This window comes from Gobio gobio, assembly GCF_949357685.1.
Source record: "Gobio gobio genome assembly, chromosome: 15".
NCBI lineage: Eukaryota > Metazoa > Chordata > Actinopteri > Cypriniformes > Gobionidae > Gobio > Gobio gobio.
Genome location: NC_137108.1, coordinates 39,717,217 through 39,861,395, shown reverse-complemented (window position 1 = coordinate 39,861,395; position 144,179 = coordinate 39,717,217). Strand labels below are relative to the sequence as shown.

At 37.8% G+C, this 144,179-nt stretch overlaps 1 protein-coding gene and 1 long non-coding RNA gene across 2 annotated transcripts; one reads left to right on the top strand and one right to left on the bottom strand.

The window, feature by feature from the left end:
- Window positions 1-23,965: 23,965 nt before the first annotated feature.
- On the bottom strand, window positions 23,966-135,025 carry nek11 (NIMA-related kinase 11). The gene is made up of 16 exons (XM_079836114.1): window positions 134,998-135,025; window positions 134,377-134,581; window positions 114,750-114,915; window positions 99,583-99,701; window positions 99,309-99,373; window positions 97,411-97,537; window positions 91,687-91,836; window positions 91,351-91,429; window positions 85,936-86,021; window positions 81,195-81,314; window positions 79,712-79,802; window positions 79,426-79,555; window positions 64,909-65,048; window positions 57,337-57,397; window positions 53,276-53,372; window positions 23,966-24,921 (listed from the first exon to the last, which is right to left on the bottom strand). Exons 2-16 carry the CDS (start codon window positions 134,562-134,564, stop codon window positions 24,711-24,713), a joined length of 1,830 nt encoding a protein of 609 aa, XP_079692240.1. The 5' UTR covers window positions 134,565-134,581; window positions 134,998-135,025; the 3' UTR covers window positions 23,966-24,710.
- On the top strand, window positions 75,483-77,052 carry LOC307138027. Its single transcript, XR_013817986.1, has 3 exons — window positions 75,483-75,611; window positions 75,726-75,785; window positions 76,942-77,052. It is a non-coding gene; the product is annotated as an uncharacterized lncRNA (long non-coding RNA).
- Window positions 135,026-144,179: the final 9,154 nt, after the last annotated feature.

Below are 144,179 nucleotides of genomic sequence, written 5' to 3'. Positions count from 1 at the left end.
AAAAAATGAGAGATAGGAGGAAAACGTCAATGCACGAGTTCTTTGCGAGTGAACACAATTTTTTTTCTGGGGAACGCAAAACTTCTGCGAGAGAATGCAACGTATAACAAACATAACATAAAATACACAATAAATAAAATGAAAGTGTAATGTATAAAAAAAACAAATGAAAAATAGCATAAAATTAAAAATAGCTTAACAGAATACAAATAACATTAAATACAAAATCAATAAAATAGAAATGTTATGTAATTAAATAAAATAAAATATTGTTTTTTATTTTTAAATAAAGTTTAATATAGGGTTAGGTGGTCGTTCAAATAATTATCAGCAAAAGTAACTAGAATGCTTGTTTATGCGCACACACATAAAAGTTTCCAATATACTGAGACATAAGAAGTCATGAGAAGTATTCAATCTTGCATTCGTCTTGCATAAACCTATTGTTGCTGAGTCCAGACATCTATGAAAGTCTATCCCTTTTTGCACAAGAGGCACTCCATTAAAGATAAGTAATGGTCTGTCAGCCTCGTCCCGCGATCCACATTCATCTCAAAGCGCAATTTATGGAGATAAGAGAACGTCATTACCCCCTGCTACCTCTCGTCAGTTCTGATTTTTAGAGGAAACAGCAGTGGGATAAGTGAAAGTTGGGTCTGCCCAAGGCATCAGCGGGTCAGTGGTGAACTCTAGAGGGAGATTTCGACTGTTAATGAGCACTCCCATTCGGTGCACCTCATTTATGTCTAGGGTTAAGTCTTATTTAGTGTGTGTGTGTGTTTGTTTTTTAAATGAAACTAGAAGGTGTGACCGATTTGTCCAAATAATTGGGACGATCTACCATCCTTGCTGTTATTAGGGCACTAGTGAGAATCCTGCACCAATTAGATTCTTCTCCTTTAACATTTTAAGTGATAACTGACATACACTCACCTAAAGGATTATTAGGAACACCATACTAATACTGTGTTTAACCCCCTTTCGCCTTCAGAACTGCCTTAATTCTACATGGCATTGATTCAACAAGGTGCTGAAAGCATTCTTTAGAAATGTTGGCCCATATTGATAGGATAGCATCTTGCAGTTGATGGAGATTTGTGGGATACACATCCAGGGCACGAAGCTCCCATTCCAAAGATGCTCTATTGGGTTGAGATCTTGTGACTGTGGGGGCCATTTTAGTACAGTGAACTCATTGTCATGTTCAAGAAACCAATTTGAAATGATTCAAGCTTTGTGACATGGTGCATTATCCTGCTGGAAGTAGCCATCAGAGGATGGGTACATGGTGGTCATAAAGGGATGGACATGGTCAGAAACAATGCTCAGGTAGGCCGTGGCATTTAAACGATGCCCAATTGGCACTACGGGGCCTAAAGTGTGCCATGAAAACATCCCCCACACCATTACACCACCACCACCAGCCTGCACAGTGGTAACAAGGCATGATGGATCCATGTTCTCATTCTGTTTACGCCAAATTCTGACTCTACCATCTGAATGTCTCAACAGAAATCGAGACTCATCAGACCAGGCAACATTTTTCCAGTCTTCAACTGTCCAATTTTGGTGAGCTTGTGCAAATTGTAGCCTCTTTTTCCTATTTGTAGTGGAGATGAGTGGTACCCGGTGGGGTCTTCTGCTGTTGTAGCCCATCCGCCTCAAGGTTGTGCGTGTTGTGGCTTCACAAATGCTTTGCTGCATACCTCGGTTGTAACGAGTGGCTATTTCAGTCAAAGTTGCTCTTCTATCAGCTTGAATCAGTCGGCCCATTCTCCTCTGACCTCTAGCATCAACAAGGCATTTTCGCCCACAGGACTGCCGCATACTGGATGTTTTTCCCTTTTCACACCATTCTTTGTAAACCCTAGAAATGGTTGTGCGTGAAAATCCCAGTAACTGAGCAGATAGTGAAATACTCAGACCGGCCCGTCTAGCACCAACAACCATGCCACGCTCAAAATTGCTTAAATCACCTTTCTTTCCCATTCTGACATTCAGTTTGGAGTTCAGGAGATTGTCTTAACCAGGACCACACCCCTAAATGCATTGAAGCAACTGCCATGTGATTGGTTGATTAGATAATTGCATTAATGAGAAATTGAACAGGTGTTCCTAATAATCCTTTAGGTGAGTGTATAAACCCACAGGAGATATAAATGCCATGCTTTCATAATAGAAAGCACTTCCAAAGTCATTGAATACAGACTACAATTGAAAAAGAAAGTTCTACTTCCAAGAGAAGTAGACAATAAATGCACATTGAGGCTCATTTCAATATAATGCTAAATCTACCATCACTCAGAGTCAAGCCAAGGGTTTTCCTGCTGAATAAGGCTGTGAGTAAAATGCTCAAGAGGCCATATCCCAAAAGAACCCACATCGGTTTAACTGCACAGGCCTGTCCACTCATTGTGATTGAGCACTGTGGCTCAGCATTGTGAATGAGAAATACTACAAGAAGCTCAGTTTGTTTTAGAGAATCATTACAGAGGAAAACGCCTGCAATTCATCTTAAGGCTCGACTCTGGCAGACATGTTTCTTTATGTGCAATTATCCACAAAAGTCGCCATTCAAGAAGTTTAGCTGGTTATTGTTGAGAAAAGGCTTTTTTTTAGGGAATAGGCTATAGGTTTTTACAGATTCCTTTGGAGATTTTTTTTGTTGCCTCGCATTATTAGCTCCTTTCACACATAGGCCTACAGTCTTCACTGGCAAATTACCGTTAAGAGATTGTGTAAAAAATGAAAAAACCCTTTCCGTTAAATCGCTTGTGGCAATTTACTGGTACGAGAACACTACCAGTAAATTACCGGTACGATGCTGTGTTTGAACAAAGAACAGGCCCATTTCTCAATGGAGGGTATTGCACATGACCTCACCATCTGCCGGAGTGACTGCGGTTACACCCACTGAGTGGCAAAAAGACTGAGCGGCAGCCTTGGTTTTCAGCGTAAATGCCACAAATAACACACAAAACGGGAACAAGTTTTGAGATTGACTGTACAAATAGATTTGACAAGAAAGAATTCTAAGGTATATCTTTACAGATTTTATTACATGCAAATGGATCGCTGCAATTCACAGAGACAACTGGACTCCAGAAACATGGATTTCCAGTTATCTTTTTATGTCAATATGCTGAATTTTGAGGTAAATCATAGTGTATTATTATATATCGTATTGAAAACTCATCAATTAACATTTACCATCGTATATACTGCATAATTGGATGTTTTTAAATAAATACTGACACTGGCTCTGATGTCTCTGTGGTAAAACATGATATATAATATCTAACGGGTGATCTTTGGTCTCATGAATCTATTGGCAAATAGTTTTTGCTGAGGGCAAAATGAAGTTTCATAACTTTATATATTTACGCTATTTAACTTTACGTTTGTAGCCTAGTAGAGCGCTGACTGTATACGTTTGACTGAGTGGGTTTCTTTATTTCTTATTGTATAGTGGTTAAAGAGCATTAGAATTAGACAATGCTTAAAATATAGTCGGTTTGGGAAAAACTTGTATTAAACAATAATGTTCACACTTTTTCCATGCACTAACTTTACGATGCAAACATCAATAATTAGATCAAAAATGGTTTACATAAAGGAATTTTTCTAGCGATTATTTAAAATAACTGGTTTGATCATCTTAAACGAGTCATATCCTCCATGTTTGAGTGCAATGTTTGGATAGCATTGTACTGTAGACTAACATGGGGGGTTAATCATAATAAATTTAATGCACATTGATATTAAAAATAAAATGAAAGCAGTCCGATTATTCCTCTGGCAGTAACTTGAGCTGCGTGCTACTAGTTAATCTCATGACTGGCAACACCAGCAGCGCTAACAATCACATCTCTCAGATAATGTTACACATTAAAATGAAAGATGACATACATGGCAGGGTATTAGCAAGTCTAAAGAAACAGTTATAAATATTTACATTTATTGCTAAGTTCAGCTAAATGAGTTTTTTTTTTAAAAACTGTCTCAAACTGGCGTCCGTCCATTGACAATAATGCAGGTGGAAACTAAAATAACAATGAGAGCCGGATGTGACGACAGACGAACTGTGATAAAGGCCTATATAGTAACTATTTTAAGAACAAACCCGTGTTTTGTATAATCATCCCCTTACGCCTGTCACTCAGAACTTAAACAATTTTTTTAGTCAAATTGAACAGATAGTGAATCTAATGGTGAATGAAGAAAACAGGACTGTGTTTTAAGGTCAACTTGCCATTCTGTGTAATTGCATGAAAAATAAAGACCAGTCTTACAAACTTGGGGCCTATTTTAACGTTCCAAGTGCATGGTCTGAAGCGCATGGCGCAGGAGCACTTAGGGAGTGTCCGAATCCACTTTAGCTAGTTTAACGGCGGTAAAAAACGGTTGGTGCGCCAGGCACATGGTCCAATACGGTTGTACCTAGTCTCTTAATGAGTCATGGGTGTGTTTTGGGCGTAACATGCAATAAACCAATCAGATTCTCTTATCCCATTCCCTTTAAAAGCCAGTTGCGCTTGCGAGTCAGTTTAAATACATGTGTGTATTGCCACGATTGGTTAAATAAGTAGCCAATTTCATTTGTCATTATTGCAAATAGGTAAATCTGATACATGCAATGACTATCCATTATTACATGTAGGCATTTTTATCTTTATGTACACAATAATATTATTTTACATTGTAATCCGTTTTTTTATATGTGGCATGTTTGTGTGATGCTGGGGTGTGTTTTTAATGCTGGGTACACACCAAAAGATTTTTACATCTTATAAGATTTTCAAAATGTGATAGACCACACACATGAGGACAAATAATCCTAGATTTAACCGTTTTGCTCCTATAGTGTGTGGTGTGCCATGATGTGACAAAGACAGCACACCACACACAAACAGATTTTAAACCAGAGTCCCGACTGTAAACACAGGAAATCTGGCAAAATCTTGCGAGACTTCAGAATAAGCATGGCGGTGATTGGCACAAATATCGATTTCGATCTTGATTCAATATCAATTCATATAGCCTACTGTACGTGTAGTTTGCCTTTTTAGCACTATTTTAAACTTTTCTTGGGTAAATTATATTTGTTTGCATTCATTAATATTCACTTGTGTGTGCTTATACAGTATAAGTAGCCTATCATTAAAAAATATTAGGATGTAAATTGTTAACGTTTTAAAATTTCACATTTAATGAAATCTAGTGTTTGATCATAAATATGTATTTAAATGCAAAACCTAAAAATAAGTAAGCAGTTATGATCTGCAATACTTTGAGTAACCAGACTAGATACATGTGTATGTATCAAAGAGCCATTCATCCACCTGGTGGGTAATGACATTACAAATAAAAATATTTTTTTCCAGCCACAAAATGACTCTAATTTGCCTCTTTGCATTGGAATTCTCTATTTTAACCTTAATTACTACACTAATTGTAATATAAATAATAAAAAATATATATATTTTAAGTGGTCATTAATTGACTATAATTATTGCACAAATAGTAGGCCTATATAGTACCAAAAGATATCCTCAAAATATTCAATAAATATTATTAAACTAAAATATAGAACATTTATTTAATTGAAAAATAATGTAAAAAGGTGTATAGTCACATTTGATCACCAATGAGTATGAGTGTGACCAATTAGGAATACCTGAGGGCTAAATACAAGAAAAACATTAACATTAATGTTACAATGTTGCGTATATCATCCCTCTCCATAATAAAATGATACTGTAAAAGTAGTTGACGTAATAATCAATGTAAACTACGCTGTACTGTTTACCAAAACTTGCTGCAAACACCTGTATAGTGATATGAAGCTGTTGTGCATTCAAATGTATCAGCGCAGCTTTGTGTGGAACTATTGAGCGCTCCGTGAACCACGTACGTGAGCGTGCACGCCGCCGGGAAATGAGAGCATGTCGCAACTCTGTTTTTCCACGTCTCTGGCTTTAACTTTTATGCCACATTAGCGCCAAAACGCTATATTTATTGTTTGAATTTCGTATTCAATTTTAAAAGCTTAGACTTTCAAGTTTCATATCAAAAGCAGGGTTGAGAGAAAGAGAGAGAGACGCATGAGTGACAGAGAGATGGAGAGAGAGAGCAGGGAAATGAACGAATACGCTGCGTGTTTTAAATAGTGTTAAAAAGTTAATGAATAACAACGAGCAATATGTGGCGGCCGGTTGATTCTGTGGCGCACCGCCACTAATTAGTCTATGTGTGGGAAACACTAATGTTACAGAGTGAGAGGTGAGTAATGGTTAAAAAAAAATCACACTGCTATGTTTTTTTAAATAATTGTTGTACTCAGGTGTCTCTTGGAAATATATATTATTCTCTTTTTTTTTCTAATTGTCTTATTAAATAAACTTTAAATAATTGTTTTTATAGTCAGAGTTATAGTCAGTTCATGACTATTTAATCTCTCAGCGTGCTTTCAGATTGAATATTATTTCATTTCACGTGAGTGTGCGCGCGTTTGTCCTCGGGTTTCCCCCCACACATCAGGATTTCTAATCGTAAATATTCAACATGTTTCGTGATCGGGACGGCTCCGACGTTCTTCCGAGCAGGTTCGGACACTCTTAACACACTTCACACCACAGGAAAATCTGATAAGATAATCTTGAGAACCATCAAGATAATCGGGACAAAGCTAGGATTGTCGGAAGGGAGGAAATCGGCCCAAAATCAGCCCGATTATCTTTTGGTGTGTACCCAGCATAAGCAGAGTGTACGCACGTTGTGTACCAGCCTATACAGGGAGTGCAGAATTATTAGGCACGTTGATTTTCTGATCATATTTTTTTTCCAGGCACATTTGACCAATTCCAAACCACAGTAATCCTAATAACTACTATTGATTTAGTATTTAATAATGTATAAGTGATATATAATTGTTCATGAAGGCTGGAAATGAAAATCACCTTATATTCAGGTGTGCAGAATTATTAGGCATGTTTTCTTTTAAAGATAAATTGAGCCAAAAAAGAGATTTAACTCAGACTGAAAAGTCAAAAAGTATTAAATGCCCATGAGAAGGATGCAATACTAATGCAATACTAGACATTGCAGTTAAGGCATGACCATTGGACAGTGAAATGCTCGTTGGGTCAGCAGGATCTGACAAAAACAGGTGGTGAAGAAAAGACACCTGTTAATAACTGCAAAAGAATTAAGAATTAAGGTGAAGAATTAAGGGTGAAACCATCAGGAACCCTTTAGTCTCCAGCGCCACCGTTTTCCAAAGCTGCAACCTACCTGGAGTCTCCAGAAGTGCAAGGTGTCAGGATCTCAGAGACTTCAGTTAGGTAAAGAATCCTAAAAAATGACCCCCACTAAATAAGAATCATAAGCTGAAGTGTTGTAAAATACATGAAGAAGGTTTTTTTATAGGCTTTATGGACAGATAGGTTGAGAGTGACTCTTGAAGGACCAGCACCACATCCTCTAGTACCACTGTTTGCAGAATTCATCTTCCAGAATCTGGCAGTACGTTTTGGGAGTTCATTTTTAGTCCATCTCTACAAAACGGACTTCAGGATGGACTAAAATGAACTCCCAAAACGTACTGCCAGATTCTGGAAGATGAATTCTTCAAACAGTGGTACTAGAGGATGTGGTGCTGGTCCTTCAAGAGTCAGATTCTGCACTCCCTGTAGACGCATATTACTAACGCGCCCTTTAAATAAAAAATAAAAAATATCGCACCATTGACCATTGAATCTGCTCATAGACCAGGTTTTTGGTGGTCAATGCGCCTGAACACACCTCGTTTTCAGACCAGCACACCCATGGCCGAACAGATGGGCGCGAGTGTATTTGCTATTTACACAACGTGGCGCTGGACATGAAAATGATAACTGCGTCGGGCTGAAAACATGCAAAAAACACTTGCCTCGCATTGTGCAGGGTGTATGATAGGGCCCTTGTTGAGTAAATGATGACAGAATTGTATCTAATCAGTGTTGTAGCTAAATTTGGAAGTTTTCAACTTAGGAACGACAGATGTTCAGACAAAGCTGTTAGCCTTCACCATAAAAAAACGTGTAACACTCATTTCATCAAGTCTACTCTAGTCTGATGTATCAGACACTTACCATACAAGCTAGAGTGCTGTTGTACTAAATATCAGTGATTTCCCAGTAAGCATAAAGATAACGTTCAATAAACAAGAAGTTAATATTCTGCATTTCAGACAAAATGTGGCCAGTTCACTCTTAAATATAAAGGCCCCAAAAGATCTTTTGCAGCAATGCCATAGAAGAAACAAAGAACACTGAACAGTTCTTAAAAGAACCATTATTTTCTTAGTGTAACCTTTTAAGAACAAATGTATGCATTGGAAAGGTTCCATTGATGTTCAAGGTTCTTCGTGGAATCACCAATTCTAATAAATAACCATTGATTTTAAAAGTGTACATACTTTCCCCACAAGTTCTACATGTTGCCAGGCAAAGTACAGACTGACAGCCTGTCTGGAACAATGCAACAGAAAGACAAGTGAAGGGATGCAATATGACAGGTAATATGAAATATCACCACTTTTGAAACAACGTCCATCCAATCGAACGCTCCATTTTCCAAATCACATGGTTGCGAGCCAATCGAAACTGACTTAGACACAGCAACAATATGTGTCGCTCCTAGCTTTTAATAAGACAGGGCAAAGATAGGCCAGAGCTGAACAAACTCAAATTATGTTTGCCCACTCAAAATGAGATCTCAAATTGCTCCAGAGAGTAAACTGTCCATCCGAGGATAGCATTGAATATTTGTTTGCCCAGGCATAAGCCATCAATCTCCAATAACCGGGATGAAAATCAACCAATCTGACTGCACTCAAAGTTTGAGAAACCAAGTATAAGAAATATTTATCTGCATGTAGTAGGATTGTTATGGATGAACGTTGCAGTAGGTTTATTAGAAAAATCTCTCACCTTGAAGAACTTTTCCTCTCACATCAGGAAGACAGAGAGCCTTTCGAGGATTAGCATGAATTAAATGGGAAGGAAAGGTGGTAAAATTGATTCCTATAAGCCTGGCTATTTTATTGAGGGATTAAAGAAAAATGCAACAGCCAAGCAAAAAGATAACCAGGAATAATGAACGAAAGGTCTTGTGCTTTGTAGAAACTTATGAGTGATGCCTCCCATATTGCCTGTTTTAATGAGCATGATTTATTTCTCCAGGAAAGAAAAACATCCAGTATTGACTTGGAAAAGCAAAGCGCCTCAAGGTCACACATTTTTCTATGATCAACAAAATGAGATATGATACCTCTCAGATTAAGCGCCTAAATTTATCTGCTCTGCATTAGCCAGATGTTTTTTTTTTTGTTTTTTTTCTGTACTTCATATTCTCGTAATGAGCACATACAGTGTATCCAAATATAAGAACACTTAAATCTTGTAAATAATACGTAATGCTGAGCTGTGCAGAACCGGATACACTGTCTAGCCAACAGAAGATTGTGTATCAGTGTCAGTGAAACGTGGAAGATTTCTGGAGGACAGAACAGAAAGAGTTTAAGATGTCAGGTATCATTCAGATGCCCTTGCTGTAACCCTGCAGCTCCTCTTGCTAACAGGCACTCAGAGCAATCACAGTTTCACTCACAGGTTCAGACTGACTGTGTAAGTTCACTGCACCGGTGTCACAAATGACATTTCAAGTCTTCCAGAAAAGCTGCTAGATTAGGAGAACTTGAGCCCCCCCTAAAAAATGTCTTCTTGTTTGCTGAAAGCAGCAGTTACACTAAGATGTCTGTGGTATTTCACTCTAAGTCCCCTTCTTACCAGAAGTTAATAACTTTAAACTTCCAATTATAGATACTTAGATACTTTTTAACAGAAAATCTATAAGACATGACCAATAATTGTGATTTGGGGGTTTTACCTTTTGAGAAAACATTGTGATGTGTGGACATAAAGTTCTTTTTCCATATAAAAAGGGGTTATATCATACATTTATTATTTGAAGGTAGAGTATGTATATTTTGGCCCTCTAATGGATAAAAAACAAGAGTGCATACATTATGCAGAAGAACATTTATTTGTTTGTGCTTCGGCTCTGCGTGACTGACCTAAAGAAAGGGAGAGATTATCCAACTGCTCATAAAACATTCCCAAAATAATCTCAAGCAGACTAGCTGAAGATATTACAGTAGCTATACCCATTAATAGACACGGTACATCCTTGAAAATAAATTCCAGCACAGCACTACAACAGCCACAATGAAATGACCCTTCACAATAGATAACTCACCTGTTGAGTAATACAAATACATTTTAAATCCTTTAGTTCTCGCAGTCTCCGAAAAGCCAAGACAATGTTGATTCTTGTTTTATTACGACACTTTTTTTCTGCCGGCAGATTTTCCTCTATTCTGCATTTTTCTTTCTTTAAAACAAGTGCTTCTCCGGAGGATCAAGATTTAGCGTGCTTAATGTCAAACTTTCCTGCTTGTTGTGACAACTAAACTATGCCACTCCCACACCACGCAGTGGTCAAAGTAGCCGGCGCAACTTTTCTCTGTTTACGGGTATGATGACACGGGCAAGTGACGCATGTACACAATTTCCCACGAAAAACAATCCCACCTGGTCTAAACTATAAACACTTATAATAGGCTTCCCATTGTGAATCAGGGTAAGACAAAAACACGTTTTGGAACTACTGAAGTATTGATGATGTATTAGTTTTGTACAAAAAACATAGTGTGCCTTTAATTATCATTTATAATAATTAATTTATGATTATACTGTATGTATTCCCTTATTACATTAACAATAATAATTCACATTATAATAAGAAAAATAAGAGAAATTCTAGTAGTAATTTTTTTTATCATACATTTAGTATTTAATTATTACTGAAATACATATGATAAATACGTCATGATTGACAGACAGAAGTGGTCACTGAGGCACCAATGGATTTTTTTCAGGATTTCGGGAGGAGATTGGATCTTCAACTTTAATTTCTACATTTCCAAAACTGTTTATTTCACATCAACACAAGGAGCTCTGCAGTAAACTGTGCTTACTGATTCTGCAGGAGTGTGGGCAGCGCCTTGATACCGCGGCTCCACTTCACGCTCACTACTGTGCCGACTCGGGTCCCGGATCAGTGCAAGATGTCAGCGCCATATTGGGACATTGACGACTTTTCTACAATGGAAGAGAGTGAAAGTGCATCATCCATTTTTTTGTACACTCTACGGTCAAAACATATCACACTATAGGTCTGATGTCAATGATACAAATAGTTCTCATGCATCTCGTAACCGATTACAATGCAGCAAATTTGAATATCCGCATATTCTAACCACACATGAGATTTGAGAGCTATGAAGGAGGGGAACATTTTCAATAAGTAACAAATTAAATTTTGGTTTCTCTAAAGCTATAACAGTGCACAAGTCATGTAGACTACTTTTACTGTCATTTTGGAGCTTGACAGCACAGCATTCACTTTCATTATAAGGAAAGTATCAGCGTGAATATCTGCCAAAGATCTCGTGTTTGACAGAAGAAAGAAAATCACACTGGCTTGTAACAAGGTGGGGATGAGAGCGATGACAGACTTTTCACTTTAAGGTGAACTATCACAGTTTGAACCCCACTGCTTGCAGATCATAAGACAACTGTTATAATTTCTATTCATCCGCACTCTTCAAGGTGTCTCTTACTTTTATCTCTACCTGTCTCTTTTGTCTGCTTTTTTCTGTTTGTATGAAGTGTCTTAAGTTGAGAGGATAAGCAATAAGAAACATTTCCACCTCGTCTATAAGGTTAATAAAAAACACTTTGAGATATATCAAAGATAATGTTCGATTCATAAAAAGACTCTTTGGACAGAAAAAAACCCTTGCAACCTCCTTTCCTTGCATGATAACTGATAAAAGAACTGAAATGTGATGCCTTATATATCACTGAAAGAGACCAATCTAATCTGAAACACTCAAATGCCCTCTAGACCCTTTAACCTTCATTCACAGGTGCTGCTGCTGCCCAGTACGAATAAATGATTTGATAAGTTAATGCCCCATTCAGCCATTAAGCTTGTCAGCTCAGTTTTAGCTGCATATGACAGTAAAGGGCCTAGACCTTTCCCATTATATAAATGTAAGTAGAGATGGAGAGAGCGAGAAAGAGTGGAGCAGAGGGGAAGAGAGAAAGACACATTGATATTATTGGCCCTGATGTTCTCTTTTGTCTAGTCACATGAAACCATAAGACCGACATAACACCTGAGGAAGAAAAAAAAAATGCAATAGCAACCAATTATGGCACTGCCAGAGCCTGGAAATCGCTCGTGACAGTCTTTTCCTGTAGGCATGAGCGCTGGAGGAGAGCTTTCCTCTTCAATCTCACACAACATGTGGGTATCCTCACTAAATCCATCACATGCTGACAAAGTCTAATGATAAGGAGGCCACAGAAGGTGGATTCCCACATAGAAAGTGAGTTCACAATTTTCACTCTAACAAACTGTTTATGAAGAGCTTGTGTGGACATTTTTATATTAGAAATTGTGGCTACTTGCACTTCAGCACTTCTTAGAAAATACTTGGACTTTTACACTGTCACAAAAATGTATTTTCGATAAATGCTGCTCTTTTGAACTTTCGATTCATCCCCGTTTCCACCGAAATTACCCGGAACAATTTGTACCAGGAACTTTTTTTTACAGGAACTTTTTTCCCCCAGACCTGCTACTGTCTGCGTTTCCACTGCGGTCTAAAGTACAGTGAAGATTAGGCAAATTAGTCCGGTGATGTAGGACTGCACGCGACTGCTCCTCCCAGTCTGTCACACTGTCTGCAACAATAACAAGTATGGAGGAGATTAAAGCAGCGCTGCTTTTGCTGGTTATGTATTGGTTTACTAAAGAGGTAATTAACAAAACGGCGGAAAAAAGAGACGAGCACTGATGCTAAAGCTTATTCTGAAAGCTCATAAAGCTAGATTTAAAATAAGACAACGTATGTTATTATCAGCTATTACGGACATTGACCGTGAGATGGCTGAGACGAACGCGCGCCATCGGACAGAAAGAGCAAGACTGATATTTACTGAACGCAGAACGAACCTTGTTGTATGTCCGTTTTGTGTTGTGTATTTTGAATAATGACATCACTGAGCGCTTTCTTCTCCCCATCATTAGTAGACACGCCCCTTACTGCTGATTGGCTACAAGTTTGTTTTGGTCCACGGCCCAACACTTTTATAAAGCATTTTTGAAATAACACTTACCCCACCTTTAATGCAACAAAATTATTCATTTAGTCTGACTCATTAGATTAATAGCAATGTTGTGCCAACATATTTAGAATCAAAATTACAAATTCTGCTTCATCAGCTCATTGTAATCAAGCAGCAAAAAAAATTTTTTAAGCATTGAGAGAAAGCCATAGCTGGTATTAGTAAGCATTTAGAATAGCAGTGCAATTCAGCCAAGTAGATCCGATTTTAATCCCTGCAGTGTAAATTAAATGTGCATATCTAATCAGATGGCAATACGATCGATTAGTGTAAACAGACCCATAAGACCGTAAACTTTTAAAATGTCACATTATAGACACACACTCATTTAAACATAATCCAGTACTAATGTAATGTAACAACAAAACAGCTCATTGCCTCAAAGACTAGAGCAAATATCTGCCAAATCTCCACACAAATAAAACAATATGTTGGTCAATATTTTCAATTCATTCAGTACTGAGAGGTGGGTAAAAATGACATTCAATGTGTTTAGGCCCCAGGCCCCTCCGACAGGTTATTGGAGAAAGATGAATGCAAACAATGTACAGTATGCAGTGCACACACTCTCTCTCTCTCTCTCTCTCAGAGAGGAGGCATTACATATCTTCAGCGTTCCTGGCATTTTCATCTCCTCGATGGCATTATGCCTCATTGCACTTGGTCAGGGACTCAGGGTTGATGGGAACGAGCGATTAAAGGTACAGCTGTGGTACGGCTGTTACAGCCACAGCGCACTGAACGCCCACTCCCCACCCGAACCTGATGAGACAAAGCGGCCGGCAGAGGAATACAGAGATGAGTCATATGCTGGATATGCCCGGTCGAGGATCAGGATCAAGACCTGATTGTCTGGCTTGAAGCCTCAACATGTATTTCTTTAGACTGTATGCTCACTTACAGACTCCTGGATGTACCGATCTGTGCAGCTGGTTAAGCTTTGAGAGTTTGAAGTCTTGCACAGTCAGATTTATGACTATCAGTAAATGCAAAAACTTTTCAACATTGCAGTTATTCTAAAAGTGAAATGACAAACATTACCCATTATAATAAATGCCACTTCATTATTTAGCGTGAAATAACTTTTCACTTCAAAGATTGATACACACATATTAATTTGTTACATTTATATAGCGCTTTTCTAGGCACTCAAAGCGCTTTACATTTAGAAGGGGGAATCTCCTCAACCACCACCAATGTGCAGCATCTACCTGGATGATGCGACGGCAGCCATATTGCGCCAGAACGCCCACCACACACCAGCTGATTGGTGGAGAGGAGACAGAGTGATGAAGCCAATCTGTATATGGGGATGATTAGGAGGCCATGATGGAGAGGGGCCAATGGGCAAATTTGGCCAGGATGCCGGGGTTACACCCCTACTCTTTATCGAAGGACATCCTGGGATTTTTAATCACCACAGAGAGTCAGGACCTCGGTTTAACGTCTCATCCGAAGGACGGATATATATATATTCTGACACCTTTCTATCAGAACCAGCATTAACTTCTTGAGCAATTTGAGCTACTGTAGCTCGTCTGTTTGATCTGACCACATGGGCCAGCCTTCACTCCCCACGTGCATCAATGAGCCTTGGCCACTCATGACCCTGTCGCCGGTTCACCACTGTTCCTTCCTTGGACCACTTTTGATAGATACTGACCACTGCAGACCGGGAACACTCCACAAGAGCTGCAGTTTTGGAGATGCTCTTACCCAGTCGTAGCCGTAGTGATGTTAGCCGATGTAACAGTTAATGCTGGTTCTGATAGAATGGTGTCAGAATACACAGTGCACCGTGCGTATGGGGCTGCATAACCGCAGACCAGTCAGGGTGCCCATGCTGACCCCTGACCACCGCCGAAAGCGCCAACAGTGGGCATGTGAACATCAGAACTGGACCATGGAGCAATGGAAGAAGGTGGCCTGGTCTGATGAATCACGGTTACATTTTTTATTTTTACTTCAAATGGATGGTCGGGTGGGTGTGCTTCGCTTAACTGGGGAACACATGGCACCAGGATGCACTATGGGAAGAAGGCAAGCCGGCGGAGGCAGTGTGATGCTTTGGGCAATGTTCTGCTGGGAAACCTTGGGTCCTGCCATCCATGCGGATGTTACTTTGACACATACTACCTACATACCTTCATGGAAACAGTATTCCCTGGCCTCTTTCAGCAGGATAATATATATATATATATATATATATATATATATATATATATATATATATATATATATATATATATATATATATATATAGTGCCATTCAAAAGAAAATAAATCTCTAACAGTAATATTGTGTAATATTATTACAATTTAGAATATTTTATTATATTTTATAATACAATTTATTCCTGTGATGGCAAAGCTGAATTTTCAGCATCACTACTCCAGGCTTCAGTGTCACATGATCCTTCAGAAATTATTCCAATATGCTGGTTTTGTGCTCAAGAAACATTTCTTAATATTATCATCGTTGAAATTAATTGTGCTGATCAATATTTTTGTGGAAACCGTAAAGCATTTCTTCAGGATTATTTAATTAACAGAAAATTCAAAGGAACAGCATTTATGAAATATTTTGTAACATGAAGTACAAGGATGGCTGTCTCTCTTCCATTTACCCATTTCACAAAATTAAAAGCAAGTCTAAAGTAGATGTATCCATTTACTGATAATAGCTTATAATAATGAGGACTATGCAATGCAAAGACTGAAAAAAAAAAAACATTTTTAAAAAACAACATTAAATTGATAAAGTCTTCTGTTCTGGGAGTCCAGACCCCCTGCTGTAAGTTATCCTTCAAATTAGTCATCATCATTATCAACAAAAACAATAACTTTGAGTATTTTGAGTATGTTTAGATCTTAGATTCAAATCACCAACTCTAGTGATTGGGAAAGTGGGTCAATTTGAAGAACTTTCTCTACAAGATTGGAACTGTTGCAAGCTCTCCACAGCCAAAATATCAATTAATTTATCCATTGGCAGCCAGAAACCTGCTGTGCTGAATACTAATGTAGCCCACAGGGGGAGGGACACAAAGGCACAGAACCAGACCACCCAGAGCATGAGGATCACAGTGGCTGGAAAGCACTGCTGGAGCCAACAACAATTTATACTGAGCTGCATTCACTGTGCAGGTGTGTATTTGATTGCAAACTCTAAAGGTGGAATCTCCTCTGAGATTTTAAGCAGAGCATCTCTTATTCAAAACCTGATCTTTAATCGGGCCCCTGCACCTGCGCCCAGTGTGGCTTCCTCTGCAAGTCATCAAGCACAAACTCGGGAAAGTACCACAACTTACAGGACTAATTATAAAAAAATCTTTACTGGCAAACGTACAGCTGGGGATCGCGGAGATAGGTTTTTTATATATATCTATATATCTATCTATATCTATAAATATCATCAATTAAATTAGTGCCAAACATGTTCATTTGTCATTTGATTAACATTTTGTCAACTGTGAGAAAAATGCCTGTGGTGACGATATTTTGTTTTTATTAAAACATTCTAATATATTTATTAATTGAATTAAATGAAATGTTTTCATTTTTAATTGAAATAAATTTTTTTTAAATGACATTATAATTAAATGATTTTTTTTAAAATTGATAAAATGAAAACATGACAATAAAAAGCAAAAAATAAACATTTTATTATTATTTTATAAAGAGAATAGGTTTTTTTTTAACTGTTTTTGTTAAATGTTGATTTATGTTTAATCAATATATACAATGTTTGAATGGTTGGTTTAATTTCGCAATATTAATTTAATTAGCCTATTAACATTTAAATTAATTTTTGAAAATGTATCAAATTAAAATATGATAAAAATTAAAAAAAGCTATTTTTATTATTGTTTTAGAAGAGAATAGGTTTTCACAACAGATGTACATGTTTTTGTTAAATGATGATTAATGTTTAATCAATATGTACAATGTTCAAATGTTTGGTTTAATTTCGCACTTTGTTAATGAAAACATTTTAATTTCCTGTCCTTCCTCCAAAATTTCCTTTCTGTCCTCACTAAATAAATAAAAAAATTTAAAACATTTGTCAACTAAACTGAGGTCTTATCAGGGCCAGAAGAGCCAAGGGCAGCAGGAGGCAAAAAGGTGCTTATTATCTGCGTGTCTAATTGCGTCTTGCTCTTTGCTGAGCTGAACACTCACAGGATTCGGTTTGAGACCTCCTTAAGTGATCACTGTAATTCTGAGGTCAATACAGCGATCTGTGCAAACACAAGGGTGTTGACAGAGTTGCAACAATTATAGATTACAACACCCAATGGTTGTGTGCCATCAAGGATTTTCTCACGGATACTCTTGCACAGTGGATGGTAGGTTTGGGGAAGCTACTTTAAATTTGAATCTTGCCAAGCTACATGCTAAACATAATTTACAGTAGTTCAACTACAGTCAAGCTATACAGAAGTTCTCATGAGGGCGATATCTTGTATATCTTTTATATATTTGGGTCAGGTACATAGGTTAATTTACAACAGGGTTGCTCAAATCCGGTCCTAGAGCCGGGCCACCGGGCCACTGCCCTGCAGAGTTTAGTCAGGGTCATGGGTGGCCAAGGCTCATTGATGCACTTGGGGAGTGAAGGCTGGCCCGTGTGGTCCGATCAAACAGACGAGCTACTGGAGCTAATCAAGGTCTTTAGAGTTACTAGAAAATTGCAGGTAGGAGAGTTTTATCAGGATCTGAACTAAACTCAGGAAACTGGCCCTCCAGGGCAGGATTTGAGGAACCCTCATTTACTGTACATGAACTGCTTAAACATAACTCATTGAAATGGAGATCAGAGTGGCTAAAAGAAGCTACTCTGAAAAGCTGAGAAACCAGTTTTCAGCAAACGACCCGGCTTCAGTTTGGACAGGCTTGAGGAACATTACCAACTACAAGTCACCATCCCCCCGATCTGTAGAGAATCAACAACTGGCTGAGGATCTGAATGCATTCTACTACAGGTTTGAAAAGCCCAGTCTCACACCACACACCCGCTCTGATCTGCAATTCACACGTTCACCATCACCTCCGGCACCCCCTCTCCTCACCCCTTAACCCGACGTTAAGGTCTGTGTGGAGGATGTGAGCCGAGTCTTCAAAAAACAGAAGACTAGGAAAGCTTCAGGCCCAGACGGCATCTCATCTGCCTGTTTGAAAGTCTGCGCTGATCAACTGGCCCCAGTCTTCACGCATATCTTCAACAGATCATTGGAGCAGTGTGAAGTTCCCTGTTGTTTCAAACGCTCCACTATCATTCCTGTCCCCAAAAAAACCCAAACACTGGACTTAATGACTACAGACCTGTCGCTCTCACGTCTGTGGTCATGAAGTCGTTTGAAAGACTGGTTCTGGCCCACCTGAAGGACATCACTGGACCCTTGCTGGATCCTCTTTAATTTGCCTACAGAGCAAACAGGTCTGTGGATGATGCAATCAACATGGGACTGCATTATTTCCTGCAACATCTCGACAGACCTGGGACTTATGCAAGGATCTTATTTTTGGTCTTCAGTTCGGCCTTCAATAGCATCATGCCTGATCTTCTCTCAGCTAAACTGACCCAGCTCTCCATGCCATCCTCAATCTGTCAGTGGATCTCCAGCTTCCTGACAGACTGACAACAGCTTGTGAGACTGGGGAAACTCACATCCAGGACTCTCACTACCAACACTGGCGCCCCCCAGGGGTGTGTTCTCTCCCCACTGCTCTTCTCCCTGTACATCAATGACTGCACTTCTAAAGATCCCTCTGTGAAGCTCCTGAAATTTGCAGACGACACCACTGTCATCGGCCTCATCTAAAACGGTGACGAGTCTGCTTACAGACTGGAGGTTGAACAGCTGGCTGTCTGGTGCAGTTATAACAACCTTGAGCTCAACACGCTCAAAACGGTGGAGATGATAGTGGACTTCAGGAGGAACAGCCCAGCTCTCCCCCCACTCACAATCATGAACAGCACTGTGGAAGCAGTGGAGTCATTCAGGTTCCTGGGCACTACCATCTCTCAGGACCTGAAGTGGGACAATCACATTGACTCCATTGTGAAAAAGGCCCAGCAGAGACTGTACTTCCTTCGTCAGCTGAGGAAGTTAAACCTCCCACAGGAGCTGCGGATTCAGTTCTACTCGGCTGTCATTAAGTCTGTTTTATGCACTTCCATCACTGTCTGGTTTGGTTTAGCTACCAAATCTGACATCAGGAGACTACAACGCACAATTCGGACTGCAGAAAGGATTATTGGTGCCCCCCTGCCAACCCTCCAGGACCTGTACTCCTCCAGAGTGAGGAGGAGAGCAGGGAAAATCATCACAGACTCCACTCACCCTGGACACCGCCTGTTTGAACTGTTACCATCAGGACGGCAACTCCGATCACTGGCCACTAGAACATCTAGGCACAGGAACAGTTTCTTCCCACAGGCCGTTTCCCTCTTGAACAGTTAAAATACACCCCCCCACCACCCACCCCAAGGCATATGCCTGTTAGTCCAATATCTTCTAAACTCAGGAGATATTTATATTTATTCATACTACTCACATACTGTAAATACGTTTATAATCTGTAAATGTTTATTCTGACTAAACGTAACTGTGACCTAATATTTTTTTAATGCCATTTTCATATTTTTATTCTTAGAATTTGTATTACTATGTTCTTGTTGTGTTTGTATTGTATATGTGCACTGGAAGCTTCAGCACCAAGAAAAATTCCTTGTATGTGCAAGCACACTTGGCAATAAAGCTCTTTCTGATTCTGATGAATCTGACTTTTCAATGCCACATGCTGTACTCAAAGAGAGGCACCCCCCCAAAACATTTTTTTAAGGACAATATACAAAAACTCAATTCAAGTTTGCACGGTTCAGTTTTTATCCTGTTACAATTGACAAAACCACATTCTTGTCCATGTAGGAATAATTTATCAGCATAAATAGTTCAAATCGACACTGTTCACTGAAATATTTAGTTCATTACTAAGGGATGTTTTTGTCTGTTTTGTCTTGTCTGCATTAGCAGCAGAGCCTAGTGAGCTTCGTCATAATCGTCAATCACCTCGGTTGAAGCTTTAATTCCATTCAGAAGTTTTTTTGTTTTGTTGTTTTTTTAAAAGAAATTAATACTTTATTCAGCAAGGACGCATTAAAGGAATAGTTCACCAAAAATGAAAATTCTGTCAATAATTACTCACCCTCATGTCGTTCCAGACCCATAACACCTTCGTTCATCTTCAGAACAAAAATGAAGATATTTTTGATGAAATCCGAGAACTCTCAGGCCCCTCCATAGACAGCAATTTAATTAACACTTTCAAGGCCCAGCTTTAAAGTTATGAAGCGATGAGAATACGTTTTGTGCGCAAAAACACAAAAATAACGACTTTATTCAACAAGTTTCCGTTGTAAAGAGTGCAGCGCTCTCATCTACGGCAGCCGATGCTGTTCACGCGGGCACCACGACGCATGCGCGGGAGCTGCACTGTATAACCGTGTAGGAGACTGACAGGCAGAACAAATTGTTATTTATTTTTTTGCACAAAAAAAGTATTCTCATCGCTTCATAAAAATTAAGGCTAAGGAGTCACATGGACTATTTTAACAATGTTTTTACTACCCTTCTGGGCCTGGAAAGTGTTAATTAAATTGCTGTATATGGAGGGGTCAGAGAGCTCTTGGATTTCATCAAAAATATCTTAATTTGTGTTCCGAAGATGAACGAAGGTCTTACAGGTTTGGAACAACATATGGGTGAGTAATTAATGACAGAATTTTCATTATTGGGCAAACTAACCCTTTAAATAGATCAAAAGTGACAGTAAAGAAATCGCAAACTATTTCTGTTTCAAATAATTGCTGTTCTTTTTAACTTTTTATTCATCAAAGAATCCTTTGAAGAAACTTAAAAGATTCTTGAGCACTAAATCAGCATATTTGAGGATCATGTGACAATGAAGACTGGAGAAATGACTGCTGAAAATTCAGATTACATTTTAAAATATAGAAAAATAGAAAACAATTATCTTAAATTGTAATAATATTACTGTTGTAGGCTTGGTGAGCATAAGAGACCTTTGAATGGTAGTGTTATATAAGTAGCTGTATCATTGAACCCAACTGAAAGAAAATGAGAACACTAACACTTCCTCAAGAGCAATGTCCCTCTCTGATTCTGTCACACATCTATCATTGTGACCACTAGCCTGAAAATAGAATATTCCAGGATTGACATTATAATCGGTCATGATAAAGCGACAAGCGATAAGTGATCTCTTCCATGTATATCGGAGTAAATGTCTCAAATAGCCACAACTGTGGCAAACAACAAGCGATAGTACATTTGCTATGTACTTCTGTCACTATGGTTTCAAGGCTATATCGAGAGAATAGAAAAAAGGCTTCACATCGCATTCTTGTTCATACAGACAGTATCCTACAGGCTCCTGTGAGCTATTGTATGAATAAGACGATTTGAGTCACATGTGTAAACACAGCTGTCAATCCCTGTCAAACACTGACAGAGTGAATGTAGCCTGTCAAAACTAAACTCATCTTTGTTCGGTCAATCTCTCCATCCAATTTATAAACATCCTTTTTTCTCTCGTGTGACTGGAGGTCATTGTCCGTGACAATATTCTGCCTCGCTCTAGTCAAGACATATCAGTGGAACGTATTAAGGTGTCTGATAACAGTCAAAGTAAAGAGACAGTGTTGATATGGCCACAACACCAACTAGAATTACAAAACAATGGGTTCTTCGCTATGGTAGATCTTTGAACCTTTGAGCAGAGGGGTAATTGAAAGCTTTGTTTTTCTAGACATGTGGAAAAGTGTGCACAGTAGGAGGACGCGGGGTATGCGGTTAATACTTGACAGCACACTGAAATGTCATTTAAAAAGTGAAAATGAGAGTTAACAAGCACAGCACGACTGCACAAGCACAGCATAAACACAGCTATGAACATGATGTGCTAAAACGCACTGGGAATTTCTGCTGATCGTATTTAAATGTTCATAAAATAAGGGAATCACTTTCTCTTTTCAGCTCACACACAAACCTTGAACCTTCTTTGTAACAGTGTGATAACAAGCATTACCAGCAATCCATCACTATAACAAACAGCTGTTTCTAGAAACAAATACATTATCTGATTAAATTAGTGATGGTATTGTGAAGAAAACTCACTCTTCCTAGTGATACAATGTGTGCAGTTCAATTGGCTAGATTATTAAAGCCATCTTTCGAGTTTGGACTATCCTTAAAGGGGAAACACAACAACATTCTTACATTCATGTCAAGGAAAAATCGATAACTTGTAATGAATGTCTCGGTTTGCTTCAGCGATAACAACAGAACAATGGAGTAGGCTGACTGGAGCAGTATCTCAGCTAGAGTCCTTGCGTCTTAGTGTTTTCTGCTATTGATCTTATACTGTTGCATTTTACTCCGCTCGCTAACTTCTGAGCTGTGAGAAATCAGCCAATTTTTGGTGAACAGGCACCACAAAACAGGTCGATTAATAACTGTAATCATAAAACACCAGGGGTTTACAGGCGATAACGAAAAATGTAATATGTCAGTGCACTGCAGTTCTTTAAACAAAGTAGAAGAATGAAATAGTGACAGTTATGTGACCTACATACACTATATTGCCAAAAGTTTTGGGACGCCTGCCTTTACATGCACATTAACTTTAATGACATCCCATTCTTAATCTGTAAGATTTAATATGGAGTTGGTCCATCCTTTGCAGCTATAACAGCTTCAACTCCTTCTGGGAAGGCTTTTCACAAGGTTTAGGAGTGTGTTTGTGGGAATTTTTGACCATTTTTATAGAAGCACATTTGTGAGGTCAGGCACTGATGTTGAACGAGAAGCCCTGGCTCAGAGTCTCCGCTCTAATTCATCCCAAAGGTGTTCTATCGGGTTGAGGTCAGGACTCAGACCAGTCAAGTTCCTCCCCAGCAAACTCACTCATCCATGTCTTCATGGACCTTTGCTTTGTGCACTGGTGCACAGTCATGTTGGAACAGGAAGGGGCCATCCCCAAACTGTTCCCACATAGTTGGGAGCATGAAATTGTCCAAAATGTATTGGTATGCTGAAGCATCAAGAGTTCCTTTCACTGGAACTAAGGGGCCAAGCCCAACCCCTGCAAAACAACCCCACGCCATAATCCCCCGTCCACCAAACTTTACACTTGGCATAATGCAGTCAGACAAGTACCGTTCTCCTGGCAGCCGCCAAACCCAGACTCGTCCATCGGATTGCCAAACAGAGAAGCGTGATTCGTCACTCCAGAGAACACGTCTCAACTGCTTTACACCACTGCATCAGATGCTTTGGTGATGTAAGGATTGGATGCAGCTGTTCGGCCATGAAAACCCATATATTTGGTAGAATGGAATATTTAGTAGTGAGGAAATTTCATGAATGGACTTATTGCTCAAGGGACGACAATGAGAATTCACTGAGCTCCTGTGAGCAACCCAAGCGTCTGCATGCCTAGGTGCTTGATTTTATACGCCATGGAAGTGATTGGAACACCTGAATTCAATTGGAGTTGGAGGGGTATTGTCCCAATACTTTCACCAATATAGTGTACATCACATGAAGCAGCAAATAAAAAAACATCCACATATATTTACATCTGAACGCAGTAAAAAAAGCTTTATTTTTTTTGTACAGAATCTCCAAACTAAGTATAGTACAGTATATATTCCAAAACCATAATTTAACTTTAAATAAGCTATGCAAATCTTGATTTATATGTACAAGTATGAAATAAGCTATATAAAGATAAGCTCTTTGAAATATAAAATGAACGCATCCCACATCACAAATATCAGGTTTGTGTGCTATCAGAATTTATTTGTAAAGAATTGCAATTAGAGTTTAAAGGAAGGGAAGTTTTTAATAATTCATTTTTACTTTCATTCTTTTAGCCATTTACCTATAAACACACAACATAGTTGTTGTGGGAATTTCCATTTTCGAAAATGTTACCTATAGAAATGTGTGTGTACTGTGTATATACACTGACTGTGTGTCTAAACAATCAGGAAACGCCATATCAGAGAATAAATAAGGATCATTTTTCAAAATTAATGATGTAACTTTTATGTTGTCTCACAAAACTTGATGCATTTGGACTAATGAAATGTCTCTGTTGTGTGAATTTCTTTGAATTGCAATTTAGTAAAACCCGTCATCCATTCCAATTAAATTCTAAATTCTGAATTTGCACAACCCTAACAAAGTATTTCACTCCATTTGTTGTTGATTGTGGTGCTCTCACAATATGAAATTGCATCACAGGCAGATCTTTAAAGTACATAAATTGATCTATATAGTTTTTGACAGGTAACATCTGTGAGTGTGCGTGTCTGCTTCATTGGTATCTTACAGTGTTTTCTTGTGCAGCCAGGAGCAGCTCTTCATAATAAAGAAGTTGATCTACTTCAAAGCAATCACTGGGCTTCTCCACCAGCTGGATCAGAGCCTGTCTGATGCTCTCCTCACTCTCCTGCCTATGTCTGGCCTGCTTCAGGTAGTCATAGACCTTCAGGAACACCTCCTCTCCTAGCCTCTGACACACCGACCTAGAAGACCCAATTAAAATTACAATTGGAATGAATATTAAAATAATCCAGTTCACATTTATGAAGCCTTAAAAGTAAAATGCAAATACATTCTTTCAAAATAGCTTTCTGGATTTCTTTTCTTGTTCTACATACACTGACAAGGCATAACATTATGACCACTGACAGGTGAAGTGAATAACACTGATTATCTCTTCATCCCGGCACCTGTTTGTGGGTGGATATATTAGGCAGCAAGTGAACATTTTGTCCTCAAAGTAGATGTGTTAGAAGCAGGACAAATGGGCAAGAGTAAGGATTTGAGCAAGTTTGACAAGGACCAAATTGTGAAGGCTAGACTCTAAAAAATGCTGGGTTAACAATAACCCAAGTTGGGTTGAAAATGGACTAACCCAGCAATTGGGTTGTTTTAACCCAGCAATTGGGTTGTTTTAACCCAGCAATTTTTAGAGTGTAGACGGCTGGGTCAGAGCATCTCCAAAACTGCAGCTCTAGTGGAGTGTTCCCGGCCTGCAGTGGTCAGTATCAAAAGTGGTCCAAGGAAGGAACAGTGGTGAACCGGCAACAGGGTCATGGGCGGCCAAGGCTCATTGATGCATGTGGGGAGCGAAGGCTGGCCCGTGTGGTCAGATCAAACAGACGAGCTACAGTAGCTCAAATTGCTCAAAAAGTTAATGCTGGTTCTGATAAAAAGGTGTCAGAATACACAGTGTATTGCAGTTTATTGAGTATGGGGCTGCATAGTCGCAAGACCAGTCAAGGTGCCCATGCTGACCCCTGTCCACTGCCAAAAGCACCAACAGTGGGCATGTGAGCATCAGAACTGGACCATGGAGTAGAGCCCTGCGCGGGACTGTTTTCCTCATCCCGCTCCCGCCCGCACCCGCCGAATTTCTGACCATTACCGCCCGCTCCCGCAACGTATGTGTTACACTCCCGCCCGCTCCCGCAATATGTATGTCCACTCCCGCCCGCACCCGCAAAACTCTGAGAATTTATTCCCGCACAATAATAGAGATGCATTGATTTTGTGTCTTCTCCCGTCCCGCAGGAAAAAAAAAAACACGTATTTGTATTGATATTATTAAAGAGATTCATGGGGTTGTTTGTTTCGTTTCCCTGGCCTGCATGTGAAAAAAAAAAAAGACAAATACATTCAAATATAATTTCGTTTTTATCAAAAACTTTGCACATAAAAATAGACTGCTTTGCAAAACAGAAAACAGAAAAACAGATTGAGAAACAAAAAACAGATCCCAATTCGACTGAAAGGAAACCTGAGAAAACATGCTTCAAAAGAACGTAATGTGAACACAAAATAGCAAACGGACATTTAGAAACAATCCATTTCCACTCACTAAACTTCTATGTATTGTTTGTCAAAGACACCAAACAGTCAACTTGACCTGCAGGGAGTGCTGAGCGTTTTTGGTGAGGTATGATCAAGTAGCTATGTATTTGCCAGCTGCGCAATATGTGGATACATATAACGTTATACCGCATGATTTTGCCTACCAAAACAATTGAGAAACTTCTCCAAATGTCAGACTTTCCTTGTTTAGCTTTTGTGCTGTAAATACCTCGTTTGAGGTTCTTTTCTACATCATCTATTGACATCTTCTCCATCATGTGGTTAGGCAACCTCCCTATCCCGCCGATTCCCGCTGTGTTTTTTTTAGCCGCCCATTCCCGCCCGCAGCAAAATTCAAACCGCCCGCTCCCGCGAGATTTACGTTGGGTCCCGCGGGACCCGGCGGGACTCAATCCCAATGCAGCCCTCTACCATGGAGCAATGGAAGATGGTGGCCTGGTCTGATAAATCACGTTTTCTTTTACATCACGTGGATGCCAGGTGCGTCTGCGTCGCTTACCTGGGGAACACATGGCACCAGGATGCACTATGGGAAGAAGGCAAGCTGGCGGAGGCATTGTGAAGCTTTGGGCAATGTTCTCCTGGGAAACCTTGGGTCCTGCCATCCATGTGGATGTTACTTTGACACGTACCACCTACCTAAGAATTGTTGCAGACCTTGTACAACCTTTCATGGAAACGGTATTCCCTGGTGGCTGTGGTCTCTTTTCAGCTGGATAATGCGCCTGCCACAAAGCAAAAATGGTTCAGGAATGGTTTGAGGAGCACGACAACAGGTTTTAGGTGTTGACTTGGCCTCCAAATTCCCCAGATCTCAATCCAATCGATCATCTGTTGGATGTGCAGAACAAACAACTCCACCTCACAACTTACAGGACTTAATGGATCTGCTGCTAACATTTTGTTGCCAAATACCACAGCACACCTTCAGGGGTCTAGTGGAGTCCATGCCTCGACAGGTCAGAGCTGTTTTGGGCTGACCAACACAATATTAGGTCATAATGTTATGCCTGATATTCTACAGCATTCAGTCTCTCAAGTCTGTGGGACAACAGTGGATGCATCCAAGCAGGACCTCTTGTAAAAACGCCCCCCTGACAGGTGTTGGGTATGTGAGCAGGCACCGTGAACTTTCTTGTCTCAATGTCAGTGTGATCTCTACTGGCACCTCTGGACCCATCAGTAAGAGCAGAATTGCCCCTCTCTCACACTCTCACTCACACACACTACACACACACACAACACCATGCATAAGGTGAAATGTCAACAGCTGGCAGACCAAAAATAGAATGTCTTTCCTTTTCCATCAAGCAGAGTTAAAAATAAGTAAAGCCTTTGTGAATATGTCCATTTAGCATAAGAGTGAGATGTGTGAATGATTTAGGAGTTGCTGTTGTGCAGTTATAAAAAGTATATAAAGTGTTAAGCAGTTATAGTAAAGATTGAAATGTTCATTTCTTTCTTAAAAAAAATATAGTCTTGATCGAAGAGACAGGAGGGTAGTAATGGTCCCAGAAAATGAGCTCAACAGTGAAGGTCAGATAACAGAAGAAAAGGTAATTAATTTCATCTTGGTAATATCAGGGATTGTCATTCTTATGAGGGATAGAACCACTGAAACCAGGCTTCCTCTGTTCTAAAGAACTAAATTGATTTGGACTTTGCAAGACAGGACACTTCATTCTTCTGGACAATGTAACATTTGTGACTCAAAGTGTGAAAAGCTCAGAGTAAATGATGGATTGCTGGCCGCAGTAGCTCAGAGGTTTATCAACTGAGAGGGTTCAACCTTACAAGATTTCGGTTAGTTTCACTTAGTACCCAAAAGCCAAAGAAATGTCATCAGGTAGAGGATGTAAAAAAGAATAAGGAATGAAAGAGACAGCTGGAAGAGATGAACGATATCCCCCTAAAACACCCAATTAAAAGAAACACAAGGGGTCCAGATGATACAGTGTCTTTCTTTTTGTGGCAGTTGAAAAAAAAAAAAAAAATACAGGAGCAGCATCTTTAGTACACGAGGACAAATGTGACCATCATTTTGAATGAATTATTATATGTAGGGCCCTATGATTTCCGTGATCACCGAATCACGGACGGAATCGCGGAATTGGCATATTAACGCGGAATCTATTGTTAACGCGGAATTTCCCGGAATTTGACATATTTGGAATGGAAAGGCGATTTTGTGTGGGAGAAGAACGTATGTCTTGGGAAAATGCAGACCGGGGGAAGCAAATCTGGGCAACACAACCCCTCCTGTCATTTCAGCTCCCCCTTCAAAACAATGAAAGTATGGCAAAGCGGCTCTCCACGGCTCTGCTTTCGTCAGCGTAAAAGTTAAGAAACTCAACGCTAAGCCCTCAGTACCGAGTCGAGCAGTTCCCTCGCAGGGAGTGCTTGCTGTATTTTGCCTTATTTTTAATGCACTTTAATGTACTGTATGGAAAATAATGCCTTAAATGAACTTGAGAGAAAATGAGAAGCGTGTCTAATCCACATCATGTTTGGCTGAGGTAGATCTTAAAGTGACAGTAGCACTGATAATGTCTGTCATTAATGTTCAAAGAACAACGGGAACAGAAGATTGTAGCTTTAATGACGATTCATCTATATTTCACTTATTATTTATGCAGTTAAGAAAGTTGATAACTTTATTCAATTTCTGTGTCTGACAGGGAAGGCCACAGGTAAATATAACATTTATTATAATGGGTTTATGTAAAGATTGTTTTAAGTTTAATTTAATTAATAGTTATTTTTTAAAGCCTAATAAATGTTGCAATTGGTAGCTTTCAGTTATACTTTAATGTAACGTCATCAATGTTTCATATAGACATTAATATCAGTGATACTGGCCTTCATTCATAAAAAGATGCCATTACAACAAACATTTAAAATATGCTGTCTTTAAATTGTTTCTAAATTAATTTGGAGAGTAACTGAAATTATTACAATATCAAAATATAAAAAATTCCAATGTTTTTAATTGCAATTAATCATGATTATTTACAGAAAAAATGCGATTAATTCGTTTTTTTTTATTATCAATTCACAGCACTGATATTTAGTTGTGACTTGAAGTGCTTAGAGTGCAGTGTTATGTTGCAGTATTTGTCCTGAAAAGTAAATGTGATGTTTGTTACCTCAATAAATTTAAGGTCATTCCTATTTTATGTTTTATGTTCTATTATATTAACATTAAAAACACACTCTTTTTAGGACTAAAATAACAGTTAAGGGTAAAAAAAACTGAATTCCCAAAAATTAAAACGGAAAAAAAAGGAATTAGCAAAAATTAAAATGGAAAAAACGGAATTTGGGAAAAAATAAAACGGAAAAAACGGAATTTGGGAAAAAATAAAACGGAATTTGGGAAAAAATAAAACGGATTTCATTGGGCCCTATATATGCTATCACTTTTCATTCTAGCCCCTTTGTAAAGTCAAGTACTGTACAAACCATCTCAGTCTATACTGGCTTGGTGTTATTGGTAAAACTCACAAAAGCAGTCTTGTCAGTATAAAAGTATAAAGAACTTTGACATTGATCAGGCTTTTCAAATACAAAAAAATGTATCTCTCAACAGGTTAACAAATTTTAACAAGTACAATGATAGATTTCTATCATCTAGATTCAGCTAAGCACTTACAAAGAAATATATAAATAGTGGGGTTGTTTTGGAGATGAGCAACCAAGGGCATAACATGACAGATAAATCATGAAAGCATAAAATATCTACACAAGATACAATGATCAGTTTGACCAAACTATCATAATGGATGAACCCACACTAAGCTTAACATTTTGATATGTAGTAGCAAACTATCTATATAAGGCATACTGAAAATTCATTTAAATTATACTCTCCTAAATACATTGGGGTTCAAAAGTCTAAATACATTTCAAAATGGGATTTAAAACTACATTTAAATAAAAAACAATATGATTGTGTTTAATGATTGTGAAAATTTTAAAAACTAAAAATGCGATAGCATATAAATATACACAGATATACAAAATACTTTTCAATTAAACTTTTCACTCATACTGTTATGCTGGCAGTATAATGAAATAAATCAGAAAATGCGTGGTCTCTGCAGTGTTTTTAAAACAAGAAAAAAAAACACCTACCATTCAAGGAATATGGGAATAAAACAAATTTGCAGATGTTCAGGTCTAACAGGCTCAAAAAACATTATTTATGAAAACAAGTCAACTCAAACTGTATAATGCCTATATGGTACTTTTCAAATAAAAATAATTAATGTTTCTCCTTATACCCATGAGAAGAAAAATGCACCATCAATGAAATATGAATTATTACAGATAAAAACATTTTAATGGAAACGACATCCCTTGTTGATTGAAATATAATTTAAGAGCATATTATTATTTTTTACCAAAGTTTGGTTTGTGCCTTAACTTTGATGCAAAGGACATTACCAAGAAGTACAGGCTCCCTCATGAGTGATAATATAAATACAAGACTTCAAAACAAACAGAAGCAAAACAGGACAAAGAAGGGCATCATTAAAGAAATTAACTACTTTGAATGTAAGACAGCATTCATGAATTGATTATTCATGAATGACGGTGTCTAAGGGAACAACTTTTCCTCTTTGAATATTAAAGAGGCAGAGTGAACTGTCTGATACAAGATCAGTGGTGACAAATGAGATTAGAGGAGAAGAACAGGATGGAGCAGGTAGGTGGAGGCATGGGCTAAAAGTAAGGAGTGAGTGTTGAGAGGCATGTGCCATTGAATAAAGCATAAGTGGAAAATGACCAAAAGTGTTTGTGAGTCATTCTATGCAATGAATGCATTTTTGCAGTTGGTAGTTCATATCTGCATATCTCTGCATGTCAAAGTGAACTTTTTGGAAAAGTTTGTGCCGGCTTGTAAACACCTTTGAACCATCTGTCCGTGGTAATTGACCTTTCGCAAAGACCCGCCCCCTTTAGTTACTGTTGCTATGTCTGACAAGCCATGGCGCTCTCACATCACACACGTTCTCACTTAGAGAAAATACATTGCAGAGCAAAGAGGACACTGACAACACACCGACAGACATGACAGAGCAAGTTACTTTTGATTTGGAACAAAGTCTCAACAGTTTTGTGGCTCTTTAATGTGTCGTGATTGTTGTAGCGCTACAGTTAAAGCTGCTTGTGAACCGATCATCTCTTCCTTCTAGTTAATTGATAAGCATCAAATAAACATGAATGAACAAGAAATGTTGTTTCAACCGCGGAAAGACTTCAGTATACACCGTTTTTTTCCAAGTTAAAGTCCACCGACGTTAATCTACTAACTCTCCTGACTGCTTTGACGGACAAAACGGCAGATTTGGCGATATGATTGGTCAGATCGTCTGTCAATCAAACTTGTGGCGAAGGGTGAATTACGTATATGCAGGTGTGTGCTTCTTTGACATGGAAATCTTTTCCGTTCATTTCTTATGTTCAGTCCGTCGAGGCCAGACACTCACAAGTAAAAATATGAACACACTGACTTCAGGCCAATTTCTAACCTTCCCTTTCTGTCTAAAGTATTAGAAAAGGTGGTCGCCACACAGTCTCATTTGGATAAACACAATCTGCATGAACGATTTCAGTCTGATTTTCGTCCTCTCCACAGAACAGAGACTGCTCTTTTAAGAGTAGTGAATGACCTCCTTGCCTCATCAATTTATTTAGCATTATTAAACACAAATCTCGTCCTCTCACTTTCTTCCGTGGTGTACCTCAAGGATCCGTACTTGGTCCACTTCTATTTCTAATCTATAAGCTTCCTCTTGGTCAGATCATCCAGCGTTATGGTCTAAATTTCCACAGTTACACTGATGATACACAAATCTATCTTACCTTTCAGCCCAATACTGTTTTTCCTTCACTTCCTCTCTACAAGATCTCAAAATATGGATGGCACAAAACTTCTTAAAACTGAATAGTGACAAAACAGAAACCCTGTTAGTAGGCCCTAAATCAACATTGTCCAAATACGACTTTGGCTAAATCTTAAAGATGGCGAAATTGTTATGTTTTCATAACCCCGCATCTGGACTATTGTAACCTTTTGTTTTGTAGCCGACCCACTAAAGCCCTTAATCGCTTGCAACTAGTTTAAAACTCAGCTCACATCACTTCCATCGCATTGTGTATCATTTAAAATACTTGCCCTAGTTTTTAAGGCTTGCCATCCCTTACGAAAAATTATTTTATTCAAGTGTTCTATTATTATACTTCTTTTAAACTAAAAATAAGAAAGTATACTTTCAGTCCACATTTTCTATACTTTATGTACTTCTCAGAAATAAACTTAAAATTGCACTTAAGTATACTTGACTTATACTGACAGAAAGGTTTAAGTATATTTGGCCTTTACATGTACTCAATCTTTTCATCAAGATATACTTACAAGTATAATTAAGTATTCAAAGTATAGGTGGCTTGTAATTGTGTTTAATCTTTTGATTGAGTAGCCTATTAATTTTTTTTTTTTTTTTTTTTACATAGTTTTACATACAGTCTTATAAAACTTACATTGTTTGAAAATATTGATTAGAATATTGATAGAAAACAGCTGATACAAAAACAGGCTAGTCCACTGATAGTGTACATAGGAATTTACTCAAAATGTACTTTATACTTTCACTACCATTGACTGAATTTTCCAGCTATCCATGTTTTCACTGTTATATGGTAGGGGGCGCTATGACACATCTTCTAGTACAGAATCTTCTGATCAAAATACAGGAGAGGAAGAAGCTGAAATAAGTGATAGAAGATTTCTCACACCAATGTAAAATAACGCGATCATCAACATTAAACAGCATGCAAATAAAAAAACTGCCTAATGTGACTGAATGAAATGTCCATGAAGAGGAATGGACTGTGAAGCTTTGGGGTTGTTGATGGACTCGATCTACTCCATCTGTGTTTTGATCATCGTTCTGAATCTAATCAAGACGTAGTCTTTGACAAAAATGCGATTTTCTCAGCTTTTTGTTTAAAATGTTGCCTTTCTTTATGAAACTTACCCACATTGAAGTGCTGAAAAAAAGGATGCACAAAGCTATAGTAAAATGTTTTTAAAATTAGTTAAAGATATATTTCAAGTATAAAAAATTAATACCTACATTTGAACTTAGTAGTATACTGAAAGTTCAAAAATAATTTATAAAAAGTAAACTATAAGTATAATGTTATGTTCACTTAAAGAAAACTTACAAGTATACTAAACTAGTAGTTTTACAGTACAAATGAGAAATGTAGTTATGCACTTAAAGTTGACTGTTACATTTATAGTACACTTAAACGTATACTTTTATATACTAAAAGTAGGCCAATTTAGTTCTAAGCAGTATTGAAATAGTACACTAACAAGTTTCCTACTAGTACCAGTGTTCCACAGTTACTTTGAAAAAGTAATCTGATTACTGATTACTCCTTTAAAAAGTAATTTAGTTACTTTACAGATTATTTGATTTTAAAAGTAACTAAGTTAGATTACAAGTTACTTTATTAGTTACATTCAGCAGTTGCAGACAACACCCCTGCCGCCTCAACATAAAAATTACAAAAATTTTCCCAACACTCACTTTATTGGAAGTGCATTTTTAACAGTAACGTTCAAAAATGTATCTCCTGACATTTTTAAAAATATTTCCTGAAAAAAAAAAAAAAATTTTTTTTATTTTTAATAAAAAATGTATTAAAGACAGTCTTTCTTGACTTCACTTAACATAAATACTCCCCCCGAGATGCAAGAAGAAAGCAAAAATATATATTTTTACTATTAAAAAATTACAAAAATATGAACTCACAGTGACTTGGATAAATTACTTTAATCTGATTACTAGTTTGGAAATAGTAACGTGTTAGATTACTCGTTACTGGAAAAAAGTAGTCAGATTAGAGTAACACGTTACTGGCATCACTGCCTAGTACACATTGATATTAGTATACTTACTACATAAATTATACTTAAAAATATACTTGAACATTACCTAGGTAGACTTCATAAAATAAACTTGAAGTAAACTACTTTTTTCGTAAGGGATGGTTTACTACTTTCATATCTTACATAATTAATACACCCTTATGTTCCTTTCCCCGTACTGACTACGCAAGTTCAAACTATCTTCTGTTGGTGGTAGGGCGTGCAGCATTTCAGATGATTACAAAGCTTGTGCAAACATATTCACATCATTATGAACAGATGCTTTCTTAACTGCTGTTATTGTCATTGGATGCTTTATTATTATTGAGGAAAGCGTGTGCAGCACATATTTACATATTCACCTCAACACCCCTCCATCAGTGTGGGCGGTGTCGGGATGTTCGCTAACAGTATAACACTGGTCACATATTTCAATCTTCTTTTTACTCTCAAAATGAAGAAAAAATTTGCCGCGAGTACATCTGGCCTGTAGGGAGACTTGCAATGACCAGATCCACAATAGAATTTGTACACTTGTTGTTTTCACATTTTTTCTCTTGTTCCTGAATTAAAGCAAATCAAATCCTCACAGGCAACATCCAGGGGCCATCCAACCTTCCCAGACGACTGGAGGCCTTTAGGGAGGAACAACTTCTAATTAATGTCAATGGTGCAGATTCCATATGGGTCTGGTAATGACATATCACATCTGTGCACTCATTTCCTGAGTCAGACAAAATTCTGAGCCCAAGAGCCTAAAAAGTATCACTACAGTCATTACAGAGAGAGAGAGTGATATGGAGTTAGAAAAATACTGAATTAATTAGAATGTGGATCATATAGATTTAGCAATGATGAACTGATGTGGTGTGAATGATTTAATTGCTCCAATTGGAATATAGATTGGATTTACAGGGTCATTATACAAAATGGGTGCCATTTCTGTCCCATCATATTCATGTGTTAATGCATGTGCTGATATTGACAACTAAAAACAAAACTAATAAAAAAAAATGTTCATTGAAATGAAGCTTAAATTAAATATTAAATATTAAATGAAAATATAATAGTATATAAATAATACTAGAATAACACTGGTAAATGATTACTTTAACAATGTGACAATGCAAAAATCCAGTAACCGTTTAACTGCTGATAAAAAATCAAACATTCATAATTAGATATATCAGCATTCAGTTCTCTTTCTATGAAGCACCTTTTTTACGCTCTTGAACAGAAATCTTGTATTGCCAAACAAAACTGTAAAAGTGTTCCGAAGACACAAATTGATCAAATGTCAATAAAAATATATTAATCTAATGTTTAAAATAGTACAGAATTTTTATTTAAACCGTATCATAGAATGATCCACCACTTTGGCCTTTCCAAACTATTACACAACCAACCGTGCTGTTTTCCAGTAGGAAACCTGTTGTCCCTACTCCTCATTATTCTGTTTTTGCGGTCTTAACGTGATATATGAAAGGTCACCTGAGAGTGTCAACTGTCTATGGGGAAAGTTATGCCTCGAGGCTGACACCAGTCATACTTTCAGTCATATCATACAGGTGTCAAGCCTGATGAGCAGCAGACAGCTGCTGATGCGGAGGAATGGCAGGGCTGTGGTGGCATCAGCGGGCTTCAGTGAGTGCAATCCCCCAGCCTGCTCAATCCTCTGCAGTAATGGGGATGGGATATGAGCATGTGCAGTCTGGGATTAAATCGACTGACCACTTCAGCGTGAGGTAATTGCTGTCTCCTTCTCTCCACGCTCCCCTGGAGTTTCACTGTGACTCTGGAAGTTTGAGCACTTCAGCATGGTGAAATGGAGAGCAAATTATTTTACTTTACAAACTGCATTGAATATGCGTATTCAGAGTGATTTTAAAGTGGCCTATAATGAGGAGGTTACAGCATTGTCAAACACTGTCTTAATTAAAAGGGAAACCTTTGCATGTAAAAAAGCAAAAAAGCCTCAGCCTGATACACTACTGCTCAAAAGTTTGGGGTTGGTAAGATAAGGGTGTATTTATTTGATCAAAAATAAAAACAGTAAAACTTTGGAATATTCTGACAATTGAAGGGGGCTTGAAAGTGTTTTCCACTGGGATATGATTCATAGGGGTGTGACGATATTATAATGTGACAAGATTTCTCGTCGAGATGATATCTCGCGAAATCTCCATGGAGCTTATGGGTGAAATTAGTGTAGTGATTAAAGCAAATCAGACACATAGTTGCCTGTTACATTTAAAAAATATGTTTTAAATACTTTGTGCTTATTAACAGACCTTCCCCCAACACAACAGAGAAGGATCCTCGGTTACCCTGGAAACCAAGCTGATAAGACGTTTTACGAACCCAAAGGAATTTGGCCACATGGAAAGTCCACAGGGAAAAGCCACAAAGCCTGTAAAACACACGCTTTTGCCTCAAGTTATAGACAAACTGTCTATAAATAAACAAGCACCCTAGGACCTTGTATGTACACTAGACATGTGCCGGTATACGGTAATACGATAAACCGCAATAATGAACATGCACAATATTGTTATCGTGGGCACTTCAAAATACTGTGAATAATTATTTCTTACGAATTATTCTGATTTTTAGAATGCATTTTAAGAATACTTTACCCATCAACCATTTAAAATGAACAATACGTCAAAGAGGAACGCGCACTGATGTAAACAAACTCAACTTGCATGAGCCGAGCACATGGCGGAACTAGTGAAGGACGTGCATTCACTCTCTGACAGCAGAGGGCGCTGACGGAACAGCAGAAATGCAGCCGTTTCCCCGTTAACTTAACCCTCCTAAACAAAACGATATAGAGACAGAGCGTATTTAGGCCACGCCCACACCGGGGGGGAAAACAATCCAACGCTCTCCATTGACTTTGCATTGCGGGAGGCTGCATCCTTGTCATTTCGGACTTATAACAAAAAACAGAACAATGTCTAAAAGCTGATATGTGAAAGTGTACAGCAAACAAGCTAAAAATCACAGAAATAAGTTTTTATAAGCTGTCCACCCAAAAAAAACGAGAGTTTAAGGAGACAAAAGTGGATAAAGGCAGTAAAACGTGACGCTTCAGCAGGAAGAATGGGTACATTTTGGGATCCTGACACTCAGTATGTCTCAGTATACCTATGTGTGCAGTAAATATGTTGTCACTGTTAAGTCAAATATCCAAATGTCAGTTTTATATATTTCCTGTCGCTGATAACGTTCCCCTGTAGTGTGTGTAGTTCTCAATGTAATATAACGTGTCACGCTCTGTCTCAATGGCTTGTATCCACTTTTTTGTCCTTAAACGCTCGTTTTTTGGGTCAATAGCTTATAAAAACTTCTGGGTTTTTGGTTGTGGGTTTTGCTTAGCTTGTTTGCTGTACACTTTGTCACATATCCGCTTTTAGACATTGTTCTGTTTTTTGTTATAAGTCCGAGATGACAAGGATGCCGCTTCACGCAATGCAAAGTCAATGGAGAGCGTTTGATTCCAATATGTGTATATATGTGTATGCAATATGTGTTTGTTGCATTAGAGCAGTGGTCGCCAACCCGTCGATCGCGATCGACTGGTTGATCTTTATCACTGTCCCGGTAGCTCCCGATAAATAACCGAAAAACAATTAACAACATGTAACAAGTAGAATTAGGTACTGCTCCTTTAAGGCAGAACGCATGCACTCACTCACTCACTGAAGAGTGGGCAGTTCGTGGATGGAGCGCGAGCTGTGAACATCGCATGTATGCGTGTATTTCTGTTGCTCTTTGCACTGTTTATTTTCTGTTCAGTAACGCTGTTGTTAGTGGAGTGTTTTGCAAACTGCCCCATGTGTGCGTGGGATCGACGACGCTGATAATAAACCCCTGTGAAATATCAGATATGTGAGTTTTGCTTACACTTGGCTACAACCATTCAGGCCAGCTATCCGGCCTCTCTGTGTATGAGCGTTACAAACACATTATCAAGGCACGAAATCGCTACATATGCTCCCAAAATGTATGCTCTGCAACCTCAAAATTCGCACAGCACAAATCGACCGATGTTATAGTTAGATATGACTGACAGCGCTACTGCAGCATGCATCGCCGCAGACGATCAGCTGAATATGTCTTCAGCAAACTGGCCGCAAATTAAAGTAAAAGTTGCAGACGCTCAATACACAATCATCATCATCATTAAAGGTAAAGAAACTAATTGATCAGTTCTTATGCCACTCTCTCTCTCATTTCGCGGTCTTTGAATTAACTGTTGATCAATAAAATGTTGGTGATGTGAACTCATATACGTGATGTTGAAGATTAGATTTGTGGAGACACATTTATGTGGCCAAGTGTAAATGGAATGGTTCTGATAAATCAGATAAATATCTGATCTATAAAAACACATGAAGTGGACCAGCCTAATAGGCCCAGCAAGATCACTCTTTGGGAAGCTTGAAATATAGGAAGAAAAATATAGATATTGAATTGGGGAGGGGGGGTTACATGAATGTATCCCTGAACAAAACTGACTGTCTTCAGAATAGTTTCTATGGCATTTTACAGCGGTACCCAAATAAACGCTTGTTTTCCATAAGCACCTCCTACTGTCAGAGAGTGAATTAGCATCTGTTTTTGTTTTGTGCAGGTGTGTCTTATGTTACAATTTCACAAAGCTAAAGTCAGAGCATTCTGCATTTACTCTAAGTCTTGAAATTATGCAATAATTTAAATAAAAAACAACTGCTCATGCTACATATGTGTATCTTTGTTTGGATCGTAATTAAAATGCAGTGGTTGCCTCACATTTCAAATGGCAATTTTTTTTAAGGTCAGTTTGGCCTGTTATAGAGCAAATAAACAACAAATAAATTTGCTTAAATAAAGAAAAAAAAACGGCAGATGGTCTCGGAAATAAAAAAAAACCTCTGAATCGGCCATGAAAAATCTATAGGTAGATCTTGCCTTTCATCAAGGCTGAGGTCAGGGATCTTTGGCTTGAAAAGGTTGGTGACCACTGCATTAGAGTATTTAGAGTATATATAGAGTGATTTCATGTTTAAAACAAAGGGCCATAAAATCTCCAAAGGAACTTACCGCTTGGAAATCCCAACAATCTCATTGGTCAAGTCTACTTCAGGAGGTGGTGACCTCCTGCAGACTTCTTAGGGAGAAAGGCACTCGTCCCTCCTTTCTCTCTCTTCTCCTGCTTCACGGACATGACAAGCTGTGTCTGTGGGCTCCCGCCCCGCAGGCCGCCCACATGGCTGGCCTCTACCCACACCGAGCCAAAGGCCTCACAAGGCCATGGACCAGAAGGCCCAGACTCTGCACGCCATGTGCAATTTTCTCATCCTCAATGAATTCGAAGCAACCACGGAAGCTCATCATTTCTTCATCCAATGCAGAAGAACTTGATCACCACGTCAAAGCCATCGGACGGAACCCACAAACTTTCTCCTGCGATTTCACCTCGGACAGTCTTCTACAGCTCAGGCTAAATGCAAGTAAAGTACGAAACAGAAATCGCTGTGTAGTTAGTAAAACTGTAAACTCTTTGTTCAGACAAAGAAGTTTAGTAAAGGTGGTTCTTCCCAAAGGTTCTAGACTTTCTGCATAACTTCATCAATCTGTTCTGACCCTTTTCCCTCAAACAACTTTAACCTTACCTCTTGTCATGTATATATTGTGTATGTCATGTATGTCTACTGTTAGTTATAGTCTTGTTCCGTGATTTAGTTATTAAAGTTTGTGTACAATATATGTTGGTCCTGACTCCGTGCCTGAAAACATATTGTCCCTTAAATGATCGATCGTGCTATGCGCTCTAGGCGCTTAGGTAAATTCAAAGAAAAAATTATTTTTCTGTGGCCATGAAAAATATCCTTTTCTAAGAATTAAATGAATAATCAATACTGAACGTCCTTAGGACGAACTGATTGAATGATTGTAATGTTAATGTAGCTACATCAAGTTAATCAATTTAACGGATTCAAATATTCATAATTAATCATAATGAATAATCATAATGAGTTATGAATAATTATTAATATTTCCCCTCAGAGCTAATTCGCTACATCAGCATAGAATATGCATCCGCTATGCCTAACCACTGTCCACTGTGTTTTTTTTTTTTTTTTAATAGAAAAAAAAAAACATTTAAATCAGTTGGATAATTGTAAACTATTGTAAATGTCTGTTCTGCTCCTCCAACACAAGCTGCAGAGTCGCACACAGTGATCACTTGACGAGATGACTGACAAGAAAGACCATGGCGGAGCATTCATTGCGCAACAGAGCCTAAGCGTCTGATAAATGTCTTATCTTGTAGAATGCGCTCTCAGTACCGCCACTCCCTATACACAGAGTACATGCGATCGCAAATTCGGAAGCAAAAGTAAAACGCAAGCTCCCTGATACGTGCAAATTAGACTACATAAAATAGCCTGTCTTCCCAATATCAACGCAATCTTAGGCTGGGCTGTGTAGTTGTTACCAGCTCTCAGCTCTGGTCTCTGTTTTGGTCTCTGTTTGCACTTTGAATATTGAGAGAGTACTTTGATTATGGTTGCATTTATTGTTTGCACTTAATAAGACTACGAAAAAACTGTTATTTATTTTTGTCATTTATACTGTTTAGTGTTTTTATTTCAATTTTCCATTTGTGGAAAGAAGTTCAATTAGGAGGTCACACACAACCTCAATCAGAAGTTCTGGAAGCTCATAATTCATGTACAGTAAGGTCTGAAGGAACTAGTGTGAAATCATAAAGGAGAGAAGACAGTTGAGTTTGTGGCGAAACCTTTTGCAGTGCTTGTATATTGTTGTTTTTCAACGTATATGATAATGCATATAACGTAGAACTGAAATGACATTCATTACAAGATGATTAGTCAAAACATCTCAATATGCACCTGCAGACTATTTTTCCAGTCATGAATTTTGTAATATATTGTGCAAAAATCTTCTAAAATCTAATCTCGTTCTCGTGTACCCAATCATGTGTCTTGTCTCTGATCTAAGTGTCTCATTACACTCCTAATGAATCATGATTCATTTTTAATTTGTTAGTGACAAATAACAGTCAATAAAAATAGTCAAATAGTTAAAAAAAAAGTTAACTGGATAGCTTTGTGAAAAAGTATGTATGTTTATATTCAGGTTTAGTGAATGACCCAAAATTAAAAAAAATCAAAACTGTTGCAAATAAAAACAACTCTACTGTGAAGAAACTAAATCAAGAGGCATTATAAACACGCCCTTTCTTTGTGAAGGACAACACTAAAAATACTAGTCATAAGGTTTAAGACATGGTAAAAGGAGAATCAATCAGACCCCTCTGTTATTATGACTCACAAATTTGTCAAGAAGCCAAGAATAAAGACAATTACATTTGAGAGACCTTTGAGATCACAACGACCAGCCCTCTTCAACGCTGTTGTCTCATAAGCCAATTTCAGACAGTGCTTTCATATAAGAGAGGCGTTCCTTTCTAAGTCGACAAACTTGCTGCAAACTCGCATACACATACATGCCCACTCATAGTCCATTTCCAGCTGATTAGTGGTGGTAATCAAGGCTGAGCTGCAATCAGCCCCCACTCCCAGCATTATAAACGCAGCCCTCCGCCCGCCCATCCACTTCCTGGCAAACTACAGCCTCTTTCTTTCGCAATCACCACTCTCTATCCTTCCATAGAGCCTCCCAAACCCTGGGAACCTCCTCAACAACAAAAGCATAATGTCATACATGCATATATAGCTCTGGGCTGTTACGACGTTAACTGAGATGTTTTTTCAGCGGCACAGGTTCTCTGCACTTACTCTGATGAAAGAGAACCTATATATCTCTGTGAATGTATGCTGCCTGCTGCAGCTTTGATCAGCTTTTTCAGAGAGGCTTAATGAGCTGCAGTCAACAAAAGAACAGAAGTCCTACATAATGATCAACGAAAGTTGCAATACCGTACGTTAACAAGTTTCAGAGAACTCATGTGTCACGCAGAGATGAGCAAGGTGAAGGATGATTATTCGTGTTCTCGTCATCAAATGATCACATCAAACAACATCAACTGGAGAAGATGCTTTTGTGTGTGCTGTCCTCAAGTTATTCCCCAAATGCACATACTGTATAATGCACTGAAATCTAAAGAACACAACGAAAGATTTATATCTGTCAGAAAGGCAGACTCAAGATGATTCAACCTTCTCAGAGGAAGAGCATGCTGGGCTTCAAATGGGAGCTTAGGTTAGAGGAAATGGTTTTTATTCAGGCCAATGAGTTGATAAAGACATGCATCAGTAAGAGAAGGACATACAGTACAAGAGCCCATAATAACATTTAAAGCATCCATTGCTTTCAAGGTCAAGAAAATGTACAGAAATGAAATTAATCATCACATGCTGTGAAAGCCAATACCCAGCCAACATTTGTATGTGGTGCCCATATTAGGGTTGGGTGATGTCTACCAAAAACAGTGAATCATTGGGAAATGGTGCTACCATTCTGTCTCGTGGTCCGGATGGAAACATGCCGGGGTCCGGATGCGAATCCGCCGCTTGAATATAATTTGTGTAAAACATCCAGTAGCCCATAACTCATCTGCCGTTTTTTGCACAGTAAAATCTTTAGAGCTTAAATTGTGTAGCCTAGAAATCTAGACGCACCCTAGCGGCAGAAAATGTATTTTGCCGCGAGTGTAGTCTAGCAACTCTCGGTAGACCTGAGAGCTGGAAAAAACAAACTCTGGTCAGGCCAATCACAGCGTGTGTAGAGTCGGTGGGCGGGCTTAACATAATGACGGCACGTCACGGCAGAGTTGCGGAGGTTCTGCGTGCTACTCGTAAACAAAGAAGCTGACAAACAGCGGTCTTTTGAATCGGCTTTGGCCGCGACTCTGGAAGACTTGGAGTTAAGCTTTTCTTTGAGAAAAGAACAAAGAACGGCACTGAAGTCATTCTTAAGTAAAGAAGTTTCTATTTGTTCGAAGTTTCGAAGGTCATCGGCGATGGACGATGGTATCATCTATTGGCCCAACCCTAGCCCATATGGGTATGAAATGGGCTGAAAAATGGGCCCCATATAGTATTGTCCGTGGGTTCCATAATGGCCCCATGTTAATTGCCCAGAAGGATTTCATATAGGATGGCACTTGCCACTAGGTGGGACCCAACTGGGCAACATGCGCAAGATCCATCTCGGTCCCAGCTTTAGTTATTCTACCAACTCTGATGACATCTGGTGATACATGTGACCCAGTATCATGTGTCCATTAACAGAGGAAGAAAAATAGGTGATTCTTCAGTTGGGGAAAACTAATTACTATTTAAAAGTGTTTTCTTTAATGGAATTAAAGATTAAATGTAATATAAATATAAGATTAAAAACAAACTGTAAAGAAAATAAAAAATATTGCTTGGCAACTAACTACTACTAAAGTACTGAAATTACTAAAACTGAAATAAAAGCTTAATAGAAATAAAAAACAAAAATCACAACAAAATAAAATAATAAAATGAAAATATAATAATTAAACTTATTCAAAATATTTATATATACTACAAAACAAAATAATACTAAAATACTTTTGACAACACAAACTCTTGAAAAATGAAATCTATCAAGCTACAAATGTTTCATCTGCACAGCAAGTTAGCGAGCAGTCAAATAACTATCATTTTGCAAAAATAAATGGATATGGACAAGTTCGAATTTACAGACAGTTGGTAATGACACCTAATAAATCTCCTCTCAGTTTATAATGGAAAAATCTTTCTGATCACCAAACTGTCGCTTCTCTACCCTGCAGTCATGCACTCTCTTGTCACTTCTCTTTCTTTTCCATTATAACCACATAAAATTATGTTTGTAAAACCTCCATTTATCTCTGACATACTTTAGTGTGATAGTAATGGCAGCAGTATCGGGGTCAAAAATTCTTTGTCATAAAAAATTACAAACTGTGCACAAGTTAAAACATACAAAATATATTTCTCATAAAAAGTTCCAAGTAAGATCCCTAATTTTAACATGTTTTAAACATTTAAAAAAGTTTGCCCAAAATTAAATTCTGGCAAATTTACCTTTCAGCATTATTTTGTTTATTAGTCTTGTTGACTGTTCTTTAAAATAAGTAAAGAAACAGAATAAAACAAGCTTTAAAGGTAGGGTAGGTAGGATTTGGTTAAAAAACTTTTTTTCCAAATTTGTTTAAACTTTCTTTATATATTTATATATCAATACATAATTAAAGTACTCAGAAAAAGAAAGTATAAAAATTTGGTGTCTGTAGACCTCTCACGACTGTTTTAAAGACAGCTCATTATTTCCATTCACTCCACCTTCTCCCTTCTGGGCTCTTTCCAAAGCCACGCCCCCAAAACACATGAACGCGGTACGCCGACCACGATCAGGTCAGCTGAAAGACGCATTATTTACCTGAGACGAGCGGAGAAGAAGTGCATGTAGTGACATCATGTCAGAATCACATGTAATAAAAATCTAACTTTATCATTGTGAATATAAACAAATAAGATGTCTTTTAGTACTCACTATCAAGCTAGAATAACGATACTGGTAAAGTTTAAAATACACACACAACACAGTGTCTACGACACACACAGATACAAGATAAAAACATCAACATCATTGGTAGAGTATATAAAAACAAACCAAGGGCCGAAATAAACGTGCAGGTAAAGTTCCCGGTGAACATGGTAAAAGAGTTTAGACAGAGGGTAGTAGCTAAAGCTAACTTAGTTCTAAAAAAGTTCCTGGATGCGGTGTACTAGCTTTTACACATGCATTTTGTTATCTAAAGGTACATTTTGCGAAATTCAACACGACAGCGATCAACTTGAGCTAAGCATATTGAGTATTTATCATCTCTACTAATGGTTCGCTAAGTGTATAACATTGTAACTTTATGCTAAGTAATGTTATGTTAGCTATATTAGGCAGCTACGTGTGCTAGTGAGACATGCTTCATGAAAACATAAACCAAAAAAATGTATAATCAAAATGAAAGATTACCTGTCCAGCAGAAATACAGCCTCTTGAACTCAAACGGGTGCGCCAGGGTTGCCAGGTTTTCACAACAAAATCCGCCCAATTGCGACTCAAAACTAGCCCAAAACAAGCCCCATCGTGTTTCTCCGGGCGTTCTGTTTCTGTCTCTTCGCGTTTGGGGGGTAAAATATGTGTCTTTTTGGTAGGGCTGCCTGCTAAAATTCGCAAATCCCGGGGCAAAATATCACATAATTGGGGTCGCTTCAACCCGCGGACATGAAAAACAGCCCGCGGCAACAGTGTTGAAGTAGCCCGACTTGGCAACACTGGGGCACGCGCATGTGGGCAGATCCTGAGCAAAAGCGGTGGTAGCCATGGTAGCGAGAGAGAGTGATAGTCGCCCAAGCCAATCACTTGATTCGGCCCAAACGATAATAATGAGGGGTGTTTATTGCAGATTAAAAAGTCTAGAGTCACTCGATTTTTATACACTCTTTTTCAGAGTACTTAAATTTTAATTATGTATTGACATATAAAGAAAGTTTAAACAAATTTGGACAAAAGTGTTTTAGATCATTCTTACCTACCCCACCTTTAACACTATTACAATCTATGCTTCAAAATTAAATGCTTTAAAGGGTTAATTACTTACTCTCATGTCGTTCCAAACCCGTAAGACCATCGTTCATCTTCATAACAATTAAGATATTTTTGATTAAATCCGAGGGTTCTCTGACCCCTCCATACACAGCTATTTAATTAACAATTTCAAGGCTCAGAAAGGTAGTAAAGACATAAAATAGTCCATAGTTAAAATAGTCCATGTGACTCCAGTGGTTCAACCTTAATTTTATGAAGTGACGAGAATACTTTTTGTGTGCAAATACAAACAAAAATAACTTAGGCTAGAACAAAATTGTTGAATAAAGTCAGTGTCAGTCTCCTACGCAGTTTACGTTGTAAATACAGTGCACAGGGTTCCCACACCTTGGTTAACTTCAAATTCAAAGATTTTCCAGGTTCAATACCCTCAAATTAACGGACTTAATGTGGGGACACATTCAAATATCTTGAAACTTGCATTTTCTAGGCATCACGTTACAGCAATTAAGCCTATTTTTGCTGTCTGTGAAACGTTGAGGTACCATCGTAGTAGTTTTGTGCGCGTGTGAACATCATGGCAACGTTTAACACAAAGTACCTCACTTTTAACGTAACCCATAAATTTGTGTAACTAACATAAATCAAGCAAGCTAGTATGCAGGTGTTAGTGGACCAGAGGGTATAATATGGAATTTTCTTCCAGAAAACTTCTTTCACAAAATAAATTCAAGCACTTTCAAGGACCTTTATCTATGCATGTTTACTCTCTAAAACTTTCCAGGGCCTTTTCTAGGATTTCAAGGACCCGTGGGAACACTGAGTGCATCTCCTTGCGTCATAGTCACACGCATGCGTCATGGTGCTCACGTGAACAGCAACGGCGGCCATAGAACTCGAAAGCACTGCACTGTTTACAATGGAAACCACTGTAGTCCCATGGACTATTTTACTGGTGTCTTTACTACCTTTCTGGGCCTTGAAAGTGGAAATTAAATAGCAGTCTATGGAGGGGTCAGAGAGCTCTCGGATTTCATCAAAAATACATTAATTTGTGCTGAAGATGAACGAAGGTCTTACTGGTTTGGAACGACATGAGGGTGAGTAATTAATGACAGAATTTTCATTTTTGGGTGAACTATCCCTTTAAAAAAAAATCCTAGAGCATCGAAAAGTTTCCCTGTTTGAAGAATCGTGCACATTATTATTTTTCTGAAAGTTCCTTCACTTGAAAAGTGACTGAAACCAACTTACAAAGTAAGATACTAGCATCAGAAACACCTGCATATACCTGAGAATTTATTCACTCCGAATGAGAGAAACGAGAGATGAGTGGAGCTGCATCTGGAAGAATAAGACTGTAGCATCACCGCACAGCTGACGAGAGGCTGTGTAGGGAAAATGCAGCTGCTGTAAATTGCTACCTGTGTTCTACTTCTCCCTCCTCCTCATCTTTACGCTCTTATGAGACTTGCAGAGAGGGAGCTGACAGCCTCTAATTCCTGCCCTCACAGGAAGAGTGCTTCTGTTATTAATATCTTCAGCCTACACTCAGCAGGGGAGCCACAGGCTCGGCCTGCCGTCAGGAAAGGTTCTGCAGTCATGCTGAACGGAAGAGGACTCGACCAAGCTAATACTGGAGTATGGTGTGGTATAGAACAGTACTGCATAGTATGGAATGTATAGAGTAGTATGGTATGGAATAGAAAGGCATGGTAAAGTATGGTACGTTAGGGCAGAGGTTTTCAAACTGGGGTTCGGAACCATACAAATGTGGAAAAAAAAAAGATAATAAAGTTAAAGTTTAAGGGATTTAAGGGATTCCAAATCTGTATAAGTTTCTTTCTGCTGTTGAACATAAAAGAAGATATTTTTTGCAAAGAATGTTGGTTATCAAACAGTTGACGGTAGCCATTGACTTCCATAGTAGGAAAAAATACTATGGAAGTCAATGGCAACCGTCAACTGTCTGGTTACCAACATTCTTTAAAATATCTTATTTTGTGTTCAGTGTCTACTGAATAGAAGCTAAATATTTTCTATATAATTTGTTTTCACCATATTTTTAGTTTTCACTGTATAGTGTAATTCCATCTTTATAAAAGAAGTTTGGGGTCTCTTTTGATCACCATGGTTGCATTTATTTGAGAGTCGGAGTCAGAGACAAACAGTTGCTTTGTCTTTATATTTTCGCTGGCAAAACTGAGCAAAACAAACAATATTGTGTCTAAAACAACAAAATATTAACTTATTTATTTTATTAAACTTTTGTATGAGATCAGTATCACATTTGCACTTGTGCAATTCTAGACAGAAAAACAGAACTCGTGTGATATTGCACTCGTTACTCGTGTGATATTGCACTCGTTACTCGTGTGATATTGCTTATTGCATACATCATGATGTAAATGTGAGGCTGTTTTCACACTTTCACACTGGCACTTTAATTCTAAACGGGGCATGGTTCACATGAGAAATTGGTAATGTGAAAGCTGTCATGCGGATCCGGGTGAGCTGAGCTCAGGGGTACCGAACCCGAGACTGCCTGAAGGAGGTGGTCTGAGTTCAGTTGCCCAACTTGCGCTCAAACTGTGCCGCGATTCACGTGAATGTGAAAGCAACGGAATCGGGTGCGCAAGAAAAGTAACCCGCGCATGTGTTTTATTAGATGATGATGTATTTAGTTCAATAAAACACATGCAAGGGATGATAGTGTTGATGATTTACCTTGGACATGAGCTAGAGTGAGCCTGCAGTGTTGCCTATTTGCACATAGCACCAGCGGGAACAATCGCGCTCTGACGCAGACCAAACCACAACAAACGTGCCCAGTGTAAAAACACCCTGAGACTAAAACTCAAACAAGGGCATTTTTGCCTCATATCTTGAGTTTTAGGGACATTCTAACTGCATTCTATAGGCTTCATTACTCAATGAGTTTTTTCCCTGCATCATATTTTTCATCAATCAACTATATGAAATGTAAGATGACCTACGTTAGTCTGGGGCGGGGCAATTTTAACACATAATTTTTTACCGTAACTAATTAATCTAATTAACACGATGAATCGGCAGCCCTATGTGAAACATTATTCTAATTAAAAATAACTGATTTCTATTTTAATATATTTTAAAATGTAATTTTTTCCTATAATGGCAAAGCTGAATTTTCAGCATCATTACTTCAGTGTCACATGATCCTTTAGAGATCATTCTGATTTGGTGCTCAAGAAACTTTTGTAATATTATCAATGTTAAAAACAGTTGCTTAAAAGGTATGTCGGATTGACTGTAGTCCAAATTCAAAATATTTAAGAGTGTTGTTTCCCCAGGACACGCAACAGAAGCGAGCGCAATTGACAATGAAAGCCACACTGTAAGTTGATAAGTTGATTTATCCGCGTTTTAATATGCTCTTGTTCATAGAGATTTTTTGATGGATGCTGAGGCTTTTTAGGTTAACTAGAATCTGCAATCTCTGACCAGTTTGTTTGCTGGTTTCCATGGCAGCAATACGCTGTGTTTTCTGCCAACTGGCAACCTGTGGTGTTGAAATACTATTGGGTAAACCAGCAGCGTGCGGTATTGCATAGAACAAAACAAAAACAGACATGCCGACACGAGCATGTTTCCTACATATCTGCAAGCATATTATGGTATTTTTGTGCTTTAGTAAAGTGAAAATCTTGCATACAGCACCTTTAAGATTTTGAGTCACGATCATTGTCTTTGATGTACAGTTTAAAAGAAAAATATTTTATTTGAAATAGAAATATCTGAATGTTTTCATTTCTTTCAAATAAAAAAACAACAACATACTGTTCCCAAACTTTTGTGGGAAATAATTTTCTGCTCTTGTGGAGATAATAAAGACTAAAATAAGCTCTGTGGAGAGAAAGATGTGTACAAACAACATAAGAAAAGAAGCTGAATAAAATGACAGAGATGAAGTCCAGATGAAAAATGGAGAAGCATCTGTATACAATAACCTGAAAGACAGTAAATTAAGCAGAAGCTCATATAAAAATGTAGCTAAATATACCACAAGGAGGAGTTACCAAGATTATTGGGTTACTAACACAGCAAGCGAGATATTGATATGTACAACAGCGTACAGGAAGACCAATAAATATGCATTTATGTGCTTTCAGACATTTGTTCACGTTAGGAAATGTTGTCCAGAGGCCACTAAATTTTATTTTGAATTCATATAAAGCTTGTATAATGTTCATACCATGCTCATATAATGCTTGAATTGAACCACATGGAACAGTGATATGCAAAAAAGAACATTTGCACCAGAAGTTGCCCTTTGTAATTTTGAGAAAATTGAAATAAAAGGAAATGACAAAGCCATTAAACTGCTAAATGATCATTGCTAAAACAATCAAGAACCAACGCTACAGTTTTGATGTTCTGATACATCTATTCTACTACGTACTACTGTGAAACATAAAAGGTAACTTGAAAAATTTCTCAGTTTTGTTGTTGTTGTTGTTCATATACAATGGAAATCAATGGTAACCAAAACTGTTTGGTTACCAACATTCTTCAAAATATCTTTTTATATTATGCATAAGAAAGTCATACAGGTTTGAAATGACAAACTATCCTTTTAATGGGTTTTTTATTAATATGGAAATATGATTTATTTTTTATTTTTATGAAATGATACTCTAAATAAGAAACTAATACTGCCAGTAGGTGGTGGTAAATGTCTAAATGAGTAAGTCATTGGGCCCCCCCATCATACACCCGGCGCAATGCGACGGCAGGCGCTACGCAAGTGTTTTTTGCTGGTTTCAGCCCGACGCAGTTATCATTTTCACGTCCAGCGCCATGTTGTTTAAATAGCAAATGCACTCGCGCCCATCTGTTTGCCCATGGGCGTGCTGGTCTGAAAACGAGGTGTGTTCAGGTGCATTGTTGGCGCGTTGCTATTTTAAGACAACTGAAACCACAGAAAAAAAACACAGTATTTTTTTATTTTATTTAAAGGGCACGTTAGTAATATGCGCCTATAGACGGGTACACAACGCGCGTACTCTCTTCTTATTACACACACAGGAAGCAGCACACAAACATTTTTAAATATAAAAAATAAAAGGATTCCTCTCTGGAGAAGCGCTCAGTCTTTCTGCTCACACATTCCGCCATGTAAAAAGCAAATCCGCCATGGCGTTGCAACTGGCTTTTAGAGGGAATAGGAGATGAGATTCTGATTGGTTTATTGCATGTTACGCACAAAACACACCCATGACTCATTAAGAGACTGGGTTCAACCCTTTTTGGACAATGCGCTTGGCTCGCCAACCACTTTTTTTCCGTTGTTGAACTAGCAAAAGTGGATTCGGTCACGCCCTAAGTGCACCTGCGCCATGTGCTTTAGACCAGGGGTTTTCAAACTTTATGATGCCAAGGACCCCCCAATACAATGAATCTTTTATGAGATTCTTTTATCTTTCATTTAAACTGTTAGATAAATTGTGACATTATAAATACAAAATATTGTTTCCAAACTTATTGTTTCCAATACTACACTTATGTATACAGCAAGAAAGGAGAGAAACATTTAGAAATGGAACAATATTCAGTAGACTTTGTCCATATTTGCTTTGTCTTTTTATTCTCTGAAATTTTCTGAGGACCCCTTGGAACCTTCTGGAGGACCCCTGGCGGTCCCAGGACCCCAGTTTGAAAACCCCTGCTTTAGACCATGCGTTCAGATCGTTAAAATAGGGCCCATTGAGACACTCATTCATTCGATTTGTTCAAATGGCTCTCTTTATGAATGGGCCATTGAATTGTTGGTTCACCCGAATCGTCAAAAACACAGATTCAGTCAGTAATGAAACACCACTGTGTGTTGCACGGAGATCCACAACAGTTCTGCTGTGGCTTTAGCTCATATTTTGTTGGCAAATCTGAGCAAAAAAAGACAATATTGTGTCTAAAATGTTACAAAATATTGGCCTGGTTTCACAGACATGGCTTGGATTAAACCTTAGTTCAATTAGGACATTTAAAGCAGCACTAGGTAGGTTTTGCTCTCGGGGTCCCCCTACAGTTGGGAAACAGTATTGCCCTCTACTACTGTCGTAACTGTCATTCTACATCAGGGGATGCATCGCACGTGCATTTATTGACATGACAACCATGATAGCCCTGAACACTGCAGGAGTTAACATGCAGGTGTTCTGCTTGCGTCGCGTGTGAAATGTCTTCATCCCGGGTAACGTTACAGTGGCATATGTTTCAGCATGTCATATGAATATAATTTAATTTAATTTTTTTTAGGTAATAACCATATATCGTCAATATTACAATATCAAGCTACCATAGATGAAACTGCAAATTTGAAAAATCGATTTGCATTATAGCTTGAGGCAAGACAAATAAACCAATATCATAGACATGTTAGGTATCCTAACATATGATTTTGTACGTCTTACGTATTTACTTGCAAGAATGTAGCCCGTCCTCCTTCAGCTCACGCCAACGAGCAAACGCTGGCCCAATGTTGAGCCTCGTCATGCCTTTAATCCGATCACTTTCTCGTTTCCTCTTTTTGCTTTCCTCCGACAAAACCTTTGCTTTCTTATTTTTCTGTGCTACTTCGGCCATGACTACAACATTCGGCAAACAAATGATAGTTTGGCTCGCACGTCCGAATTTAAGGAAGTGGGGGTGGTGGTGGAAGTGACGTATATGCCGTAAAGCAGTCGAATTTTGTAGTTCTTTTTTTTCTCGGGTTACTACCCAAAACCCGAAGTTTAAAAGTACGATTAAAAACGATACAGACCCCGTCAGGCTATGGCAGACGTGTCATTCAACCTATTGTAAGTCGATGTATCATCACAAGAGTCTTGAAAATATATTATAAAGGTTGAAAAGTTACCTAGTGCTGCTTTAAGTAGCTTTTATAAACGTACCTTTTAGAAAAAAACATTACTGGTGTGCATCTTGAGACAAAAATGGCACTGACATAATAAGATATGTCAATGAGATATATTTCAATATCACATTTGCACTCGTGCTATTCAGGGCAAAAACAGCATTCGTGTGATACTTGTTACTCGTGTGTGATATTGCTTAACTACAGTATCATATGATATAAATATGAGACAAAAACTCATACAGTGGCATTAATTTTAGGTGCATTCTAACTGCATTTTATAGGCTCCATCTCGTAGTGAGTTGTTAACCTGCAATCATCACCGATCAACTGCATAAAATGTAAGATAACCTATGTACCTATGTTTAGGGCGGGTGAGTTAAATGCTTATCACACAAAGAAACTTAATAACTAACAACTTTATCAAGGAGAGCATGTAGGTAAATGCAATTATTAGTGAATAAAACTCTTTGTGAGGTGCCTGGGGAATGGGAGAAACTCTTACAGGTGATGGCTGTGAACAAGTCAAGGATGACACACTCACTGTCTCATCCGCTCTATTCTGCCCTCAGCCATAGAGGTATTGATGCTACTCACTCCCAGAGAACCCAGCAGAGGCTTCTCTTCCTCTGCTTCAGCTCCTGAAACACACACACAATACATATACACTATCAGACAAAAGTTTGGACTGACTTCACTTGACTGAATTTTTATGTTCCTGGACTATTCTTTTTTTAATGAAAATGTTGCAGTGTTTATTGTAAATGATTTTCCCGTGCACATAATTTAACTAATGCGTCCAGTTAGTTAGCAACGTCCAACTTCACATGATCCAATCAATCCCCGAGGATGAAGTCTCGGCCAAAATTGTTTCTCATTCTAGAAGCCGATATACGTCGTAATAGGAAAGAAAAGACAATCTCAACTAACGTTTCATGGAATCTTCCGTTTCCGTTTAATTTTTAATGTAAAAGCACACAGCATGTACAAGGATTCTGGTTTCATCCACTTCCAGTTATTTTTAGTTGTTAATTTTAGTTATTAACAATAATAAATGTTTCTTAAGCAGCAAATCGGCATATTAGAATGATTTCTGAAAAATCATGTGACTCTAAAGATGCTGAAAATTCAGCTTTAAATCACAGAAATAAATTGCATTTTAAAATATATTCAAATTAAAAAAAGTTATTTTAAATTGTAAAAATATTTCACAATAATACTGCTTTTGCTGTATTTTTGATCAAATAAAGCAGCCTTGGTGAGCAGAAGAGACTTCTTTCAAAACCATTAAAAAATCTGAATGATTCCAAATTTTTGACTGGTAGTGCATATAAAAATTGATTCGGATTTCTAAAAAGTGAGGGGTCTGAATCAAAAGGAAGCTGCCTTATTGATTCAGTTTATCACAGAGATTATACATTACAGTCCTAAACTGTCTATGATGCAGGAAAGCTGTAGAATATTAATATAATAAAAAAGAGAAAATCAAAAACAGTCAATACAGTGCATCCTTCAGAGCAATAAATGTGTTTATCTGAACATATTTTTCAGGTTTATTGTGAATGTTTATGAGCAAATCTCTAATAAAAAAAGGCCATTTTCATGGCAGAATATTATAGAGTTTACAACTTGCGTGACATCATAGCCATTAGAGAATAATAGCGGACAATGGGTACCAAGGGAAGACATTTTACACAAGTACATGAAGCAAAAGGTTTGGTAAAGTTTTAGCTATACGTTTATGCAGGCAAGCGCTGAATGAAGTCAGAGATATGAAAGTGGAGCTCGAGAAGAAAGCTGCATTTCTGAGCTGTCAGCCACAGTGACATGCATGTTACGGTTCACCAAGCCAAACCAGATTGTATGCGTGTGCGCGTGTGTGTTTGAGAAGTCAGCAGGTGATGAGGGGACACACAAGTCATATGTCAGAGCACCTTGTGGATTGTGTACGTCAAGTGTGTGTTTGTGTGTATAAATGTCACTGTTGTTCTTTCAGCAGCATAATCATAAAAATATTATTACTATATGTAACCACTTTCCTGTTACTGTATTTTACCTGTCATTAAAAGTACACATAAATCCATCTTTTGAAATGCAATTTTTTCAGAAAGTTCGACATGAATGCACCACCTGAAATCAAATCTACTGCTTCCCACTTTGAGCCCAAAAATACATTTTCTCTCCATTCTTTTTCTTATGGCTGAGCAAATCTGAAACTCATTGTGTTGACAAGGTGGCTGGTGAAAGAAAGAAAGGAGATAAGCTTAGAAAAGCTTTCTTCTATTACTCAGCCTAAAAGATCGACCCTGGGCTGATATTACCCATCATGCATTGTCCTAACACCGCTATCATTTATCTAACTCTACAGATAAGCTGAGTTCAGAAGTGAGGATTTGCTGAATAGTGTTTTTTTATATATATATATGGCCTGATATGATGATTTAGTCATTTATCTGGCCATATTTATATAGGCTTTGACATACAGGCTATTGAGAAATTAAGATATCCCAATGCATATCAACATACTTACAAATAAATACTAACTCAAGGTGATAAATACAAATACTCATTCACAGTGGCTCCTAAAAGCATTTGTACACTTAAGCTACACTTCGAAACATATGAATGCCATTGTATTTGATAACATTAAAGGGTTAGTTCACCCAAAAATGAAAATTCTGTCATTAATTACTTACCCTCATGTCGTTCGACACCCGTAAGACCTCCGTTCATCTTCGGAACACAAATTAAGATATTTTAGTTGAAATCTGATGGCTCTGAAAGGCCTCCATTGGCACAATGCACGGTTCACTCTCAAGACCCTTAAAAGGTACTAAAGACGTCGTTACAAAGTCCATCTCACTACAGTGGTTCTAAAATAACTTTATGAATCGGCGAGAATAGTTTTTGTGCGCAAAAAAACCCTAAATAACGACTTATATAGTGATGACAATTTCAAAACACGGCCTCATGAAGCTTCGAAGCGTTATGAATCAGTGAGTCGAATCATGATTCGGATCGCGTGTCAAACCGCCAAACTGCTGAAATTTGGCGATCCAAACTGCTGATTCGGCTCACTGATTCATAACGCTTCGAAGCTTCATGAGGCCGTGTTTTGAAATTGGTCATCACTTTATAAGTCGTTATTTAGGGTTTTTTTGCGCACAAAAACTATTCTCGTCACTCCATAAAGTTATTGTAGAACCACTGTAGTGAGATGGACTTTGTAACGACGCCTTTAGTACCTTTTAAGGGTCTTGAGAGTGAACCATGCATTGTGCCAATGGAGGCCTTTCAGAGCCATCAGATTTCAACTAAAATATCTTCATTTGTGTTCCGAAGATGAACGGAGGTCTTACGGGTGTCGAACGACATGAGGGTAAGTAATTAATGACAGAATTTTCATTTTTGGGTGAACTAACCCTTTAACAAGTGGAATTTCTTTGAAAGAAAAGAAAAGCACACTTTTCAAACCAAACATGTTACAAAAGTGAGCTACAGTAGCTCGTCTGTTTGATCGGACCACACGAGCCAGCCTTCACTCCCCACGTGCATCAATGAGCCTTGGCCGCCCATGACCCTGTTCACCACTGTTCCTTCCTTGGACCAATTTTGATAAATACTGACCACTGCAGACCGGGAACACCACACAAGATCTGCAGTTCTGGAGATGCTCTGACCCAGTCGTCTAGCCATCACAATTTGGCCCTTGTCAAACTCGCTCAAATCCTTACTCTTACCCATTTTTCATGCTTCTAACACATCGACTTTGAGGACAAAATGTTCATAATGTTATGCCTGATCAGTGTTAATATATACGTGCAAATATTTGTTAAATATATATACGTGCATGTGTGTGTATTCATATTTTGGATTAATCGCGATAAATCATTTGACAGTCCTTGAAATAAATAAAATAAGCATCTGTCGACTATGGGTTAAAACATTTGCACATTCAGTGTGGTATTTGGTACTTTTTAGGAAAAGGAAAAAATAATCAAAGAGAAATGAAAGACTAAATTCAGGGATTGATATGGTTCAAGATGGCAATTTTGATAAAGCATCTGAAACCTAAGAAGGTAAAATAAACCAGGAAAGTAACTGAGACTTGGACAGAAATACTCCAGTTCTATTGATGAGGAAATGCACAGAACTTATCTGATGTGGTCAGAGCCTGTAAATAGCCTCACGTGAATTACCTAATCAATGTTGCCATGGCTTCAAGTGGCAGACAGACAGGCTTCCTGACATTCTCACTTCGGAGTCATCAGGAACAAGACAAAAATCCTCAATATCACACACTGAGAGGGGTGAAACTAGCAAATTGATCATCCACTCTAAGTGTATGGAGCTAAATGAGCGTGCTCACGTCTTCAGAAGAATGTATCATTTTTACAGGCCTGTGACCTTCAGTGGGCAGTTTTGTGTCTGCTCACTGACCTCTCAAGTAATTGGCCAGTCAGTATTGGAGAAAGATGCAATATATCTCATGTTGATAATGGAGTGTACCTGCCAGTGGGGTTGTATTGGTACATAGGCCTATCACCGATATTGTATACATTTTCTTGTGTGGAATGAGCAGGCTATACCATAAGCTATACTCACCATCTGAGTCACCATCCAGAACATTCTCCATGTGTCTGATCATGGCCTCCAGGTCACTGTCCTGTGACACACATAAAGGGGACACGTTCAGGCTGTGGTGTATGCTAGAGGATGCTTGAGACACACCATATGTTCCTTCTGGCCTACTTACAGAGACATTATAATATTAGAGGACATTATAGGGTTTCTTCTGTTTAGATCAAACTGTGATTGTGGCTAGACTTCCTAATGACAGTCTAGCCACACAAGGGTCTTGAAATGCAGGTTCAATAAACACCATTTCGGATCAAAGGGAATGTTATCTGAAATGATAACATGACCTGGAGGGAGGAAGTGGCACCGTGATAGTGGCAACCTGAAGGTTTTTATACTCCCTTGAGGCATTCACCTTGTTGATGAAAGTCTCAATGAACATACAGACAAAATGAGTTTGAAGCAGGACTAAAGGTCCATCAGCAACATAATAAGGTGTTTCTTCAACTATGGGCACTTTTGCCCTTGTAGACTTTTAGACAATAACCTCTTCTAAAATATATTCACACTCTTACTAGTTTTAAAAATGATGTACCAAAAATGTCCAAAAGTGCACATACATTCATCACAGGAATATTTTTTTAATTTTTGTGAAACATGAACATTTCCATCAAACGCTAATTTCCACCAAATTGTTACCTGATCGATTCAATCCATCCTTGCTGAATAAATGTATTAATTTCTTTAAGTTCTTTACTTCTTTAAGTTCTTTCTTACCGACCCCAAACTTTTGAACGATAGTACAATGTTACAAAAGCTTTCTATTTCATATAAATACTGTTCGGTTGAACTTTCTATTCATCAAAGAATCCTAAAAAATGTTTTACAACACTGCTGTAATGTTTTTCAACATTGATAATAATCATAAATGTTTCTTCAGCAGCAAATCATCATATTTTAATGATTTCTGAAGGATCATGTGACACTGAAGACTGGAGTAATGATACTGAAAATTCAGCTTTGCATCACAGGAATACATTTATAGATTTATATATCCTAAATACACAAAAAAGTACTACTAATAGTATATTGATTATTTAATTCGTATTATTATATTTTAACGTTTGATGAAATTATGCACATTTAATATACAAGACTTAAACAACAACTGTAAAAGTTAACAATTGTTTTTTAACAACCCAAATATGGAAATTATTTATGATTATTTCACTCAATGACTATCAGTTTTAAAAAAGATGTTTCCATGGTGGATATCATATTTTAAAGGTGCCCTAGAATGAAAAACTAAATTAACCTTGGCATAGTTGAATAACAAGAGTTCAGCATATGGAAATCACATGAGTCTCAAACACCATTTCTTCCTTCTTCATATGTAAATCTCGTGCGTGAAAAACACCACGGAAAAATAGGCGAATCTCAACATAACACTGACTGTTACGCAACAGTCGGGATCATTAATATGTACGCCCCCAACATTTGCATGTTCAAGGCCAGCGAAAATGGCAGATCATGGAAATAAATGTTATGTTCCAGGCTGTGCAGGGGATTTGAGGACTTTTCATACCCTTCCCACAGAACAAAACTGTCAACAGGCATGGTTGATGTTTATCTATAACCGGATACCGCAACTAATTTAATTCAAAGTTGTTAGTTTGCTCGGCCCATTTTACCACGGACAGTTTTTCTAACCTGGGACAAGCAGGCTTCGCTCAGCGTCTGATACTGAAGAAGGGGGCAATTCCAACTATATTCCCGCAAGCAGTAAGTAGTGATTTTATCCACTTCAGTACTATACTGTCAAACTGTACTGTACAAACAACATATTTACATGCTACTAGGGCTGTAACGATTTGACCAAAAATAAAAATCTCGATTAATTGAACATTTTACCTCAATTATGATAAATGAACGATTATTTTGCTCTCTTTTTTCTTGCTTTCCTTTTTTTTGACCTCATAGTTCACTGACAAGGTTTGTACTGTAAATATTTTCTACTATTAAAAGGTGGGGTATTTTTTTCTAATGAAAAAGTGAATTTCATTGTGATTTTAAAATACTTGAAGGAAATGGTTCACTTTCAGCAGTTATTGTCTATGGGGCAGATTTCTGTTTGTTGTACACTAGATACAGATACATTAGCAGAGTAGGCCTACATTACATTTATTTGAATGCATTAATGAGAGAGTGATTGCGTGTGTGAAGTAGTCATACAGTCTCTATTTATTATGAAGCTGTGGTTTGTACTTCAAAGGTATTAAAATCTATGCTATAACGGTTGAGTTTCTAAGCTACTTTAGTAATGAATCAAAGGGCAGCGTTGACAATGAGTTTCTGCGCTCCTCTCTGCGCGCAATCTTCACGTGATGTGCAAGCTGCTGTCTGAGTGTTTGTGAGTCACAATATATCAGGCATTAGTTCAACATAATACACATCTGATGGTTTAAAATTGCTTCAATGTTCAAAATGAAAGGCCTTAAAACACATACAAATGACAGTTTTGTGAGGACGTGAAACTGATCTGGGTTCAGGACGCGCGTGTTGTCGGAGATGCGGCTCGGCTCTCTGTGTCACCGAAGAAAGCTCATGAGCACTGAACGGAGAAGTTTTCCATAACGTTGTTCTTGAATAGTGCACAATCGCTTTAAATGTTCAAACTGGCAAGTCTTTAAACTAATTTAATTGACAAACTTCACGAGGACGCAAGTGAAAGTGATCTGACTTCAAGGCTTGCGCGTGACGTCTCTGTGTGTGTATCAGCGCATATAAGAACGGAGATTAACGTACCTGTATAAACTGTAAAACATGCAATTACCATAGTACTTGAGAGCATCTATAAACAAAGATAACTGCTCCCGCATCTCTCCGTGTGCTTGCAAACTGACTGGGCGGAGTCACGTGTAAACCGAAATAACCGACATGGGAAAATTACGTCGGTTAGAGGTTCTACATTTCGGTTTCGATTACTTTTCGGTTAATCGTCCAGCCCTACGTGCTACCCAGTTCGCTGTTTAGAGTTCGTGATTCAAAGTGAAGAAGCTATTATTGTAAAATCATACGAAGACACATTACAATAATTAAAATGTTTTTACAATGCTAAAAACAAAGTTGTGACTGTTGACCATAGACCGTAAAAAAATATGGACGACGCGACTTCATTGACTTCCGCTGACATAGTTGAAGCTTTCATAGGCCCGCTCACGGCACTGACATCTTGGGACCGAGTCTGCGCAGTAGCGATCTCGGGACCGGAGTTGCGCAGTAGAGAACAGGAAGTAGAGGCGCGATTATCAAGAGCCCGCCCACACTCTCACAGATGCATAATAATTCATTGTGTTGGTGTGAAATAAACAGTTATAGAAATGTAAAAATTAAAGCTAAAGCTCCAATCTCCTCCCAAAAATCCAGAAAAAAGTCAGTTAGTGCCTCAGTGACAACTTCACTCGGAGAAGTCGTCAATCTCAGCTGTCAATCATGACGTCACACCCCACGTTTTTATAGCATCACATAACTCACTAAAACTAAACTTATTTAAAAAACGAACACTTGAAATGAAATCATCGTAATAAAAACTGCCTAAAATGACAGAAACCATCTTTAGGAAACAATTATTTGAAGTGTAATTGAATTGTTTAGTGTGTCTCGCGTCCATTCAAATACATGGAGGGGTGGGGTTTAGGAGCTATACTGGGACCGACCACCGGGGGGCGATCGAGGGTCGGAAGCTTCAGTTTCTGACAGGAGCACTACAGGCTTGCTGCTGACGTTATGAGTTAACGTGTAAAGGATAGTTCACCCTGAAATGAAAATAAAGCCATCTTTTACTCACCCTGCTGTTGTCCCAATGCCCTATGTCCTTCTATCTTTTTCGGACCTCAAAAGCAGAAATTTAAAAAAATAGTCCAGTGAATAGATAGTGAATAGTGACCAGGCTAAAACATTACAAAAATGATACAAAAGTATCACGTGAGACGTGCGCGCCATATATGGAAAGTGTTCAAGAGGTATACTATAAGGTTTTGCAAGAAAGAAACCGTATTATTCAGTCAAAATACTGAGCTCGGTCGTTAGTGTTCCTGTGGTACCCAGGATAAGCACACACGTGCACCATTTTGAGAAATCAGGCTCAATAGAAACAAACGTGACTCGCGTCTTTTCTATAAGGTATATCTGATAAGAAATAATACAATAAGAGTAACCTCCTGAAGTGAATGCTGTGTACCGGTTGTCATGACAACATTGCATGAGTGGCTGCTGACGCGCAGTGAAACGGCCAATCAGAGCAGAACTCTACATTACAATTCATGACCCTTCCAAATAAGGCAAAAACAGACAATTTTTTGTATTCTAGGGACAATTTCTAGGGTTGTAAATTGACCTGTAAACCCGTATCTGTACAATTTTTGCCCTTAAATAAGCCACATACCCTCTATGTAGATATCAGAGAACAATTTTAAATATTGTTTCAACTCATTATAGGGCACCTTTATTATTAAAAGTCTGGTCTGGGTCTATATATTAAAATGCATTTGAAAAGTAGCAACAATAAAAGTGCCAAAGGTTGAAGAAACAAAATGTTGTGAAAGAAAAACCATATTCAATCTGCGATTGGTTTGCAGAAATCAGTGCCAAATTCACTGCGTACGAGACACAAATGCATTGTGTTGGAAGGGTAGGCCTTTGGGCAGTTCAAGGGTTTCAAGTCATGCCATCTGTGCTAAACATTGAAATGAGAAAATAAAAAACTACCATCACAGAAGGACCAGCTATGTATTATGCAGCTATTTACAAAATGCAATTCTTCTGTCCTCCATTCCGGGGAATCTCACCAGGCCACGGCTGGCAGCACAAATACCGCCAGCTTCATTCTCACTGAGAGCCAGCTAATTATCAAATATCCACTGGGGCAGAAGTCTATTCCACTCTCTCCTTTGGTTTCATACTTATACCATCACGATTCTGAGTTTTTCCCCCCTATTTCACAATGGTGACAAATAGTTTTAATCTATTCTCGGCTGGCCTGATCGAATCGTGCAGAAGCCTGGTATTGGATTGCCGCTTTAAGAGTCTGCTGAGGTAGTTCGTGATCTCTTGTGAGTCCAGATGAGCCCCTGGCTTTATCGCACCTGATCTGAACGTATGTGTTTGCTGTTGTGTCACTGAACTCCAGCACTACAAAGTATCTGCAATAATGAGGTTGAGCTCGGTTGAGAGCAAAATGCATTTGCATAATGCGGACAATAATACAGCAGACAAGTGGTATCATATTACCTGTACATTAACGATTACCTGTGGACTTGAGTGCGTGTGAAATATGATTGAATTCATCTTATTCCATGCATAAACAGATGATCCTGTCAATGAAAGCTTATTAAGACTTGAGGGTGTCTTTGAGTTTAGTGTGTGAATAATTCAAAAAGATACGGGAAGGGAAAAGAGGATACTTGAGGATATACCTTGAGAATAGAAGGAAATATTGCATTAACATATTTGGGTAGCTGATGCAGTTTAGATTCAAATCTGCAATGCAACAAATACATTTTTGTACAATGTGCACACCAGTAATGTTTTTTTAAGGCATGTTTAAATGTCCTAATTTAACTAAGACCTAATCCTGGCTTAATCTAAGCCCTGTTTGTGAGACCGGGCCATACACTACCATTCAAAAGTCTCTTATGCTCACTAAGGCTGCATTTATTTGCTCAAATATACTGTAAAAACATTATTATTGTGATAGATATTGTCTGTTTTATCTATTGTTTGTCGATTTATTGTATTTTAAAATGTTTTAAAATGTATTCCTGTGTTGACAAAAAAGCTGAACTTCAAGCATCATTACTCCTGATCCTTCAAAAATCATTCTAATATGCTGATTTGCTGCTCAAGAAACATTTATGATTATTATCAATGTTGAAATCAGCGATACATGTGATGCATATCAGTGATGCATTTAATTTTCTGGAAATTTTTGTGTTAAAAAAAAACAGCATATATTGAAATAAAAATGTGGTTTTAGAGCCAATGATTTTGTCTGAACAATAACAAAATAAAAAAAATAATAGAATTCATATTTTTTTTCATTTTATTTGTCTTCTCTTAAAGGGTTAGAAAAATGAAAATTCTGTCATTAATTACTTACCCTCATGTCGTTCGACACCCGTAAGACCTCCGTTCATCTTCGGAACAGAAATGAAGATATTTTAGTTGAAATCTGATGGCTCTGAAAGGCCTCCATTGGCACAATGGCACGGTTCACTCTCAAGACCCTTAAAAGGTACTAAAGACGTCGTTACAAAGTCCATCTCACTACAGTGGTTCTAAAATAACTTTATAAATCGGCGAGAATAGTTTTTGTGCGCAAAAAAACCCTAAATAACGACTTACATAGTGATGACGATTTCAAAACAAGGCATCATGAAGCTTCGAAGCGTTATGAATCAATGAGCCGAATCATGATTCGGATCGCGTGTAAAACAGCCAAACTGCTGAAATTTGGCGATTCAAACCGCTGATTCGACTCGCTGATTCATAACGTTTCGAAGCTTCATGATGCCTTGTTTTGAAATCGTCATCACTATGTAAGTCGTTATTTAGGGTTTTTTTGCGCACAAAAACTATTCTCTCCGATTTTCATTTTTGGGTGAACTAATAACCCTTTAACATTTTAACGTAGATAAAGTTAAGCTGTTTGTTTTTAGGATGACAAAAAGTTTTAAAGGTAAAATTTTTAGGCTGATCAATTTTTTAGGTTGCTCTACCTTAGTGGTCTAACAGCGCTCGTCAATGTCAAAATGATCAAGACGGCCAATCAAATCAAAGATTTACTGTCACCGTCACAACGCAATAAGAGTTTGTGGATGCAAGCAGATGAAAGTATTCAACAACTGTTCATCTAGTAATGCAAACTACTCAACTTTATATGAAATTTTGCCGTTTTGAATTGAAAATATGTGATGATGATTCATGTAATGCATAAATGAATGTGACGATGAGGCCAGAAACGTTTGCGTTTAGGAATAAGAGTGAATGTGTGCACATTTAAAAAGCATTGGTTACTTCATAAATACTATTAGAACTTATTTTACCATTCTTATTTATTTATTTATTCTCTTAAATCGCTTTGAATTCTTCAATTATTTACAGTAACTCCTATTTCTAATTATTATTGTTTATTAAGTAATAACACAGAACAACTTCCGGTCTTGAGTCAACACAATATGCATGCGTTGCTCGGACAAAAAGCTCTCGGATTTCATCAAAAATATCTTAATTTGTGTTCCGAAGATGAACAAATGTCTAACGGGTGTGGAATGACATGAGGGTGAGTAATTCATGACAAAAATTACATTTTTGGGTGAACTATCCCTTTAGTTTGTAGCTACAAGAAAAGAGTGTATATCTTGGACTGTAAATATATTTATGCTATATTATTTTGTTTTAGTTTTGTTTTGCTGATAGATCTCATATGAAAACTCTAATTATAGTGTGTACAATTTATCGAGACATCTTTAAATGTAAATATCACACAGTCACACAAGCTGATTGACAAGAGCTTCTCTCTGGCGGCGGATCTCTCCTCACCTGTCCACATGTCTGACAGGAAGGGTCTGTGGGGAGATCATCCTCTGAGTCTTCCTCTCCATCTGAATCTGCCTCCGAGCATGACTCAAATTCATCCACGAAGTAAAATGCCTCTGCCACCTGAGGATCCTCTGGGATTGCTGAAACGATTAAAAAGCAGCAAAGATTTAACCGATACTCTAAATTGTTGAGCAATGTTTTGAAATGACAGGTAGCTTCTATCATTAACACTTTAACACATTTTCTGCTTTATTACACTGAGCTGTTGGCATCCACCCATACAATGTGAATGGATCTGTGCCAGTTTTATCTCTGAAGCAGAAAATAACTCACTGAATACCTCTACACCAAACACTTCTGTGGACAAATGAACACGACAACCTCTCAGACACACACATGAATTCCTGGGCCTGCGACCAAGATTAGTTTCATGCCTCTGATTCTATTAGACAGCGGGACACAATCAGAGACACAAAGATGGCAGGAGAGATGGAGGGAGCAAGAGAGGGATGTTGGACTGTACTTTACTCTGACTCATGTTCTCACAGTTTCATTTTCTTCTGTAGAGCTCTCCAACCGAGCACTATCCTGCGGTAATATGCATGAACAGTAATGCATCAGCATGCACATTTACACCTACATCCACCATACAAGACCAACAACCAAGGATAACATGCCCACCCAAGTTACAAATAGAACAGAAGTCACTTATTACCGACAGGTCATGGTTTGGCTGGTTAGCTCATTCCGGTTAGCCCCTGCTGGTAGATGATGTAACTGCACCACATGACTGCAAAAGCATCTTTCTTCTGACAGCCATTCATTAGCATGTATTCTCATGAAATACATAATTTTGCAATCATGTTTTTTAACAATGATTTAATAACGCGAGAGGCCCGTGCCGCACCACACCATCCTCTGCTTTTCAGGCCTGTCTAAACTAGTAAATTGCTGTGCCCCAATGAAGGAGCAACCTGCAATTTAGAATTAAAGAACAGAGCCCTGGGAGCACATTTACAACACTACAGATCTGTTTTATCCAGTAAAGAGGATTAGTCATGACAAAGAGCAGAAAGAGCATTCCACTGCATCACTATGCAGGAAGCTTCAGTGATTCAATTCAGTCATTTCAAATGATTGTGTGTTCCGACCTCAGTCCTGCCTCATTGACTCTGTTTATGTCTGTTTTATACAGAAACATCCTCACAAAAAATGTGCACAAATCCTCCTAGCAGAGGACACACATTTTTTGTGAGGATGTTTCTGAGGAACATTAGGTTGTACTTTGCCAAGGATTGTAGTATTCTTCTAAAGCAGAGGACTGTGTCATCCACAACTTTTTCCATTTGAATGTTACCTTTAGAAACCATTAAAATCACATTTAAATGGTAAATGATCAAGATAAATGAAAAACCCTTTGGAAGACAGTAAGCATTTTTCAGAGAACATTTCGATTCCTAACTTTATTGATTCCAATTAGCGATGTTAATGCCAAACAACCATTAGCTGTTTCTTGTCATTTACTTTCCACTCTCTTAGCCAAATACTGAGAGCACTTACTGGGGTCAAGGTTTCTCAATAGTTCCCCAGTAAATGACCCTTGCACTATTTCTACACCGGATGCGACAACTGTTAACAGCTTGAGGCTGAAATAGAATGTATATCTTAATGATATATACAGACTGACGGATAGAGATAGACAGACAGATAGACAGACATACATATATACAGACAGACAGACAGCTAGATAGATAGATAGACATACATATAGAGATAGACAGACAGACAGACAGACAGACATGCAGATAGATAGACAGAGATAGACATATGGATAGATATAAAGATAGATCATTAGACAGACAGACATACATATAGAGATTGACAGATAGATAGACATACATATAGAGATATGCAGACAGACAGACAGACAGATAGAGATAGACAGACAGACACATAGCTATAGACAGACAGATAGACAGAGATAGACAGACAGATAGACAGACAGACAGATAGATAAACATACATATAGATAGACGTTCAGACAAATAGCTATATATACAGACAGACAGACAGCTAGATAGACAGATAGATAGACATACATATAGAGATAGACAGACAGATAGCTATAGATAGACAGACATATAGCTATAGATAGACAGAGATAGACAGACATATAGCTATAGATAGACAGAGATAGACAGACAGATAGCTATAGATAGACAGAGATAGACAGAGATAGACAGACAGATAGAGATAGACAGAGACAGACAGACAGACAGACAGACAGACAGACAGACAGACAGACAGACAGACAGACAGACAGACAGACAGACAGACAGACAGACAGACAGACAGACAGACAGACAGACAGACAGACAGACAGACAGACAGACAGACAGACAGACAGACAGACAGACAGATAGATAGATAGATAGATAGATAGATAGATAGATAGATAGATAGATAGATAGATAGATAGATAGATAGATAGATAGATAGATAGATAGATAGATAGATAGATATAGACAGACAGACATTCAAATAGATATAGACAGGCAAACAGACAGACTGACAAACAGACAAATAGATATAGACAGACAGACATACTGACAGATAGAGATAGACAGACAGACAGATAGCTATAGACAGAGAGGCAGACAGAGAGGCAGGCAGGCAGACAGACAGACAGACAGACAGACAGACAGACAGACAGATAGAGATAGACAGACAGACAAATGGATATAGACAGACAGACAGACAGACAGGCAGACAGACATTCAAATAGATATAGACAGGCAAACAGACAGACTGACAAACAGACAAATAGATATAGACAGACATACTGACAGATAGAGATAGACAGACAGACAGATAGCTATAGGCAGGCAGGCAGGCAGGCAGGCAGGCAGACAGACAGACAGACAGACAGACAGACAGACAGACAGACAGACAGACAGACAGACAGACAGACAGACAGACAGACAGACAGACAGACAGACAGACAGACAGACAGACAGACAGACAGACAGACAGACAGACAGACAGACAGACAGACAGACAGACAGACAGACAGACAGACAGACAGACAGACAGACAGACAGACAGACAGACAGACAGACAGACAGACAGACAGACAGACAGACAGACAGACAGACAGATAGATAGATAGATAGATAGATAGATAGATAGATAGATAGATAGATAGATAGATAGATAGATAGATAGATAGATAGATAGATAGATAGATAGATAGATAGATAGATAGATAGATAGATAGATAGATAGATATAGACAGACAGACAGACAGATATTAACCCAGATTAAAATTAATTGTGGTGAAAGCACTGTAATACATGGCATCTCGTGGCTAACTGCTATATATATATATATATTTTTTTTTTTTTCATTTCATGCAGTACTCTATAATATGTACTCTATCTAGAGTACTAATTAATAATACTAACAGTAGTGATTTATGCAAACTAATTAAAGAGAGCCGGTTACAGGCTGGAGACAATTATGCTGACAAGGTTTGCACATAATGTGTTTATAGTCACTTATTCATTTGAATGGCATCTTTCAAAGGCACAGAAGTCCCCGGAGTAGTCATTATAGTTTAACTGCAGACATGAGCAGAATGAGACCGTATGTTTATCTACTTCCAAACTCAAGAAGATCACCAGAATGGGCCGTCTGGGCCATTGAATAACATGCAAATATAAAACTATGAACTCTCAAAATGACAAGCGAAGTAAAATAATGAAAAGATATTCATCCCAGAAGAGCATTTAACGTTGTTTATGATGTAGCTGGGTTTACCTGCTCAGTGTTTCTGCTGGGCGACTTTAAGTAAACTATACAAAACATGTGCACAATTATACTTTTAGCATTAATCATGCATTATTCATTCAATTGAGTTCATTGAGTTCTCCTTGCCTTCAAGATAACTTGAAGCATGAGGTTTTATGGAAGCCAAATAATAAATACATCAAGGACAAGAGACTTGACTGCGTTTGACTTAAAACCCAGCCGCAATGTATCACTTCTTTAAATTTTTATAATATATATATCCACATACTTTTCCTTCCCATATATTTCCAGTTACATACAATATTTCAGACAAACACGCATTTCAGATTCACAGTGTTCACCCGGCATCCTCTATCGATAAATCACACCGTGTGGATTCTCCCCAAGTCCTCTAAGAGCACAGCTGTGGCTCTGAACTCATTTAAAACATCTCATTTACAGACGAATCTAAAGTGATCAGAGGCAGGAACTGATAGATAACCTCTCAGGACTTCCAGTAAACACGTCTCTGAGATTTATCATAATGACACCAAAACCTGATTAAGGAGGCGTTTTGGCCATAACTTATCTTTCCCTTGATGCATATAATGATGGAGGTAAAAGAATGAGTCAGACCAGATCAGATTCCGCACATACTCACAGCCAATGCAAAATTACAGATATGTCAAAAATCTGGTTAACGGCCACCACACAAATATTAGCTTAAGCCAATTGTATGATTGAGCAATAAAGCAAATGAGTACCCATCAGAAAGGAACAGGTCATCTTATACAAACATGCAAACATAAATGCAAAACATTATCTGATATTCATGGCTTAATAATAATATACAGTGGCCATAAAAAGTATTTGGACACTTTTGGATACATTTCAAATGTCACTGCATTAGATAATACATCATCCATGTGGCGTCTGCAAACTAATGATGCTACAGTGGAACTATTCTCAAAGTAACTTCACTTTCCTTTTAACCAACTGGTGTCAAGGGCTGTGTCCGAAATGCATCGGCCTTACTGCCCATCTGCTAATGACTGTATGAAGAAAACAAAAAAAAATTTAATAAAAAAAATATTTAAATATTAAAAATATTTTATCACCATTACATCATTCAAGTGCCAGAATTGAATGACTACAATGCTTATTAGGGACCAAGCACCGAAGGTGTGTAGGTGCGTTCTTATTATTATTCTTTCGCCATGCATGGGAGTCTATGGCAGCACATAGAACCGCTTGTGGGAAAGCTATGAAATTTGGCACACAGATAGGGGACAGTCTGAAATGTCACCATAACAAATTTGGAGTGTAAGACTGGAGAAACTGGAAGAACTGTATGAGATGGCGACTCTCTATGAAAACAAAGGAAATTTACATTTGAACTCTCTCTTGTGAAAGCGGCATCCCTACCCAAGGCTCAGCCACACTGAGTCAATCACCTTAATTTACATTTCATCCTCCTCATCTCTCCTCTCCACATGTTGAGATGGCCTGGGATTCACCAAGGGCCTATGTTGGTGTTGGTGTGAACAATTACTATACATGTTTGGTATAATTTGAAACCTCTTAGTGCGACTGATACAAAGGTCTCATTCCCATAGAAGTAAACCAAAAGGTAATAAAGGTTTTAAGAGTTTAGATATTTTAGCTTACTGTGGTGGGTGTCCTCTACCAATTGGTCTTTCATGCATATTACCTCCTGCCCTCAAGGTCTGGAAAGGTCCAAATCCTTTATTTTTCTCTGAATCTCTGAAAAGTTGTTGACACTTTCCACTCTGTCCTGCTATGGTGTTGACTGGTGATATCAATTTCCATATTGATCATCCTAATTGTGTTAAAACTGCTACCTTTTCGGACATTTTGGATGGTGTTGATATTAAGCAGCATGTTACTTTTCCGACCCATAGGTTGGGCCATATATTGGATGTGGTTTGCTCTGCTGATGTTGGTATCCAATCTCTTGATGGTATTGATATGAGTATAAGTGACCACAGACTTATTACTTTTGACACGAATGTTATGTCTTCACGATCCATTTCTGAGCGCATTATTACATTTCATAACATCAAGCACATGGACTTCACTCTTTTCGACTTCTGTCTCTGGGCTTCCCACTACTAACTCTGTAGAGCACTATAATTCCATGCTATCTGCACTTCTGGATGAGTTTGCACCTGTGCGAGAACGGGTTGTTACTTTTAGGAAACTCTGTCCATGGTATACCCTGGAGTTACGTTTAATGAAAGCTGCTGGCAGGCAATTAGAACGGCAGTACAAAAAATCTTCTCTACACTCAACAACAGTCTGCTTACCATTATGCGTTGAATACTGCACGTAAGAACTATTATTCAAGCATCATTGGTAATGCTGAAACTAATTCTAAATTTGTTTAAGACTGTTGATAATCTTCTTAAACCAACTAAGGTCATTGTTCACTCCTCTGTTGACCAGTGTAAGAAGTTTCTTCATTATTTCACTGGTGAGATTGAGGGCATATACAGCTCTTTAATCACTATCAGCCCAGGTGAGCTAGTTTTTCAAACTTTTCAAACTTTGAAATGGTTGGAGTTGATTTTATTATGAGTACAGTGAAGTCCATGAATTCAACTACTAGTATTTTGGATCCGGTTCCCTGCTCGGTTATTATGAACTGCCTTGCATCAATATGCCCTCATATGACTTCAATTGTGAACTTATCATTGAGTTCTGGAATTCAAAATAGCTGCCATTACACCAGTCCTAAGAAGACTGGCTGTGATGTTTCTGATTTGTCCAATTACGGGCCCATTTCTAACCTCCCATTCTTAGCTAAAGTTCTGGAGCGTGTTGTGGCTATTCAGTTAAATAGTCACCTAGCACTGAACAGTCTTTTAAATCCCAACCCCTGAAAAACAACCCCACACCATAATCCCCCCTCCACCAACTTTACACTTGGCACAATGCAGTCAGGCAAGTACAGTTATCCTGGCAACCGTCAAACCTAGACTCGTCCATCGGATTGCCAGACAGAGAAGCGTGATTCATCACTCCAGAGAACACGTCTCCACTGCTCTAGAGTCCAGTGGCGGCGTGCTTTACACCACTGCTCCACTGAAATTTCACAAATGCACAGGTGACAACCGATCACGGTAGCACGCTTGAATTCACTGAGCTCCTGAGAGTTACCCTTTCTTTCACAAATGTTTGTAGAAGCGTCTGCATGCTTAGGTGCTTGATTTTAAACACCTGTGGCCAAGGAAGTGATTGGAACACCTGAATTCAATGATTTTGAGGGGTGTCCCAATATTTTTGGCAATATAGTGTATAACTGACTTTAAAAATAACACTATACTGTTCAAAAGTTTGCGGTTGGTAAGATATTTTAATGTTTTGGAAAGAAGTCTCTTATACTCACCAAGGTTGCATTTATTTGATTCAAATTTCTGTAAAAAAAATAATACTGTAAAATATTGTAAAATTTAAAATAACATTTTTTATTTTACTGTACTGTAAAATGTAATTTATTTTTGAGATGGCAAAACTACATTTTCCACCCTACATTTTTTTGTTTGTTCGAGAAGCCATTTTACTCCGATAATCATCACAATAGGAAAGAAAATACAAAGAAATTATAACATTATAAATGTCTTTACTGTCACTTTAATTGGTTCATTGTTTGGTCATGTTAGTTAGTTCACAGTGCATTAACTAATGTATGTATGCATGTATGTATGTATGTATGTATGAATGTATGTGTGTATATATACACATACAAAAAAACATTTGTTTCTCTCTGTAATTCTGTATCTAGATGTCTGATGTCTGACTAGAATAGACTAGATGTCTGTCTACTTTACACTGCATGAAAACACTGAAATCCGGCACTATCCGGGCATGGTATACTCCTGTGTAATTTGATGTTTACCGGATGTATGTGGGAAAAAGCGGATCAGAGTAACACGGAACAGTATATTTCCAGAAAAACCCGGAAACCTCACGTATGCGGACGTATACAGGAATCCGTGAAATTTCACGGACATATACAGCTGAAACACTGCTGGGTGTGCTAGGACTGAAGACTGTTAGGTGTGAAGAAGACCTTTCATATGTTAATGACTGACACTTGTGCTGGCTGTTCTCAGAGGGAGGACTTCAGGATTGAGAATTATCTCTGGTCTACTGTAGGCTACAGCAAACAAGCTTTTTGCACAGAAAAAATAATTCTTAAGGCCCTGAAACACTAAACTGAACTAGCAATGACTAAAGCCGACTGTGGGGTTGGTTCACGTTGCCTGGGTCTGGGCCAAACCATCAGAATGGTGTGTCAGGGCCTTAAAACCACTGCATGAAAAGAGTCTCTTAATCAAATATTTTTTATAAAAACAGTACAAAATAAAAACCCTGTCTGAACATATACGTTCACAAAAAAATCTGAATATGTAATGAAATAAACAAAGAAATGTAATGGAATTAACAAAGGATAATTAACCAAACATTTTAGACTATCCCCAAACAATTTTTGCAAAGTTTTACAAATTGTAGGCAATAATAGAATTAAATAAAGAGGAGATGAAATGTGGAAAATGAAAAAGTTTGTTTTAAAAACACCAAAAACTGATATGCTCAAAATAAAAATATGGAATAAAAAAGAGCAGGGATTCACTTGCTCAAGAAACACAGAAACACAAGCAGATCTTTCAGCTCTGCAACTGTTCACAAAAAGTGTCACTCCAAGATTCTTAACTTTAACACGCTGCAAAAGAGGGGCGTTTTGAGGTTTGAAATCCACCACTCACAATAGATGTCGGTGCAACCAATAAGGTTACCAATAAAAATAAGGCAACCAATAAAAATAATCCTAATTTTACAGAAAAAAACTTCAGTTTATTTACAGTATTTTCTTGTAATTTTGAATTATGTTTAAAACGATGTAAAATTACAAACAATATCTAAATAAACAACTTGACTGTTATTTTAAGGATTATATCATTAATGACAAACTACAGTAATTCTCATTTTTTTATACAGGAACATCACTGTATTATTTTTCTGTTTTCATAAATAACAAATTCATGCAAAATTACAAACAATATCTGTAAATTAACAACTGTAATACAATATTTAGCTCATTATATTAAAGATTTATGTTTATGTCCATACTAACAATTTAACATTATTCTTTGTCATTTTGAAGTAAATCTTATTAGTTTTATATTTACACTGTTAAAATAAAAACCTAAAAAAAACAGCAGCTACAGCTGCAAAACAAAAACCGTAAAATTAAAGTCAAATATCTTAAGTCAAATAAAGTTAAAAAACTTCACAGAAATTTACATTAAACGTTTTAGAGAAAACACTATTAGTTTACAGATTTTTCCTTATTTAAATTAAGATATTTTAATTTAATTTTCTGTTTTACAGTGAAGGTGTATTTTTACATTCAATTCTGGATACAAATATAACAAAATATATAGCAAACTAAATATCAAACAATAATTGTTTTTAAAGAGTACAAATCTGCACTGCTCTCCAGGTTGAAACTTCTGCCCACACCACAAAACACCATTTGACCAATTAATTCAATATAACAGCAAATAAAAATAAATATATACATTTTCTAACTGTTGTTTAAAACAAGTTTTTTCTATATTTGCAAGGCTATTTGCTGTCTTTCCGTGTTCTTTTGAGCGTGATTGGTCAATCTGAACGTCATCCAGAAATCTGGCCAATGACAGTGCGCGCCTTCAGTTTGAATTATACACTCGTTGCCGTTGCCGTTGGAGTTGATCGTGGCTCGCGGGGACGCGACGCGATCGCGGCTTCTAATCTTCACGTCGGTCTATTAATGGCATTGCATGGACCATTTAAACCTGTTAAAATCTTATTTTGAACGAATTTTGATGGTGGGATGTCGACTGAGAACGAAAAAACATGAATACGAACAGACTAAGTTTCCAATGGCGGACAGCAGACGGCAGAAGGTAACGTAAATCCCTTTATATTTTTTCTACTGCTCATCAAGATATAACGTTAGTGCATTAAAGTCATATGCTAATCGTGATTAACTTACATATTCTGTGTTTTGTTGTGTTGTAATATTGTTAAGATAGGGCTGGGTGTTATGGCGATCTGATGATACTGACTATTGTTAGCGATTTTGCTGTAAACGTTAACATTACCTTTTTATATTGCGGAATGGGAATATAGCGTATATAACGCAGCACTGACTGTACTAAAACTTTTTGACATTTTGACAAGGAAACATGCATGAATGTAGAATAATGAACGGGACATGCATGTGTTTAAATAAGCCTCTCTCAGACAGCATGCGATCCCGAAATCAATTATCTTTCTGTAAAATGCACACAGTTATCTCAGTAAGCCTGTCATGTGAGGTATTCACTTGATTTAAACAGTCAGTTATGTCTTAAGTAAAGTCAAACAGTTCAAGTTAACGTGGGGAAACCCGGATGCGTGTCATTCTGTGCACCGTTCTTAAAGGGGCTGCAGCTTTGTTATCATTTTAATAAAACAAAAGAATAGAGAAGACCTTCTGCTTCTTTAAGAATCAAGTGATATTAATTAATTGAATATCATACAGTGAAGACTTTTAAAGCAGTATTATTCTGTAGCATTTTAATAAAAAATCCATCAAAATAAATATATTGTGATATCGTTATTGTAAAATAAAATTTCTCATGTATGTATAATTATATGGTCATGATGCCCATCCCTACTGTCAGCTAGTTTTAAGATCAAGCTTGTCATAAAATGTAACAGAGCTTTGGAATGAGTAATCTGAGAACACTGTCATGTACACTTGTTCAACAGAGAGGACAGGAAACCACCATACTTGGACTCTGAAAAATTATAGGCAAACCAGGATTTTGGATCTACTGTGAAGTTTTTGTATGGGCCTGGTGAGTATGTTTTGCAAGTCCTTGTCCGTAAGTTGATAATTAATATTAATGTTTTATCAAACAAATTAATATTCATTTGTGTGTGTGCATGTTTCTTCCCCCCTCATGATCCAGAAGTTTTGGATCCATGATCCTGAAGAACTTTTACAGATGTTGACCCTGAATGTGTAAAAGGTAATCTTAAAAATTATTTTAATGTTCTCTGTTTTTTTCTGTAATGTAGACGCATGCATTTTCTGTGAAGTTGCTTTGAAACAATATCAGGGTTTTTCCTACATTGAAAATTTTTTGCCGGCCGCCAAAACAAATTTTTGTCCCGCCAAAGCCTTATTTGATGAGTTATTGTGATTTATGAGTGATGTAGAACAGATGACTGCTGCACTTGAGTTAACTGAGTGACAGAGAGAACGACCAGTGAGCTCCTACCCCGCTCGCACTCTCTCTCTGTCTTCAAAATAAGCATTCTTAGCTTTCTAATGTTTCACATTTTACGTTAATCAAAATCAAAAGGTCGGAAGACCGAATCCATGTTGCACGTGGCGCTATCAGACGTCTTCCTTTAATTACCGCTGGGTGTGAAATGCGCTCAAAAAACATTGACTGATTCTCTGACCAGCTGCATAAAGCATACTTTAAATAAACAGGAAACAAATCCTATCCGGTTATGTAGTGTTTTCTGTGTGTTGACAAATCTTTCGCGATGTTCTAAAGACGGGATTCACACACAACGCGTCTGCTAATGTCCGATTCGCCACCTAATGACTCCTTTGAACTGAATCATTTTAACAACTGGTTAGAACAACTGATCTGCCCAACACTGAACTCACGAATTAGTTTAATCATTTACTCAGAACAACACCTGAAATGAGAACACAAGTGTGCTTACCCAATTTAGCAAGAGTGGATAGTAAGAATTAGTTTTAATTATCAACAGTCTTTCAGCTTATTTATGTTCATAATGTGTAGTAAAATAAATCGCCTAAAATCATTTAGTTTAGACTGGAGTGAGGTGAACCCAGAACAAAGTTGTTGTTAGCTAGCTGATTGTATATGGCAGAAAATTAGGCTATTTGTTCATTTTTTTAATATTGATATGAGTGTGTGTGTGTGTGTGTGTGTGTGTGTGTGTGTGTGTGTGTGTGTGTGTGTGTGTGTGTGTGTGTGTGTGTGTGGATGACCATGTCTGTCAGCCACCACCGAAGACCATTTTTGACCCAGGAAAAACCCTGAATATGTATTGTGAAAAGCGCTATACAAATACATTTTAATTGAATTGTTTTACTTACTTTTATTGGCATTAACTATATATTATTAATGTATTATTTGGCAGGTCGCAAGATGTATTTTATTTTGTGAGACTTTGCTGAGGAAGTATTCTTTGGCTCAGTCTGAAAAGGCCCAGAAAAGAAACACTATGAAGAACATCACACAGAACCGTCAGAGAAAGAAACGGGTAAGTTAAGAAACCGGTTAAGCTTTTTCCCCCCAGAATGTTACTATACTCCTCTCTGAGTTTTAGTGGTTAATTTACTGTCATGTTTTGCAGTTGCTGGAGACCAGGTCCAGGGTTGCACAAACCAACACAGAACCTGTGGAAGACCGCAACTATAGACCTGATGAAGATGAAGATGATGATGCTGTTGTTGATGGAAGGCCAGTGTGGATGGTTTGGCTAGCTCAAACAACATTGTGTTAGAGTTGGTCACAATTATTTTATAATTATAATTTTAATATTCAATTGTTCCATTTTATATTTTCTTTATTCCTATGTTTATATACTTATACTTTTATTGGTTCCCATATATAGAACATTTACATATATTTTATATACACTTTTTAATTTATAGATTTCTTTGTCTCGTTTTAGATTGTATACTTTGTATGTTTGTTCCTTTTTAGATGTCCATGTTGCTTTTGATCTCCACGTTTTGTATTGTTGTTCCTCTTACGTCGCCTTCCTTTAGAAACATTTTGTTCACTTATCTTTTCCCCCATTCATTTTAATGTATGTTTATAATGCTCTTTGTTCTTTTAATTTGGTTATATTGTTTACTTGGAATATTTATGTGTATTTTATATACACTTTTTTTTGTCTTATAAATTTATTGTTCTCATTTTATATTGTTTAATTTGTATATTTATTCTTTTCCTTTTTATGTTCACTGTGTATTTTATTCCTTTACATCTGTCTTTTAAATGCATTTTGTTAATTTTTTTTCCCTTTTTGTTTCTTTACCAATTCAATTTAACGTATATTTATGTTCTTTGGACTGTTTATATTTTTACATTTGTTCCTTTACATTTTCATCCCTTTTAAATACATTTAGTTCACTTGTTTTTGTTTCACCATTGTTTTAATGTTCGTTTATAATGCTGTTAAGAATGTTTTTTTTTTATATATATACCTTTTTAATAAATATTTCAGACTTTCTCAAATTGTTTTGTGTGTATTTTTCTTTTGGGAGGGAGAGGGGATTATTTTTTATATATATATATTATATATTAATTAGCGAAATCTGCATAGCTGGCCTATAACCAATCAAGTCCCTATGCTACAAAACCTAGCCCACCCTTAGCCTTAGAAGTAACCAATAAAGTCACTTGACTGGGTTTTCAATGCGTCCTGTTCTCCAATAGCAGTCTGGGTTTTGGGAGTGGTTTTAAAAAAAACAACCAATCCAGTTTGAGATGAAGGACCAATAGGGGATGGAAGGCAAAGCTGTTTAGAGGTGTGAAAATGTCTCCTGGGAAAAACTTGATGGGATTATTTGCCATGGCAACAAATGGCTGTAGCATGGGAGTATACGGCCACAACATACATCCGATTTGGTACCATTTCGGATGAATACGGACATATACGGATCCATGGAATTTGACCTATCCGGCCAGTATACTCCTGGATTCTTCCGAATTTCAGCAGTGTATACAGGAGTATCCTGGTCCGGATACACCTTTTTTCATGCAGTGTTAGATGTCTGTTGACTCATACTAGACCTAATTCATGAGTACACACAACTACAGTAGGCCATCTCTGATGTACAGTGGGATCTGGATAAATCAGCATACCAGCAGAAACTGTTCACAGGCTGAGTTCTGAGGTCCTAACTCCAATAAGGGATGAAACTAAACTTCCAATTTCTCACTTTACTTATCATTTGTTCATAAAAGCAGGCAACTTCTGCTCTGATAAATCTGTGCGGAGGAACATCATTAAAACGTCTAGGAATCATTTGACTTTCAAATCAAAACGGAATCTTTTTTTTTATCTCTTTTAAATGTGTGTGTGTCTGGCAGTGCAGTGTAATACTCATGGTACCTCGCTCTGTTCTGGGATCTGTTGTTTGTTAAACCATGGTGAAAGAGGCACTGGAGCGCCAAGCACACAATGAATTTTAATGAAGATGTAGAAGAAAAAGAAAGTAATTTCAGATGGAAAGTTAAACTTTCTGATTTGGAAGAGAAGGGTGGAATTTCATCAGAACACATTTCATAATAGACAAGTAGAAAAGTATCAAGGGAGCTAGGTTTCAAATTGCTTTAATTAATTTACTTGCTGAAAGTTTAATTAATCAATGTGTGGGAAAAAAATCTGTCTTTTCCAACTTAAGGACTTTTCATGCCACACTTAACCTTGGGTTATTGCCTTATTAGGCAACTTTTAACCCTCGGAAATGCAATGTTTCACTCTTATGATTCTGAAAGAGGATTAAGCAATGCTTTTAACCCTGGGTTATGGTCAATGTCAGCCCTGGTGTCAACGCAGAGCTACAATTTCTCCCACTTGACCTTAAGCTACAGTTAAATTACCACTCACCATGGTCTTTTGACACAGACGTGCACATCTTATCAGAGAGATGAGAAATGCTTCCCACTGGTTCTGAGTTTCTTTTTGGTGTCTCACGCTGAATCAGTTGAGTCTTGTTAACTCCTTCTTCAGTTCTCACCTTTTGAAAAGATGTAAAAACACAGATGCTGTAACAAAGGTTGCTCAGGGATGAGCATATCTTCTATTCTTATTTCTCTCACAATAAAAAGCTATATTTAAACAAATTGTAGCCGTTAATTACGCATAATGTCTGACAGGAATCCTATCCACATACCTTTAGAACATCCACATTGACTTTCTGAAAATTTGACTTGTACTCTTGCATGCGAAGATGGTTTTCTTGATATTTTTCCTCCACAATTTTCCTATAGTAAGACAGTAAGAGTATGTGCATATATAACCATTTATGTTATATATGTAATTGGCATAGTTCACTCAAAAATGTGGAACACAAAATAAGATAAATGTAATACAACAAACTAACAATAATATCTCATTTGTTAACATTAGTTAATGTACTAACTAGCATGAACAAACACTGAACAATATATACTGTATATAAAAAAAACTGTATTTTTAAAATGGGTGATTCCCGGAGATTTGAGATTTAGCGTGCTTTATGTCAACCAATCTCGCTCGTTGTGACAACTAACCTTTGCCGGTGTCGTGACATTTCATCCTACCCGTCAGATTGTCCTACCAGGGCTTACTGCGCTATAAGATATGGATATTAATAAAGCCTCAAATCACATGCATATGATGCTGGTAGCACAATCTGATAGGTAGCATTTTACATCAATATAATATTTAATATATTTATATTTACATAGTTTTAAGGGTAGGTTTAGGGTAGGGGTATGGATATTAATAAAGCCTCAAATCACATGCATATGATGCTGGTAGCATTTTTTGCTGTCGAATTGTGCTACCTACTGTTTTAATGGGAGGTAGCAAAATCTGACACGGTAGGACAAATCGACAGAACACCGGAGCAACTTTTCTCAATTTACGGAAATGACAAGATACACAAGAGCGAGTGACGTATGTATGCAATTCTGCGAAAACTATCCTGACAGGTCTAAAATATAAACACTTATAATAGGCTTACCATAGTGAATCAGGGTAAGACTAAAACGTGTTTTGGAAGAAGGATTAATGATGTATTGACTACTGATTATTACATTCATTTTAAACCAAAAAGTTACATAGTGTATCTTTAACATTAACTAAGATTTATAAATGCTATAGAAGTATTGTTCAATCTTAGTTAGTTATGTTAAATAATGTAGTTAACTAATGTTAACAAATGAAACCTTATTGTAAAGTGTTATATAAAAAAAATAAAAAAAAATTGTATCCATACATTAAAAATCAACGGGGACCAATGTTGTTTGGACCCCAATGTTCATCTAAATATATATTCTGTACTGTAGAAGAATATTATACAGGTTTGGAACAACATGAGTGCATGTTGAGGAACAGCATTTTCTTTTTGGGTAAACAATATAGTGTAATAATGTGCATAATACATCAGTTTGTTTTTGAGTGTGACACGAGTCAATGTTGACTGTTCCGATTCTATCAGTGCATCACATTTTAGAAAAAGAATCAGAGCTGACGTGAGACGCGCTGCCAAATATCCTTGCACCATGAAAAGAGAAAAGCCCTGACACTCATGCTAACTTTATGGAATGAACTGCGAGTCACATTTCATTAACATTCAGTGTAACACGGTCAGTGAACTGAACGTCACTCACTTCAACTTTCTTGCTTTCTCATCTGCTGTTTGTAGTTTCCGGAGCCGCATACGTTCTCTCGGGCTCATTTTCTGCACCTCTGATCTCTCCCGCAGTGTCTGCAGATGTACCTTCTTCTGCCTGTGGGGTTCAAGGACTGCATTTACTGTAATGACAAAAGACTACTCCTTTGCTTTACAGACATTTTTTTGGATTGTGTGATGAGGGCTGATGTAATAAAGTTGTTGATGTTGTTCATGATTTTGCCATTGGGGATTATTAGTCAGCATATACTGTATGTATATATATATATATATATATATATATATACACACATCAATTAGGCATAACATTGTGACCTATTCCAAATATTGTGTTGGCTCTTTTTGCTGCCAAAACAAGCCTGACCCATCAAGGCATGGACTCCACTAGACCCCTGAAGGTGTGCTGTGGTATCTGGCACCAAGATGATAGCAGCAGATCCTTTAAGTCCTGTAAGTTGCGAGGTGAGGCCTCCATGTTCAGTACATCCCACAGATGCTCGATTGGATTGAGAACGGAGGAATTTGGAGGCCATGTCAACACCTCAAACCTGTTGTCGTGCTCCTCAAACCATTCCTGACCCATTTTTGCTTTGTGGCATTATCTTGCTGAAAGAGGCCACCAGGGAATACCGTTTCCATGAAAAGGTGTAAATGGTCTGCAACAATGCTTAGGAAGATTGTACATGTCAAAGTAACCATCCACATTGATGGCAGAATAAAAGGATTCCCCGCAGAACATTGCCCAAAGCATCACACTGCCTCTGCTGTCTTTGCCTTCTTCCCATAGTGGATCCTGGTGCCATGTGTTCCCCCAGTAAGCAACAAACACGCACCCGACCATCCACGTGATGTAAAAGAAAACGTGATTCATCAGACCAGGCCACCTTCTTCCATTGCTCCGTGGTCCAGTTCTGATGCTCACGGTGGTGGACAGGGGTCAGCCTCATACACAAAAAACTGCGATGCACTGTGTATTCTGACACCTTTCTATCAGAACCAGCATTAACTTCTTGAGCAATTTGAGCTACAGTAGCTCGTCTGTTTGATCGGACCACACGGGCCAGCCTTCGCTCCCCACGTGCATCAATGAGCCTTGGCCACTCATGAACTTGTCGCCGGTATACCACTGTTCCTTCCTTGGACCACTTTTGATACTGACCACTGCAGGCCGGGAACACCCCACAAGAGCTGCAGTTTTGGAGATGCTCTGACCCAGTCGTCTAGCCATCACAATTTGGCCCTTGTCAAACTCGCTCAAATACTTTCGCTTGCCCATTTTTCCTGCTTCTAAACACATCAACTTTGAGGGCAAAATGTTCACTTGCTGCCTAATATATCCCACCCACTAAAAGGTTATTTACTTCACTTCATCATAATGCTATGCCTGATCGGTGTATATATACATACACCAGCCAATATACAGTATACACACACACACACACACACACACACACACACACACACACACACACACACACACACACACACAGTGTGTATATTGATTGGTAGAGCATTTATAATTCATGACATTTTCAAAATAAATGGGGGATTTCATTTGAAGTTAGAATTTAATCCAACAAAAAAGAGAGTAGAATTCAAACAAGGAAAAGTATATCATTAGGTTATTCATGAGTTAAGTTAGAAGTTGTGTTAGACAGCTTCAGATGCTTTGTGTGCAGTCTTTGGACACCAGGCATACTAGAACAGCGTTTGAAAAAGCTAATGAGCAAAAGGTTCAGTCAGATTCTCAGTTCAATTCAAGGCCGCATTTAGACTCATGCAAATAGCTTAGCTCTGTGCCTCACAGTGAGCACAAACAAAAAGGAAAATGAAAAGGTCCAAAAGAACTCGTTGATTTTTTGATACATAAGACAAAATATGTCCCAGAGCTTTACCTACTATTTGTTTTTAAACTAGTAACATTAACAGTTTGAACAGCATCACACAAATGTACAGTATTGTAACATTTCATTTAATCATTTCATTATTTGATCAAAATTATGATGTATATTATCACTTACTACTACCTAAACCATGTCCTCATAACATAACTCAATTCTTCATAATTACTTCTATACTGAAGATTCAATTATTTTACTTACATTAAAAAGACAAATATATTATAATTTAAAGAAATACTATTACTGTACATGTCCTGACAGAAGCTATAGTAACCTAAAAAAACAAAATGGATCCTACATTTAATAAATGTGCAATATGGAAAGTGAATGCTAGATTTTTCAGCGCTCTTAATCCTAAATAATTCCATGATACACTACCGTTCAAACATTTGGAGTTGGCAAATGTTCTGTTTTTAATGTACAGTCAAACCAAAATGACACCAGATATAATTTTTTTTCTAGTGGGTGCAGGACACTATAGTTCATTGATGTAAGTGAGGATAGGAAAATTAAGTAAACTGTGACATATTATACCTAAAAATTCTTCATACAGTGTATGAAAAATTTATCAAAATTAGGGACCAAAATTATTCAGACACTTTTTATTCAAAACATTGAAAATGGTTATTTTAAATTGTAATAATATTTCACAAAATTACAGATTTTACTGTATTTTTGATCAACGTAAGGTACTTAGTCAAATCAAAATGTATTTAGACTCCTTCAACGTTTTCTCACATTATCAGTTTATTCACCATAATTTAGAAAATGGTAGTAAAATATGACTAGAATTCAGTTAAACTGTGTCAGAACAAATTCAGAACAAATTCAGAACAATTTTTTCTTTAATTGCTAATGCGACCTTTTACACCACATACTAAACAAAATGAAGCATTGCTTGGTAATTGGCAGACTTTAATTGGTATTATCTAATTGTGTACATAATTTAACAGCTGACAGCCGATTGCTTGATTGTAATCCATTAAATACCTTTCTATCCTAAGTTCAAAGTTATCTGACATTATAAAGATGAATTTGTTCTGACACAGTTTAACTGAATTCTAGTCATATTTTACTACCATTTTCTAAATTATAGCGAATAAACTGATAATGTGAGAAAACGTTGAAGGAGTCTAAATACATTTTAGTTTGACTAAGTACCTTACGTTGATCAAAAATACAGTAAAAACTGTAATTTTGTGAAATATTATTACAATTTAAAATAACCATTTTCAATGTTTTATATATTTTAAAACGTAATTAATTTGTGATGGCAACAGTTCCAGCCCTACCTAATAAGCAATATAAGCGGTTGCATAGGGCCCCTGTGGCCACCAGGCGTTAAGACAATAATGCATACGTTTGATAAAGTTTGCTTGTGCTAGTCGTGTGCGCTAATGTTTGAAAATGAAGAGGTGGCGAGACTATCAATCTAGTGCAGAGAAGAGGAAAATAGGGAAAAAAAGTGAACAAGAGTGTTACATTTTAAAAAGATATTGTTAAAAATGGCGGTTGCTGCATCATGTCTTATTGGTTTAATTCAGCATTCACAAGCGCTTTGAAGGCGATGTGCCATGGTATCAGTGTTTATTATCGTGGGCACTTAAAAATACGTTAATAACTCTAGATACCTTAATATCCAAATTGCTTAGATTTTTAGAATGCATATTAGCTTATTTTCCATCCACCAGTGCAATTGTACAATACTGCGTGCTTGCTGCGTGTAAATTCGATCTGGTTTTCGCATGAACCATCTGTGCAAGCAGTGAAGGCCTACTTAAATACTTTTCGAACATGTGTTTGTACACTTTTTATCTGGACTAAAACATGCCAGCTCAGAACAGTAGCCTATTTATTCTCTATTATTATAATTATTATTAATATACTATTCTCTATTGTAATTTTAATAACCCATTGGCAGGTGTTTTTGCTTTATTAAAGCATTAACTCCCTAAATGTTGATACATTTATCTAAAAGCAATCGTTCAAATCTTCAAACATTTTAAAAGTTTGCATAACTAAAGATTATCTTCATATTATATCTTGAAAGATAAATATATTAAGTAAGACAATTTGGTCAAACTTTACAATAAGGTGTCAGTGTACAGTGGAATGTGTTGGGGGTGGTTAGGTGAAACTGTAGGTAGTGGGGGCCCCTTTTGGAAATCTGCTTAGGGCCCCCAAACTGCTAGGGCCGGCCCTGGATGGCAAAGTTGAATTTTCTGCATCATTACTACGGTCTTCAATGTCACACGATCCTTCAGAAATCATTCTAATATGCTGATTTGGTGCTCAAGAAACATTTCTTATAACCAGTGTTGAAAACTTTCTGACCCCAAACTTTTAAACGGCAGTGTACAAACTTTTTTACAATTTTGAAACCTATTTTGCAGTAATCAAAATTCAATTAACTGCCCTTGTTAGATTTTTCCTATGCACTGTTGGCTTTAACTTTGCATAGATTTTCACTAGGTCATAGCTAAATATGATTGGCACACGCTATGGTGACAACATTTTCAATTAGTGTGGAAAGCGATGACTGAATTAATGAAAGTCTGCTGCTCATAGACTGCCACCTGATTAACATGTTCCAAACACTGGGTACGCAGCAACATAGCTACATATTTTTAGGTCCTGCCAACAAGCGTGTGTGAAAATTGCAAAAGAAAAAACCCCACAAAAACAGTCCTGCTCCCAGAGATCCCTGGTGTATAGTCATGCAATTCTCAGCTGACAGCATCTTTGCAGGAACAGAGAAGTGAGACTGCCTGTAAATGTCTCTTTCTCTCTGGGACTCGTGACTGTGGATTCACTTACAGTGCTCTCAGGATCTGCGATGCATCTCTCTCTCCCCCCATCGACTTGTCTCGCAGTGTCAGGCTAAAGAACTTGTGTTTCATGCTCTGCAGTGAGAAAAATAACAAAAGAGATGAAATATCTGTTAATGCTTCTCTGTTGAGGCTTGTAAAAGTTACAATTTCCTGAGGAGATACAAAAACAAAAAGCAAAACAGCAGCAGCAAAGCTAGTGTTCAATCAGTATAAACCATTGCACAGGCCTGTGTTTTACTCCTGCAGTTCTCAGAACTCTTGAATCAGAGATAACAGGAAAGGAAGAGAAAGACTGATATAATCATCCTCCGGGAGGAATCTGCCCTGAGCACATTTGAAGAAAAATACGAGACATTTGTAAGGCGCAAATTACACAGGCAGAAGAAAGCCTTGGAAACTGTTCACAACAACAGAGGGAAAAGCCATCAGAGAGTATTGTGTTCAGAGTTGTCGTTTAGATGCCCTCTCCTTCTCTGATTACATGTTTCTGAGATGGTGATGGTGTAATAGCTGGTGGAAGACACATCCCACCAGGAGCTTTCAGATGGGGGTTAGGGAATTTTGCCTTCCCAAGGCAAAAACGTATTACGAAGCGCCCTGGCGTAAACAGGTCAATGCAAGTGATGAAAGGGTGCTATAACTGCAAATACTGTAACCAAGATGCATTAAACGAAGGCTATAAAAATGCCTAGAGAGCAATTATATTTTCAAAGTGTGATTTATGTGATGAAAAATACTAATGGCATGTACAGTAGCTGTTGTTAAGCAGCCATTAGAATTGCTTTCTACATGATGTTTGTGTTGCAGTTATTAACAGAAGACATCTTCATCTGGATGTGGGCGTTATGGAAGGTCTTGTGATCTGGATGCTTACATCCAACAAAACATATATGCTGTACATGATATAATTATGTACTATGTATATAAATAGAGGAAGAATTAATTAAGGATCATACCTGATGCAGCTGTTCTGAGTGGTCTGTGATCTGACTCGCCTCATTTCATTATATTTTTACATTGGATTGGATGCCAGCAGTACTTTAACCGCCAACTGTTATTTTACACAGAAAGTTGGAAAAAGGCCCAGATCTATGATGAAGTCGCACCAGGCAGCGCAACAAGAAGTTTAGCTTTAGTTATGGTAATTGACAAAGGCAAAAATAAATTAGGAGAAGCACTGAAAAAATTATATAATAATCACATTCCTACTGTATTTGGGAAATAGTAGGCTAAAACCGTCTACAGGGCTCAGTACAGTACAAGGATTTGTCTATTAGCTTGTGCCGAGCTCACACTGCACGATTTTAGGCCCGATTTTGACAAATGCCCTCTCAGGGCTATTCAATTGGCGGCCCGCGGGCCAAATGCGGCCCGGGCGCAACCTCCGAGTGGCCCAACCTGTGGTCCCTCCCATAGACATAATAAATTCATATATATTATTTATAAATTATAATTTAATATAATTATTAATAAATATATATCAATTATTATAAACTATTTATTAATGGTCCTACGTAAATTCATACAGTAGTACAGACCACGTAGCCTAGCAACAAGCGTTCCGGTAGTAGCCTAGAGATTACTTTCAGTATGCCTTTATCAAAACTGGGTTGGGTTGGGTTGGTAAATTGGCAATGAAAACTATAAGTTTAACCCTGCCTGGACTGACAAATACTTGTTTATTTTACCACCACATCCAATACTGTGCAATACTGTGCTTTTTACTGTATGCACTTTGAGATGTTCCTAGGTCAAATGTGTGCAAGCAGGGGCGTCAGACTGGGGGTAAAACCAGAACTGATTAAGGGGAGAGAGGGCCCTTGAAAAGTCAGGAATATTGTTTAATTCGGAGTGCAAATAGCGTGCCTTGTTGGCAAGTGCTATCCGCATTAGCTTCGGCTAACAATATAATAAAAATCGAGGTTACATCAACATCTTCAGGGGCGCAATCGATAGAGCGTAAGGCTTAGAGATCATGGTTTTGACGCGATCGACACACGGTTTGAATCCGCCTTGTGGTTTGCTCTTAATCCCTTTTCCCATCACACATCACATCGGAAAGGCATTTACTTTGAATAAAAAAATAAGAAAATGTTCTAAAATTGGAAATGAAGTGTCTAACGAAATGTTTAATAATAATAAAAGTACAAAGTACGAGCCACCGCATGCAATTCTTAAAGGGCCAGTGTACAATTTTAGCATGCAACATATTTCAATGTAAAATTAGAGAATGATTATCTAAATAGTACACACAAATAAATAAAGTTTACATTCTAAACACAAATACTTAAAGACTGAAATGCACCACATAATTTGCAATATTTGTCAGTGAAAATAAGCAAAATAAGGCTCCTACAGGTGTAGGGAGGGCTTTTATTGTCCCATTAAGACAGCATCCATTTAATCATTTTAATAAATATAATCATTTACACTTGTTATTATTGCATCCTGTTTATGTACAACAATACTGAGGTGCAAATAGTATGTATCTGTCAAGATAAAGTATAAATTGCATATTATTACTATTTTCACATATTGCAAAGAACTTCTACTTTTATATGGTGTAAATAGAATCTATTTTGTACTTATTAAAGCTATTTCACTTTGTAAATAGCATCCATCACTATTTTCACTTAGAGCAAATAGCCTCTGCCTATTTTATTTTGGGAACATGAGGGCCCATCAGGACTGCCAATGAATAGGGCCCGGGATCTTGTGCTACGCCCCTGTGTGCAATATGTTTATTTTGCTTCAAAAGGAAACTTAATGTTATGTCTAATAGCCTACTACTGTGCACTATTTTGTTTAATGCACTTTGTGATCAGATATGTCAGATATGTAGTTAGCCTAGGTCAGTTTTTTTTTCGTAAGCGGAAAAAATTGGGGCTACCTCAGATTCTGTTCATTTAGCTCTTTTATTGTTTTTTTTATGCACCTTTTGCTGTGCAAACTGACCAAAGTTAAATAGAAACAATGAATAAACCTTATGTTTTTCAATAAATTTGTGTTGGTTTTAAAATTTGACATTACGAGCTGCTTCGCCGCTAAAATGACTGGCCCAGCCAACCTTCTTGGTTTGAAAATCTGGCCCAACTGAATTTGTAATTGAATAGCCCAGCCCTGGCCTACATCATAGGCAAATCGGTGCTCGTGTACGCGAGTGACAATCACGCAGTGTGAATTATCAAAGACGCGATCAAACAGAATCGCAGATGAGTCGCCGACGCCTGTGAGATATTTGTCATGCTAAATATCTGGACTTGTCGGCGATTCAAACTCCTGCTGTGTGAAATTAGCCTGGTCCAACCAAGCTCCCGTCCATTTCATTTGTACAGAGAGTCTGGCCGCTCTCCATTGACAAGCGTTAACTTCCTTGAAGGCGGGTTCTCTGGTGAAGTTTAAAACTATTGGATCTGCCATAACCAATCGCTAACGTTTAGCGCACAACATCAACGTCATCGTTCTCACCCACTCCCTCTGTTCGCTGATTGGACCGGTTAAAATTTGACCAGAGAAAACCAGAGAATATCCCGCAATCCCAGACGGAGTACTGAAGGAAAATGAAAATTGAGTGGACGTACGTAGGAGGGCGGAGCCAGGCTAGTGTGAAATGTGTTCTGACTGAAAATACAGTCAATGAGAAAGCAAGACACACGGCAGCGGGAGGTTCAGGGAAGAGTTATAGAACAGAATATCAGTATTTTAATAGATATATTTACATATTGATCACAAACTTTCTGCAGTTTATCATTTTTAATAACAATTCCAGTCTCGTGCGAGAACTCCGGTCTGACACACGCTGGATCTCATGTTGCTTACTTGTCACATTTCACGTGTGTTTGCTTGTGAAACGTAGTTTGCGCACCGGAGAGAGTTGTCGGTGATTCTTCCTATTGTAAAGTCATGCAGTGACTGAATGCTCGCCCAGATAGTCATGCAGTGTGAAAAGAGCAGTGTTCCGACGAGTTTGAAAATCGTGCAGTCTGAACTCGGCATTAGTCGGGCCAATAATTCCGAATTTTTCTTGCCCTGCCAACATTTTCACTGGCACTATCATAAAATAATTTTAATAACTGCTAGAAATATTACATATACATTTTTAAAAACTATAAATATTATAATTTTTGGTAACACTTTACAATAAGGTTGTATTAGTTAACATTAGTTAATGCATTAGTTAACATGAACTAACCATGAACAACACCTCTGTTCAGCATTAGTTAATCTTTGTTAACGTAAGTTAATAAAAATACAGCTGTTCATGGTTTGTTCATGTTAGTTCACAGTGCATTAACTAATGTTAACAAGATCTGAATAATGCATTACTAAATGTTGAAATGAACATTAACAAAGATAAATAATTGCTTTATAAGTGCATTTCATTATTAGTTCATGTTAACTAATGTAGTTAACTAATGTTAACTAATGAACCTTATTGTAAAGTGTAACCACTTTTTTTACAAACTGAAAATATGCAACAAACTGTAAATTATGCAGCTATAATATAACTATAGATTAATAAACACTTTTGTTGTTGGAAAAAGATGGCATTCAATGCAAAACAAAATGATTGGCATATATTTTTCAACACAGTCTTACTAACGTTTTCAAGATTATCAATTAAATATTGCAAATTCAACTTAATCAACTTAAGTTAGCCAGCTAGATAACATTATACATTTTAAGTTTGAAAGTATAAAATAAATTGATGTACGAATTTTAATGATAACGCAACATTGGCCCAAAAGTGACTGGCTTGAAGGCCCCAGGCCAAATAGAATAAAATTAAGTTCTAATTATAAATATAATCAAAATAAAATAAAATAAATTAAAATAAAGAAGAAAAATTAAATACAAATATGTCTGTCATACTAGAGCTTATGGTACCGACCAGAGTAAGCTTTCCTTATTTTTGAGCTTTGGTCTGCAATTTTTTTTACCAAGATTGTTTTGAGGAATTTGGATTTGAATTTCTGATTTATCTAAGCTTCTCAGAGAAAAGTAGTCCTGTCCAAATAGGGCTAAGGAAACGTTTGTGGAAATGTTCTAAGCTTTTATACATGTACAGAATGATAATTTGCCCGAAAGATGCATAAAAATTCATATATGCCGGGGAACAAGCCACAATCGATACAATCACCAAACGGCAACAATGCCAATCACTGATATTTCAACAGTACAATTTGAAAAGGTTGCGCACAGGGTGAGTCAAATGTGATGGCGAATCGATGATGTGATGAGTATGCATAACAGACTTTTTCAGAAACCTATTGAGCTTAGCAAGCAATCAAATTCTTCCTGGTGCATTCTGGCCCTTCCCATTAACCTTTGAAACAGATACTCTGAACAGCTGGTCGGATGCCCTCCTGTCTGGCTGATCTAACCAACGGCATCTCCTCACCTGCAAGCTCTCCTCAATGAACCTGCTCCTTAGAGCATCTGCTGCCGAGATCCTGCGTGAAGAATCCTTTTCTAACATACTGGAACAGAGAGAGAGAGAGAGAGAGAGAGAGATTTATGTTTAAGTCCTCATGAAATGCTGATAGTTCTAGTTGAATGCTTCTAAACCTGCTTGGATTTTGCATAATCTGCTTTGAAAAACAGCTGAATCAAACAAGCCATTGATTTGTGTCTATCTACTCATCCACAGCGGGCCAACTGACAGATATAGCATGGCGGTGTGGGATGACACGGGCCCGATTCGTGCCTGGAGCAGGGCAGCATCTGTTTCTGGTACCTTTGCATTAGGGAGTTGAGCTGCCGTGAGTATGTTTCTGGCAGGGATGGAGTAGGTCCCTCCACAATCTTCAGCACCACAGCCAAGAAATTCTGCCCCTCAAAAGCATGCACCAAACAGCACATCTCATAGAGGATACAGCCTAAAGACCTGCACCCAGAGAATAAAAAAAATAAAAATAAGGACAGTCCATCACAAAAAAATGAAGAAATGATCCATACCTATACGACACGAAAGAAGATATTTAGAAGAATGTTGGTAACTAAACAGCTTTACTCCCACTGATTTTTTTTCTCGATAAAATGGAAGTCAATGGGAACCAAAATAGTTTGGTTACCAACATTCTTCAAAATACCTTTTATGTTCTGCAGAATATATATATATACACCGATCAGGCATAACATTATGACTGGTGAAGTGAATAACACTGATTATCTCTTCATCACGGCCCCTGTTAGTGGGTGGATATATTAGGCAGCAAGTGAACATTTTGTCCTCAAAGTTGATGTGTTAGAAGCAGGAAAAATGGGCAAACGTAAGAATTCGAATGAGTTTGACAAGGGCACGACGAGCATCTGTGGGATGTTCTGAACAAACAAGTCCGATCCATGGAGGCGCAACTTACAGGACTTAAAGGATCTGTTACTAACATCTTGGTGCCAGATACCACAACATACCTTCAGGGGTCTATTGGAGTCCTGGTCAGGGCTGTTTTGGCAGCAAAAGGGGGACCAACACAACATATATATATGTGTGCGTGTGTGTATATCAGACTTGTTTGTTCAACACATCCCACAGATGCTCGATTAGATTGAGATCTGGGGAATTTGGAGGCCAAGTCAACACCTCAAACTCGTTGTTGTGCACCTCAAACCATTCCTGAATCATTTTTGGTTTATAGCAGGGCGCATTATCCTGCTTAAAAGAGGCCGCAGCCACCAGGGAATACTGTTTCCAGGAAAGGGTGTACATGGTTTGCAAAAATGCTTAAGTAGGTGGTACGTGTCAAAGTAACAGTAATGACGTAACAAAGTAATGGCAGGACCCAGGGTTTCCCAGTAGAACATAGGCCAAAGCATCACACTGCCTCCACCGGCTTGCCTTCTTCCCATAGTGCATCCTGGTGCCATGTGTTCCTCAGGTAAGCCGTGCACACGCACCCGGCCATCCACGTGAGATGAAAGAAACCGTGATTCATCAGACCAGGCCACCTTCTTCCATTGCTCCATGGTCCAGTTCTGATGCTCACTCGCCCACTGTTGGCGCTTTCGGTGGACAGGTGCCGTGATGAAGAAATAATCAGTGTTATTCACTCCACCTGTCAGTGATCATAATGTTATGCCTGTTCGGCGTATATACGTACAGTACTGTGCAAAATCTTAAGGCATGTTAGTATTTTCACACACACAAAAATGGTTTTAAGCCAGTTAGTTATATCTTTTGTGCTGTGTGTCAGTAGGAAATATCAGATTATATTTCCAAACATAATTTTTGCCATTAATTGTAATGATCCAGTCTGACAACAGCTGGTATGATCCACACGGAGATCTCCCATCATCAAGTCCATCTGGGATTACATGAAGAAACAGAAAAAAAACTGAGACAGACTAAATCCAAAAGAACTGCGACAACATCTCCAAAACGCTTGAAGAAACCTACCTAATATATGCACGCTTTTGGTGAAGATCAGATTCATTTTAAAATAATTTTTTCATTCACTTTTTTTTTTTTTTCGAGCAAGTTTGCATAGGTGAGAACCACACATGAATCACACATGAACTCTGGTACAATTTGCAATTATCATTATAGTAAAAGGTTTGTGTCTTGCCCTAGTTGAATAGACACGAACAAATCGAGAGAGAGAAAAAGAAAAGAAGAATAATGTGTAAGGACATCTCTATTTTAGCTCATTCTCTTGTTTATCTCTATTAAGCAGCACAGTGACCCCCTTCCTCCAGTGTGTCTCGTGCTTGTGTTCTTGCAGGCTCGAGAGCACAAAGTGAAGAGTCCATTTCCCAAACGGCTACTTTACGAGTCTGAACAGAGACCCTCAGCTCTCGGTGGCAAATACACACGAGGTGAGTGTGTGAGAAAACGCATGGCCCTTAAATTAGCAGCTAGTGCCTAAAGCCGTTTGGCAAATGAGATTGTCTTCTCTCTCTCCTTAATTCTATCTTATTGTTTTCTGATCACCCCCCCCCCCCCCCCAAGTCTTTCTACTTTACTAATATGAGGTTATCTAACTGTTTCCCAGTGGATCTTGTTTCCCCATGTTCCCTACGTTCATATATCTATCTTAGCACATAGCATAAGTGGAGGGGAGGACAGGACAGAGCTTTCTATCGAGGATATTGAGGGAGATCCAAGGCTTGGTGCCTTCGGAAATGTCTCGCCACGAATTGATATTCCACCCCTAACACACACATACAGGAACACACAGCTAAGATGCAGATTGTTAAAGCTCAGTAAGTAACCAGAGATATCACAATTCATGTTAATTATGCTTGCCATTTTTCGGCAGCATCTTTAACCATGCCTGATTGCAATTTTCTGCACATTTTTAAAGTTAAAATGAATTTTTTTTTTTTTTTTTCTCAATGATTTGATGAGCTTTCATGGATTGGCAGAACTCGCAATTTGACAGCAATCAAGCACAATACCTCATTACTTGCCATTTTGCATAATGTATAATGATGAATTGTTTTGAAAGATTATGAGTTTTGATTAGAGAGGGAATAAAACCTCCGTTCATCTTCGGAACACAAATTAAGATATTTTAGTTGAAAACCCGATGGCTCAGAAAGGCCTCCATGCCTCCATGCCATGCACAATGTACTTTACGCTCTCAAGACCCATAAAAAAGGTACTAAAGACGTCGTTACAAAGTCCATCTCACTACATTGGTTCTACAATAACTGTATGAAGCGACGAGAATAGTTTTTGTGCGCAAAAAACCCCTAAATAACGACTTCTATAGTGATGACCGATTTCCATGAAGCTTCGATTATGAATCAGCGAGTGGCGATTTTGGAGATCCAAACCGCTGAATCGACTCACTGATTCATAACGCTTCGAAGCTTCATAATGCAGTGTTTTGAAATCGGTCATCACTTTATAAGTCGTTATTTAGTTTTTTTTTGCGCACAAAAACTATTCTCGTCGATTCATAAAGTTATTGTAGAACCACTGTAGTGAGATGGACTTTGTAACGACGTCTTTAGTACCTTTTATGGGTCTTGAGAGCGTAAAGTACATTGTGCCAATGGAGGCCTTTCTGAGCCATCAGATTTCAACTATAATATCTTCATTTGTGTTCCGAAGATGAACGGAGGTCTTACGGGTGTCGAGCGACATGAGGGTAAGTAATTAATGACAGAATTTTTGGGTGAACTAACCCTTTAAGTCTAATGATGATGATGAAGATACAAAAGATCAAACTGGTATTGTGTTTAATACAGTGAACTCAGGTCATCCACAGACACACAACAACGTGCTATGCACAAACAATACCGGACAATGAATAAAAGGAAATGAGGAACTTAAATACACATGGTGATGAGCTCAACTCGACAGAGGGAGGAGCCATGGTGGAGACTTGGCTGACGACACCCGGGAGGTGACTCACGGGAGATATTGCCGATGAAAGTGGAGCCCAGGGCATAGACAGAGAGCAGATGGGACCAGGCGACACAATAGTCCCGGAGGCTGAGGCGGAGCTGTAGTGACGAGCGTCTGTGTTGGAGCCAGAGTGCCTGAGGCGAAGCTGGTGAGACTGAGGATCAAGGCGGAGCCAGAGTGAAGGCGGAATCCAAAAGCCGAAAGGGGCGGAGAGACGGAACACAGCAGACGGCTCATAAGTCTGTGTTGCAGGCAGGGTGACGTCTGACCAAGGCAGAGCTGGAGGGACGAGTAAGCCTGAGGGTATCTGGTGGAGCCGAGGGAGGGAGGAGCTAAGGTGGAGCCGACAGGTCAACAGGTTAATCGCGTCTTCTGAACTCGACCGGGAAATTCGCATGATGCGTTGTCGCGCAGGCCAATCAGCGAAGAGCTTATTGACAGGTTATCAAACTGGGCACCCATCATCCTCAAGTAGCGCTGGAAACGGCTGCCATTCAGGTGCAGTTCCTGGAGAAGTACGGTGAAATTTCCCCTCTGTTGTGTTCGCCTCTGGATGGTGCAGTAAACCCAGACTCTTTCGGCATTTGGCTTTCTGGCGTATTTGGGAATTCCACAACATGTATAGAGAGCAGCAATAGTAGTTATCTCCAACATTGTTGATGACGGAAAAAATTATAGAAAGAAATTTTGTTGTTGTTGATCTGTGTGAAGGCACTCCTCATCGAACTATGATTTTATTCACGCAAGTGACGCAAAAAAACGGCCAATCCCACGAGTAATCTAGAGTGAGTAACATGATGTGAATATTCGCTTCGCTTTTGGTGTGCACACACCATTAAAACTGGGCAGGACCAGTGGCAACAACGAAGACACAGAAGACTTAGAGCTGGGCGGGATCAGCAGCGATGGGAGATTCAGCAGAATGTCCAAAACCAATTCCTCACAATAACCAGCAGAGGTAAGTAACAGGTCAACCTCAGTTGTGGGATGGTGGGATACCCTCCATGCCCTCGAACTCCACCAGTAATCCAACAACGACATGTTGTGGACGACTCACACCCCTGGTCAGACTCACATTGGGGCTCAGGCTCCATGGCGACTGCTGGTTCTGTCTTTGTTTATATTAAGCTCATTGCGACCGGTGTGAGTTCTGGCTTAATGTCTGTGCTAGGGGTTGATGGCTGGCTGGGCTCTGGATTCGGACTCAGGTAATCAACAAAGACACAAAACAGTATGCTATGCACAAACAATACCGGAGATTATGAACAGATTTACAGTTCATTTTTAAGTTGAGAACCCGGTATGTTTTCAGACGGTTGAATATAACTTTCAATAAAATCCAGTACAAACATTACTGCCACTCGTCAATTGCAGCTGTCACAGTTGCTAGGCGAAAAAACGAGCCTCCGTAGGCTGTCTCATTTAACAATGCTCGGTCGCAGACTTCGAAGGCGTGGCTCGAATTGATACGGTAAAACCGAGACCATCATTACACCAGTTCATAGTGTGTACAAGCGCTGAGGAAGCCTTCTGAACTGAAATTCAGATATGGTAATGGCTAATGGGCATTATGCGCTGTAAGCATAGACCGCAACAGAGTGGGCTATCTGACCAATCAGAGCAGAGTAGGCTCTCAGAAAAGATCCTTGATCAAACAGTTTTAGACAATGTAAGAAAAGAGGTGATGCTGCAATGTACAGTATATTATGAGATTTTTTTTTTTTTTTTTGAGGTTTTTAAAGGGGCTATATGCAACTTTTTCCCCAAAATAAACGTAACAATAGCCTTTTTATTTTACCATTTATGACTCAAACATCTCCTGATGAGCATACTGACACCTTGTCCGCTCACAGTGGGTGCACCTATAAGCCTGTATCCTATTTTTCCTATTTTCTGGCGGGTCGTCTTTTCCCGCGCTGTCTGCGGATGTGACGTCACCACCGCTGCGAGAGCGAGCAGAAAATGAGAGCAGTTCTGTTTTTTGGCCACAGGTGTCAGTCGCGAGTTTAAATTTCAGAAAAACGCATATAGCCCCTTTAATATCATGAGAAGCATACATTTAGTTGGAATAAAAATGAAATGACTCAATGGTTTAGTTATTCCTACCAGATGTCTGATTTGGAGTCGTATCCTCTGTGGCTGAAGGCTTCAGGGCTCATGTAGTACGGGGTACCTGTGAAGGTAGTCGCCAGGTCACATGACCCCATCAGTAGACAGGATACACCAAAGTCACCTATAAAGAGGGTTTAAAAAAGTTCCATCAGCATAAACATCTTTTTAAAAAAAGAGTTTTGCAGAGTAAAACCAAAACTTAAAAAAAATAATAACTTTTGGAGTTTGTGCTTTTGAGCTTAGTTCCAAGCAATATCCCACAATACACTGTAAAAAAAAATGTATATGCTCATTAAGTCATGGCAACAAATGTTTTTTCATTACTTTAATTTATCAAAAAAATTTAACCAATTTCAGCGTCATTAATTTATACAATATTCAACTAGGCAAATAAAAATAAATAAAAAAACAACAACAGAAATATTTTTTTTATGACTTGTACAGCCAATTTGATTATCCTTAAAGATTTAAGGCAGAAACTGAACACAAGTTAAGTTGAATTAGGGATATTTTTTATTTACTGTGCAACAAAATAAGTAATATTTACACTAAAATGGCCACAAAATAAGCTTTTGTATGTTGAAACTTTTTGTGAGTTATCGTGCTCATTGAGATTCTTGCTTGAATATTAATTTTGAATCACAAATAGAAAGAAATATTAATCACATATGAATGAATCTACAGTACATACAAATACATGTTTGGCCAAAAATATTCCTCCAAAAACTGTCCCCAAAAAGAGCTCAAAAGAGATTCAGCAGGACAAACATTATGAGCCATTCTGCCGATTTGTAAAAGCTTTAGGAGTTACCAGCATGCTTTACAGCATAAATGATACTTGTATTGTTATAGGATTATTATTGTTTAACTTTTTATAGCTATTTTTTTCTTTTTCTTTTATTCTGTAGTTGTTTTGTCATCAAAGTTTGTTGTGTGGATGTGCATCATTCATCTTATTCTTTAATGAAGTGCTTGATGATTATACAGCTATATTGAGGTTTATGTGTTACTGTAAGTGTAGAAATGTAATGAAACATCATTAGTTTGCAAGATGTGCTCTTTAGAGACAAAAAGCCTTGCAAAATGTCATCTCCAGAGCCAAGCAGTCATTTAAAATGTACTAGACAAATGAAAGCTTCCTTGGTTTGTTTACTGAACATCTGCTGAAAAAGAGATTTGTGGTTGCTTTAGCATGAATTAATTGGATACTGTAAATGAGACGTTTAACATTTAGTGAACATACGAATACAAGTTGGCTGAGGTACTGAAGACAGTTATTGTGCACTTGCTGGAAGAACTCCGGAATATCAATGCGTGACAGTTTTTCATTGTGCAAAAAAATAAGCATTTTGGCCAGAACTTGAAAATATCTTGCATAATGCTGACATGATATTATGAGTTCTCTCAACATTAAATTTTTTACAGTGTGACCTGATAATTAGTTTGAAGTAAACCCTGTTATTTTGGCAGGCTAAGGCGCAAATTGACGTAAAGCAAGTGAGTCTGCTGTACGAAAGAACCTCATCCTTTTGCGAACACACAAATCTATTATTTTGCACTAAAATGAGTTAAAAGCGACGACTTTATGCAGTGATGACAAAATGTATGACTGGATATTCTGATGTCTATCAAAAAAATATTAAAGTGATGCTTATCTGCCTCCGAGAAGAACAGCTTCTTTCAATCTGCCATAGCTGACCGGCATACTTTTTTTTACTAGGTAATGATCCTGTTTCTTTGTAAATGAGTGTCTTAACTGTCATAAAAGAAGGGCCTGTTGTACCAAATGGGAGGTGTTTGGGCTTTTGGTGTCATTAAAAGTCACATCTGAAAGCCTTGCAAGAACATCAAACACACATCAAGCATCCTTTGGGCTGCGAAGCAGAGCTTACCTATCTTAACAATGTTCTTCCTTAGAAATATATTTTTGGCCTTTAGATCTCGGTGAAGTATTCTCCTGTTTAAGCAAGATAAACAAGAATCAATAGACGCCGAAGCAGCAAGAATTAAGGATTTAGAGATGTGTTGTTCAGTTGTGGCCATACAGTATTTGTCTTGCAAAGTGCACATTCTTGAATAAAACAAATAATATTGAATGTAAAAATAGAAAATAGGTCAGTTATGAATTATTCACAGGCAAAAAGAGGAGCTGTGTTCTCGGCTCACCTCTGATGTATGTAATGTACACCTAACAGAAGCTGACAGAGCCATTCACAGACCTGAGGCTCTGATAACGTCCTGCCTGTGCGTTTTAGCTCATCCAACTTACAGTCCAAATCTTTGTCCTGAGGAACAAAGAGAAAATAAAAAGGCAAAAATGTTATAAATGAAAATCCATTCTCTTTTGCATGAAGCACTGGGACTCTAGTCACGGCTACATAGTGCAGACAAAAAAAGAAATTAAATAAATAGTCTTTGTTCCCAAAAGGTACTTCAAAGAGTAATACTGTGCTTTTTTGTCTATTTTACTCTGTGTACATTTTCTCTGATCTTTCTTTGTTTGCATCAGTGGATTGTGAATTCGTCTTTAAGAAAGTGAGCCTTTGGCCACCTATTTACACTTCAGACAAAACCCACATTTCCCTGCTCACACACACACACTGGCAGCGCCAGTCACGATGCCCAGCGTCTCCTGAGACTGCAGGGGCCGTGAGAGAGAGCAAAAGAAAGAGACCCCACTGCTAATGATCAAAGATGATAAAAATGATTTTACCTGTCAATTAAAAAGATATTTGCCCCTACAATGAATATTCTATCGTCATTAAAGCCTTCTCAATGTCATTTAAAACATGTATGATTTTTTTTCTTCCATGGAGCATAAAAGAGCTGTATTGTGTCTGCAGCTTTACTGCCAAAAGAACTTAGATGAAAATCAAATACACACTTATAAAATGCACTCTCCCGGTCTCTTTAGTGGATCAGTTAGTTCAGACTGTTCAAGTAAATGGTTCACTGGTCAAATAAACAAATCCCAGACCTGTGACTTTCCTTTTTTCTGTGAAACACAAAAGATGATAACTGTTTTAGTCCATAATTTGTTAGACAATTGGTTCTGAAACAACATTTGGGAACCATTGACTTTTATTGTGTAGTATGGTCTATACATACATAAAATGTAAACTTACTGCAATTCAAATCAATTCAAACAACAAGTGTTGAAATGCTCACCAATGCAAATGAGATCCAAAGCTGTGAAGGAGGGAAAGTTTGAAACAACAAAAGAGCTTTTTGGGGGGGGGCGGGATGGAGTAAACTATTTCTTATATGCAAAATAATAGAATTAGAATGAGCATAAAAAACTTCAGAATATTTAAGGATCTATGTTTTCACCAAGTGCCGCCAAGAGAATAATCAATCCCACTAATGATAAGATTAAAGCGGAGCTCAGTTTGAACACAACGCTGAACTCAGCAGCCCTCATTTCAATAACAACAGACATTTGTCATTGTCAATGAGAGTGAGTTAGGAAAAATCTTAGGAAAGTCTTCTATTGGTAATGCAGTGACTGGCATAAGGATATGCAGGCTTACCAGTTCATTTGAAATGTCTTTTGATAAGCCCTCCTGTTCACTGCCCGAGGGAAGTGTTTGCTCAACGTAAGTGGGCCTCGCCACACGTTGAAGCGAAGGATAAGTCGCATTATGAGTGTAATTGGGATTGGGCTAATTTGTCACCCTCATAATATATTTATCTACAGTTATGACTATCATCACTCAAAAAGCCACCTCGAATGCTTTCAAAAAGCTTTCAATGTTTTTCATAAGCACAAAGGTTTAATTGAGCAATGAATTTTGGAATAAGCATTGTAGCATGAACAGAAGTAATGAAAATCTCCCTGCAGGCCAGGAGTACCTCCATTTCACTAGATACAGAAGATAGGGTTTTCATTTATCAACATCTTCTGGATCTCACATGAAACTTGAGTTTGATCAAATGCATCTAAATCAGGGGTGTCAGAGAGCAATTTCTATAAAAGCGTGGGACACAAAAAGAGGTATTGGTTATTAAAGTTTGGAGTTAGCAAGACGTGTTTTTCTTTTTGAAAGAAATACATACTTTTATTCAGCAAAGAAGCATTAAATTGATCATAAGTGACAGTAAAGACATTTATAAAGTTACAAAAAAATTATATTCCAAATAATGCAGTTCTTTTGAACTTTCTATTCATCACAGAATCCTGAAAAGTTATGATCAGTTTCCAAAAACAATACTAAGCAGAACAATTGCTTTCAACATTGAGAAAGATAAAGTAATCTTTCTTAAGCTGAAGGATCATGTAACACTGAAGACTGGAGTAAATGGCAGTACTATTGCCATCCCAGTAATAAATACAATTTTAAAAAATATTGAATTTTTACTTTGATTAAAGGGGCTGTAGGAGATTTGGGTAAATGCTAACTTTAGCCTGATAGCACTGAAAGCGTACAATCCTACCCTCCCTGGAAATCGCCGTCCAAAGCCGCGACTCCTGAAAGCATGAATGCGCACAGCCCAGAAGACCACAGAAAACGTACTACTGCAATACATCATGTGCCATTCACCAGTGAGAAATCTTTATAGTACAGTTAGTAACAGTACAATATACCAACTTTTTTTTGTTTTTAAATTACGGAATTAGATGCAGCAAGTTTTCGGTTTGTTTATCTAGCAAAACTTGTCAGTGTGTAATAATATTACTTGCATATCAGTGGTTCCACGATGAGAGTCTGCTTCGCTCCGGTGATGTCTCTATGAAGACAAGCACCTTGTCCGACTTGAGCGTACAGGCGGACACAGGCCGGCGGGTTGTGTTAGGGGGCAGCTCCCCCGAAGGGTCACACTTAGGGGCTGTAGAGGACTGGGCGGCCGCGGTCGGAGTAAGGTAGAATGAGCTTTAATACTCACACTGGAGGAAGCTGGAGATGAGCAGGTAACTGTATAACGTTGTTTATTAAAACTTGTTAGAAGGCCACTTGTCAGTTCTGAAGGAAGGTCAGGTTGTTGTTGCTGCTTGTCTGCCATTCTCGCTCTGTCTGCAGAGTGTACGCGAATGCGCTGATGCAAACACATTGACCAGCAGGGAACACATGCTATAGGATCGTTCGGACCGAACGCAAGAATTGAATGAACATTTTATGGTCCTACGCCTTCCTCAGACGATATATATTTATAACAATACATTTAGACCGCTTAACAAAGTGATTGCTATCAGGATTTGAGGAGGCTTTCAACCAGCATAACAACAAATGTTTCTGCAGTGAATCACCTACAGCACCCTTAAATAAATGCAGCCTTGGTGAGCATAAGAGACGTCTTTCAAAACCATAAAGAAATCTTACAGAGCCCAAACCTTTGAACAGTACTGTATATAATTGATTTGCCTTAATATTTTAACCAAGCAAAATGTAACATACAATGGAAGTTCAGTCAAGATCAGTGGCAATTTTGCATAAATATATAAAATAAACAAATAAATAAAATAAGTGGCAAAACCCACTTTCCCTGATATTTCCAGGTTGTCTATGATCCTGGGAACACTGGTGTCAGTATAAGACAACTATTATATTGACCAATGCAACAAAAAAATTCTGAGAGCCGTATTCATCCTTTTTCGAAAGATGCAGTCTAAATCTACCTCATGCAAAAAATCTCTCAGTTTGAATGGGCATGACGCTTCTGGTCTCAACCATCTCTTTGATACCTTGAGATGAGAGGAGCTGGTGGGGTGAAGACTACCCTGCTGAAGGAGATGAGATGACTGGCCTGGACAGATCTGAGCCACATCACTGGAGAGAAAGAGAGAGCAGAGCTCCATCCTTTATCAGCTCGCAGTTACCATTCAACCGTTCAGGTGCAAAGTGCTCAGGGGCAATCAAATCACTTTCTTTATGTAAGTGCCGGTGCATGTTCCTGAAAGGGCAAAGGGTTGGAACGTAATAGAGGCTTCTTCCCAATGCCCTAATGATTCCCCACCCAGAGCTGTTTCTAACAGAAAGTCAGATCCAGCACATGCAAAGAATCATTCTTCTCTCTGTGTGTCTAGGCTTCAGTCTCTTAACATGGAGACATGACATTTATCCAATGGAGTAGGAGGAAATGAGATCTGCAGTGAGTCATGTAGAGGAAATTTGCTATTAATTTATAACAGAATAGATTTCTTGTGACTATATCAAAGGCATCATTTCCACAAATAATTAGATAGTGGTATGCCAGACCATTAGTAAACACACATAGCCAGCTCCATTTTTGTACCCATTATGCTTTTATAGCGCATCTTGAAGACAGTCACAGACTGTCAATATAACCCTTGCATATTTGCTTTTTAAAAATCTGGCAGTCGATGGAATAATTAAGGTTTTTACATTGTGACATTATTTTCATGACAATCATTTCCCCCTCAAATTCTTGTTGTTATTATTATGGGAAAAATCTCACTCATTATCCATACAGTGATGAAAATTATCCAGTCTAAATACAATGACCTGTATTATTATGTATTATTATCTATTATGCCCTTTTTTACAGGATGTAATATAAGTATTAGGTGTCCCCAGAGTGTGTCTTTGAAGTTTCAGGTCAAAATACCCCACAGATCATTTATTATACTATATCATTTTGTGAATGCCCAGGTTTGAGTGGATTAAAAAACATGCTGTATTCGTGCATGTATCTTTAAATGCAAATGAGCTGCTGCTTCCAATCCCATTTTCCAGAAGAGGGCGGAGCCTGTAAAGCTTGTGCCTCGGATACTCTACCATAAACTCACGTGACATTGCAGTTATTCATCATTATGAAAGTTTATTATCTTCATGCGTTTTAAGGCCATAGGCTAAGTCTAAACTTCTGATAATGGTTTTCTGAGCGCACATACCCAAAGCTGGATGTCAGACGGAGCATCCCGTGAATTTTAAAATAAGTTCTTTCGCGTCTTGTGCTTAAACTGTCAAATACACACAAGGTTATGTAAAAAAACCCCACAAAGTTCATGTAAACACAGTCGGTTATGTCTGTGAATGTAAACAGCAGGGAAAGAAATCGCATGTGTATATTAAATCTGTGTATTAAATTAACAGCCAAATATACAGTACCTACTACACTGATCAGGCATAACATTATTGTGTTGGTCCCCCTTTTGCTGCCAAAACAGCCCTGACCCGTCGAGGCACGGACTCCACTAGATCCCTGAAGGTGTGCTGAAGTATCTGCCACCAAGATATTAGCAGCAGACCCCTTAAGTCCAGTAAGTTGCGAGGTGGGGCCTTCATAGATTGGACTTGTTTGTTCACCACATGTGCCAGCCTACGCTCCCCATGTGCGTCAATGAGCCTTGGCCGCCCATGACCCTGTCGCCAGTTCTCCACTGTTCCTTCCTTGGACCACTTTTGATAGATATTGACCACTGCAGACCGAGAACACCCCACAAGAGCTACAGTTTTGGAGATGCTCGACCGTCGTCTAGCCATCACAATTTGGCCTTTGTCAAACTCGCTCAAATCCTTATGCTTGCCCATTTTTTCTGCTTCTAACACATCAACATCGAGGACAAAATGTTCACTTGCTGCCTAATGTATCCCACCGACTAACAGGTGCTGTGATGAAGAGATGATCAGTGTTACGCACTTCACTGGTCATAATGTTATGCCTGATCGGAGTATTTATGCTGTCAATATGAATCGAACAACAAAAGAAAAACAGAAAATACATCACTGCTCTTGATTGAATAACTTGAGTATGTTTAATAAGAATACATTTCTTACTTGAATGCTACTGTTAAATGGTGCACTGTGTATAGCTCATTCAGGGCGAGGTCTATAATAGAGTCAGTCAGCAGTCGTGGGCGGGGCCTAAGCATGTGACGTCACACTGATAGAATCTGCTTGTTCTGAGACACCGCTTATGATTTATGGGGATTAAAAAAAAGAGGAGTGGGTGGATTTTTACCATTATAGGGGGGTGTGTACACACATTGGCGACACACATTTATGTTCAGAAACCATGTAAAAGTGAATTTTGCATAATAGGTCCCCTTTAAAATATATATAATTCAATAAAAGCATTACCATAATTTGTATTTACTATTTAAATAAAAAAAATATTAGAATAATAAAATATGAATAATAATAAAGTTATATTAATAAAATAAAATGAAAGAAATGGATATTTCTTGATTCATCCAACAATTCATTCCTTTTCCTATATCAGCTCTATGGGTGCAAACTCAGGAAATACAAGGTTTGTTTACCATTTTACACAGGAATCTTATGTAACAGAAAGTTGTTAGGCACTTGCACTACAGACAGAAGATCAAAGATCAACTAGTCTCATCTCGAGTGTCTGTCGAGATGCAACTCAACCTACGTGGAACACAATGGCAAACATGCACAATATGAAAGAGAAAAGAACGAGGAGAACTAGAAGCCGGAATCAGAGATACGCTCTCGTTCAATTCATAAGCTTTTTCTTCTTGCTTTATTCGACTGTTGTAGATCAGATGTGCATTTCCCAAAAGCATTGTTAGCTAACTATGGTCGCAAGATGCGTCATTATTAGCATAGTTCCAACAAACATTCAGTTGTGTGGTTGGAACGACAGTCCTCAAGCTGTGGTTATAAGCATTGTTTCTTGTTTTTATGACATGTAGACTTAATAAATCCTTATCTTGGGCAAAATAAGCAGGCTGACATTCAGTGCAATATATAGGCCAGATTTACTAAACAGAGCTAATTAGTGTGAGAGCACGATTCCAAAAAAAGTGCAGATGGGAGTGGAAAGTTCTGCACGTGATCTATTTAATCTATGTTTAAGACATGCTTTTTTGGGTAGTAAATAATGGTGCAAATACCAGTAAACAGACTAGACCTTGCAAATACTCTCCTCCCATTATTTTCCATCTGAAAGGGAAACTCCTACAAATACATATGTAATAAAGTCAGCCGCAAAAATAACCCTCTCCACACCTTTCAAGTGCTAATTTTTCACTGCATGTCTTTAGAAAATGCTGACAGTAGTAGGGTTTGCACTGGTGCAAGCTGTTAGTAAATCTGGCCCTATATCTTTTATTTAGAATATATACAATTTATTTCTTTTAGTTTGTCAAGAGATTTAAAGCGCTGTTTTTAAAAAGTGTGCATGTGCGTATGTGCTATAGGCTACGTAAGATTAAATCTGGAAATAAAGCAAAAAAAAAAATTGAGAACTGAGAATTAGTCCTCAGATGCCATGTCCACAATTTATAGCATTAAAAAATCTAGCATGAATTCAATCTCAAACTGAATAATTTAATAACTGCAACACCCGTGTGAAATCATTAACCAGCATGGTTGAGCGACAAATTTGTGACAATACTGTTCCAGGACTAGTAGATTTCTTCAACGATACATCGTACTATGGTAGTTAAGCAGAGTGTTACAACATTGTACGGGAAACACAATCCAGAGTAAGCCTCGTCACATTGAGAACGAGAAAGACACAAGATCAATTGTAGGGCCTATTCTTTATCCCTTGTCTCTTGAAGAAAGGAGCTCAATGCACAAGTTCAGCACAGGAGGGATCTCCCTTAATCTATATAGAAATGAGGAGCTGCAACTCCACATGACATGCAGTAATCCAGAGCACAGAGAAAACAATCAAAGCAGCATTAACATTAGAAATGTTTTTTATGGAATCTGTCATATTTTATTCTTCAACAGCTTGGAAACAATGTGGAATCAACAGCTGGTCAAAAAAATGCTGTTGCGTTTCATTTTCTTCTGCACTTCATTCTGTTCTGCCCAAAAGCTGCCATTGTGGCACACAGTTTTTAAACTTCATGTACCATTGTATTTTTTTTCCTATTAAAATCATGATTATGTTTAGAACTGGTAGATTAATAAGTTTACTTGCATAAATCAAGATGTAGTGTTCTCATATAGCTGTGTTTGACATAAAGAGGACCAATTTACAAACATAAAATGTACTTTTGGTCATGAACTATCAATTCAACATCTGCAGATTTGCTTTTTTTATATATATTTAAGATATAATAAAGCTTTTTGCATTGTGACATTATTTTCATAAAGTAAGAACATTTTCCCCTCAAATTCTTATTATTGTTATGGGATAAATATTCTCATTATTGTAATACAGTAATAAAAATTATCCAGTCCCAATCATTTCTGTAAAAAATCTAATTCAGTACAACAAACACTATCATAATGTGTATTTACAATTTAAATAAAATAGTACTACTATTTATATAGTACCACCAGACACTTTATTAGGTACTGTACACCTGTTCAACTGCTTGCAAATATCTAATCAGCCAATCACATGGCAGCAACAAGACGATATGGCAGAAAATAGACATCGGTCAAGACGATCTGCTTAAGAATATTATTTAAGTGACGTTGAACGTGACATGGTTGATGGCGCTGTAAGGTTGAAAATAACCAAAGATATTTGAAATAAAACAAAGGCATCTGCTTTACTGTTGGCAACCATCGTCTTACCCAAGATCCCCCCTTAACCTCATCAGAAGGGCCATTTGGAATTTCTAAGGACAAAGGCAGGCTTGGAGGCCAAATGTTTGTCACACCTTTAGTACAGTGGGAGAAGCTTCGTCTGATTGGTTACTTTAAAACGTCTCACGTTTTGGTCTGATTGGTCAGTTTTGAATGGGTCATATTTGAGTTTGGTGACATCAGGGAAAAGGATAAAAGAAGATCGCAATGATAGCTCTGTCTCTTTATTCTCTGCTTTCTCTATAGAGAGCTGCTCTTTGGCTCTGTTCTCTCTCTCTCTCTCTCTCTCTCTCTCTCTCTCTCTCTCTCTCTCACAGGTAACATTCTATGCATAGGCCTACTGAGTACAATTAAGGGTTTAAGTTTACATCCATTTGAAACTATTTTAAGTGTAACCATAACTAGAATTTGTGTTTCCATTTAAAAGAGATTTCTGTCTATTATGTAATTGACATTTTACATTTACCCGATTGTTAATAAATTGTTACATTTTGATCCTTTTTTAATTACTCTGTAATTATTAACTATCTCCAGTACGGAACGGTATAATTGCAACAAAGGGTTAAAACGGAATGATTAAATGTTTAAATGATTAACTATCAAATATAAAATGACCAAACAACCAATTGGCATTCTATCCTGAATTCGATAACTTTGATAAATGGAGTCAGATAAAGAACATTATAATTAAATTCATTTTGCCCAGCAGAAACACGAACGCGCAACGGCCTTCAACCGCAGCCACAACCATAGGGTTTACAAAGAATGAGAGAAAATATCCAGTGGGCAGCAGCTCTTTGGGCGAAAATGCCTTGTTTAAGGGGTCATGAACTGTATTGTTTTATTGCTTTATAATGTTTCATGGGGTGCAATTATAATGTTAGTATGGTTTTTACATCAAAAAATGTCATAATTGAAAAATAAAAGGCATTTTTCCTATCCTGATTTTAGCCCTCTGCTCTGAATGCTCTGTTTGTCTGCTGTAAGACTTAAGTGTAAACGCCCACTGCTGTGATTGGCTAACATCCTTCATATGAAGCTAAGTATTACATGTGGAATTCTCTCGAAAACTTTTAGCACGTTTTTACTATTACAGCTCTCAAGGTTAACTAATCGTGAAAAGTGTTGATTATAGTATTGTATTTAGATCTATAGCATTATATTTAGATTGTGGCACATAAGGTTGCAGTGATGAGCATTGTAGCCAATCAAAGAGCACATGAATGCAGTGATCTCGTCGTTTAAACTCGATTTCTGCACACTAACGAATGCTTTCATCATAACTAACAGTGCAAACACAATGTAAATAACAATGTTTTGGCGAGAGTCCAGAGCTCGCGCTGTTTGATTGACAGCTCCAGCGATTGCAAAGGGAGCGTTCTTCGATCGCTTTCTATATATAATTTAAGCAGTTTGAATAACAGCGTGAAGTTGGCCGTTTAGTCACTGGTTTTGATTTACTGACACATAGACAAAGAACATCTGACTGTACATGAATCGTTACATATAAGAAATCACTGGTCACAGATCAGGCATTAGAATTAACATGTTGTCGTATTACTTACTGTCGAGTCCATATGGTAAAAATCTATTTGCAAATTTACCAAATAATCCACAGTGAACCTAGTACACTGATATGTGCGATTCAGTGGGCGGGGCTAAACAGGCAGTGATGTAGAAGCAGCCGTTGATCATCTTCTGTGGAGGCGGTATTTAGATACACTATTACCTAATAAAGTGGCCCATTCCACATCCTGTCGTTATAGAAGATTAGCTTCAATATAAGCTGTTTTTAGACTAACAACAACGTTTTGAGTTCTGAAACTTACAGGATGTTTTTTATAGTACAGTGACCTCTTACATGCAAAAGATCGATGGAATTTTGATTTCTCAGTTCATGACCCCTTTAAAGACAGAGGTCAGAGGAGAATGGCCAGACTGGTTAGAGCTGAAAGAAAGGCAACAGTAATGCAAATAACCACTCATTACAAGAGCATCTCTGCATGTACAACACGTCCAACCTTAAAGCAGATGACAAACCGGTGCCACTCCTGTCAGCTAAGAACAGGAAACTGAGGCTACAATTCGCATGGGCTCACCAAAATTTGACAATAAAAGATGGGAAACGTTTCCTGGTCTGATGTGTCTCGATTTCTGCTGTAACGTACAGATAGGGTAAGAATTCGGCATGAATAACATGAAAGCATGAATCCATCCTGCCTTGTATCAACGGTCCAGGCTGCTGATGGTGGTGTAATGGTGTGGGGGATATTTTCTTTGCACACTTTGGGTCCCTTAGTACCAATTGAGCATTGTTTAAACACTACAGTCTATCTGAGTATTGTTGCTGTATCTCAATACAACAGAGCGGTTTTGAGAGTGGTTAGAGTGGTTCCCAACCCTGGAATTATGAGTATATGTAAACTAGTAATGGATTGCAGCAAGCAGAAGAATCAAATACCAGAACCAAAACTATAATAATATTTATTAATCCAACGGAGCCAACCAACCCCATGACGTCACAAAGTTGTAGTACTGCCCTTGATACAAAAGCTATGATTTTTTTTTTTAAATGGTTACATTTATCATGTTTGTTTGTTATACAATTTATGTGGAAATGCATTCTTGCATTTTTATTCTGGCAAGCAACTTGACTGACTGCTTCATTCAAAATCATGGTTATGTTTAGAACAAGTTCACCATATAATATAATTGTCTATGTTCTCATGTAGTCGTGTTTGCTAGAAAGAGGAAAGTTTTACAAAAATGAAATTAGACTTTGCAAATGTTGGACATTTATAATTTGGTCCAGATCAACACGGGTTCAAACTATGTGACAAGTCTAATAAGACTAATAATTTCATTTGGACTTGGTCTGACACATCAATTTAGTAGCAATTTGGACAAGAAAAAAAATCAGTATGGTGTCCTAATTCAAGCTATTTCCATAACATTCCAAGGGTATGAAACACATTTCCAAGGTAACGTTATAGAGCTGCTGTATCATCTCTGTTCAAAACAAAAAACCTTTGGCTTTTGACACAGAATTGTATTACAACAATTCTTCAGTATAAGTTTTATATAAGTTACCATTTATATAAGTTACCATTGTCTCACGTGTTTCACCTACAATTCCTGAGGAGAAATAAAAATTGGCACAAATGAGAGCTATCACCAGACCAAGCTCAATTTAAGATTGAACATTGGTCTGGGGAGTCTGATGTATTTTCACGCCGAGTGAACGTGCAAATTCAATAGATGGCGCTCTCGGTACACAAGGTGGTGTTGCGCCACTTTATGCTTCTTACACTCGCTTGTCACACACAAGAATAAGAAGAGAGACGGTATTTACATGCTTGACAAAACCATTCACACACTTTTGCTAACTGGCAAAGCAGCATTAGCAGCTCATATTCTTCTTTGTCTTCTTACTTCCTCTTCGTCGTATCAATGTGTGCTTGGCAAGACCGTTTTCTGCTTGAGCGCCACTAAGTCGTGTTTTACTGTAACTTCAAGGGTTAGTTCACCCAAAAATGAAAATTCTGTCATTAATTACTCACCCTCATGTCGTTGGACACCCGTAAGACCTCCGTTCATATTCAGAACACAAATGAAGATATTTTAGTTGAAAGCTGATGGCTGAGAAAGGCTTCAGACAGGCCTCCATTAGCATTCAGTACATTGACACTTCCAAGATCCATGAAAGGCACTTAAAACGTCGTTACAAAGTCTATCTCACCACAGTGACTCTACAATAATCTTACAATGCGACGACAATAGTTTTTGTGCGCAAAAAAAAATCGAAAGAACACCTTTTTCCAACTTGTTCTCGACTTCCGTGTATGCCTCCACGACGCATGCGCGAGAATATGACGTAGCGCCGGGGTTCGGGAATCCATGAAATACACACTTAAGCCCCATTTTGAGCACTACGCCGAGACCTAAAGCACGATCAATGTAGAATCCAACAGCTTAGACACGCGCGTCTTCCTCTGCTCGTAAACAAATCGCTTCTGGGTCATCTGTCCGAACGCCGGATCTGCGTCATATTCTCGTGCATGCGTCGTGGAGGCATACACGGAAGTCGAGAACAAGTTGGATAAAGGTGTTATTTTGATTTTTTTTTGCGCACAAAAACTATTGTCGTCGCATCGTAAGATTATTGTAGAGCCACTGTGGTGAGATAGACTTTGTAACGACGTTTTAAGTGCCTTTCATGGATCTTGGAAGTGTCAATGTACTGAATGCCAATGGAGGCCTGTCTGAAGCCTTTCTCAGCCATCAGCTTTCAACTAAAATATCTTCATTTGTGTTCCGAATATGAACGGAGGACTTACGGGTGTCCAACGACATGAGGGTGAGTAATTAATGACAGAATTTTCATTTTTGGGTGAACTAACCCTTTCAGCAGCTCCAGGCACATGAACAAAAGCGCCGATCTCATTGGACGGCCAGTTTTTAACGAGCCGCATCAAAACAAAACAAAAAAACTAACCCAAGGCGTCGTTGTGCACACTCACATTGGCGCCCTTTGTTTAGTCACGAGGCGTTAAACATCGGCGATAAACGCACACGAAAATCATCCCGTGTGAACAGGCCTTAAGATCACTATAGTATATATTTAGTATCTCAGATATCTGAGAAACAGATAAACCAAAAGTCTTCATTTGCTCTCCATTTATTCTCAATGCTGTCTAGGAGAAACAAGCGTAGATCTCATTCCTGATTTTCACTGACAGTTTAACTGTGGAACAAAGCAGCTCTTGGACAACAGCCTGTGTGCCAAAGAAACAGATAAAGGAGATGTGCAAAATGTAATAATCACTAGCCAAACCTTCCAAAGCATAGTGCAGAGATGACATGAGACCGGCCTTACCTGCAGATATGTCTTAAAGGGGTCATAGAATGACATTTTTGTACAAGTTAATATGATTCTTTAGTGTCTAAATGAAAAGTTTGTAATATACTTTAATTAAAAATTCTCATTAGTATTGTAAGAAAACACTAATTTTACCTGGTCAAAACCAGCTCAGTTTTCAGCAAGTAATTTCAGTGTATGTGACTTTAAATGGTAATGAGCTTTGCTCACCCCGCCCCCTCTGCTCTGTGGGGCGTTCGGTTCGACCCGACACAACAACACACGTGGAGTGTTGCCTTGACAACATTTGAGGGTATATTTTCGAGAAATAATGGCAACGGGAGTCTCTGAGGACACATCTGAGCAACCTTATCAATTTGAACCGGAGTCGGACCAGGAACAGATGACAAACCCATCGAAGTTCGAACAGGACGTTTCTGAATGGTTGGTTAACGTCATGTCACTTTGATCTATCTTTGTACTGGCAGAGTAGCGTAGTTGCTTTGTGTTTACTGATGTGTTAGTTCATTGACAGATTGATGTTATGTTATAAGATTTTTTTTTTACATTACTTCTTAATCAGTAACAGACACCGTTATAAACCATCTACAAAAGTAAGCTTAGTGTAGTGTTACCACGTTAACTTTATCACCCGAGTACACAGTTTGTAATAACAAACATAACGCGTTATTCATTATAAACGTGGGATTATGAATTATATTGAGAACGTCATACACAGAAAGCATGCCGTAATGTAACTTACCCTGTAAACTTTAGCCTCATTCATCGTGAAGCGTGCAAGCGATTTGCAAAGATTAATATAAAGGTTAATAAAACGTTACACTCACATCTTCCTGAGGTGCAGCAGAAACACGATCCTTTTTTCAAGAGCAGCTTATTAGCAAAACCTGCTTTATACTGACGCTCGTTTATAAAGCAGTCTGCTGAGAAATGATTCGCGCAAACATTGACGTTGATCGTGGGGAATATTCCCTTCTAAAACAAAACTCAGCAGCCACTGGGTCTTCAGCGGTTCGGATTTAGGAACATCAAAATGACTGCTGTGTTCGTTATTACACCCAACAACACAACACCACAATCGCTTAGACGCCATTCTGCTCCAGAGTATCAACAATGGCGGACTATGATGACAGCTCGCTCAGGGCGGGTCTGTGTTGAAACGCTGCTGTCAATCAACAATCTTAGGAGGGGCGTACACCGTGTAACGTCACACGATCAGACGGCTCGATTTGAGACAGGGGAAAATATATAAGGAGATTAAAAAAAAACACTGGATATATTTTTATCATTATAGGATGGTTGTGTACAGGCACTGCCAACACACATTTCCGTATAATCAACTTGTAAAAGTGCATGTACCATTCTATGACCCCTTTAATAAGCAAGGAAAAGATGAAAAGATGAGTGTGACTGTGACCTCTGGGCGATGTCAGGATGCTCTCTGCATCTCTGATCCATCGCTGGACACAGAAAAGGCACAGCAGGGGTGGAGGAGGAGCTGGACAGTGCAAATAGTTTGATGGAAAGCTGGTTAGGAGCAAATAAATCCACAATTATGGCTAGGAAGTCAACCAAAGGTTATGTGCGATCCATTTTACCTCCATAATGTGATGTGTTTGCAAAAGTTATTACTCAATGACTATTTGCACTGACGAATCCTTCACAATAAGACCAGGAGCATGTCATTTTGATTTCATGCTATCTTTAAAACTATCATTTGTACATTTTTCTAAAAGCCTATGCCCTAAGGGAAGGGATGTTCCTGAAGTGATCCCACATCATTCACTTTCATTACGAACGTCTCTGTAAATGGTATTCCTATGCTTTTCAAGGGCATAACAAGATATTTGCTAATAATGTGATCACAACAGGTCAACATTGTTTACCAAGGCCAGATCATGTGACTTGCTTCAGTCCTATTATGACTACTAGAGACCAAAGGAAACCAAACCAGTTGTTCCAAGAAGACAGTTTACCTCACAAAACTCAGTGATGATGCAGAAGCCGTCTCTCTCCAGGAAGCTGGTGTAGAACTTGAGGATGGCAGGATGGTTCAGCTGAGAGAGAAGCTGAGCCTCTTGAATGGCATGGACCGTCTCATTGGGTTTCAGATCGCCAACAGGAATCTCTTTTAACACCTTCCTGCACAATAAACCACAGCAAGGAGGCTAAAATCACAGAAATAACATATCCTGAGTTGACTTATAAAGTCTTATCATCAGCTTGTAGTTTCAATATGCTTCAATACTGTATGCATATACACTGCAATAAGTCTCTTATGTTTACCAAGGCTGCACTTATTTGATCATAGTTACAGTAAAAGCAGTAATATTGTTTTAATTTAAAATAACTGTTTTCTATTTTACTATATTTCAAAATGTAATTTATTTCTGTGATGACAAAGCCGAATTTTCAGCATCATTAATCCAGTCTTCAGCGTCACATGATCTTTCTGAATATATGCTGAATTGGTGCTCAAATATGATCAATTATTATTAGTGCTCAATTACCAATAATGGTTCTTATTATGATGATCATGGTTGAAAACATTGTTTTTGTTGCTCAATATTTTTGTGGAAACCATGACACATTGTTCCAGAATAATTTGATAAATAGAAAGTTCAATGAACAGCATTTTTTTTAATGGAATTTTTTTTAATGTCTTTATTCTCCCTTTTGATCAATTTAATCAATCCGTTTAACTACTTTTACCTAAAGTAATTACTTTTGAATTACTTACCCTAAACTTTTGAATGGCAGTGTATCACGGTTTCTACAAAAATATTAAGCAACACAACTGTTTTCAACATTGATGATAATAATAATAAGAAGAAATTGAGCACCAAATCAGATTATAAAAATGATTTCTGAAGGATTGTGTGACATTGAAGACTATAATGATAAGTGACATAAGTAATGATACTGAAAATTTAGCTTTGCCATTACAGGAATAAATTACATTTTAAAATATATTAAAATAGAAAACAGTTCTTTTAAATTGTAATAATATTTCACAATATTACTGTTTTAACTGTATGTTTGACCTAATAAATGCAGCCTTGGTAAGCATAAGAGACAGGAGAAATATATATATAACTATATATATATATATATATATATAATAATATATATATATAATAATATATATATATAATAATATATATATATAATAATATATATATATAATAATATATATATATAATAATATATATATATATATATAATAATATATATATAATAATAATATATATATAATAATATATATATATATATATATATATAATAATATATATATAATAATAATATATATATAATAATATATATATATATATATATATATATAAAAATCACAATTATTCTTTTAACCAGAAGTGTACTTTATCAGTCATAAATAAAACAATGTGAATGTCCACTACAGCCAAATCAGCCACATTCAATCATTCCTCACAATATTCATTTTGTATGTGCAATTGTGCAAATTCTATTCAAGCATTGTACTTTCACAGAAAGCTCTAGATTGACAGCTAATCCAACCAGGAAAATAAAAACATTAAGTTGTTAAAGAGTGATAGGCTGTGGGTTATCCAAATCAAAATGCTTATCTCATTGCTTGTTCAGCCTTTAATTTTGCAGTCTCTCTTCAATTTCCTACTGTCTGGAACCTGCCACCAATGCTCGGATGCACTGTGTTTATATAAGTGTCACGTTCCTCAATTACCAGCTGTAGCCTGGCCCCAAAAATGTAATTTAGGGAAGAACAGATTGTTTCCCCTGACCTTTTCAAGCTTGAAGGGATCGGGAAGCCAGGGCCACACTGTAAATTTAGTCTGTCATTAGCGCACAAATTATGAAGGGTCATTGCAATTATTCTGCTTTTAGTGATAAAATGAAGGGAGAGACACATCCATTGACAGAAAGTTGCCTTGGCCTATGTGACCTTTGAGAAGGGAATGAGAAGGGAGAAGGGAGAATCAGCCATCCTCTTATGCATTTCAGATGAAAGACACTCGCGGCCAAACTGATTTAAAAATCAGAGAAAATCCATCTGAATAAAAACAATAAGCATAAATTATCATGCCATTATTCAATTCTAAAAACTGATGGCCTTGAATAATGCAGAACTTGTGATCATTAGCCATTTTTAAAAACTAAGAATGATCTATATGATAAATGGAGAGAAACTCAGTGGAGAATAATTTTTCCTCCAGTCGGCAGCAAAATATGATCGCCACGTCTGCTGATCAAACTTTATGCACTTCATAATTCAAGTTAAAGGGACAAATAAGGAATGCTCAGAGCGGCTAATTTAATCCCATCGGCTTTTAGCAAGAAGAAAAATGCAAATGAGCATTTAACACAAAGCAGGGATTTAAAATCATATTTTAGTGACCTTATTTCCAGACCTTAAGGGAGTTAATCAAATACCACCAACAGAGATGAACGCACTGCATCTGCCTCCTGGTTTTGTTGTAAATTGGTTCTCGGCGCGTTGAAGAAGAACTCTCATTTACCTCTCCTCTCTCTACTTCTGCAGTCTGTTCTTTCCTCTTCCTACTTGAAAATCATTACAGCAAAGGGAACAGGTAAAGTGCACTTCAGCGGCTCAATGCCGGCCTTGGATTGCTCTCATTCTTCTTGTTTTCCTGGAAGCTGAGACACGGGCCTAATAGCTAATGTGATTTTAAAGGTGCAGAAAGCAACTCCTTAATTGAGTAGTTCAAATTCTTTCATCACTGCCGGCTCAGGTCGTTTCAAACCCATATTTCTCGAGTTATTTTTTGAAGAATTGGCACTGGAGCTTTTAAGCTCCAAAAAAGAAGCAAAAGTACCATAAGATTCATCTATGTGAGCAAAGACAGTGGTCAAATTAGTGAAATTTCAGTGGGAACTCACATGCAAAAATGAATAGTTCATTAGTGTAGTGATGTATGAAGCACATTTCCAACAGAAGTCACTTTTAAACCAAGTAGCTTTCTGTTGGTGAAAAATTATATGCTTTATATTATATTAAACGCTTTTGTGTTCCCTTGAAAATTTTTTACTTTCCACCTTTCCATCGCTCACAAAAGTATTGCGTTCCCCTGAAAAACGTAGCCTGGCTCCGCCCTCCTACGTACTTCCGCTCGATTTTCCTTTTCCTTCAGTACTCTGTCTGGGACTGCGGTATATTCTTAGGTTTTCTCCGAACAGATTTTTACCGGTCCATTCAGCGAACAGAAAGGAGTGGCTGAGAACGATGACATTGATGTCGTGTGCTAGTTTGAGTTGTAGTTTAGTAATGGCGGCAGAGAAAGATGCGAGCAAAGCCATTCATTCCGTTGTGGCACCGCTGCCGAATATCCAGAAGTTAAAGCCTTTCCAGCTCGCTCCGTTAGTGGTGAAGGAGTTGGCTGAAGCCCTATTCGGACGGTAATTGTTTCTCGTGGGGTCGGAAGGTATTGTCATCATTTACAGGGGCTAGTCATTTTATTGTCGTCCGTCTCCCACCACCCAAGTAAAAATCCCCGGCCAAATTACCTACTGTTTTAGACAAACACCAAGTTTGTATGGTCATTTAATTGCTGTCCGAATCCACATCTCTGAGTTTTCAAGAATATATCACTTCAAAATTCACTGTTTATATCCTTTTTGACCACTGCAGAGCACCATGCGGTTGTAATTTAGGATCATTTCTAGACTTGTATTTCTTTAAATGCTGGCAAGTATTTACAAGAGCAATATATTTCATCATTGCTCAAAAAAGAAAAAGAGAAAAAGCACAAACATTTGAATTGGGCCGTTATTTACGGCAGCATTTCTTCTTATCATCCCAAGCATATGACATTTTATTTACAGCAATCATGTTACGGACCACGTGAGCAGCGCGTTCCCGATCACAAAACTCTCCCCTCCACTGTGAATAAATCACAATCTGAATGCACAAGTTTTAGGTTTTATCAAGGAGGTGGAGTGCACAATCTGCACAGTTATTTTTACGGCTTTCCATGTGAGAAAGAGGCGAAAGGCGCATGACATACGTTAGTGATTGGTTATGGCAGATCCAGAGTGGCTCTTGGCAGATCCAATAGTTTTAAACTTCAACAGCGTACCCGCCTTCAAGGAAGTAAACGCTAGTCAATGGAGAGTGCCCAGACTCTCAGTGCAAATGAAATGACCAGGCTATGAAAAACGTTGCTTTTAAAGCTGCAGTCCGTAAGTTTTGCCTCTTTATCGCCATCTCTGTTTAAAACCTGCAATTGCAGTTATTTGCGGAATTATCATCTTTGCGTGTGTTGTTCATCGGCATGGCTCCTCAGCGAGGATGAATCTAATGTTTTTGTGCGGCTTGCTGTCAGTCACCGCAACGGTGTGGATACTGTAGTTCGGAATCATAGATTCTACGTCTTGGATAAGAATTTTCCCCGCAAAATGTCATCTGAACAAATAAGTAACATGTCTGCCACTTTTGTTCTGACCAACTGAGAAAAAAAGCATTACAATAAATCGCGCTACCAACGGTGATTGAACTTAACGATCGCTTGGCTCATATCACATCAAACTCTGCAAATTATTATTATTGTTATACTTTGTTCTCAAATTGTTAATGTTAACAACATCCACATTGTGTGACTATGTGTATTTAGTGTGTATTAAGGCCCGTTTACTCCAAGGACGATAACTATAAAGATAATGTTAAAGATATAGTTCTAAAAATAGTTCTCAATATTAATGAATAGCAAAGTTCACACCACAGCTATAATGATAATGACACAGAGAAACGATATCATTGGAATCACTTTCAGAACAATTTTTTTTTCAGGTGATGAATGATAAAAACATTGACAGCCAATCAGAATCCATCCTGCTGTAACAAACTCAAGCATTTAAAGTGGCAGACAAGCATGCGCTTAGAATGAACAGAACTGGTGTGGACGCTAAGATAGTTATCTTTATAGTTATCTTTAAAGTTATCATTCTTGGTGTGAATGGGCCTTTAGCGTTACCTGTAGATTTCAATTTCTGGACTGTCTTATCTTTTGCTGACTACGGGTGAATCTCCAGTTGTCACTGATGATTGTCGTTTGGACTTTTCTGGATTTCAATTCGCCATCAAAACGATACATTTAATTATTCCAGATGCTGTGAGAAAAGGCTATAAATGATCCGCCACCTGCAGCATCCACACAAGCCAGACTCCTTCTTTATGTATACAGACGTGACGTAATGACACAAAGACATGCTCGAATTTCCCACGGAAATCCACCGGTACCACTCAAATTATAACATTATTACAAGCTTACCGATGTGAATCAGGCTAAGCCAAGGTAAGGAGATAGTTTTGAACACTGGCTGGTTATGTACTTGCTCAAAAATTGATTTAGGATCATTTTTAACCAAAAAAAGTTACTGCAGCTTTAACTTTTAAATAAAATAAAAAATCTAATAAAAAAAACAATCATCCCTTTTCTCATATTATTTGACTTTTCTCATTTTATTTCCATTACTAGTTCTGCGTTCATTCACAAATGTTTTGCAAGAGAATGCAAAAGTTTGGGGAGGGAATGCAAAAGCATTGATTTTTTCACATCACCATGTCTCTCCTTTAGGGGCTCTGTACCTTGGTCAAATGACTCATCGAAAAGAATCAGAACAATGATTCGTTCATGAACTGGACATTGCTACTTATCTTATGAACCTGCCAAGGAGAGCAGAAGCTTAGTTATATGAAAGAAATTTGAAAGATGAGGGTGAGTAAATGATGGCAGACTTTTCATTTGTAGGTGAATTATTCTGTTAACCTTTTCATAAACGTGCACAACAGAGCATTTTGTGCACATATGGCCTTTAAATGGCACTCCACCACTTGGGAAATAAGACATGCTATCAGATGTCATATCTCTACTATAAATCATGCTAAATATTCAACCATAGTTGATGGACGACAACAGGTATGAAGAATCAGACTACTTGATTTCAGCATATTTTGAAATTATGGAGTTTGAACCTACAGGGTTTTAACCACAAGCCTGAACCACCACTAACAAGCAATGTCCAGTGTGATCAACTTGATGAAGTGATGTTAACACTCAAATAACAAACATGGATTTTAATGGCACAAAAAATAGGTCACACCCTCCTGAAGCTCACATTAGCAGGACTTTAATGGAGAGTTACACAGAGAATCATTACATTGAAGTATGACAGGTCAGTCTAATTTCGAAAATCTAATTTCATCTTGGCCACATCCTCTCATGTCTCATTAGAGCTAACATACCTTTATAATGCATTATGTCACAAGACCAATCTAATAAACCATTGAGCTGATGTTGTGGAAAGCAGTTTACACTCTGCACTATGGATTCACATTAGAAACCTCTACCCAAATAATGACAGGAGATCAAAACAACAACATATTATTATTATCATCCATAACGCTATCACATCGTCTAAGATAATATGTTTGTATTTATCCACTTCATTTCAAGTAAAGTATCCAGTCCATTACTGGATGAACTAAACTATCCACAACTGGTCATAAACATAAACCTACAGTTTATACGATGAAAACATGTCAAGGATTTTATCGTCTTGCAGTAAGAAGGCACTTAATTAATGTGCTTAATAAAGTAACATTTTTATGAACCTTTAGCATGAGGCAGTGAAAACAAGCTCTCATTACTTATTGCTATTGTATATGAATAATACATGTAAATTCATTCAGTCTCAGACTCTCATCCTATTATTGTAAACGTCTACTAATCAATATTCTCTAGTCTGTTTAATGACAGATTGATAGTTCCTTCATGTCAAAGCAGATATGTGCCTATATTACATTTTCTTACCAATACTGTAATACAGTATTGAATCCCTTCCATAATGTATTAGAGATTTTAGTTTAAAACTGTGTCAACGACAAATATGGGTCATTTTAATTCCTTTGAGATAGAAAAAAAAATACTGCTGTCCAACTATCTTAATATTACATTTATCTCGCAAGATAAATACAAGTACCTAAAAGAGTGTCCGTTCTTTCTAATAGGGTGACATAAGTATGAAAAATGTGATACAGGGTGACTATATACAGTATAACCCTGCTCTACAAATACACAACTCTGTAATGTTGCTAAGGTTGTCTGATAAGCACAATAAGAAATACATTTAATTTAGCCTTAATGTATATTATGTGTGATTTAAATACATGTTTAGTTAAATTCCAGTCATTTTACCAGTGGAAGAATGTAAAGAAAAGCTCAGCTAGACCTCTTCAGATGGAAAATGGTATATCATCGATAAAAAAACATCAATGACTGAAATTTCCTGTGGTGAATAATTGAACGTGCGTTCATGTCCCATTTCTTAGTCTCTCTCTGGAGGCGTAGAGGCAATTTAAGATATATTTTAAGGTTATAGGAAAGCTGAGCAAATAACCAACCAAAATCCATTGCAATTTTAACCTGCAGGGTTCCATATTCCATTTCAACCCCGTGATCAGAAGAAACCGGTATGAAGGGGATACACGGAGCAACTTTTTGAGCAATGTTGCAGGGCACTTTCCCATTGAGAATGAGCAACAAATTTCTATCTGGATACTTTAGATCGGTCACGGGCCCTGTGTTGACCGACTCCTGCTCATTTTCGCAGTCTATATCAATTGAATGAATATAACCAAAGCCTTGGTCCAAATGTATTTGTTGCTTTATCTGTGATGAAAATAATTACAATCATCCTAGATTATCACACAGGGCTACATCATTATACCAATTTATGAAAATGTCTTGGCATAATATCAAAGGTTATCATCAACTATAGTAACTGAGCAATTCTCTCTATAAATGCGGCAAAATATTTTCCTTTTTGAGGTGTTGTTAAGGCTGGATTTCCTTAAAAGGCACTGTGGCAATTACCATGTATAATGTAAAAAATAAATGGAGAGAAAATCCCCATGATACATGAACCAGGTCAGTGAATGAACCAGTTTAAAGGTCTGGAATCAATCAGATGTAGCAGCATTGACCAAGCAAGCCCCAAATCTGTCATGCAGTGGTGTGCAAGGAAAGGATAGAGCGCCTGAGAGAGATAGGGAGGGAGGGAGAGAGAAAGAGAGAGATCAGGAGATGGAGAGAGACCAGTCTATACGAGAGTCTGGGCACTTGAAAACAAATTGGGAGATTTCTGGTGGACCTGGACCAAAGTGGGAGGTTGCATAACTGAGAGCTGGATCATGAGGTGAGGAGAAATAAGCACTGCTGCTAGGAGTCTCCAAGGAATCTTGTCTGACAGGCAAATCCACAGAGGACATGCTGAAAGTGGGCTAGCAGGGCCAAATGGAGAGAAATGCCCCCCACCTTGAGTGAGATTAGCAAGCCTCTGGCCTCTGAGAGGAGAATATAATGATATTCAGACTGATCCAGATCCACTACACTAACGTTTTGTTTTAAGCGACTGCCACATTGTAATAAAGAGACACCGATTTCTCATTTAAAATGAAAATACTCAGTAGGACTTGAGGGGTCAAGAGATGAAATTAGCAGTCACAACTGTAACAAACATTTTCCACCATTCAAAATCGGACTAATTTCAAATGTAACCACAGTGCACCAAAAGAAAAAGTATTCTATAATCACAAACACTTCCAAAGGGTTCATGAATGATTTTTTGAGTTAGGTCTTTTCAATTAATTGCTTCATCCATACCCAAAACCTTCTGAATGAATAGTTCACTATTAATCTGTAAAACGTATTAACATGGTTGCACCTTTCCACGTTTAACAATATAGGACTGACGTTAATCACTCGCAGGTGAAGAGTACCTTCTGCTAATTATTAATCTATTTGAGATCTCCGAGATGCTGCTGTAACGAACATGGCACCTAATGACTACTTCACTGTTTTTTTTCCATGTTATTTTGCTTTATTTGATATTTGATTCATTGCGAATTCCCATCATACTCTGGAGTTCCCTTGCGCATTTTATGCACATGTGCACTCTTCAAAAAGAGTGCTGATTGTTAACACTAAAATAAATAGATTACAATGTATATCTTTACTAACAAAATGAATGTGAGAAGAGAAGAGCAGCCGGTCATCTGCTCTATTAAATATTAAATAGAATGAAAAATATAGAATGTGCTGAATGTTAGCTTGCTTATTGTGTCTAAGAGCATGTCCACATGTCATTTAACAAGAAACTATGCTTCTAACCACAGCTCGAGAGCTGTAGTTCCAACCCCATAAGTTTACGATGCAGTTTGTGAATGATAGTTGGAAATATTGTTTCGGGGAAAAAAATAATAATTGAACTATGTTGGTAAAGACGGAACTCACGACCATCTCTCAAATGTATTGAATTACTACTGATTCTTGTGTGTTCTTTTTAAAGCTTGAATATTACTAAAACTAAATCTGAAATAACAAATAAAGCTATGTAGATACATTAAAAACAAATATACTAAACCTTTAACTAATAGTTAAACCTGAAAACATATGTAAAAAAGCTAATTAAAAATATGAATAAATCCTATAATAGTAACCTATAGAAATAATACTAAAAAATTAATGATTCATTACGATATAAATTGTGATACCTCAACCAGGACAAGGTGTTTAAATGACAAGCCTGTTATATAATAATCTTCTTGTTCCATAAGTATATGGATTTAATTGGAATGCAACACCACTTGGACACCCCTTGCGCCCACAGTGGTACTTTTGGCACATTTGTGAGACTATTAATGAACACCAGAGCAGATGACAGGCTGCTCTTCTCTGCTCACATTCATTTTGTTAATAAAGATGTTGTTTGTGTAAAGGTCACAATTCCCAAAATGGCAGATTGTGACACACTGAATACATATTTGAAATCTTAAAGAAACGGTTCATATAATTGAAACCCCATATTATTATTGTCTTTCTTCTAACCCGAAAATAAACATCCAGCAGAATGTCTGAGCTGCTCTTTTATCATGCAAAAAACGCAAAAAAAGCATTTATAATTACTATATTGTGAGTATTACAAGTCTCTTTGACTTTTAAATGATAAATGAGGTGTGAAAGCAAACACAGACCAGAGGTATGCAATATGCCAAGACAAGTGTAAAACAAATGTGTCTTAAAATGTGTTATAGAACCTCATACTGTACATAAATAAAAACGGCAACGTTATTTTAAAATACTTTCAAATGCTTATTTTTCACAAATAAGCAAGAAGCACAGCCCTACAAACAGTGTCTACAGATTTACATCATCTGCATGTTAGGGCTGGGTTAAACATATAGCTTTTCTCGATTTTAATCCATTCTCATTTTGAAATGCCAATAAAGTTTTTTAAAATCCCAATAATTCATCTTTCAGTCTGTGTTTTTTCCGTTGATGAACGAACAAAGCTTTGTAGCGCACCTCCCATCCAATAAATCGCAAGTAGCTCTGTGCTTTGCTACTTCTAATATAAAACAATTAAAACTTTCAAATTCTGTCAATTTAAATTGTATTATTAAATTCAAACATTAAATACCATTTTGCCACTTTTTAATGTGGTGTGACAGATCAAGCGACACGGCAGCGCGGAGCGCACGTGAACCAGTCATCTCTTCTGCTTTACTAGTAGTTACAGCACAAAATAAGCATGAATGAACATCAGAAGGTATGTTGAAAGATACAGTACAACTTAATGAAATCCATATCATGTCTTATGTAATCACTCAATCAGTGTTCCAACCGCAGAAAGACATCAATAAAACAGCTTGCAAACAATGTCACATAACGTCACATTTACCTTAGAAAAGCCAATGTCCAGAAACTTGTTAGTCAGCAACAGAGATTAACTCTAGAGAGGAGCATTTTAATACACTATATTGCATTAATACACAATATTTGTTTTATTTTTACTCAATCTGTTCTTCAATATTTAATGCATGTTTGAATAGATCTGTCATGTTTTTATGACAGCAACCATTTAAATGTTTATTTAAAAATGAGTAGAAACAATTATGTCAATAAAAATATTTTATTATAAAAACTTCCTTGTGTGTAATGCAAATGAAAGTAGCCTACAAATCAGCCAATTTTAACCTTATAGTCATGTATTTGCAATGTAATATACCTGATTAATCGATATTGAATTTTATTTAATCAAAATCTAAAAGAAACGTGAGATTTGTGTCAATGCCCAGCCCTGATGCCAATAAATATTCCAGCCAGACTACAAATCGAGAGTTTAAGCAAATGATGAAGCAGTGGCTTTTAGGTAAGACGTGCTGAGGGACCCACAGGATGTGAGCCCTACTTTTGGGGCAGATCCAGAATAGGAAGTCATTTGTCTGGGCTAATAAAGCCCAGTGAGAAGCCAGCTGGAGGAAAGGGGTACGGCAGTTTCAGTTCACAGCGCCCAGCACTGACATTTGGCTCTCACAAAGAAACAAAGGAGTTCATAGCACTGTAAGAGCCACTGAAGCAGTAACAACAAAACACACACCCAGCAGGATTTTTTAAGGCTGAGAAAAGACTAAGGAAAGAGAACTGGTGCATAAGTGTGCTAGAGAGAAAGGGACAGGAGGTGTGGTGGTTTCCTGAAGGTGGGCATTCAGGTTTGGTGCCAGCACTCTGCATGTGACGGGTCAGAGGATGGTGAACAGCTGCGATGGGCTAACAAGCAGAAAGCTCAGGGTTAAAGGAACAGTAACACGTAGCATGACGCCACTCGCCTGTGGGCAGATAAAATGTGGAGCTTTTCCTAATTGGCCTCCGTTTCCACCAGCATCTCTCTAGCTTTCAGTTCCATCTCTTCGTCTGATATGGGTTTCACAGAGAGGCTGTCACCAAGTGTGAAAGACAGAGAGAACAGTTAGTCACCATGAAACGGAAGCAATAGTCTTTTCTTGCTTATATATCTGAGTGAAACAAGAGAAGAGAAGAGCAGAGCAGAGCAACAGGGAGATGAATTTCTAGCATTTATAATTACAATATTCCAATTCTCAATTTTGATTTCATGATGACTTTAAAAGCAGCAAACGAACAGACAACATTGTGGTGGCTCTTCTCCAGGAGGTTTGTTTTGTGTTTATGAATCTAATTATAAACTCGCAAACCAAAAACTGTAGAAATCAATATGTGAAAGATAATATGTGATCAGCTGGTCTAAACAGCAAAATAAACCCAGATAGGGTGATTAGGATAGGGCTCTGCAGTTCAAGGTCTATAATACACGGATGAAACTATCCGTTAGCAATCCCATTCATCTTAATGGCAGTTGCTAAGATGGCCCATACAGCTCCAAATTGAATTTCAGACTGTTCCTCCCACAAAACTATCATAGACTTCAGAAGACTTGAAATACAGTTATGATATTTTTATGGTGCTATTGCATCGCCATCAATTGTAATTGCATGGAAAAAAGTTGCAATCCTCTAAAATTTTTATGGAAGAAAAGATTTAGTATGGGTTAGGAATAATACAATAGTGAGTAAACAGAAGTTTTCATATAGAGAATTTCACAAAACTATTTTAATAAAATGTATTTCATAATTTCACAAACTATAAAAGTTTGAAATTTGAAGTTTTCATTCAATACTTATTCAGCAAAGACATTAAATTGATCAAAAGTGACAGTAAAAGACATCCATTTCAAATAAGTGCTGTTCCTTTTAACTTTCTATCATCAAAGAATCCTGAAAAAATTAATCAGTCTCCACAAAAATCAGCATAACATCACAAAATACTTTACATTTTAAAATACATTAAATAGAAAACTGTTTTTAAAAAGTAATAATATTTCAAAATATTACTGGGTTTTTTATTTTATTAAATTAACATTTTTAAAAATATTATCGACCACAAACTTTTATATGGTAGTGTGTTGTTGTGTTTCTCAGATGTCTAAAGAGACATGAAACTACTGTATGTAGAAAACCAGTTGCCTATGAAAATGACCAATAGTTTAGTGCTCATTATACAAACATATTTTGGCACCAGAATTCATGTAATAAATCCATGTATAGAACTGACACAGCCAAATATTTGTTCTGATCTGAGAGCAACATCCTCATAAACTAAGACCTGATGGTTTTAATTTACTGTGGGAGCTTCACTGTGAACTGAATCTGGGTAAGATGTAATATTGCCACGATCACCAAAGCACCTAATGCCTCCTGAAATAATGACACAATATCCCTTTTTCTTTTCTTATCTCGGTTTCCAAAGCAAACCTGCCTGTTTAAGACTGCAGGCCTCTACAAAAGCAATAAATCAACTTCACATATTTCACAACACATCCAGATGATACCAGAGAAGCTTCCCTCAGGAATATTTAAATGTAAAAAGATACAAGAATCTAGTGAATCAGAATTAAACTAATATTCCAGTGACAGGTTCTATCTGAGAAAAACATGCACCTATACAGAAAAATGTATATTTACATTACTAGAAATGAAAACTGGATTAAGCATAAGAGTATTAAAATGATAAATATTGCTCTCTAATGAAAGCATAATAGAGAGTTTGATCTTTCACCATTTATGATCATAAAGAATAATAGATGTGTTGATAGTAACATGAAGCATTCCTCAATTTTATCAAAGGAAAACAATAAATGAGTGGTTAGTACTAACAAAGACTAATGCTGCTCTCAGGTGGCTGAACTAGAGAAGTGAAGTTTGAGGACCAATTTCAATATTGCCATAATTTAAATTATTTCAACTATATTAATTCAGTTCACATGCATATTTTCTTTCACGCATAGGATGAGTCTGGAATAATGACAGTAACTCATTAAATCCTACACATAAAAAAAACATATATATAAATTAATATAATGTAAGGAGGTGAAACCTCTAATAATACCTGCGAATACCATGCATTAAAGGAGTAGTTCACTTCACAATTACCCCCACGTAATCCAAGATGTTCATGTCTTTCTTTCTTCAGGCGAAAAGAAATTAAGGTTTTTGGGGAAAACATTCCAGGATTTTTCTGCATAAAGTGGACTTCAATGGGGTACAACACGTGGAAGGTCCAAATTCCAGTTTCAATCAAGCTTCAAAGGGCTCAACACGAACGCAGACGAGGAATAAAATAAAATAAAAAAATTATATACTTTTTAACCACAAATGTGTGTCTTGCGCTGCGAAGCCATGCAGCACATATTACATAATCACGTTGGAAAGGTCACGTGTGATGTAGACGAACGTAACGATCAAGTGTTTAAAAAAGCAAACGTGCAAAGAGTAAATCAAAACCCCTTCACAAAAAAAAGGTAAAACAATGATGTCGGACGATTTTTGAAGTTGGAGGAGAATTTAATTTTTTTTCACCCTACCATGGTACTTGGTGTGACCTTTACAATGTGATTACGTAATACGTGGCGCATCGCAGAGCAGCGCAAGACAAACATTTGTGGTTTAAAAGTATATAATATTTTATATTTTTTAGAAAATTACCAATCGTTTCGCTAGATAAGACCCTTATTCCTCGTCTGGGATGATGTCGAGCACTGCATTGAAACTGGAATTTGGACCATCAACCCCCATTGAAGTTCACTATATGGAGAAAAATCCTGGAATGTTTTCCTCAAAAACCTTTTTTTCTTTTCGACTGAAGAAAGAAAGACATGAACATCTTGGATGACGTGGGGGTGAGTAAATTATCAGGACATTTTAATTCTGAAGCGAACTACTCCTTTAAAGGGGTACTCCACCACTGGCAAAATTGGCTTTAAATAAAACTTAGCAGCCTATACAGTACAAAGTCGAAAAAAGTATTGAAATCAGTGCAAAACTTCCCTTTTGCCAAATAGGTAAGAAAACTTCAACACCCATTATGCACTGGACATGTTGCCAAACAAGGCCGCTCCCAGAGGTGTAGTGGTAAAAAAAGAGGTGGGTAAACTATCAATTCTGGGTGACCGCATCATGGTGTATACACGGTAAGGTAGCGTATCCTGATGATAGCTATTGTTCTCAGAGAGAACAAAAATATTTAAGAGAGATAGACAGGGGAGGCTTATATCCAGAGGTTCCAATGCAAAGCACTTGTTCATAATGATTAGATTTGGGATTATTTTCATAGTCGATTAATCTGTTGAATATTTTCTCAAGAAATCGATTCGTTGTTTGGTCTATAATATGTCCGAAAAATGTGGATCAGTGTTTCCCAAAAGCCCAGGATGACGTCCTCAAATGTCTCGTTTTGTCAACAACTCAGTTTACTGTCACATATGAGAGAACACACTAGAACATATTCACATTAAACAAGCTGGAATCAAAGAATTTTACTTTTGTCTTAAAAAATTACTCAAGCCGACTAATCGATTATCAAAATAGTTGTCGATTACAGTTTTTGCCAATTGCTAATGAGGCAGGTGCAGATTAACGACAGAAGGATGAATTTGCTGAAGAAGAGCGAGAGCTTTGTGTTGATGATGACAGGGTGCAGACAGCGATCGCTTGCAATTGCATTTAGAATGTAAACTTTTGATGAATTTATGAGAAATCTACAGACGCAAACAGGAAGTAAAACTCCCATTGATTTTTCTCCATAAGGATTTAGATTATCAGCCATAATGTCTAAAACATCTGAGGTAGACTGACCACAAGTTGTGAAACAAAAGTTTCTGCTTCTGTAGCTAGAGGTCTGTAAGAAAAACTACACTAACCACAGTCCTAAGCTTAACAGTGACGCCTCTGATTGGTCCAACTCGCTGTTATTACCATAGAAACGTTTACCGTACCCGCGAACAGCTGTAGTGATAACAATAACTAGCTAGCTGACTAGCAAAGGGAGCTTGTTGTCACAAACGTTCAGTGGTTTAAATACCAGAGAATGCATATAATTACATCCAGTTATTTATCTGATAATAATGTATCCTGAATTTTACTTGTAGGCCTACATTGGCTAATGGGAAAAGGAAGAGGTGACTTGTTGAGTAAGTGGCATGAATCTAACCGTGAACCAAATTAACCCCAAAAACATAAAGTTTAGTACTGTTTTCCGAGCTCACTCACTTTGGGCTTGTAGCCGAGCCCGTTTGCTGGCATTAGGAGGAGGGCTGCTGTCTTGACGGCGCTTAAAAAAATTGCTGGATATCCATGTTTGAATCTTGGTTGCGTGTCGTTCATGAATGATTCGTTCATTTTGAACGAATCTTTAATATGACTCGGGACTACCGAGTGGTCTCAGAGAGTGATTCGTTCATTTTGTGTTGACCGGGCATGCGCATTACGCAACATATGGGTTCTGATTCTGAGTCGACAGGTGAGATCCGAGTCTTTTGTTCTTCCTGTCAGTCCCATAGAGACGGAAAGAGAAAAGATTAGTTCATTTTGCTGAACGAGACTCAAAGATCCGAGTCAGTAAAATGATCCGAACTTCCCACTACTCACACTCAAAGTTGCAGCGCAATATGAAAGACTTTGTCTAACTGTACAACAAACAACCAATGAAAATGAACAATATGAAACTAAAACGACATAAGCTTAATTTAAAATGGCTTAGGCTATTTAGAGGTGGATAAACTCAATTTAGAGGTGGATAAACGCACTTTGAAGGTGGGTAAACGCTATTTCCGAATTTTGGGAGGTGCGTAAACAGCGTTTACATGTGTTTAGCCTCCACTACATCCCTGGCCACTCCCACCCGTCTGCTTTGAATACGCTTAGTGGCACATCCGGTGGCATATCCGGTTGTCATTGGCATGTGCCAGTGGATAGTGGCATGTTCCACTAAAACTTGTGATGTGCTGATGGATTGCGTCATACTGACATTGTTGCAGAGCATGTCGCCTATACATACATACATACAGGTGGAGCTGGGGAAGGTGGAGGATTTAGAAGCATGCTGTCGACTGCTACCGGCACACAACCAGTACTATTTGTTTCAATGTTGAGCCGCAGCTCATTAGCCCCCCGATGACGTGAACGCTACAAAAAGACCTATAAGCCTACAACAATTGCATGGTAATCACTGCTATAAAGGACATTAATGGTGAGAAATATTAAAGTTTTCTAAAATTGCTTACACACAAGTTCTAAAACTATGGCTCCATTTCTAAAAACTCTACACACAAACCCACAAAACATGCACACAAGATGCAAAACATCACACATCTCTTGCAAAAGCAAACACTTTATTCAAAACTATTTTAACTCTTCTAAAAATTGTGTTTTTGTAAACACACAAACATCAAATGATTAGCCATACACGCCCAACTGCACACAGATGTGAAGAATGTAAAACACACTACTTTCTTGTGTCTTTTGCTTGTTCAGTGTGCAGTGGAGTGTACAGGACTTACATAGTACTTACACGTACGTGTGCACAAATATACTGTATACAGTATGTATGCACAACTGATTAGCTTTACAGTTATTAAAATGAACTGAATCAACTGACTTGAGCTGTAAAAAGACACTATTGGCTTGTTAGAGCTGCTTTACAACAGAATTTGTTACTACTGTGAAGCTGCTTTAAAACAATCTGTATTGTACAAAGTGCTACAGAAATAAAGGTGACTTGACTTGTATGCATATACAGTATATATTTACACTATAAACAGAAATGCAAGAGGGTAAAAATAATTTATTTATTTCTGAAAGCATTGATCAATTTATGAGTGTTTTCAAACATGATCGTTGGGTGTAGGTAATTGGGAAATGACTGTGGCAGAGTTTTCTAAACGAAACAAGAGCTTTTAGTTTTAAAAGGCACAATATGTACGATTTTTGGATTAAAATATCCAAAAACCACAAGAATAATGTTATATATTTAGTTGACTTGTGTACTTACATCTGATTCCAAATGTTTCCAAGAATGTTTAAATCCAGAGAAATAAGCAATTTTAACCAGGACACGGACCGTGTCCATGAGTCGCCTATAAATGACATCATCCCGCTTTACCCTTGACTTCCGGTTTTATTTTGTAGAGACCATGGAAACACCAAAGACGCTTTAATATATTATGTGTTTCACAGGTGAGCAATTGTTTTACCATGCCTAATATCGATCTAGTTTAATGAATTGTGCAACAAGTGTCTCATAGTAGCTGCCAAGCAAACGCACAGAGTAGCACTATAACATAACTTTCAACACACTCAAATGTATCTAATATGATAAAACAGCGCTGTGTTACCCCACATACGCATGACCGGAAGAAGCTGACATCTGCGGCATAATAAAAGCTCCACTGCTCTCAAGCCGTGTGTCCGAGATATATCGAGCTGCAGCCCCGCAGCACACCAGTTTCAGAACACCATCCACAGAACCGGAAGTGAGCGGCGCTACCCATACACGTCGTTTTCATATGGATTTTAAAGTTACTTTTCATGCAAGAGAAACATGCATTTAAGCCAGTGAGATGTGAACAGAAGCATGAAGGAGAATATGTTGAGTTGTGTGTGATATTTCTGTCATGATACATGTGGTGGTGAACGAATATTGAATCTTTTCACGTCTTTCACGTTTTATCATTAAAACTTTTTTGCATTTGTCTAAAGATATTATTTGTCTTAATATTAAATAATTATTCATTAATAAAACGTATACATTTAGTTTTCAGCGATGAAAAACATGTTCATCTTTTCAAGTATTTCTGCAGAAATGCCATGATATGGGCTTAAGAGTCACAAGTTTTTGTGTTTTAAGTTTTTTTGCATGTTTTTATTTTGTATTATGTGCCGTTTAAATTCGTTTTAAATATTATTTTAGAAATATTTTATATATGTCCTATTTGTTTTCTTTCAGAGAAACACATGTTTCACTTTAAGGCCTTGTATTAAATGGTTACTACAAAATAATACTAATATATCTATAGTCAAATGAGAAACACTTTACAACATGTTATACATTTATTAATATTTTTTAAATAAAAACTGTGTATGGTTTTAGCCTGTTTCCATGAAGTATAAAGCATGATCAATAGGCTATTTTTTTAAAATGTTGATCATTGTACATCATGACATGCATATTATATGAACAGAAACGTGACTTTATTTAAAAGTATTGTTGTTAAATATTGTAGACATTGATCCGATCAAAATCCATGTGAAAACAGCTTATATTTATCAAAAGAAAATTACATTTATGGAAAGCGCAACTATGACTGTTTAAGCCCCGCCCCTCACTTCCGGTTCTGTGGATGGTGTTCTGAAACTGGTGTTCTGAAACTGGTGTGCTGCGGGGCTGCAGCTGGATACTATTGGTGTGTCCGGCTTGTCTCTCATTAGCAATTGCTTCCAACCCCACCCTGCTTCATACTACAGTAACATAAATATATCTTTAATACATTAGCTCATCCATGAATATGATTTCTGCCCGAGTCTCGTCGTATTTTCTTTTCCAGCGGCTGTAGGGGTGAAGACAACAACTCCCATGATTCCACGAAATCAAGGAGTCATCAAGCTACGCCTTTGTTTTGAATAAGTGACCTCTAGATGCAAAAATTACATATTGTGCCTTTAAATGACGTATCTAATGTAGAACACTGTTTAACATTTTGCAAAAAAGGTTTAAAGCATATATGTTTGAACATTTGTAGACTTGGTCTGAAGATTATATATGATTGAATGGTTTCGCTAAGTGGGCCTCAAGTATCACTTTTCTAAGCATTTAAATAAAAGAAAAAAAACTGTAAAGGACTTACAGTCTCTCCGCTGCTACTGCCTTTGTATCTGTAACAAGGTACACAGTGCCGAAGCTTCCCTTCCCGAGCCTCTGTTGAATGATGTATCTGTTAGCTATCAGGCTGCTCGGGTCAGATGATGATGTTTGTGTGGAAGGATGACAGTGTGTTTGGCCTGGACGCTCACGAAATCTGGGCATTTCAGTCATGAATCCAGTGCAGCCAACTGCAAAGAGATAAAGGTCGAGAAAATGTCAACAAATGCTCTCGGACGTTATTATTTTTCGTTCGTTTATTTATTTTAGTGTCTTTGTATTTGAAGTTCATGAATTTAAAAATGAGTATGAGCAACATACACAACATTAATTTGAGTCATAAGAATGACTTAACTAACAACAATACATTATATCAAACAACAATCCATCATATCAAACAACAATCCATCACATCAACATGCGTAGCAAAAACAAAATAACAAAACAAAAATACTGCACAAATAGCCTACAATTTAGTTTTTCATAATGTAGCCACGCCTAACAATGTAATGATTAAAACATTTAAACAAATCAAATTCACCACACGTTCTCTCTATTTTATATAAAAATAATTATTCGACTTGATGATAGATTTTTCTAACCTCACCTGTGGGTCGGAAATTCGTTCGACCAACTGCTCTGAACTTCCTGTGTGTTAAGTCGTTGTCATGGGCACACAGAAGCAGAATTTGTCTCCTTTAGATGGCGCTAATGTGCAATTTTTATGTGCTAGTCAGGTTGTGGATAACATATCAGTGGAACCAGATCAGTAAATTGGTAAAAAAATATGTATTGTGCATATTTGGTCTATAAAAATGCATAGTTGCACATTCATTAAATTCACTACTATTAACAAAAAGGTATTTTAAAACATCCCAAAGAATACCATACAAAACTATATGTCCTACAATGTCAAAGGTTATGTAGCCTAATTAAATACATGGTAAAAAAAAAAAAAAATATATATATATATATATATATATATATATATATATATATATATATATATATATATATATATATATATATATATATATATATATATATATATATATATATATATAAAACAGGTTTATTAAAAACGTGTGGACCTGCTGAATGTTCATGAGAAACCTATTAGTATCACTATTAATTTCTATATTTACATTTTGTTCCAGAAAGTTTTTAATTTAATGGATTTATTAATGTAATCAAATATGTTTAAAAGGTTTTTTTTCAGTACTTACACTGCAGTTCTGATGTTTTTGGCCATTACATGGGGTAAAAAAAATCAGAACTGTAGTGTTTAGGATATAGGCTACCTGTTTAATCTGTTCTGTGATCTTGGATAGTCTTTTCATTTGTTTAATCTCTCTTTTGCTACATGTCAGCCTATTTGGAGACTCTCTTTTGTAATTATGTTTTTTTTTTTTTTTTTTTTTTATCAAGCTTATGCTTATCCAAGAGCTTTCTTTATCTTAACTGCCTAATCCCAACTCTTAACGCTAACCACAGCCTGGCATACAGCTTGTCAATCGAAAAAGTTTCAAAAGACACAAATTTATATTTGAAGTGGACATTTTGTCCACATAATGTAGGCAAACATAATTATTTTGATACTGTACAAACTGTAAATTCTATCCCCTAAATACATCCCTCACAGAAAACATTTTTTACATTTTCAAAAACACATAATTTAGTGTGATTTATGAGCTATTTTCATTCTGGAGAATAGCACAAGCTGATGCATCAAAGAATTTGGATGATTTCAGAAAAGGGGTTTGGTTCTGAGAAACAATTAAGAAATTAGTTAATTAGTTATTTTAACAAATAAAAAAACAAAACAAAAACAAATAGGTGCATAAACTGAATAGTAGTTTATTTTGGCTGCATGCAGTCAACTTTGTGTCGCAAGTCTTAATCATTCGCCAAACTAAAACTCTCTGGCAGCTACACAGAATCCACTTTCAAACTCATTTTTATTCTTATTTGCTTTCATTAGCCTATAGTGTTTCATTCAGACTGACTGAAATAGTTATAATACATTGGTGTCTGCAAGTACAAACAAAACTGAATGTCCTACCTTCTAATAAACACCACAGCAGTGGCGCCCCCAGGAACTTTTAATAGGGGTGGCCAGAGGAGACCACAACGAATCTTGGTCAGGTGCTGCTGGAAAAGATGTGTCTTTAGATGTTTTTTGAAAATGACTACAGACTCGGCTGCTCGAATTGAGATAGGTAGGTCATTCCACCAGGTGGGAACGGTCCAGGAAGGCGCAAGCTTCTGGAAGGTGCGTAAATCTGAACAAGCGAGTTTAGGTATATTGGTGCAGAACCAGTGGTTGCTTTGTAGGCAAGCACCAGTGCCTTGAATTTGATGCGAGCGGCCATTGGTAGCCAGTGCAAACTGATGAAGAGAGGCGTGACGTGCGCTTTCTTCGGGTAGTTGAAGACCACCCTCGCCGCTACATTCTGGATCAGTTGTAAGGGTTGATAGTGCATGCCGGAAGGCCCACTAGAAGAGCATTACAGTAGTCCAGTCTGGAGAGAACAAGAGCTTGGACCAGGAGTTGTGTGGCCTGCTCTGATAGGAAGGGTCTAATCTTCCTAACGTTGTATAACGCAAATCTGCAGGACCGGGCTGTTGCAGTAATGTGGTCAGTGAAGTTTAAATGATCATCAATCACAAGGTTGATGAACCTACCTGAATGGAGAGATTGTGATAAAGTGCTGGGCTGGTTGAGACCACAAGCGGTTCTGTCTTTGCAAGGTTGAGTTGAAGGTGATGAGAAGAGAATTGGTCCAAGCACTGAGCCCTGTGGAACTCCAGTAGCTAGGTGTTGTGACTTAGACACTTACTCCTGATGACTTAGACACTTGATCCTGATCCTGCCCTGATTCTATTACAAAACTATACTGATAGCTTCTTGGCGGCAATAGCCTCGTGGGAAGCACGCTGACATACAGTGCTATTGCGCTTCAGCGACCACCGACCAGAGTTCGAGTCCCGGCCCGTGGACCTTTCCTGATCCTTCCCTGATTCTATCCTGAATGTGAACAGAGCTCAGCCAGTATCAGTTTGATAAATATTTGAACCACCCTGAGTAAGAAACATGGAGGGAACAGAATCGGATGGTGAACAATCCAGATTTCAGTTTCCCCACGCCCATGATGAGAGATGTTTATAGTGACTTAAAAGATGCTGATTCTATTCTTTGTGTGGGTGGAGCTTAAATAACAACAACAAAAACACTAACTTCTCAAAACTTAAACGGAAAAAAAAGAATACATTGACAATCACTATACACAGGTATGGGGCTAAACGAGATGATTAACCAGAAACAGGTGAAATGAGAGCAAATCAAAAACCATGGCAACAAATATGCTAAACTAAGACATAGAAAACCGAACTGGAAACAACACAACACAATTAAAACCCAGAACATATGTGACACAAATTGTGGAAGATCATGATGATTTTAGCCTTTAAATAGATTTGAATTTGTCAAACGCCCTCAACTGCTTATCTAGAGCCACACCAGTAATGAGGTGAGGAAAATGTTACATAAAATGGACATATTTTACATAACTTAATTTGGTAATCAAGACACTTGAATGTACAATCTATTTTGCGAAGTCATGCATGATAATTTTATAATTCACACGTACCCAACATAAATCAAAGTTCATCTTCTAACAGCTGACAACGCCTTGTGTGACTGAGGCAATAGTTTTAAATGATAATGATTTGCAAAACAAGGTGTTCAAAAGGTAAAATGTAAATTATAACAGATACTCCATTAATGTAGAGCTTCTTTTAAAAGCATGACATATTCTAAAGACAAATATACTGTTTTCCACCTGTGGAGGCTGAAGAATTGATATTTCAGAAAGTCAAAAGACATCCAACTAACACACAGAATACAAACTTAACTCAAAAATCCAAGGAGAAATTTGTAGAAGTGAGCACGACATCCATCAATGAACCACCAAAGCTGGAAGGGCCGAGGGTTGGCTTCTGGTGCACGTCTTCAGCCAATCCTGGCGAGAGGTTGAAAAACTCAAATCATCAAATATGTTCCATGGTACATAAAAATGATGATCCTCTGTTTGGTTAACATTTCAGACTAGAACAATGGTGATAATGTTAACATTATTTTATCCAGTAATAATCAACCATGGAAATGACCAAATGCTGTTTTCCACTAGCTGGTGCCTCTCGTGCTAAACAGCCTTTAGAAGCTGCATTGCTGTTTGATAATTGCTTAAATGGGTATTGTAAAGTCATTCAGGCTACTGGTTCTGCTCTGATAAAGGTGTACGCACTTTGCTCAGATCTATGAAAACAGGGATCAGTGGAGACAAAAAGTTATTTGATAATATATAGCTTTTATCATCATGTACATAATGTTAAAACGTTATCACGCTATGCTTTTCCACAGAACTGTTTTACAAAGGGTGCTGACGTCAACTGCTAGTTCAACAAATGCAAAAAATAAAAGTTGAAAAAAATTATCAAGAGATTGATCGATAAAGGGATGACTTTGTTGATCCTGTTGTTTGCAGCCCTTTAAACCCATAATGCATCTGTCACAGGTGGTTGCAGGAAGTCAGACAAAGATAAGAATTAAGTTCCAATACGATATTTAATAAAGGTACACAAAATGATTAAAAAAACAGGCAGGGCAACACACACTAAATGTAATATAGACCGAACAGAGAATGAATGTGAGGGACCAACTTATATAGCAAACACAAAAAAGGATGGTCACAGCGGACACAAATGAACTAATAACAAGGAGCGGGAAAACTGAACAAAGGAGCACATGATGAGAATGAAGATATACTAAAAGTCCATGATGAAGAAACTAACAGAACATAATGGTGACATATTGCCCCCTTCCTTTGGAGGAGGAAGAGGGGATGGTGAAGGGATGGTGAGAGGCAGGCGAGGAGGGATGATGGCAGGGTGGCACAAAGGGATGGTGATGGCAGGACATCGAGAACCCTGAGGCGAAGATGTAGAGTGCTTGGTGGCACATACCCAGAGCTCCCCAGTGCCGACAGCCCACGGCAGAGTCAAGGGAGGGAGGAGTCCAGATGGTTACAAGGCTGACGACAACTGGGGGACGACCGACGGAGACATAGCTGGTGGATCAGATGGTGCAGATGGAAAATTGAGGGAGCTGGGCGACATCGCTGGTTCTGGAGACCAAGGCGATGGCGTGGCAACGAGCGTCGAAGGCAGAGCTAGAGTACCCAAGGGCTGAGGTGGAACCGGTGGGACTGAGGACAGAGGCGATGCCAAGTGGAAGGAGAAAACTGCTACAGCCGTAGGGGTGGAGGGGTGGAGGGACGGAGTGCAGTGGACAAGTCTGTGGCAGAAGTGGTGTTACGACTGATCAAGGGGGAGCCGGCAAGACAAGAGAACCCAGTGGAACCCCAAGTCTGAGGGTCTCTGGCTCCTATAAGGAGCCGACAGGACGACAGCCCGAGATGGAGCAAAGAGATCCGAGACGTCATAGCAGGGCTTCCGCAGAGACGGTGCAGGGCTGTAAACATCCGGCAGCGGCGGGGCTGGAGGACTGGCTGAGCTTTAAAGGGTTAGTTCACCCAAAAATGAAAATTCTGTCATTAATTACTCACCCTCATGTCGTTGGACACCCGTAAGACCTCCGTTCATATTCGGAACACAAATGAAGATATTTTTGTTGAAAGCTGGTGGCTGAGAAAGGCTTCAGATAGGCCTCCATTGACATTCTGTACACTTATACTCCCAAGACCGATAAAAGGCACTTAAAATGTCGTTACAAAGTCCATCTCACCACAGTGACTCTACAATAATCTTACGATGCGACGACAATAGTTTTTGTGCGCAAAAAAAATCAAAATAACACCTTTTTCCAACTTGTTACTGCCTTCCGCGTGTGCCTCCACGACGCATGCGCGAGAATATGACGCAGATCCGGCGTTCGGACACATGACCCAGAAGCGATTTGTTTACAATCAGAGGAAGACGCGCGTGTCTAAGCTGTTGGATTCTACATTGATCGTGCTTTAGGTCTCGGCATAGTGCTCAAAATGGGGTTAAAGTGTGCATTTCATGGATTCCCGAACCCCGGCGCTACGTCATATTCTCGCGCATGCGTCGTGGAGGCACACGCGGAAGGCAATAACAAGCTGGATAAAGGTGTTATTTTGATTTTTTTTGCGTACAAAAACTATTGTCGTCGCATCGAGTCACTGTGGTGAGATGGACTTTGTAACGACATTTTAAGTGCCTTTTATCGGTCTTGGGAGTATAAGTGTACAGAATGCCAATGGAGGCCTATCTGAAGCCTTTCTCAGCCACCAGCTTTCAACAAAAATATCTTCATTTGTGTTCCGAATATGAACGGAGGTCTTACGGGTGTCGAACGACATAAGGGTGAGTAATTAATGACAGAATTTTCATTTTTGGGTGAACTAACCCTTTAAGGTGATGGTGGCAACAGAAGACTCGACAGACTCACGGTAAATACAACACAGTCCATGCAGGTTGACGAAAGAAAATCATAGTCCGCGGCCCTATCTAGAAATAGTGATGATGAAGGTACCAGGTGGGATAGGGTGGGAGTAGCTAGTTGCCCGCTGAAGTCTATCAGCCAGACCTCGTTGCCCAACTTTGCTCTTCCCTCGTGGATGGACGCTCTCCAGACACCGGATGATGGCTTCTTTCTAGTTCAGACCGGTGGTGTCTGGGGGAGGTCAACGGGATGGTAAAAGTTTGCCCTGATCCAGAACAGTGACTTCAAGGTCTTGTCGTCCTAAGGGTTGATGAATGCAAGATGACAGAATTTCAGAAAATTTTTGCTTTCTTGAGCCACCTCAGCAAAACGTGCAGCATAATCCATTTTTGGTTCGGTCTTCTGTCACAGGTGGTTGCAGGAAGGCAGACAAAGATGAGGACTAAGTTCCAATACGATATTTGATAAAGTCAAAATAATAAACAAACAGGCAGGGCAACACACTAAATGGACCGTAAACCAAACAGAGAATGAATGTGAGGGACCAACTTATATAGCAAGCACAAACGAGGATGATTAATAGAACACAGCTGACACAAATGAACTTATAATGAGGAGCGGGGAAACTGAACAAAGGAGCACATGATGAGAATGAAGATAAACTAAAAGTCCATGATAAAGAAACTAACAGAACATAATGGTGACGTTATCAGATTGCTGATGTGAACAGCGTCATGGACTACATGTGGATACTTGCTGAGGAGCCTCCTCCATTCTGTTCTATTAATAGCTCAGTATGCAGTGACAGTGTAGCAAGCATAATCTGCTGGAATGTGTGTGTTTAGTGGACAAAATTCTGGAGGTCTCTCTCCCACACATCATATACTTTTTTATATACAGATGAATAATGTGCTCTCTAGGTTAGTTTCAGGCTTGAAATCATTATTTGACCCAAAAATTCCTGACCGTGAAATGCCTCAAATCAATCCCAGATGTTGTATCCCCCTGCACCTGCTGCTCATCGTACTCCTTACCACAGGGTTCATGCTCCGAAGACCACAAAACATGCACACTGGTTAATACATGAGAGAGGGGAATTCTTTGCGTTCTCACAGTTTTTATTTAGAGTTCTGCCATATAATCTGTTCTTGGAAGTTTCTTATTAATCTCTCACTGCAATGAATGACTGTTATATTGTTAAAGGAAGTGAATGTTATATTGTTTGCACTGTTAAGAGTTGCTCATCACAAGATATACAATATAAACTGTGTGTCTTGAACACCACATATAAACACAGTCAAATTATTGATAGCATATTATACACTAGGGGGTGCTGGTTTATAAGCTGAGTAATTTTTTAAAGATATAACCGATTTGAACTGTCAGAGTCCGAGCCTCATATATCATGGGACATCTGAACCATGTCTAATTTCCTTAGGGGCCGATCCCTTATGTCTCTTAATAAATTCCTTATGTCAGTTAATTATAAGGTAACACTTTAGTATGGGGCACACATATTCACTATTAACTACGACTTTTACCTCAATAAACCCCTAATGTAGTGTTTAATAATAGCTAGTAAGGTAGTTTTGTAGTTTAAGTTTAGGTATTGGGGATGTAGAATAAGGTCATGCAGAATAAGACATTGATATGTGCTTTATAAGTACTAATAAGCAGCCAATATCCTAGTAATATGCTAATAAGCAACTAGTTAATAACGAGAATTGAACCCTAAAATAAAATGTGTTCCCAATAATAAAATGCACTGCCCAGCCAAAAAAAAAAAGAGTTGCTGTTTGGATTTAAATATGCAAATAGAATTATGTTTACACATGAATTGGCACCTCTGAGTCCAGACCTTAAATTGATTGAAAGTGTTTGGGATGTGCTGGAGCAGACTTTACAGAGTGCTCGACTCTTGCATTCTCAATACAAGATCTTGACCAAAAACTGATGGACCTCTTGATGGAAATAAATATTGTGATGTTATTTCAATCAAGTAGTGAATACATTTTTGTTCAATTATATAAATCATCTTATTCCTTTTTGACAGCTACTGATAAATTAGCCTGTTGGTATGTTTGCACAGAGGTGCAATAGGGATTTATTGACAGTTAAATATTTAATTTACTTAAAACCCTCAATCGCTGCAGGGGTAATAAAAAAAGAGAGATATTTCGTCGAACACCAGACAGCACAAATTGATGGAAAGGTACTTACCAGAAAGGGAAATCTGTGATAATGAACTGTTTGTTTGTTTGGGTTATGGAGGAAATAGAAACTTCCTGTTGTGGAGACTCACACGTGAGCAAGAAAAGTGAAAAGGGGGTTAAATGAGGCCAGTGCCACAGTGTATAAACACTGGCTTTGACAAATGTCCCAAATGCTTTGGAATGATAACTTGGCTCCTGCTTTCCAAGTGAGAATGTCAAACGGGGATCTGACTAATTATATCTTTTAGACAAAAATACCATGGGGACAAGCGACTGGTGTGAGCAGAGTCTAAAGTGAACCTTTTTCCTGCGACTGGCAAAATGAGAACTTACCGGCATGAAACTGTATTTTGCATTACTTTAATATATATATATATATATACTGTATATGTATATACTGTACAGTAGAGTATATAACTTTCTTATTGTTGTGTCCCAAAAGTTCACTATGGCTGTTTAAAAAAAGAAAGAAAAGCTAAACCTCTGACAATACATTTGTCCATGAACAGGTTTTAGAAAATGTGTGACTGAATGGTCATGTGCGTTTTCTATGATCTGAATGCTCGTGACAGTTTACTTTATGGCAATATATGCTTTTTATTTCAGTATTTTGAAAGGTCTTCAACAAGAATGATGTAAAGCTAGTATTTTTGGAGGCTTCACAGTTTCCAAAAAATATTAAGCAACACAATGGTGTCCAACATTGAAAATAATAAGAATAATATTTCACAATATTATTGTTTTACTGTATATCTGATTAAATACATTGAGCCTTGGTGAGCATAAGAAGCTGCTTTAAAAAAACCCCCATTAAAATCTTACCAACCCCAAACTTTTGAACGTTAGTATACATTGATGTATTATTATTATTATTATTATTATTATTATTATTATTATTATTATTATTATTATTATTATTATTATTATTATTATTATTATTATTATTATTATTATTATTATTATTATTATTATTATTATTATGGACTGACTGTTGAACGGAACTTGACCATGCTTCGGATTTTGATGCCTTGGGAGTGAGAATGGGTTGAATATAATTCACAAAAACATTTAATAAAAAGTTTTATTTCT

What these genes read in the sequence shown, in the direction of transcription:
- nek11 (XM_079836114.1), bottom strand. Translation starts at nt 134,564, where the DNA reads ATGACTGAAATGCCCAGATTTCGTGAGCGTCCAGGCCAAACACACTGT. An exon ending in GACTCCAAATCAGACATCTG is followed by an intron (nt 91,837 to 97,410) that starts GTAGGAATAACT and finishes CTCTGGGTGCAG; the next exon opens with GTCTTTAGGCTGTATCCTCT. An exon ending in AGAATAGAGCGGATGAGACA is followed by an intron (nt 24,922 to 53,275) that starts GTGAGTGTGTCA and finishes TGGGTCTTCTAG; the next exon opens with GTCGGTGTGTCAGAGGCTAG.